A 116,873-nucleotide genomic window follows, 5' to 3' on the forward strand; every position below is an offset into this window, starting at 1 on the left:
TGGTGGGCGGTGGAGGAGGGGGTGGTGGAGGAGGCGGTGGTGGAGGGGGCGGTGGTGGAGGGGGGCGGTGGTGGAGGTGGTGGAGGAGGCGGTGGAGGAGGCGATGGAGGAGGTGGTGGAGGAGGCGATGGAGGAGGTGGTGGAGGAGGCGGTGGAGGAGGCGATGGTGGAGGTGGTGGAGGAGGCGATGGTGGAGGTGGTGGAGGAGGTGATGGTGGAGGAGGTAATGGTGATGTGACAGTGGCGCTGTTGTGAAACAGGACACACCTGCTTCTTATCTGACTATGAGTGTCCCTTTCACAGGCCACACCATCTGAGTAACTGACATGCCAGCCATCTAGCCTCAGAAACCTGACCTTCCTACAACTCAGGGACTTTACTTCTCCAGAGACACTAGTTTCTCTGGTGTGTGTGTGTGTGTGTAGGGTTGTGTGTGTGTGTGTGTGTGTGTGTGTGTGTGTGTGTGGGATCTAATGAGTAATGCCCAACTATGTGCAGAGTGACCCTACATTAAGAACTTCTTGCCCCAAAGGTAGCAGCCCTGAGGTCACTTAGACTAGACCGAGATTTCCTATTTTGTCTTCTGTTTCCCATGTGATACCCACAAAGGTTTTTTTTTTTTTTTTTTACAAGCACCCAGGTAGGAGAAAAGGTGACTCTTGTCCCTGGAACCTTGGCTAGGAAGGCAGAAGTGCTCACCAGTTCCAACCATTTATTCCTCCAGAGTTGAGACCTCCACACAGGAGTCATCCTGAAGGAATGCCTATGAACACCTGAAAAGACCAATAGGATCCAGACGCACTTCTTTGAATCTTGCTCACAGGGTGCTGTGGGTAGGGAAGGAACTGTGGTACCATTAAAAGGCAGGCATCACGGTGCCAGACCAGAAGACAGTAGGATGGGTCTTACCTCACGCTCCAGGTAGGACTTGAGTGATTCAGTCTCATTGAGCAGGGTAACACTGCATTTGCCCCTGGAAGAGAAGAACAGGTAAGAGAAGGAAGGGCAGGCAGCAGGATACCAGGTAGGGGCCCCAAGAACTACCTGATATGGGTGGCAGGCAGTGACTCCAACTGCCGAGAGAGGAACAGTTCCCGATGCCGCAGCTGATGCTTAAGTTTCTCAGGCAGGTCCACCATTTCTGGGTTCTCTACCTCTTCCTCCACTTCCCCTAGAGGACAAAGAGATCCTTTCAGTCATCCCTGAAGATGGCAGATGAGAGCCCTGGCTCCCCAAGCTAGCTCTCCCTGGTACAGGGCACCAAGCACAGGAGGGCCACTTTCCTGCCTAGCATATCTCCTGCCCATTTCAAGGTGGCTCAGGAGCTCTGGGCAGGTTCCCACAGATACCCTGGAACCCTGGAATATAGGGCTCAGCATCAGGATAGGAGGAGGAGGAGGACAGTGTTCAAACTGGCCTCAGAAGCAGCAGGCAGAGAGAGGCAGGAAAAACATGGGCACACTACATGTTCAGGACAGGAGGTTTCATCTACCAGCCTGAGGCCGGATGGCCCTGCACAAAACACAGTAGATTTTCTGCACTAGCAGGACAACCCCTTGAGGCCTGGGCTATAGCCAAGACCGGGCTACAGACTGAACACAGGGAACCCCAGCCCTCAGCCGGCTGGCAGGGCATACGGGGATGGGCATGCAGGCAGCCCATCCAGGATATATCCACTTGTGCGACGCCCGCCCCAGCCCAGGGACAGACGCGAGGACACCCTCCTTGCAAAGGTCGGCTCTTACCTTCCTCGCCGGTGTCCGCCCCCGGTCCGGCTCTATAGCAGACTGACAGGGCTACATAACAGACAGACAGCGCCCAGATGGCAGGTTAGGGCCAGTGCCAGCGCTTGCTCCCTGCCCAGGGCCCGGACCGAGGAGACATGGGGGCCACAGGCCTCCCAATAGAGGACAAATACCACCCAGCCAACGACTACCTGTGTCTCCTGACTGTTCCAACATTCAGGCCACCCACCCAAGACCCATCCCTCTTCCAACTACTGCCTAAGACCTTTTATGAGTGTAACTCTTGCCTGCCCCAACAAGAACACTCACACACATTCCACCAATCAGGTCCTAGCTCCTACCTAACGGCAAGTACAGGAGCCAGAGGCTTCCAGACAAGATTGCCCAGAGAAGGGCAAGAAAACCACAGGACAGCAAGTGGAGTGACTACTGGGAAAAGCCCAGGCTATACCAAACATCAGGTGGTTTGGCTATTGTCCACTACCCTGTATCAACAAAATACTCTTTTATCTATCCCAGATCCCCAAATTGGGGAGTATGGAATAGTGTGCACAATGAAAGCCCAGACATGCCTAATGTGTCCAGCAGGGGGAGAGTCCTGCCAACACCCACAGCTCCAAAAGCCTGCCAGACATGGCTGCTCTCTGTTGCCCCCATGTGGTGACTGCAAGGTATTCTGGCAATTTTGGGAGGGGAATCCCTAGCTTTAGGCACTTTAGATGGAGGCCAGGGCTGGGAGATTTGTTCTCAGTATGACTGGGCCCCAGGAGCCTGGGGCATCTCCATTGAGCTATTTTCCTACCAAACAAGGCAGGCAGGTCTGTTCAGAGCAGCTCCTGCCCAGAAGATAAGAGCTATGCACACACATCATCTAGAAACTGAGATGTCATAGTCACATAGGTTGGCTTTTGTGCACACCCACTGTGCATTATATAGTACACAGGGATCATAGCCACACCCTCACTGTAGGGCCTGTGGGCTGCATCAACGCCAGGTTCCAGGCACAGTCCCCCACAGACCTGACAGGCACCCTTATCTCTTCTAGCCCTGGAGCAGAACCAGACCCCATCACAGCTACCATGCACAGCCTCTGGCTCCAGCTCTCCCTAGAGATCTTTCAAAGGACATCTGAATGCAGATAAGGCAACCCATATTCTAAGCAACTCCCTCCCCCGCCCAGAAGCACCAGCTCTGGGCTCCCATGCTACCTCCAGTCTCTCTCCTAAGCCCTAACTTTGCTCTGGAGGGTACTGGGTAGACGCCAGGCCACACTTCCCTCTGTGGACATCTGGAAGGGGTTCCTCCTATGGATGCATCACAAGCTACAGGGTCTGTTTTCCCATCTGCGGGCAGTGCTTGGGCTAGATACCCTGGTAGGGTACCAACTGGGAAGCCAGAGGCTCCTGGACCACAAGGCAGGTCACTATCTGGGTCTCCTGTGTAATGTCTGTAGAACCAGCTGTGTGGGCCCTGGCTACAGGAGGCAGTCCCAGGGAATGGGGCACTTGGCATTCACAGGACAGGCCAAGAAGTCAGCCAGCAGACCCTAGTACCCTTGATGACTGCCTCCTTGGCTTGATGAAGCTCAGAGGAGGCCTGGCCAGAGATGCCCCATGCAGCTTTTCTGGGAGCAGAGTGTGGAGGCTCTGTAGACTCCCTCATTCTGGAAGGCCCTCCACACTGAGGTAAACCTCCTGAGACTCTGAGTCTTCACACCATACACCCTCCTTCAGAGAGACAGCAGCACCTCGGGGCATCTAGACAGCAGAAGTTCTGACTGCAGTGGTCCTTAAAGTAGGTCACTCCTTCTAGCAGCCCATTCCCTTCTCCTGTGGTGGACACAAGATGACTCCAACTTTACTGCAGACTTGAAACCCACATCCGCAGGCTACAACCATGCCTAACATTTACATAGCATGAAGCATATGCACCTATAGGCCAGAGCATAGGCTTTGAGGTCAGAGGTCAAGGGAGCCTGACTTTGTATCCAAAAGGGCTCCAGAGATGGTCCAAGATGAGAGCTGCATTTTCATTTGAGAAGCAAAAACAAAGGGCCATAATGCTGTGCTATCATGTCCCTCAGGGATGCCTACAGGATGACAAGAACTGCATAGCTAACCCTACTCTAAAGTCAGCTCTAGCTCCTCCTTGTTCCTCCCTAACCTAGTCCCAGAGCTGGGGAGGACAGCTAGTGCTAGACACCCTGTCTCTCAAACACTCCTGCTTGGGGTAGGTTTCCAGGGTTCCCATCTGACTGGCTGTCACCACAAGGATATTCTGGTTCCTTCAACCCTACTCCCACCAGTTAGAAGTGAGGATGATGGAGTATGGGCACACAAGTGCTACAAGTGGGCTTGAGCCCTTTACCCAGCAACCAAGAGTCAGGAACAATACCTATTGAACTACTGATGGAAAAGTACCCTCCTGGGTGGACAGCCCAGGCAACTCGGCTCCTCCCCTGCTTGGAGAAAGCACTCACAGTAACCACAGCCTTACGGTTCCCAGGCTCAGGCAGAAGCCCTGGATGAAGGGCTCAGCAGTTGTCCAACATTCACACAGACCTGCTCCAGTCAGGATTCCCAAGCACAAAATATCAGTGGTCTATGTGGGTCTGTTTCAGTGAGATGTCAGACCCTAAGCATGGGGACCAGGTCAAGGTCCCAGTAGGGAGGAAAAGCACCCTTGGACCATGCTTATTAGACTTGGGCTTGAGTTCCCTTGAGCAAGGAGGAAGGTCTTTGATTCTGAAAATATTACTGAAAACACAGTCATCTTCCAGTGAAAGGAAAAATAAAAGGAAAATAAGCTATCTCAAGGGCCAGACAGTCACTACACCCAGTACCTTCCTTATTATCTGTCCCACGGGTCTGAGCCAGGTGCCAGGTATACCAACATCTGTGCATGGGGCAAGAAGCACGAAGAGGAATGTTGCACCCTAGTCCATGATAAGCAGGATCTGAGAGGATGATGCACTAACACAGGGCAATAAAGGTGTCACCAGAATCCAGCTACAGACAGGACAGCAAAGAGCAGGCCAGCAGAACGGCCTCAGTGAGGCCAGGACCCAAGAGTAGGCACTGAAGGGGACAGGTATATCACCCCAGGGGAAAGGCTGAGACTCACTTGCATGCTTGTCGGCCAGGGCGATGAGGCTGCTGGATATGTCTCGCCTTCTGTAGAAACACACCACCTTGGCCTCCACATTCCCGTTGGCTGTCTGTAACAGCAAGGCAGAGATAGCTGAGCAATGCAGACCCCAAAAGGGACCTCAAGACAAGACCAAGTCTCCCAAACAGAAACGTTCAGAAGAAAATGACAGATCTCCAATACCTAAGAAGGAGTGAACTGAGGACAGCCATAGCTCTGAAACACCCAAAGTCAGGTAAATGTGACCAAACGGGAATGGACACTAGACACATAGAATGATTGCCCCATCCAATGACCTGGGCTTACGAGAGTCCACATTGCCAGTCAGGGGCTCCACCAAGACAGTGGCGGCCTTGCCTGATTTACCAGAAATCCTAAGGACAGCCCTGCTACAGACTGCAGTCACCCTCCTTCCGTTCTAGGTCAGGCTTCAACACTGTCACAGCGCTGCTAGCAGCAGAGACTCAGTCTACCACTTGGACCCACATGACCAACAGGAACCAGCAAGGTGAGGCCTTGAGTCAACTGCGTGCCTCCACCTGGGCTGCTGTAACACTCCGCATGGTAGCCTTAACAGAGAATACTATATAACTAGCCAGGGCTCACACAGATGCTAAATAATGCAGGGCACGTCTGTAATCTCAGCACTTGAGAGGCAAGGGCAGGCAGTCTTCTGTGTGTTGAAAACCAGCCTGGTGAATTCCAGGCAAGTCAGGACTATACAGTGAGGCCACGTCTGAAAACTAATATTAACAATAAAGGTACTATGTTGTGAGGTTATAACCCTGGCTAATGGAGATGTATATATTACTATGCTCTACACAAGGTGTCTGTCTCCTCACTCCTGTTTATCCACCCTGTTCACTTACTTACATTGGCATGGTCTGTGGTCACCTGCTATATCTAGAGCCATCATCCAAGAGAACTCTATCCCTCCTGTGCTCAGGTCAATCTTCTACGGCCACTGGGGTCTCCCTGGTTGGCTCTTGTATCTGACAAACCTCACCGTGGTGAAGCAGCTCATAGTCTGAAGCATCAACACTCAACAGTGAGTCCTGCAGTGACAATAGCCGCACCCCAAGATAGCCACTTGGGCTGACTTCCACAGGTTCTGACAGTTACTGTAGGCCAGAGCTCACTTTGGATCCAGCCCAATACTATTATACATCTCCCAATTTGGTATTTTAATGCTGTTCCACATTCATACCCTGACTTTATTCTTTTTCTGTCGCTAAGCTGTTGCTTTGCTAGAGTACCTTAAGGGAGAAAAGAACTTAGCCTGGCTCATAGTTCCATATTACAGCCCTCCATGACAGCAGTCTCAGGCTCCTTCCTCTCCATTCCTCAAATCCACGTTCATTTACATTTACTTAGCTTCCCACTCAACTGTGTATCATGGAATCCCCTCAACAGCTTACAAGTGGGGTCTAGGAACAAATGTCCAGCTCTGATCATTGGAGACACTCCCACATCATCTTCATGGGTGACTTAAGCTGGGATAACTCTTAGTACACCCAGGATGACGGCCTGGACACAGGGTTAGTATGACTTTCCTTCTGCATGGACATGGAGAATGCAAAGTGCAGATGTGTGCTCATGCAATCTGCTTTCTCTCTAAATTTAGAGTTTGGTGTTTTGTTTGTTTGTTTTTTTTTTTTGGTTGGGGTTTTTATTTGTGACACGGTCTCACTATGTAGCCCTAATTTGACTTGAACTTACTATGTAGACCAGGCTGGTTTCAAATTCAGAGTTCCACTGCCCCTGTCTCCAAAGTCCTGAGATTAAAGGCACCTACATCCACCACCCAAAGCCCTCTCTCTCATGTTCTGAATGACAAAACACACCCAAGAAGACCCTCCGTTCGGTCCTTATTCCTTAGATCACGCGTTGGGCGACTCGTTTCCTTAATTCCTTCTACATAGGTGTTGGATTTTGAGATTGTCTCTGGTTTTCTGATTTGTGTCACTATTCTTGTTCTACTTCCTAGAAAGTATCCTCAATTGTCACCAATCTTCCTTCTCTGTTTTCACTTCTAGAAGTTTGTGCTCATTTTGGGAGCTTCTCTCACTTTGTCCCTGGTCAAGTGCCCATACTTGGTACTTTCTCCTCCTTCCTGAGGTCCTGGACTGTCCCCTACACTAGCAGTTCCTTTTCAGCTTAGCTCCATGTTCATGTATACACTAATGTTGCACAGCCTCTGGAGGCCAGGAGTTTCTTATCATTAAAGGTACTACTTGCCTTTCCTCTGTAACAGGGTCCTGAAGCAATTGCACATGTGTTGAGCATGCTAGCTGTGGATGGCAGCCAGGGATATCAGGCAAGTCATACTGCCTTGTTAACTTCATGTGTTGAGGGGTGAGACCTAGAGTACCTCTCACAGACTATGGAGACCATAGGTATGTATGGTCTACCATAGAGGTTCATACCATACCATAGAGATCCAAGACCAAGGCCAAAACAGAAGCCCAGATAGAAGCCCCATCCTTCTTTTTTTTTCTTCCAGAGACAGGGTTTCTCTGTGGCTTTGGAGCCTGTCCTGGAACTAGCTCTTGTAGACCAGGCTGGCCTCGACTGGAACTCACAGAGATCCACCTGCCTCTGCCTCCCAAGTGCTGGGATTAAAGGCATGCGCCACTACCGCCGGGCAGAAGCCCCATCCTTGTGACACTGAGAGACAGCAATGCTGGTCTACAACTGGGAATCTGAGCCTGCCAGCCAAGCTCACAACTCCCTACTATATGACTTGTTCTCTGCACTTGGCTTTGAGTTAGGGGAGACTTATGCCAGAATCCCACTTGAAATTTTGGGGTTGACACAGCTACATATATGCTGAGCCAAGGGATACCCTCCAGCTGCTGCTCACTGCAGGATACAGGGGACACAAACAGCCACAGACTTGGCTCACTCACTGCAGCTGGGTTACTCCTCTACAACCTGTGTGCTCATGTTCAAACCTGTGCAACTAAAATGAGTAAATGAGAGCCTGTTGGTCCAAACTGAGAGCTCCAGCCACCCAACCTACAGCCCTGCCTATTGCCAACTGTAACCAGGGCCAAACATAGGGTACCTGTCTCGGCTCTGATCCCTGTAAAGTTCAACAGAGGAAACACTAGTGCTCACCTATGCCATGGCAGGCCTCAGGTCTCCAGAAGCGGCCCATATGCTCTGACCAATTCATCTTCCCACAATCTCCCCAGGTACACATATGCACACACAAACACACAGCATAAGGCCTTACACCACACAGTATGAGCAACATGGGTCCCAAGGAGCTGGCAGCCCAACCCTAGAAGCTGGGGCTACACCTAGGCTTCCATCAAGAGCCACCTGCAAAGCCAAGTCAGGCTCAACAGGGCCACCTGTGGGACAGCATCCAACCTTGCCCTCCCTGTCCCATTTGATCCCAAGAATCCCACACCACTATTCTAGCAAGACTGAAGTCTAGGAAAGCAACTGGTCTATGGTATTCAGGAAGGCTACAGAGCTGGGCAGTGGTAGCACACACATTTAATTCCAGCACTCAGGAGGCAGAGGCAGAGGCAGAGGCAGAGCCTGGTCTACAGAGCGAATTCCAGGATGGGCTCATGGCTACTGAGAAACCCTGCCTCAAAAAACAAAAAACAAACAAACAACAACAATAACAAAACGGCTATGGAGGCCTCAGGGCCACCCAGTCTGGCAGAAAAGAGTATGTTTTTAGGGACACGGTTCTGGGAAATCTGTCATGTCCTCTGCTTTGCCTTGCATTGGAGGAGGCAGAGCAGGAACACGCCTATCTACCAGCACCCTAGGGAAAAAAGTCTCTAATCATATGTCAACTTGTTCATTTTCCACACTCGTAGCCTCCACCCTAGGTTGTCTGTGGATATCCCAGGGTTCCAGTAATGAAACAACCATGTCCTCAGACCAAGGATTAAGTATCTGCCAAGGATTCACACCATCCCAGCAAACACAAACCATGGTAGAATAAGCAACTGGGGTAAGACACCAAAGGACCCCCAGAAAATAAATACTACATGCACCCTCGTGATGGTAATGGGCAGAGCAGACAACTCTAATGTTCAAGGTAGTCCTGTGGCCAGGAAGCCACCTAGGCTAACAGAAATGGGAGGAGGAAGAGAAGGGAGTGCGAGTGTGTATAGGTGGAACCAAGAGCACCAAGGCCACTGCCCTTGGTCTGTGACTGGTCTCCAGAATCATCCACCATCCTCTGAGTTCTGGGTGTGCTCAAGCCCACAAGGGCACCTGCTACAGACAGACTGATATGTGCTGAGAGATGGGGTAGGGGAACTAGCAACACCTCAAGGCTGCCCTGAGCTTGTCTTCAAGAAGCCTAGATATGGGCTAGAGAAATGGCACAGTGGTTAAGAGAACTGGCTGCTCTTCCAGAGGATTCAGGTTTGGTTCCCAGTAACAACATGGCAGCTCACAATCATCTATAACTCCATCTAATTCTAGGGGATCCAAAACCCTCTTCTGGTCTCCTCAGGCACAGATATACATGTAGACAAAACACCCATACACATAAAATTAAAAAAGAAAAAAAAAATCAGAAGCCTAGACATAGCCATAGGACTCTCCTGAAGGGACATCAAAATTTAGGCAGCAAGACCCTGACCACCCACATCAGGGAAGGCTCCACTTCTCCCTACCAGGGTCGGGCAGTAGCATTACTGTGTTGAGCTCTTACCTTATTGAGTTCTTCAATCCTGCGGATCAGGTATGGGTTGCTGGAGGAGTTCTCAAAGTAGACATAGTCTGCAAACAGAGAGGTCATCACTCATAGCACCAAGTCTCTTAGTCATTCCCACCATTCTTAGGACCCACAGAGAACTGACTGGGAACCTCAAGGAGACCCTCTAAGCCCTAGCCCCATACTGTTAGGGGTTGGAAGGCTGGGTTGGAGGAAGCAAAGTCCTACCCCATCAGAGCAGTGAACAGGCTGGGCCACATCACAGCTGTCAATGGGTTAGAGAGGGGCTGGGCTGTCCTGGGAGGAGTCTGCAGCCCTCAAACATCCTTCAGGAGCACAGGCCTTAGTGGGAAGCCTGTGAGGCCTGACTACAGCTTTCCCCAGAAAGCCCAATCCCTGCTCAAAACTACTGGACATCTTTCCAAGTAGCTGCTGCAGGCAAGAACAGTGTGTCTACCTTTCACCACCAAAGGCCCGGCTCAAAGATAGACACAAAGACTTTGAAAGCTGGCAAAGTCAGCCTGGACAGCTTAGATGACCCCACTACCACAATGCTCCAAGAATCCCAGTGCAGACAACATACTGCCATATGTTGGATTGTCATACTGCCAGGCCAGTGGAACCCCCTCCTTAGCTGAACTGACTAGAAGGTTACTCCTGTTGAAATGGCAAGAGTTAGCAACTGCAGTTCCCTGCTCCCAAGCAGGCACACACACACACTCGCAGGCCTGTCACCATATTGCTTCCTGAGCCTGTGCCACCTGCCAGTGGTAAGCCACATCCTTAGAACTCCAGCAGCTAGTACTCAGAGACATTCACACCAGGATGAAGGGTCTCCAGGGAAAAGCAAGGCCCAAGAGAAAGAAAGAGTACAGGATTGGAGAAAGTCTCTGGGCTTAGATTTTGGACCCTCCTGAGGCCCACCTTGTGAAAACACCCTGATGAACTTCATCATTGTGGATAATTTCTTAATAAAACTAGTTTTTTGTTTGTTTTTTTAAAGCATTGATGGTTCAGTGGTAGAATTCTTGCCCACCACACAGGAGGCCTCAGGTTTGATTCCCACTCAATGCAGAAATACACTTTGAGCCAGGAGGTGGTGGTGCATGCCTTTAATCCCAGTACTCGGAAGGCAGAGGAAGGTGGACCTCTGTGAGTTCGAGGCTAGCCTGGTCTACAGAGCAAGTTTCAGACAGCCAGAGCTATATGGAAAAATCCTATTTCAAATTTTTTTTTTAAAAAAAGGAAAAAAGGCATCCATAATCTAAACTTTCATGATTACAAATTATAGCAAATTAAGCCCCTAACACAAAATTATTTATACTTGGCCAAAAACTGGAATAAAATAAAATGTTTCCCAAGTAGAGAAGAGGCAAACAAGCAGAGCACCCTGGGATGACACGAGAGGCAGGTACTGAGGTAGCTCATCTCAGAGAAGCACAAGCACACACATCTAAGAACTAGGGCCAGGCACTGGTATGGGGATGGGTGGTGCCATGACAGGAGGGCTTGCTCATCACAGACAAGTTCACGTGCTACGTCTGTGGCAGCAGTAGCTGAACTACACACCTTTTCCAAACCTCAGAGGAGCCTGTCCAACAAGAATGAAGTATGCTAAGTGCGCACTAACATTACTAAGAAAATAAAGAAGACTCTAATAAAAACAAAAACCAATGTGAACTTAGACAAGAAAAAAATTAAAGAAAGTGTTTGATACCCAGTTACACACACACACACACACCATGAAAAGGTCTGGATGATAAAACTACAAACAGTATGTGGACTGGAGAGATGGCTCGGTGGTTAGTATGTAAAGTTCAACATCCACATGGAGTGACTGACAAACGCATGTAATTCCAGCTCAGGGAGCCGATGCCCTCTAATGGCCTCCACAGGTACTTGCACTTATGCACACACCCAACACATGGGCATATAACTGAACGGTAGGTACTGTAAGATGTGTCCTTGAACTACAACAGAGACTGGCACACATCTGCAGAGGTCCCGACAGCAGAATCTAGGCATGGAGGTTAGGTCTGAACTGAGTGCAATACACAGTAGGCACAACCAAACTTCCAAACGTTTAACTGATGAAATTACAAAGTACAGACCAATTAATGAGAAAACAAGTGGTTTGAGTGTGACAACAGCTCGGGGTATTGTGCTACTCATGCTCACGGCAATGCTGCCAAGGCTCAGACCTTGTAACTTTGGAAACAGTCTCTCAACAGGGTTGCAAACATGGGCTCTGTATGCAGATACTGATCTGAACAGATGCACTTGCTGTGGAGCTCACCATGTTCTTTTTAGGGGCCTGTTCTCCCAGGCTGTCCACAACCCTAGAATGTCTCCTTCCCAGACCCTGGCCATGCCAAACAGTCCCCCTTTAGGGGGCAGAGACTGAGTGATGAAGACGAACATATGACCAACCTGCCGTAACAGTCCTAGTTCCAAAGCCCATCTCCGGGTGTGTCTCCAGTCATTGGTAACCACATGCTGGCCTGCACACCTTCCTCTTCTGAGACCCAGCTAAAGTAACTGTTCAAGAGAGCTGCCATCTCATGAGCCTTTCTAGGAAGTACTGGTCCTGCCAGCAGTCTTGGGGAGTAGCCTGCTCTGCATAGCGAGGATCATAGTGCTGCCGAGGTGAGGGCTCCCAGCACAGACACGGGCTCCTGCCAGAGTGGCAACATGAGCTAGGAAATATTCCTGACCAGACCTTCCCATTTTATTTCCCCCTAGAAAGAGTGAACTTAATACAGATAAGCTCCTCCAATAAGTGCTTCGCAGCCTCGAGTGGTGTACTTTACAATAAATTAATAGCATTACCAGACATGCAGCAAAAACTAATTCTGAAAGTCATTCATTGTATTAATATTGGTCATTAAAAGTGGACTGTCTTGTTTGGGAATCTTCCACTCTGGTCCAAGCGTAAGTACTGGCAGCTACCATGCTGAGCTGTGCATTGAGCCAGATCACAATCTTAGCCTTCTGCTCCTGGCAATGTCCGCAGGCCCGTGGCCCACCAAGCCTTTGCCATCAGAAGCATGCTATCTGTGGCTCTGGCTCAATAAAGAGTGGTTGCCTTTCTGGCTCTTGTTTTTTTTTTTTTAACCAAGTTTCTTCATTTATCTAGTCCCACCAGTTTCTGTTCCATGCATCCTGCCTGTCATACATCTTAGCGATTCCTCTCCTGTCTGCACCATCAGTACTTTCCCAACTTCTCCCAGCTCACAGACTGTTCCACAGGTTTACACATCCTTAGCTGGCCAAGGACGAAGGAGCTCACTAAGGCTATACACTGACCTCCCCACTACCACCACCACAAACACACACCGGGCTCATTGCAAGCCTATTTCCTTCAGACCCTGTTCTGGAAGCTCTACGGCTAGTTCAAGTGCTCAGCTTCTCCATTCACGTCTTTCGGATCACTCAGAGATCTGTCTGCCTGCCTCTGCCTCCCAAGTGCTGGGATTAAAGGCCGAGCTGCCACCACCAGCCGGATCCTGATTTTCTGAGGAGGCTGACTTGGTGTGAGAGTCTCCCTTTAAATTTTCTAACTGTACTGACCATTCTGCTTCCTCAAGCTGAAGCCACTGTAACACCAACACACACTTCACTCCTTCCACATGGTACCAGCTGGATATTGAGTAGAGTGATCAAAGACTGATGGCACATTTAGCACTGCCTTAAAACCACCACTAGGCTCCCAATTCACACAAGCGTATCCACAGCACACACGCACTGAAGACGGTGTCTGTGGGACCTACAGTCATGTGGAGCACACATAAAAGCTACTGCTACTGTTAACAAAGGAAATACGTATTTGGTCTCTAGCCCCACTTCCTGACACATGGCTCCTAAAAACCCTGGGACCTTCAGAGAGATAAGAGCGTCCTTTTCATGTGCTACTACAAGATATGGGGTGTCTCCAAAGGACCACACCCAGAGAACCTGGTCCCTAGCTTGGCAATGTTGGGGTAGAACAGAGCAGATCTTCAGGCCACAGCAGGCAAGCCCCTGGAGGGAAGGGAGGGCCTGGGTTCCTTTCCTGTTTGGTTTTCTTGTAACGTTCCATGTCACCAGGAGATGCTCAGTTTTGTACCACCTTGCATTTCTACCCAAACACTCTATTCTGTCACAGGCCTAATGGCAAGGACAAAAGACAGAGACTGAAACCTCAGAAACTGTAAACCAAGATAAACCTTTCTTCCTTGTAAAGTGGTAGTCTCAAACTATGACAATAAAAAGTTGACTAACACAGAACACCGGGAGATTGTCATACTGGACAGGACACGGTGGGTTGGTTACACTGGAGGCTTTCCAAACTGCCCAGCACATCACAGGACACTGTGGGAAGGTTATATCAAAGGTTCTCCACTGCCCAGCACATCACAGGACACCATGGGAAGATTATACCGGAGGTTCTCCACTGCACAGCACATCACAGGAAACCGTGGGAAGGTTATACCGGAGGTTCTCCACTGCCCAGCACATCACAGGACACTGTGGGAAGGTTATACCGGAGGTTCTCCACTGCCCAGCACATCACAGGACACTGTGGGAAGGTTATACCGGAGGTTCTCCACTGCCCAGGACAGAGCTAACCACAGAAAGACCAAGCAGGATCAGAGGGTTCAGACTGTGGCTCTTCATCGGTATGCTTCCTTGTGTCCTTTGTAATGAGGCAACAAACACTGTGATTGCTCACTGTAAGCTGCTCCAGCCAATTAAATGAACCTGAACAGTATAGTGGGGGCCCTAACCCAAAGCTGCTGAGCCAGGAGCACAGGCCACAACCAGGGGCGCACACTGGCCTGTGAGTACAAGGGTCTGGAGGGGTGGAGCCTCAGCTACAAGGTCTGTGTTGTCTTCAGGAAGATGGCATCAGAGCTCTATTTAGTCACAACATAAGCAGCCAGTGATCCATACAGACCTGTATGGCTGCTGTTCTAAGAGCCCAATACCACCATGCTTGATGGCAGAGACACAGTGCTCTACTGTGCCTAAGGAGGAAAAGTTTACTGGTTGTAACTCAGAATCTGCCACAGAACATACATACATTAGCTTTATGGTAGCCATGTTCCAATAAAACTTTATTTATGGGCAAAGTAATTTAAATTTCATTTAATCTTCTCATGTCATGAAGTATTCTTTTGACTTTTTTTCTCAACCACATAAAAATGTAAATGCCATTCTTAGCTCATGAGTCACACAGATCTAGGCAGGGTAGTTTGCCAATGTAGTTTGCCAGTCTCCAAGAGGCCCTGCCATGAGCCACGGTCATCTGAATCTCACCAACTTACTTGCTTGGTAGAGAACAACAAGCTAGGGCCAGCAACTAAGAGCACTTGCAGCCAAACTGACAACCTGAATTCAATACCCCAGAACCCACATGGTCGAAAGAAAGAAGAGACTCCCTAAATTGTCCACATGTGTGTTATGTGGATATTCCTCTCAACACACACTCGACAGCGCACGCACACTTGTGTGTAAATAAATGTAAAAATTAAAAAAAAAAAAAAAACCAAGATGCCAGGTAGTGATGGTGCAGGCCTTTAATCCTAGTACTCCAGAGGCAGGCAAATCTGTGAGTTAGAGGTCAGCTTGCTCTACAGAGCGAGTTCCAGGACAGCCAGGGCTAAACAGAGAAATCCTGTCTTGAAAAACAAAACAAAACAAACAAACAAAAAAACAAGAATCAGGTGTAGTGGTGCACATCTTCAATCCCAATGCTCATGAGGCAGAAGCAGGAGGATCTCTGGGAGGTTGAGGCCAGCCTGTTCTAACTAATTCACTAGTTATAGTGAATTCCAGAACATTCAGAGACCTTGTCTTGGGGTGTGTGTGTGTGGGGGGAATCAACAAGCCAATTGTACACTTTTTAAGGGAAAACCCAGAAACCAGGACAGTCGGTACTATTCTGTAAAACAACCGAGTTGGAGGAGTCACCAGCGACTTCCTACACTGCAGGAAAGCTTGCGATCTAGACACACATTGGCAAAGACTAACGGACAGTCAGTGAGCAACAGAACAGCAGCAGCCTCACTTCTTACCAGGCTGCCAAGATGACCCAGTGGGAGAACTGGACGCTTACATGCAAATCTTAACCGTCACACAGAAACTAATAAGAAGGATACTAAAGTCAAATTCAAATGTTTAAAGATTCTATAATAAAAAAGGGTAACTACCTCATGATCTTGGATTCTAGATACACAGAACACACAACTTCAGTCTTCTGAAAAGGGTCTGAAATGCGAAATATAAACCAACTCTTGGGACTAGGATACAGCACTTGTCCAGTATAAGCAGGCTCTTGGTTAGCTTCCACACCACAAAATAATACATAAATAATCATCACACAGCTCACAACAGTAAGCACACAATCCAATTTTAAAACCAGGGAAATGCCTGGCATAGAGGTGCACACTTTTAATCCAGTACTGGGGAGGCAGAGACAGGTGCATGACTCTCTGACTCCAAGCCCAGCCTGGCCAATAGAGTCTATGTCAAAAAACAAAACAAAAATAACCAAACAAAAAACGAAAATCAGGGCCGGGCGATGGTGGCGCACGCCTTTAATCCCAGCACGCGGGAGGCAGAGGCAGGTGGATCTCTGTGAGTTCGAGGCCAGCCTGGTCTACAAGAGCTAGTTCCAGGACAGGCTCCAAAACCACAGAGAAACCCTGTCTCGAAAAACAAAAACAAACAAAAAAAAAAACCCGAAAATCAAACGCAGGCAGCTGAACATGGTAACCATACCTTATTCCATGCAGCAGAGGCACGATGAGCATCAGTTCACGGGCAACCTGGGCTAACAGCAAGAGTGCATCTCAAAGAGCCAAACAATCAAAACTGCCAGGGATGGGAGCCACCTACCACTAAGGAGTTCAAATTAAAACAGGAACGATGCTAGGTGCGGGCTTTTAATCCCAGTGCTCGGGAGGCAGAGGCAGGCGGATCTCTAGGAGTTTAAGGCCAGCCTGGCCTACAGAGCTAGTTCCAGGACAGGCTCCAAAGCTACAGAGAAACCCTATCTGGGAAAAAGAAAAAAGCAAAATAACAGTAAAGGGCATCCTGCACACCTGCCAAAAAGCAGAGAAGACACCCATGTGCAGAGGGAAGGTTGAACTTTTGGGGGAGGGGGGTTTGACCTTGGAACGTTACCTGCCAGATTCTCAAGAGGTCAGCCATCCAACCCACAACTGCACAACTGTATATTTTTATCCAGGAGAAATGAGAACCCATGTTCACTGTTTATCACCTCGGAAATGCATTGGTGGATACAAGCTGACACACTGGGGAGGACACCACTCAGTCGAAAAAAGCCAATCTCAGCCGGGCGATGGTGGCGCACGCCTTTAATCCCAGCACTCGGGAGGCAGAGGCAGGCGGATTTCTGTGAGTTCGAGACCAGCCTGGTCTACAGAGCTAGTTCCAGGACAGGCTCCAAAGCCACAGAGAAACCCTGTCTCGAAAAACCAAAAAAAAAAAAAAAAGAAAAAAGCCAATCTCAGATAATACTAATTCCCACATGCAGAGTGTATGGTGAAGAAGCCATCTCAAAGAATGGTTCCATCTATGCGACACTGGGGTACAAGGCACAGGAGTAGTTGAGAGAGAACGGAGACTCCCCAACCAAGGATACCAGGGAACATGTAGGATTATGGGAATGTTTGAAGGTCCATAGTGACATCTGTCAAAAGTACAGACCTAACATTACAGTTCGAACTTAGTCCTAGCACTTATAAGGCTGGGGCAAGAGGGCAGGGTAAGCCCAGGAGTTTAAGGGCTGCTGGTCTGGCTAACATGGCTGCTACCTTACTCCTGGGCATAGCCCACTTCTACAACTCCCAGTACAGATGCAGACTTGGGGAAGAGCCAAGACTTCTGGGGTCTTCCCTGAAACATGTGCTGTGAAAAGAGCCAGGCAGGACCCAGAAGCTTCAAAAGGACTCCTCAAAATAGCGCTGTGCTAGGGAAGACCAGAGACACTAGGATATTGCACAGGCTCACAGTACAGGCATCCCCTTGAAGCCTGGAGTTTTTAACCATGGAAACATCTTAGTAAAAACCTTCAACTGAAAATAAAAACTGCTGGAACTGAAGCTATAGTCCAGTGGTCTAGTTTCACAAGAACTTAGGTTTGATCCCCCAGTATCGCACATTCAATTTAAAAACAAACAGCTGGGTGGTGGTTGTGGTGGCGGCGAATGCCTTTAATCCCAGCACTCAGGAGGCAGAGGCAGGAGGATCTCTGTGAGTTTGAGGCCAGCCTAGTCTATAGAGCGAGTGCCAGGACAGGCTCCAAAGCTACAGAGAAACCCTGACTCAAAAAACAACAACAAAACCAAAAAAAAAAAAAACCCCACAAAGAAAACATAACCAGGCCAGGCGATGGTGGCACACATCTTTGATTCCAGCACTCTGGAGACAGAGGTACTCTGAGTTTGAGGCCAGCCAGCCTGGACTACAGAGTTCCAGGACAGTCAGGGCTATACAGAGAAACCCTGTCTCAAAAAACCAAAACAAGCCGGGCGGTGGTGGCGCACGCCTTTAATCCCAGCACTCGGGAGGCAGAGGCAGGCGGATCTCTGTGAGTTCGAGACCAGCCTGGTCTACAAGAGCTAGTTCCAGGACAGGCTCCAAAACCACAGAGAAACCCTGTCTCGAAAAACCAAAAAAAAAAAAAAACAAGTAACAAGAAACATAGAAGCAGAGCACAAAACTATGCCTAACACCATGATTAAATACGAATGATTTAAATGAAAACCCCAAGGTAGGAAACCAAGAGGCTGGCTTTGGGCACATGAAACACCATACCAAAGCAGGACACAAGGCCAGCTGTAATGTGGCTGTGGCCTGCAGGCTGCTGCTTCCTGTCATCTTCCACAAGCACAGTAAAATAGAAACAAAAGCCACTTAAGAGTACAGGAGTTAATTTCTTGCAATAAAAGAAAAATACTGCAGGGGAATGGCAGCAGCCCTTTAGCTACAGGAAAAAGGCTCCACATACAAGCAGCCATGAGGTGGAGACTCGAGTGATTGCTGCTCTTCTGGTCAGTGATGCCACCTGGTTTTATAATAGATGCACAGGTAAGAAACCCCTCAGCCATCAGAGGCTGGTTCAGGAAGGTCCTGGCTCTCGGGCACTGACTGGCAGGAACTACTCAGCAAGTCCACTTCTTGAGAAAGCAGCAGTTCATGATCCTTCCCTCCTGACCACATGACCCAAGTGGTCTGCTGCCTTCTGTAACCTCACCTATACCTGATCCTGCCTAGCCCACCCTCACAAGGCCCCCAGAGAGCATGCTAAGAACATAGGATGCCCAAACAGTTGACAACATTTGGGACATACTTGCACTAGGGGTCTTGGCTGTTTTTCTGGAATTTAAACCTGATTGGGCATCTTGTAGTTTTTGGTGCATGTGCCAAGAGAAAAAAGGGGAGCAGGGGGAGATTCCCCAAGCTGGGTCCCCACCAGCACTGCCTAGGACAAGGCAGACTTCCCAGAGGGTCAAACTCTAGACAACAAAACCAGACTGAACCAAAGCCTGCTCAGAGAGCCACTATGTGTGCTCTCATCTGGGGGCTTGAGAGTCTGGCAAGCAGTGACCGAGGCAGGAAGCCAATAGCCAACACCCAGAGTCTCATCCCAAGGCCCTGCTGGGATTCACAGGGTGGCACTAGAGTTCCCTATCCAGAAAGCAGGGAACGACGAAGTTCCTTTTACAGGTGCTAGCCCTTGGCCTGCCATGGACACCCTCAGGGTTAGCTCTGGAGACTAGCTCACTGCAAAAGCACTCCTGGCAACATAGCTGGTGCCCAGAACACGCATGGCGGCACACAGGAGGAATACTGACCTATCCCTGCTCCTTAGCCACATCCATACTTGCCTGGCATAGAAGCTCAGGGCCCAGCCACCCAGCCTTATGGGACCTCAGACAGGCCAGGGCACCAGGTACACCCTGGGTGTACAGCCACAGGACACAGGATGAAAACAGATGGATGCCTATCCTTTTCATGGGGAAACCAAGGCACATTAAGAACCAAGTCAGAAGCCAGGTCTGGCTGGAGCCCTGGCTGGAGCTCTCTGCTGGGATTACTGGGCCAGGCAGGCGTGGGTAGGGCCCTTAGGAATGGGAAGGTGGGCATAAACACCTGGGCCAAGGACCCAGGGCCCTTCAGCCCGCCTTCCTCATTCTCACCACTTTCCCCCATCTGAGTCAGATGCAGGAGTCCAGGTCTCCTCTCTCTTGCTAGTCATTCATTTCTTCAGCATATGACATGTCATCATGAGCCAGAAATCACAGCAAGGAAGAAATGTGAACTGGGTGGGAAGGGGTGGCTGGGGACCAGGATGATGGGAGCCTTTCACAGGTGAAGGAGAACTTGCAGAACGAGGGAACTAGAAGTAAGAATCCCAATCGGCAGGAACCATGGGCCTCATGTTGGGCAGGAAGGGGGTTTGAAGGCAAAAATGGTCCACAGGGCAGAGGAAGGCCCAGCATCTGGAAGAGGGCCACCAGAGGAGCCAGAAGCAGAGCAGTTAGTCTCTGCCCCTGAAGGCAGGCCAGTAAGCAGGGAGGATCCAGTGCTCTGGCCCTCTTCCTTTGGGACTGGCAAGGCAGAAGCTTCAATGAGGACCAGCCCCTCCTCACAGGGCCCCAACACTCTAGGCTGTGCCCTGTGGCAGGACTAGCCAGGAAGCAAAGGTGTGAGGCCAGGATTCCCTGGGAGGGCAGAAGAGCCAGGGCTCCTGCAGTGGGTGGACCTGGGCTGGCTGGTGTAAGATGGGTCATGCGGGGCAGTGGTAATGGGTGCTTCTGGGTGGTCTCCCACTCCAACACACGCTCACAGCAGAGACCAATTTTACTAGTGGGAGAGACAGCAGCAGAGACCCATCCACATTTATGCTGTGACCCCAGGAAGGGTCTCCAAGTCCAGAGAGGAAGCAGAAGGCTATGGGATGAGCTGACTGTTAAGGATCAGCATGGGCCGTATGTGTGCAAGGCCATCTCAGAGTGTCCCCATCACACACAAACGGGGAAAGGGCCACCTTGGAACCAACAACAGGGGGACCAGCGCCAACAGCAGGCCCCCATGACTCCAACTTAGTGGGGACCTCTGCCCTCCCAAAGGCTAGTGGTAAAGTGCCTCCTTGTCGGGCTAGGGTGAGCAGCAAGCTGAGAAAAGTTTGGGGAGACTCAGACCTGCACTTGGGATGAAGGTCCCCTGCTGTAGCCAACCCTCCCCCCCAGGAATCCCTTCTAAGGAAAGCCCCTCGGCCACGCTCGAGGGGCTCGTAGACCGGCTTGTGATCCCTGCAAACAGGACTCCCGGTGCCTGCACACCTAGCCCGCCCTGAATGGCCCCTGAGGACACCGCTCGCCCCCTAGACCCCCAAACTCCTGCTCGCGGGACGGCAGCCAGAGCTCCAGAGGCACGTGCTCCGGCTCTGGGACTCCGGCCCGGACCCAGGCCCAGGCCTCGCGCCGCCGGGCCCGCCGGCCACCGGGATGCCCTGGCCACTCGCCGCTACTCCGCCCGCGTCCCGCGGGCCACCCCCGGCCCCCAACAGGTGGGCACAGCCCCCTCCCAGAGCCGCTCGTCCCCCGCGCGCGCGCTCCGGCCCCGGCGGCCCAGGGGCCATTTTGGGCCGGGACGAGCACCGGAGACCAGAACCGAGCCTCGCGGGCGGGGCGCGAGCGCGACGGGGGCGGGACGGGGGGGAGGGGCGCGGGCCGCGCGCGAGGGCGGCGTGGGGGAGGCGCGGAGGCCGCGGCGGGGCCGAGAGGCGCGGGCGGCGGGCCCGCGGCGCATAAAGGCCGTGGCGGGGCCTTACCTCCGACCCTGTACATGTTGGCGGCCATGTCCGGGCCGGCGGCGGGGCCGCGGGGCGCGGGGCGCGGGCGCGGGCGGCGGGCCGGGCGCGGGCCGGGGCGGGGGCGGGCGCGGGGGCGCCGGCGGGCGGTTTAAAGGGACCGCGCTGCTCCGCCGCCGCCGCCGCCGCCGCCTCCGAGGCCGCCGAGGCCGCGCAGGGACGGGAGGGCCGCGGCGCGGGCGGGAGAGGAAGAGGAGGAGCGGCCGCGGGCGGCGGGGAGGGGCCTCGGGCGCCGCCGCCCACCGCGCGGGCCGTTATCCGACCCCGCGCCGAGCCTGCCCGCGCGCCCCTTGCGGAGTGGTCTTTCTGAGCCCTTCGCTCTCCGGGTCCTCGACTTCCCCTGTAGCCCTCCTGCGACCCCTCCAGCCTGTCCGTCAGCATCCCGGGGTGGCCCTCTGGAACCCACGCCCGTCTGGCCCTGGCATCTCGGGGTGGCCCTCCCGCATCCTCTCTTGAGTGGTCCTCAGCATCCCCGCGTGGCCCTGTCACCTGGCCCCCAGTATCCCGGAGAGGCCTTCCATCTACTCTTCCTGGAAGCCTCCGCTTGAGTGGCCCATGGCATCCCCGGAGGCCCAAGCCTTGGATCCCCAGCACTCCTTCAACTGTCCAGAGTGGCCCCAGGCATCACCAATGGTCTCCTGAGACCCCTCCGGTGTGGTACTTGGCATCCTCCAGTATCTCTAACGTCCATGAATCTTGGAGCTCAGCACCCATTGAGTGCTTCTCCCGAGCCCCATGCCCACCTAACCTTCGGCATCCCCCCCCCCCCAGGTGACCCTCCAGAGAGCACCCTCCCAATTGGCCCTCAGCATACCTGGGTGACCTGTCGAGGTGGGCCCTCCTAAGGCTCCCTGGGAGTTTCAAAGTGCCTTTGGGTCCTTTTGTGTGAGTCCTTTCCTGCATCCCTCATAGGGATACTCCGATTCCTGGGGGTGGGGGGGTCTTTAGTTTGGCCATCCTTGTACATCCTAACTATCCTCCCATGAGGCAGGCATGTTCCCAAACTGCCAAGGCCTTGGTGGGCCTCCCTTCTCCCTTCAGCTGAAACTGGGATCACATAAGCCTCCAGCCAACACCTCTACTCCCCACCCCACCCCCACACCAGGCAGGGCTGCAGTGCTAAGAAGCAGGCCTCTGTGGAGGAAGCCACCTCTTGGTAGCATCCAGAAGCATTTATGACTATGGGTTTGCCTTTGTGCTCACCTAAGGTCTATGGAGAGTGGGGTACTTAGACAAAACCCCAAGGGTAGAGGATAAAAGGTGGTGTGCTCCTGATGGAATCCTGTCGGGCGGTGAGGAAGAGCTGATTGGGGCTCTGGTTGAGTCTGAGCACTGTGGGTTACTTTGGTAGAGAAAGTCAATGGCTGTCAAAAGTTGGTGTCCTGTTTAGGTGTATCCTTGTGGAACATGGCAAATGGAGCTCAGGAAAGCACTGTAGACCCTTCTGTGAGGTTTAGGTGATAAGAGGGTCAGGGCTGACAGTACTGTACATTACTAGGCAGGAAATTGCATGACACTTGGACCCAAGCTAGGAAGGGTCTCAAGGCCTATGCCACCTCCTGTGTGCTGAGAGGAAACACCGGAAAGAAGTAGATATGGATCAGGAACTAGAACCGCACAAACCTGCTGACAAGGTCTGGGAGAAGGTGGGCGGGAGACAGATGAACCAGGTGCTTGCATTCTGTATGCCACTGGAAAGGGTTAGAAGGGAAGGTGAGAGGGCTGGTCTACCACAGGCCTACCTCTAGTGTACACTACCTGACAAACTGGCCAACAGAAGAACTACCATGGTGGCACATGGCTTTGACCAAAGCACTCAAGAGACAGAGGTTCAAAGCCAGCCTCAACTACGTAGTGAATTCAAGGACGGCCAGGTCTATATAGACCCTGTTTCAAAAAAAAAAAAAAAAAAAAAACCCGGGCAGTGGTAGCATATGCCTTTAATCCCAGCACTTGGGAGGTAGAGGCAGACGGATTTCTGAGGCCAGTCTGGTGTACAGAATGAGTTCCAGGACAGTAGGACTACACAGAAAAGTCCTTGAAAAACCAGGAAAAAAAAAACAAGCAAACATAAAACCCTAACAACAAAAAATTGCTGCCAAGTTGTGGTGGCAGTGCACACCTTTAATTCCAGCACTAGGGAGGCAGAGGCAGACAAAGCTCTGAGTTCAAGGCCAGTCTGGTCCAGGGCTACACAAATAATCTCTGTCTTGGAAAACCAGGCAACAAAAGAAAAAGAAAAAACTACAAATGAAAAAGTCAGGCAGTGGTGCATGCCTTTAATCCTAGTACTGAGAGGCAGAGGCAGGTGGATCTGAGTCCAAGGCCAGCCTGGTCTACAGAGCAAGTTCTAAGATAGCCAGGGTTATACAGAAAAACCCTCTCTAAATAAATAAATAAATAACAAAAAGAAAACATGAAAACCCACAAAACTATCAAATAACCTGCCAGTCGTGGTAGTTGAGAGGGCATAGGACTGGCATACTCTGAAGCATCTCCACTTGCCTCCGCTCCAGAGCATAGGTGGTCACGGATGGCTTCTGAAGGAGCTCTCCAGAGCTGAGGATGTTCCTTCCGAGTGGAGTGCTATGTGCCTCAGAAGGCAGCTCAACTCACTGCCTTGCTACAGGCTCGAGAAGGTAAACCACCTAGCTCAGAGGCAAAAGGGACTAAGGAGAATGGATCCAGTTGGTAGCAGAGCCACTAGACAGAGAAGTGTTGCCTGGACAGTGAGGAAGGCTGGCTTAGGAAGTGGCAAGGTGAGCCCATCAGGTAATTTGATAGGAATGCCTTTCACAAGGGAGGCACAGAGCAGGTGAGAATCCAGCAGAAAAGAAAGTGCAATCGAAAGAAGAGAAGAATCCCTCACAGGGGTGCTCTGCCTTCTAGGTCCTAGCAATGTGGAGGCAATAGAGGCATCAGGTGCTTGGTGACAGAACGAGGGGAAGACTGTATGTGTCACAGCACGCCTCGGAGGCAAACTGTTGAACTAGTAAGAGGAGTAAGGTTTCCCATCACTTCAGGAGAAGACAAAACTATCAAAACCATCAATGGAACCCATTCAACTGACTTTCTGAGTACCTCTTTGATGCTATAAACAATGTCAGACACTAGCGGTTCACACAGTCTCTCTGCCTTGGGAAGTTTATCACATAGCAGGAGTGGAGAGAGAAGCAGAAGGTAATGCCATGTGATAAGTGGTCTGAAGGCAATAGTGAAGGCACCATTATCTCGTGAGAGGTCAGGGAAAGAGGCATGTGAGGGTCCTCTACAGGTGAGCAAACGTCTAGAGATGGGTCCATGGGGCCAAATCCCATTCCAGGACGTTCTGGTGTTGTGGGATTTGGGTTTTGCCTCAGGGTTCTCTGGTGACCTGCACTTATCTGTTAAAAGCAATGCCTAAAGTTGCTGCGGATGAAGGATGGGTAAAGCTCAGCCTATGGCACCTAGTCCTAGAGGCAGGAAACCAGAAGTGTTCAGTTAGTTAAGCTGCAGGAAAGCCCCCCTGAAGCCTGAGCAGGAGAGGTCTGTGGCAGGCTCCAGCACATCAGTGCAGCCCCAGTCATCTGAGGCCTGTCTTATATGTTACTGAACTTTAAAGATTACTGAACCACTTTTCAGAAAAAATATCACAGACAAGGACAAAAAGCAAAGCAAACAAAAGAAGAGCACTGTGTGTCGTGATGCTCGCCTTTGATCCCAGCGCTCTGTGAGTTTAAAGCCAGCCTGGTCTACACAGTAAGTTCTGGGACAGCCAGTGCTGTGTACAGAGACAGAGACTCTGGTTCAAACCTCCCCCCTCCTTCCGTGGTCTTAGCTGAGCTGTGGCGAAGAAAACTGGCTTGAGCCTCCTGGACAAGCTGTGTTTGCTGGGGTCGGAGACCTGGAGAGGTGGGCTTCACAAGCTTTCTGGAACCCAGAGAATCCTGAGTGAGTTCCAGATGTCAGATTTGCACACTGTTTGGTTTTGGTTTTGCTTTACTATGGTTATATTTATGCCCTGGTTCTTCACTATTGGAATAAGAAAGTAGTTAACATAACAGGAGCCCACAATTAAGAAACTTTGGATTTTTAAAGAGAACTTTTATTTTAAAGTGTTGAAATTTTTTTAAAAAAATATTATTTATTTATTATGTATACAATATTCTGTCTGTATGTATGCCTGAAGGCCAGAAGAGGGCACCAGCTCTCATTACAGATGGTTATGAGCCACCATGTGGTTGCTGGGAATTGAACTCAGGACCTTTGGAAGAGCAGGCAATGCTCTTAACCACTGAGTCATCTCTCCAGCCCAAATGTTGAAATTTTTAAAGATTGTGGGACTTTCAAAGTTATATATATATATTTTTGGGGTGGGGGAGGTTTTCGAGACAGGGTTTCTCTGTAGCTTTGGAGCCTGTCCTGGCACTAGCTCTTGTAGACCAGGCTGGCCTTGAACTCACGGAGATCCACCTGCCTCTGCCTCCCGAGTGCTGGGATTAAAGGCGTGCACCACCACTGCCCAGCTAACGTACACTAACATGATCTTGAGGACAAACAAGAAAGATGTTTTGTGTTGTATTTGTGTGTCAACTTGACAAGGGGTCAATTGTGGAATTTTTTGGGGTTTTTTGTCTTTGTTTTCAATTTGACCCAAACAACTAGAGTCATCTGGGAAGAACCTCCATTGAGGAATTGCTTCATCAGATTAGCCTGTGGGCATGGCTTTAATGAGTGATGTGTGAGGGCCCAGCTCACTCTGGGTAGGGTCATCCCTGGAGGTGGTCCTGGCTTGTACAAGGAAACAAAGAGCCAGCTACTAAGCAGCATTCCACCAACGTCTCTGTTTCAGCTCCGCCTTCAGGGTCCTGCTTTGAGTTCCTGCCCTGGCTTTCTTTCTTTGAGGATGGACTGTAGGATGATGTAAACCCTTTCTTCCTTCCTCCTCCCCCACAAAAATAGAAAATTGACCTTTTTTTTTCTAGCAGCACTCAAAGCATAGAGAAATAGTTCTTAAGAAGAAAATATAACCCACAGTTTTTTACCCAGACAGATTTTCTTGCATATATAAAGTTCTCGAGAAAACATTTCCAGACATACAAGAACAGGAAAAAGTTCTTTAAAAATTCAAGTGGGGGCCGGGCGGTGGTGGCGCACGCCTTTAATCCTAGCACTTGGGAGGCAGAGGCAGGTGGATCTCTGTGAGTTCGAAACCAGCCTGGTCTACAAGAGCTAGTTCCAGGACAGGCTCCAAAACCACAGAGAAACCCTGTCTCGAAAAACCAAAAAAAAAAAAAACCAAAAAAAAAAAAATTCAAGTGGGGGGGGGGCTGGAGAGATGGCTCAGAGGGTAAGAGCACTGGCTGCTCTTCCAGAGGTCCCGAGTTCAATTCCCAGCAACCACATGGTGGCTCACAAACATCTGTAATGAGACCTTGTGCCTTCCTTGCCAGCAGTACATGGGATGCTTAATAAATAAATCTTTAAAAAAATAAAAATAAAAATCCAAGTGGCCAAAAGTGGGCAGAGGAAAGACCAGGGAATCTCAACCCTACACAAAGAACTAAAGGGAACTATGGAATGCTGAGAGTAAGAGACATACTCTTCCCCAGGGAGGGGCACACCGTTTCGTTATCTGATACCAAATAGCCAGTCATGAAAACACAGATACATGCCACATTATACAGACTGAGTTGGTTATACTTAGAAATATGTATGTGTGTGTATAGATATATATGCATGTAACAACAATCAATGCAAAAAGAGGTCATGAATAATCCCAGCACTTGGGAGGCAGAGGCAGGCGGATCTCTGTGAGTTCGAGACCAGCCTGGTCTACAGAGCTAGTTCCAGGACAGGCTCCAAAACCACAGAGAAACCCTGTCTCGAAAAACCAAAAAAAAAAAAAAAAAAAGAGGTCATGAATCTGAGAGAAAATAAGGTGGGATATGGGAGGGTTTGGAGGGAGGAGAGGGGAGGAGGAAATGATACAATTATAATATGAAAAAGAAAACAACTGGACAGGCGTGGTGATACACACTGTAATCCCAGCACTTGTCTCTACACAAGACAGAACACCAACTACATAGTCTAAGGCCAGCCTGGGTTATATGAGACCCTATCTAAAATAAAGAACTTAGTGGGGCAATGGTGGCGCACGCCTTTGATCCCAGCACACAGGAGGCCGAGGCAGATGGACCTCTGTGAGTTAAAGGCCAGCCTGGTCTACAGAGTGAGTTCCAGGACAGCCAGGGCTACAAAGAGAAACCTTGCCTCAAAAAACCAAAAAATAAAATACAAATAAAAACTCAGGGGCCTGGAGAGATGGCTCAGCACTTGCTGCTGTTTCAGGAGACCATGGCTCAGTTCCTAGCACCCATGTGGCTGTTACAGCTGTCTGCTCCGGGGATCTGGTGCTCCCTTCTGGCTGCCTTGGCCACTTCAGTCCATGGTACACATATGCAGGCACTGTACACATAGTATAAAAGAAATAAAACTAAGAAGCTGACCTTAATTTCGGCTAATTAAAAAATACAAAACAAAGAATGCAGATGGCCCAAGTTCTGGAGTAAGCTGATTATAGGAGGGCAGGGCAAGGGCTGGGGAGTTGGAATGGGAGGTAAATATAATGGGTCTTGGGGCTGGAGATATGGCTCAGTGGTTAAGAGCACTGACTGCTCTTCCAGAGGACCCAGCTTCAACTCCCAGCAGCCACATGGCAGCTCATAACTGTCTGTAACTCCAGTTGCAGGGGACCTGACACCCATGGGAAAAACACCAATGTATATATAATGAAAATAAATAAATTTAAAATATATATAATGGGTCTTGCTTGCATGAACTGGCTGAGGAAAAGCCAGGGCAGAGGAGAGAAAGACCATGGCACTCATTACCAAACCAAAAAATCAGTACTGTCTACATTGAAAAACAGGTGGTACTCATCCCTTATTGCAGGGTCTCACTGTGTAGCTCAGGCTAGCCTCAATGTGCACCAGTCTTCCTGCTGCCACCTTGAGTGCTCGGGTTGCAAGTATGCACCATCACACCTGCCATCTTACTGTCTTTCCACTGGGCTTTCCCAGCTTGCGTAGTTTCACTTCTTTCTCTTTAGCTCTATGTTTTTCATGTGTGGCAGAAGCTGCATGCTTCAGAGCCCCATCATTTCACTCCCTCGGATGCCCCAGAAATAGCTGGGGTGACCTGATGTGAACAGTCCTCACTTGAGCAATCAAACTTTTGTTTTAAAAGAAAACCTTGGTTAATTCTGAGCAGATGTTTTTGTAAACCAATGAAGTAATCTCTTAGGTAGTGGCACAGACAGCTGTGAACTACAGCTTCAAAGGGCCCCAGCAGCCCTGCACTGAAAAAGTCAGCTGCTGTAGGCCTCTGTCTGTTCCAGGTATCCAGACTGGGCTGCTTGGCTGTGCGTGTCAGTTTGACACAAGCTAGAGTCACCAGAGAAGAAGGAACCTCAGATGAGGAAAGGCCTCCATGAGATCCAGCTCTAAGGCATTTTCTCATTTAGTGATCAATGGGGGAGGGCCCAGCCCATGGTCCTAGTTTCTAGAAGAATAAGAAGGCTGAGCAGGCCATGAGGAGCAAACCAGTAGGCAACCCCCCTCCATGGCCTCTGCCTCCAGGATCCTGCCCTGTTTGAGTTCCTGTCCTAACTTCCTTCAGTGGTGAACAGCAATGCTGAAGTGTAAGCCAAACAAACCCTTTTCCTCCCCAGTTTGCTTTTCTGTCATGTTTTGTCACAGCATTAGAAACCCTAAGTCACAGAGTGTCCTCTGCAACCCACTCAGAGCAAGGGTATCAAGCTGAGACAGGTGCTGAGTGTCCAGTGAGATCCCGTGGCTGTGGCTAGTTCAAGAAAACTTGAGCCTGCTCTGTTGGGGGAGTTTTTGCCCAACCTGACCTGCATCCCCTTGACTAAGGTGCTAGAGACCTTTCCCCGCAAGACCTTTCTGCTCCTTCTAAGATTAGCCAACCTGTCTGTGCAAACCCCTAATCACCCCATCTCCTCAGAGCTCCCCACTACCTATACCCTTCTCTGGCGCAAGTTTTTCCCAGTAGAGCACTGGACCCAGAACCTGGCCACGTGATTGTGGGGAGCTGTCCTATAGACCTCAGCAGCACCTAGCCCTCTACCCATAGGGGCCAAAGGCATCCAGAGAAGATGCCCTGCTCCCCTCCCAACAGGGGGATCCTTGTGCATATGCTGATGGAGCAAAGGAAATCAAGTTTACTAAGTCTGACCTTAAAACTGGGAGGTTTTCCAGGCCCTCTGGGTGGGCCCAGAGTAGTCTTAAGGGTCCTTAACCATAGGGGCTGAAAGAGACGGCAAGAGTGGTGAACACTGAGCCAGTGCTGCGCCTAATTTACCCCGGGCAGCTGGGAAAGGTGAGCTGCAGCTCCCTGGAGCCTCATGAGGAACACAAATGCCTCCATCCTGATCCTCATGTAGCGAGGCCCGCTGCAGAGACTACAGAACTTAGTGCATCTGTCCTCTTAGCGCACTGAACCTGTGACCACCAGCTGTAGCAGCCCCTGGAAACTATGCCCTGCCCCAGTGTTTGGGCAGCAGTGCTCTCACTGGCACTGCCGACAGTCCCAGTACCAGGCTGCATTCCTTGCTCAATTCATTGGCCTGTCACAAGCGGCCAGTGGGAGGGGGCCGACTCTGCGCCTCAGCCCTGGTGCTCTAAATGATGTGGCTTGTGTTGTTGTGATGGGAGAGATCCTAAGAGAAGCTGACCATCTCAGATTCCATCTGGCTGCAGACTCAGGAGGTGCCCAGGCAAACGCACAAGACCCGGAGGAGCCCTGCCAACCCTCAGCCGTGAGCAGAAGTCAAGTAACATGGAGTCCTTTAAAGCCACTCGGAGCTGAATGCACATAGCACCAGGCACCGCTGTGGTGACCTTTGACCCTGCCCGCCACATGCTGTGCCCCAAGTCAAGGTGGTGGGAGGGTTACAACGTGCCCAGGGCCCTGTCCAGACTCTTTAGCACTATCCCTGCCCTAGTCCATGTGGCACCGTGTCCTGCCTTCCCTTTATCCTTTGTACCCTGAAAAATGTAGAGGCCTCTTGGATGGACAAAAATTACACCAAGGAGCCGGGCGGTGGTGGCACACACCTTTAATCCCAGCACTTGGGAGGCAGAGGCAGGCGGATCTCTGTGAGTTTGAGGCCAGCCTGGTCTACAAGAGCTAGTTCCAGGACAGGAACCAAAAAGCTACAGAGAAACCCTGTCTCGAAAATTAAAAAAAAAAAAATTACACCAAGGGTCAACTGGGAAGGAATGCCCAGTAGGGTGATGAAGGCAGACTTCCTGGAGGAGAAGGGATTTCATGGAGTCTTAGGAAGGGAGGGAAGCAAGGGCAGAGACTTCAAGTCAGCAGGCAGGGACCCAGTGTCGAGCCTGGTAAGTCTGTGTTTCAGCAATGGACTCTGGCCAGGGGCAGCTGGTGCTGCACTAGCAAGTGGGCTGATTCCCTCACGGTTAGCGCACAGTTCTGACTCATGCCTATACTTGAACCCAGGATCTATCACTTCCTCTTGACTCAAAATTCCTTGTGCCCAGCCTTACGCACACAGAAGCCCAGGCCACCGTTACCAGTCTGTGGTGACCCCCTATAAACACTCTGACAGACTGGGGTTACCATACTTTTACTGCCTCTCCTCCAGCTTGATGTCCCCCAAATGTGTCTTGTGTTACCACCCCAGTCCCAACCCCTCTGCAGGGCCTCCAACCTCAAGACAAAGTGAGATACAGGGCTCCTTATGTTACCCCAAACACACTGCCTTCCTAGCCTGTCCAACTCCAAAGTTCACTGTCTGGAATGGTCAGTTACCTGGAAGTCTGCCTATGTCTAGAACCTCACTAGGTCCCTCTCATAGTATCTCCCAGGTCACACATCCCTTTTGATCTTGAAGCTAGATCCTGGAGTCTCAGATGGTTCATGACATGAAAACCCTACTGGAGGAACTGGACATGGCAGGGATCTCACACCTCCTCGGGCAGCTGCTCAATGAGGCTGGCAAAGCAGTCGGTGGTCTGTGTGGCAATCTAACCTCCTCAGAGGCCCACAAATGCTGGTCACCATTATGCCCCACAGAGCAGGGGCTCTTTCGGAAACTTACTCTGTTCGACTCTCCCTTCCATGGCTCTCCTGTAGTTAGTTTCCAACCAGGTTCCCAGGAGGGGCAGCTCTCCTGAGTTCTGAGACCTTTGTCTCAGAGTTTGAGACCTGTTTGCCCTTTGTGGGTGGGTCACTCCCACAGAGGGCACAAGGGATATGGAAGTCATGTGGTGACAAAGAAAGGCACTGGACAACGGACACTGGGCTAAGCAGGGATCCTTCTTAGGAGGGTGGTGACCTTGAGGTCTGGGGCTCGAAATTCTCGCTCTGCCAGAGGGGAGTGACCCGGGCCAAGAAGCTCTGGAAGGTGTTGTGGTACATGGTGGAATGTTGCGGATGAGGGAGGAGTACATCCCTGTCCACACCCTCAGACACCAGCTTGGCCACCATCTGCTCAATATCCTGCGGGTGACCAACCATGGTTTCAGGGACCTGGTTGGGCGAGGTTGGGGCAGACCCAGTCAATGGGGAGGGTACAGTCGGCCGAACCGGGAGGTGCAGGCCCAGTATGTCTCTAGATGGGGCCTTGGCCGTGTTTGCTCTGTCCTGCGCATGTAGCATGGCCAGACGTCTGCGCTCGTCGATGCTGATATTCCAGCGACTACCTGGGCGCCTGCGCGCTGGAGGCTCACACACCTGTGGGGACAGAGCGCACGGTCACCTCCAAACTCAGTTTCTCACGTCTGAGCTAGGTCTCCAGCTCCTATTGTCTTACTCTAAAACCCAGGCTGGCCTGACCCCCTCACTGTGCTTCAGGGAGAGCTGCTAGTGGGGAAGGCAGTACGCTCTTACAGCCCACACTGGCTTACCTGAGCACTTCATGGGCCCCCTCAGGTGTTCATGGGTACTGTTACATCTGTCCCTGGACTATGCAGACATTACAGTGGTTCTGGCAAAGTACTTCAAAGTGGAGGGTGCGGTTGGGCCAGAGGCATTACAAAGCTAGCTAACCTGTTGGTGCCCCCCAAAAAAATCAGCTCTCAAAGATCAACCCTAGGCATCCTTCCTCCCTAAGAGCCCTAGAAAGTGATCTTAAAGGCTGGGTTCGGTTACAAACTGACAAAAATAACAAAGTCTATAAAGAGATTTCGGAGGAAAACTAACACTCTGAACACACATGAACAAAGTTTTAAAAACAGGTATGAGGGTCATCAGTCACACCACACAGGAGATTGGAAGGGGTGACTTGCGAGAAAGCTGGCACAGGCTGTAGGTAAAGCCCTCATATAACAGCCACAGGATGCCCCTGCCGTGGTGGGTGGTCTGTGGAAGTCCCTCCAGACTGCCCACTTAGGGGCACACCTAGCTACCTTCTGGATGGAAAAGGAGCAGGATGAGACACCAAGTGAAGGACCTCCTTACTCAAGAAACCTTGAAAGAATTAATGCATAACAATCCAGTGGTTCCATTTCTAGGGACCGACCCGGAAGAATTTAAAAGCAGGACTTGGAAAGGTGTGTGAACACCCACGTCCACAGCAGCTTCATTCGCTCAGTCAAAACACGGACGCAATTCGAGTGCCATGGAGGGTGGCTCTACCCAGACAATGGAACATTACTGACTCAACAGAAAGGAAGGAAGGGAGGGAGGGCAGGCACTTGGGGCTAGATACCTAGCTCAGCAGTTAAAAGTGTGTTCTGCTCTTGCAGAGGACCTGGGTTCAGTTCTAGCACTCACCTCAGGCATCTCACAACTGCCTGTAATGCCAATTCAAAGAGATCGCACACCGTTCGGCTTCTGTGGCCACCTGCATGCATATGGTGCACATAAATTCACACTTTTTTTTTTTTTCGGTTTATCAAGACAGGGTTTCTCTGTGAAACAGCCCTTGCTGTTCTGAAACTCACTCTGTAGACCAGGCTGGCCTTAAATTCACAGAGATTTACTTACCTCTGCCTTCTGAGTGCTGGGATTAAAGGCATGCACCACCGCCTGGCATAAATTTTTAAAAATTAAAAAATTAAAAATGTTTCAATTAAAAAAGTTGACACTCAGGGCCTGGAGAGATGGCTCAGTGGTTAAGAGCACTGCCTGCTCTTCCAAAGGTCCTGAGTTCAGTTCCCAGCAACTACATGGTGGCTCACAACCATCTGTAATGAGATCTCGTGCCCTCTTCTGGCCTGCAGGCAGATGTGATATTGTATACATAATAAATAAATTAAAAAAATTTGACACATGCTGTTGTGTGGGTGACTGTGAAACAGCAGCCACCAAAGCACACGTTCCATAGCTTCTACGACCCTGCTGGTCTAGGAATAGTCAAATTCAAACTCACTGAGACAGAAAGTAGAGCAGAGCCTCTGGGGACTGGGGGTGGAACAGGAGATACTGACAGTGGAAGAGACCTGGAAATCTGTCTCACAACAAGGGTATATTCAGTAAGAGGCTAGATGGGCTCCATGATAGAACGCACCATTAGCATGTGCATGACCAAAGGTGATGTTCATGTCCTTGGATCCATCTCTAGAATCCGCACCAACACACACACACACACACACACACACACACACACACACACACTAGCTTTGATGACAAAAAATGAGGGAAAAAAGTGAACATTTGACTCCAAGGCATGTACTGGGAGAAGGTACAGAGAAACACAGGAGACAATAAGCCAAGAAGGGTCCCCCTGAAGGTCCTCCCGCAACCCTCAGAAGCCAGGCTTCCAGATGTGTGTCCCACCAAATCCATAGGCCAAGGTTTCCCCTTCAAGGTGCTGGACAAACAGGAAAGAGATCCACAGAGCTCACTCACACCCCATGCATTCAAACAGAGGGAAAGGCAACTTCTGTGAACCAAGCAGTAGGCCCTCTCCAGACCTGAATCTGTGAGAGACTTGGACTTGGTCTGAACCTGCCAACCCCTAGAATTGAGAAGCAGCACTCCATACTGCCTAAGCTACTGTGGTTTGTTACGGAAGCCCCAACTGACGGCAGTCCAAGAAGGATAACATCAACGTTTCTGATTCCGCCTCTTTAGAGACCTCTGTATTTGGAAGTGTACGACAATACATTCCTGTTGTTTAAATCAGAAAAAAAAAGGGGTGGAAGTCCACAGGCCCTCATCCCATCCTGCAGCCTACTTTACTCTGTTTTCCCTAGCCTACTCCATACAAGTTCCTTCTGTTGAAAAGCAGGGGCCTGTAGTCACTGAAAGCCAGATGCCTACCTGATCATGCCACAGCAAAGTCAGCTGCTAACAAAGGCTATCTGAACACCTGCACATGCAAAGTCGCCAGTATCACAAGCCCAAGGTGAAGAGCAGGACAGAGCTACTAGCTAGCTGAGAGAGAAGAGAGATCCCAGGTCTCCACTATCACTGTGGCCTCTGGATGTAGGGTACAGGCAACAAATGAAACAAGAGCAGAAGCACATGGAGGTGGCCATCCAGAGGACAAGAATGATCCTGGGTATGGAGAGTAAGACTTGGTGAGACGGATATTCAGTGGGAAGCTGGTCTCCAGCTGTTTCTGTTCTTAAGCCACTTTGTGGGGGCTGCTCCCCTCTTGTAGCACTATGCCGGCACAGTAGCTCCGGTTCTGCTGGAGATACTGGCTGAGGATGGATGTGCTCCTCACGTGACACATAGACATGAGGCCACGTGCTAGGCTCAACGTATTGATGCGGCAACCTCAGGAAAGGCAGGATCAGAAGACCTTAGAGAGTGAGAGGCACACACTGGACAATCAACCCACGTCTGACCAAGAAATGAGAAAACATGGGTTCAGGGTTCCTTTGGAGAGACTCATCACACAGCTTCGCCGCCACAGTACTAACTGATAGAGGATTGAAAGCACAGAGTGCACACATTCTGTCCCCAGAGACAGAGCAAACAGCCTTAGCAGAATACATTATGCTGACATTTCAGAACACTGGCAAGAAGAAAAAGATCTTCAGTTTTTTGGAAAGATGGCTCAGTGGTTAAGAGCACTTGGGTTCAGTTCCCAGCACCCACACAGCAACTCACACCTGTCTCTTAATTCCAGTTCCCGGACATCCAAAGCTTTCTTCTGGTTTTATGCAGGTAAAAATTCATACATACAAAATATAATATATACAAATAATAAATAATTAATAAATATAAAATATAATACATATAAATTAATACATATAAAATACATAAATCTTAAAAAAACTTTCAAAAATAAAAATGCCACAGGGGTGGTGCTATATAGAGATGCCTAGCAATGCACAGGAAAACCAGAGCAAGTACAGAGAATCAGACATCTACATGATCTATGGTGTTACACAGTAGCACTGGAAGCTGGCAGGGAGAGAGCCGCAAAGGCCTGGAAAAAAATTCTCTCCTAGAATTTTTACCTAACCAAAGTGCTATGCAAGTGTGCAAAGTCATTTCCATACCTTTGAGGTTTTGGTTGCTTTTTGTTTGGTTGGTTTTTTTGTTTTTCAAGACAGGGTTTCTCTGTAGCTTTGGAGCCTGTCCTGGAACTAGCTCTTGTAGACCAGGCTGACCTCAAATCACCTCTGAGTCTTTAAAGCCCAAAAACTTCAATAGGCACCCACAGACAAATGCATACATACGCAAACATGAGCACAAAAATAGGCACACGTAAGCAAAACCAGTGTAATATACCTCTTCAGGAATATGGGGAAAGAGAACAGGAGGGAGGTAGAGCACCAGGCCCAAATTATATGACAAAACAGCAGCAGTCTCTGGAGTGCAGGAGTGGGGGGAGCAGTATTAATTTCATGTGTACATGTGAACACTGTCTGTAACTAACTACAATTCCAGGGGACCCATGCCCTCCTCTGAGCTGGAGGGCACCAGACATACATGAGATGCACAGATATACATGCAGTCAAAACATCCAAACACATAAGATAAAAATAAAAAATGATTAAAAATGACATTAGGAAAGACAAGTAAATGAAGTTAAAAGAAGAAAATAGTGGATAATATTCACAAACAGGTTCTTGGAAAAACCACTTTCTGTATGTGTTCACTGGTCCCAGGCACAGCCACTGACATCACGTCTACCAATGTACTCACGCTCAGTGTTCACTTAGGTGAGTTTTGTTTGTCTGGGAACTGAAAGCCAGACTTCACTCACTTTTTTTTTATATCCATGTTTGATGTGTGGTGCGTGGGATCAAACACAGGACCTTGTGTGTACCAGGCAAACGTTCTACCAGTGGCTACATCTTCAGGCCACTACTCCTTGTAAAAATAAAAGAGGGGGGGATGGAGAGATAGTTCAGTGGTTAAGAGCACTGGCTGCTCTTCCATAGGTCCTGAGTTCAAGTCCCAGCAACCACATGGTGGCTCACAACCATCTGTAATGAGATCTGGTGCCCTCTTCTGGCATGCGGGCATACATGGAGGCAGAATGTTGTATACATAATAAACAAATAAATCTAAAAAACAAAAAAAGAAAAGAGTGTCTGCTTGCCTGTATGTCTGTGCTGGTGGATGCCAGAGAGGATATCAAAACTCTTGGAACTGGAGTTATAAAGGGTACATGTGGTTGCTGGGAACTAAACCCAGGTCTACTGCAACAGCAGCAAGTGCTCTTAACTACCAAGCTGTCTCTCCAGACCCGTACCATGCAACTTTTAAGATAGTTTTCTCATTGCTGTTGTTTTGTGGATAGAATTTTTGGCACGTAGCCTAGGCTGGTCCTGAACTCACAATCCTGCCTCAGCATCCATCCAAGTGCTGGGATTACAGGTAGGGGCCGCTATGTTGGCTCCTCAGTTTCAGTGATGTAAATATTATAAACATTTCTTCCCGGCTGTCATAGAACAATTCCCACCTCTGCTTACACAATACTTTCTAAATCTGCTGGGTTTTTCCTTCATGATGTTTGAATTGAGAAAAGCATTTCTCATTTGGGATTCTAAATACAGATTCTTCCAAAGCAGTTTTCAGTTTAAGTTCAGTGTGTCTGCCATGTGTGCTCAAAGGCAGGGCTGTATTCTACCACTCCAATACCGCTTGTTGAAAAACTTACTTCTTGTACTGAGAACTCAAGAACAATGGCACTGGGTTTTGATCCTACTGCACATACTGGCTTTGTGGGAGCCTAGGCAATTTGGATGCTCACCTTACTAGACCTGGATGGAGGTGGGTGGTCCTTGGACTTCCCACAGGGCAGGGAACCCTGATTGCTCTTTGGGCTGATGAGGGAGGGGGAGTTGATGGGGGAGGGGGAGGGAAATGGGAGGCGGTGGCGGGGAAGAGACAGAAATCTTTAATAAATAAATAAATAAATAAATAAATAAAACTTACTTCTGCTTTGAAATTCCATGGTAAGCAGAAAGTAAGCCCCTAGAGTTACTCAGAGGTCAAGTTCTCAGCATTTGTCCTGGTGGCGGTACGTCTATCCAACTCCTGATCCACATCATCTTTTTGTGTTAGGGTTTAGGCCCAATAAAGCCTTGTTCTTTTCAAGTGCTGCACAGCTTCTTTTCAATGTAAAGCTTTGAAATACCTTTGCCTTTCAAACTTTATGTTAATGGGCATATCAGCAATAGATTGCCTACATTTGCTTTTTTTTTTTTTTTTTTTTTTTTTTGGTTTTTTGAGACAGGGCTTCTCTGTAGCTTTGGAGCCTGTCCTGGAACTAGCTCTTGTAGACCAGGCTGGCCTCGAACTCAAAGATCCACCTGCCTCTGCCTCTGGAGTGCTGAGATTCAAGGCGTGTGTCACCACAGCCCAGCTTTTTTTGTTTTGTTTTTTGAGATGGAGTCTCACTGAGTAGCTTCTACCCTGTTCCCTTTCCACCCTCTCACTGGGGGAAGCCAGTGCTGGGCTGCCTTCCTGAGGCAACTCAGCTACCCTGTGGAGATCTCATCCTGTGGCAAGGGCCTACAGGCTCCCAACAACCCCTCTTTACTGTATACCACTGACTTCTGTGGATGGGAGCCACTGTACAGTTTCCATTTTGTTTTCAGAGGACTGTGGTTGACTGAACCCTTGACCGTACCTCCTGGACCAAGTCAGAGTCCCCTAAGCAAAGCACCTACCCTACAGGCATGGTGGTACACAGTTATAATTCCTGCACTCCTGAGGTAGAGGCAGGAGGATCAAGAGTTCAAGGTTATCATCGGCTTAAATAGCAAGTTCAAAACCAGCCTGGGCTACATGAGACCTTGTTTCAAAAACCCCAAACCAATGACTCTCTCCATAGGAATACCACTTAATTATTTTGGGACAGACTGGCAGGTTTAAAACATTTTATGTGAGTCAGCAGTGGTAACCCATGTCTTTAATCCCTTTAATCACAGGTGGATCTCTGTGAGTTCAAGGCCAGCCTGGTCTACAGAGTGAGTTCCAGGACAGTCAGGGCTATACAACACTGTGAAGCATTGTCTTGAAAAACCAAAACCAACCAAACAAACGAAAATCATCTCTGTCCACACAGTAATAGGATCTGGTTCCACAGGAGATCTTGGTATTATCTGGCAAAACTTTTCAGTATTCCTTGAAAAAGATAATCTGAAGGACCTTGTAATTTCTGTTGCTACAGTGAATGGCAAATTTTCATGATATTTCCTGGTTTAGTGTATTGAAACAAGGAAATTATAATAGTCATATAACCAACCTTCACCTTTTATTTTTTAAGCTGGTGTATGTAGATTTTCCAGACAGACAATATATTGTTGCCAATAGTGATTGTTTTCTTCCTAGTTGGCTATTTAAGCTACCTTTTCCTCTTGACTATGGCAAAGTCTTATGAATCTCCTAGGTTGAAGCTAGCCCAGCTATTATTAATTTTTTCATATGCACTTAGCTGCAAGACAAGAGAAATGTAGGGATTATTATTATTATTTTGCTTTGTTTTGACTGGCCTGAAGTCTCCGTGTAGAGTAGCCTGGCCTTGAACTCAAGAGAGATTCCAGAAGACTCTTTTTCACTAACTAGGACAAACACTGGGTCTTGGCAGGAGGCTGACTTTGCATGTCTGCTGCTCCTTAGCTGGCCACTCAGTTTCAGAGTGGGGTGAGGTAAGGAGGTGTCCTCCTGCCGGCTCCTCCCTAGTGTTCAGAGCACACTGGGCAGATCCTCAGAAAGTACTGCGCTGTGGCTGGATGACTGAGGACCCCTCTGCCAGGAAGGCTTTCTCCAACCCTTGCCTCAGGCCAAAGGTGCCTGAGTTCTATGAGGTATCATGTGTGGCATTGTGGCTGAAGACAACTTGCAGAGAAGCGAGGAACAAAGGACTTTTGTTAGCCAGGTCAGGAGTTCTGTGGGAGGTAACGTGAGACACAGCCAGCGAGGGAAGAACCAGGGAGAGCATAATCTATACCAAGGGAGAGAACCTGACGTGGGACAGGGTTAGGGAAGGCAGCCTGGGCATCCTTCAAGGTCACTAGCAGGGCCTGAGAACTGCGGAAGGAAGAGGCAGAGGAACTTCAAATTGGAGCTGGTCCCAAAAGGAGCCAAGGTGCAGCAGACATTGAAGGGACTCACTGTCCCCAACCTGGATCCTGGGGTCCCATCAGCCACAGGATTCTGTTCTTCCCCATTACCTTACCATACAGAATCCCTGCAGCTGGCCCTCTTCCTGAGCAAATCTCACCCAAGAGACACTTCAGTGGCATCACAATCTAGCATGCCCTGTGGAGACGCCGGCCTCATGAAAGCTGAGGGGTCTACTGGTTAGCACCGTAAAGGTCAGGTCTGAGCACCTGTCACCTTGCAGGGGCCTCAAAGCACTGGGTCCTGGAGGACATGCTGAGGAAGTCAAAAGTAGTCATGCCTGACTTTGGGACCCCTCTTTTTCGTTGTTGCTCGTTTTTTGAAAGTGTTTTGCTATGTAGCTCAACCAGGCCTTCCACTTGTGATCCTCCTCAGTGTGTGAACCATGACACCAAGCTTGGGAGCCTGCGTTCCTTATCTGACTGACCTTTTATCTCAGCACTTAGACAAGTAGACAGACACACTTCAGTGCCTGGCTCCGTGGCTGGCTATACGACCCACGCACTGCTAGCTTGAGCTTGGCCAGTCTTGCCTGATGTGGTCTGGCTTTGAATTCTTTCTCAGTAGAAACTATACCCACAGATAGTATGACACCCTCTGCTCAGGGAGTGTCCTAGGGGTCTGCACAGTTGGGCCTATTTCTCCTACCCACAATTCAGTGCTTGCTATCTGAGGACGGTTGATCAGGGTTTGCATACTGCTTGAGGCTGTCACAAATACAGCTGCCATGTCCATTTCAGTGATAACCAATGTCTATCCAGAGGACGCTTCCTTGCTGTGGGGACCTCATTCTCCCTCCCACTTAGTGATACTCCCTTGTCCAGGGTTGAGGGACACTGGGGAGGGTTGAGATGGCTACGTGTGGCACCCTCTTCCTGACCTCAGAGGAAGCTAAAGGGTTTCAAGTCTACCCCCAAGCCTAGTCAGAGTGGTTGGAGAAAGACAGCCCTGGAAATAGAAACTGCATGTTTCTGTCAGTCCCATTCAGTCCTCCCCTCTTGTCCCAGAGGTCTTCCTGGCCCTTCCCAATCAGTTCATCTAAAAGTCTGGGTTTTTGGAAGAGCCTCCTACTGCTTACCCAGTCTTGGGTCTGCAGGTCCTCTTGAGGATTGCTCTTGGTATCTGGCTGGCTGGAAGTTGCTGAAGGCCCGTGTGGAGGGGACTGGTGCCCTTGCTCTTGAGCAAGCTGCCACTGTAGCGTCTTCCTTTGGGGGCGCTGCTGCCTACCGTCCATCTCTACCAACAGCTGGCTGCAGTGCGCACTTCTAGGGTTCTGGCTGCCACAAGCTCTCCTAGGGCCACCTTGTAGGCAGTGACTACTCTTGCCAAATAGCGGAGCCCCTCACGTGAGTTTCTCAGCTCCTGCGGCCATTGCCTTCCACACCAGCAGTTCCCCCAGGGACATCAGTAGCTCAGTAGAAGTACATGCTTTTCTTTTCTGCTCTCACTGGTAGGGAGTGATTGCCTGCTGTCCTGACAGGCTTTCAATCCTGCCCTCAGCCCGCCTCCCTTCTGTCACTTTGACGACCTGACCATACAGGGCAGAGCCTGAACTCGGTTTCTCTCCCTCTCCGCGGGCCTGAACCGTGGAATTCAGTTGAGGGACAGGAGTAAGATGTGGATAATTGGGTCACCCACTCCCACGCAGAAGCAGAGCTTGTCCAGGGGGTTCCTGAGTGGGCTAAGTGGGCACCAGGAAGGGAAAGGTCCGGAGGATCCCGGACAAATGAGGAAGGCTTAATGGGATCCAGTTGACAACGAATCAGCCGGTGGGGTAGGGCTCAGAAGGATCTGCATTGGGAGTGGAGGGTCACGGGCTGCGAGGTCTCAATTGGGTCCAGATAAATGGGGCAGCCTAGTAGAGCGGCAGTAACCTCAGACTAATGAGAAGCCGACTCTGGAACCTACTTGACTACAAAAACCTAAGGAAGAGGAACGGACTTCCGTCCTACAGACCCCGCCCTCCGTTGTCGTTTCCGCCCCTCGTTGCTTGCGCCCCAGCGCGCTCCAGTCGCGTGGCCCCAATACATTGAAAGAAATCACACCAGTGGGCGGCCTGAGCGCCGTCAGTTTATTAGTGTCGCTTCAGCACCTTGAAATCGCCCACATAGTCGCATGGGACAGATCAGCATCTGCTCCCAAAAAGCTATTTACATGAATCCTTTCCATTAAAAACAACAAACTAGCAACACATACACACACCCTAGAAATCAGTCACAACGCGCTGGACCGTCTTCAAAAGTGGACGGAGTCATCTTCACGCAAGGCCATCAGCCTCTGCTGGCCCCTCTCCAGGACACAGCAGTCTCCGGAGGCGTGGGGGTTTGGAGAGCAAGTGAGGGTCCAGTACCCTGGCTCAGGGAAGAAGTGCTGGGACATTTTTATAAGGAATTCATTTGAGATGGAGGCTAGAGGCAGAAGTGAGGCCTTCAGGGTAAGGCTAGGACAAGCCATTGCACAGGAACCGAGGGCCAGCCCCTCCTTTCCCAGCTCTGGTACCATACAGTGATACCCAGCTGCATACTCAGAGGGTAGTGGCACGGACTAACTTGAAGGTAGAGGCAGCGTCCCCAACTGACAGGAATGAGACCTTCCCATCCACACAGGCTGTGTGGCCAGGCCTAAGAGAAACCAGTGCTGACAGACAGTGACCTAAGACTGGGAGGCTCTAGGGCCTCAGGGCTAAGGCCTGTGGGATACACACACACACACACACACACACACACACACACACACACACACACACACTGCTGTTCTCACCTGACACCTGTCAGGGGGCTTTGGTGTTTAGTCATCCTTCAATGGGACAAAAGTACTTCTCTATGAATCCTCATTACAGCTCCACGAGGTAGGCAAGGAAAATGGACATGTCTCTTTAACCAAAGGGGAAACTGAGGCTCAGGGGATTACTGCTATAGTGGTGGGTGCAGGGTACTCAGGCTTTACTGACTTGGACTTGTATAAGTCAGACCTCTGGAACCAATCAAGAATGCATGGAAAGAGAAAGAGTTCTCCAGAAAGGGGCTGCCCTCAGGCATGAGCTTGAAACCCTGGCCCCAAGGCCTCTAGGCCTAATCTTTTGTAGCAAGGCTGACTTTGGGAGGAAACTCCAGGGGTCGGTCAGCCAGGCTCTGCTCTTAAGCTTTAAGGATCACAGTGGCCTGACTCTGTAACAGATCTTTCCAGAGCACTCTTCACCAGGGGTTCCACTGTCACTGAGCCCTGAACCCAGCAGCAGTCCAGGGCCTTGCCCTGGACAAATAGACTCTTTTCAGCAAGGTGAGGCGGGGAAGTAAGTGAATAGAAAATGAGCCACTTTTCATCCCAGGAAAGGTGAGGAGTCCTCAAACTCAGCCTGCCCTATTCTTGGTAATTTTCTGAGCATTCTCTTAGAAGTTCTCAAGGCTAAGACACCACCAGGGTGCCTGGGAGTGCCAGTTTCCAAGGGGGCAGGCACTCTTCCATCTGACACTTCAGGGAGAAAATTAGGACTGAGGCTGTGAACCCCTTCATGAATCTAGTGGGGCATGTACAGTCAGGATGATCCTTGCTGCAGGCCAGCACATCCCTCTTCTGCTGAGCAGGAAAGTGGTGGAGGCTAGAGATGCCACCAAGAATGGATCCATGTGGCTTTGAGGAGCATGGATGGGATAGATCCTTGGATAGCCTTTGTAGTTAGACCAGCCTGCTGGAGCCTTCACTGGCCTCACTGTGAGCGTGCGCATGTGTACACACGCACACACACACATACATACACACACACACACACACATACACACACACACCTCCAGTTGCCTGTTTCCAGTTCACAACCTTGATTTTCAACTCAGACCCCACATAACCAGTCCTAGATGTTCCTGTCCAGCAGGCAGAATAGAGGTGTAAGGGCATGGTAGCCAGGTCTCAGACCCCAGCAGTGTCTCTTATTCCAAGATAGACAATGGGAAATTTGCAAGGACCACCTATCTGAGCAGCAGAATCTGCAGAAGCCTAGCAGTGCCTCTGGAACTGCAGCCAGAGGGGCAGGGGTAGGTATGTAGCTCCTGCTGGCTCTCCACCCAAGGGGACTTCACAAAAAAAACATCTGCTTGGCAGCTACATCGTCAAATGTATGAGAGCATCAGAAAGATCCGCTACTATAAAACCTCCGCCATAAGGCTGGAGTTTTTTGGGAACCACGCATGGAGTGCCAGGGGCCACCATCCCATGCTAGGAGACCAAATATGCTCTTTACCCTCAGCTTTTGGCCAGACTGTACCCTGCTCCCTGCTCCCCAGGAAAGCAGAATCCTGACTTCAGGAACAGACAGGACACAAAGGCAAGAACACTTCTCGCGTGTAGTTCTGGGGTTTCACAAGACCAGAGCTCACCTCTCTTCTTACCAGCCTTTCCACTGCCCACATATTCTGGTTAATAAGCAGAGCAAAGTTACTCGGTGGCCCACAGGGAGCTTGTTAGCTTCCCCTTAATTTCTGGGCTATGAGCACATTCATACTTAAGACTGTTTCTTTGTGTTTATAAGAGTCTGTCTCTGTAGTAACCACATGTTAACAGAAACACAGCTGTCCCTCCATCAATGGCTGACACAGAGCAGAGCACGGGCCCCTGTATCATCCTGTGCCAGCCCTTCCGTGGGTGGGGCTAGAAGGTGGCCTTGGAGTGTCCAAAGATGCAGATGGGGAAGTGCTTCACGTGGGAAGACCACTGGGCAGCCAGCTGGAAGAACTTGACATCGCTGCATTCCACGCCATCGATGAGGACTGTGGGAGAGGACACCTCACCATCTGCCTGCCTGGCGAGGCAACCACCTGGGATGGTGGGCTGCTACCAGGGGTAGGGTAATCCATGCTTACCAGGCCCTTTCTACCACCTGCCCTCCCAGGACTCACTACCATAGTGGGTTCACTTCCCAGGGGACTAGTGGCAAGGACAGTCTAAGCCATATTTCAGCCAGGCATGACTCATGTATGCCACCTCCACCTCATAGGGTCTTACTTAAAACAGCTGCATTTCCAGAGAGCCTGAGGAAGACTCAAGGACCCAAAACTCACTGAGGCCCAAGAGTCCTCACTCTGAGTGCACTGCTTACAGAATAGCCTCTGGAAGACACTGATACACAAACTAATCTTTAAAAATGAAGAAAGGAAGGGCCGGGAATATGGTTCAATGGTAGAATTATCTGCCTAGTATGTATGAGACCCTAGGTTCACTCTCTAACAACCCTCTACCATATCTTCATCAATAAAAACACAGAAAAGGTTGAAACATTATTTGAACTTGAAAGGCTGTTAGATGTATGCAAGTTCCTTATCAAAATGTGTTCCAAGTGTGAATCTGTAAGCATGCCTTTCATAGAACAACCAGTTCCTGTGCTGGGTTTGAGAAGCCACCCATCTGTTTTGCTCTGCATTCACATTATACAGGAAGAACCTAAAAGGATCTGGGTTCCCCCAGCACCCTGTGGAGTCCCCGGGCCCCATGCTCACCCCGAAGCATGTTCTGTTGGTGCTTAGCTGTGCAGATCAGCCGACTGATGCCTTCGATGCACTGGCTTTTAGATTCCACATCTTTGTCCTTAGTTTTCTTGGGCAAAAACATCACTGGGAAGAAAAGAGCCCTGCTGTTGATTCACTGCTCCTTCAGGGCCAAGCTGGTCAGAGCCCCAGCAGCAGGCAGGATGGGAGAACAGTAGCCATGGGGACTTGGCTGGCCCCTGCTCACCTGGGATTCAGTTTCTTGCTGTGGCCACACATAGCACCCTCCTGTCTGATACTCCACCTGAAGCCAGAAGCTACCCAGAACCTCAGTATCCTCACAGCTCAGGATAGCCACAACTCAGGGGCCACAGCTGTCAAAGCATGTCTGACTGCCAACCCCTTCTGAAGTGAGGTGTGTGCTCATGACAATGAATTTACCAGGAACTTGCTAAGGGTTGGGAATGATATCCCTCCCCATCACCAATAGTTACCACAGAGACCCCTCTCCCATTGTCCCTGCTCAGTACATTCCCACCTCACCCTTCTTGTTCTTCTCCTTGGTGACCACGGTCATGGACATGGTGGGTGTGGCTGCAGCCTCGCCACTGCTGGGCAACCTGCTGACCTGGAGGGACCGGAAAGTGCACTTGAGCGTATTTTTGGTGGTGGGGAGGTCCTTCTTCTCGGCATCTCTCTTCCTGTCCGCAGGCTGTGCTGCTGTCCAGTAGTCCACCTGCAGCCCCATGAGCTCAGCGCCGGTGACCTGGCTGTGGAAGGCAGAGGGAAGTACTCACATTCATGATGTCACTGTGCCACTGTAGGCAAGGAGGTGTGGCTAGCGTCTTACCTACTAACTTGCTGGCCAGTGCCGGGGAACTATGAGAAGCTCTGCAGAGCTGACTGCCCACTTGTCTTTCGGGATAATAGTGTTAGTGCCTGTGGCCCTGGCAAAATTGCCACTCTCCTGGGGCCTAGATAATAGGTTCATCAGAGGTGGAGTGGCTGGTGACATCAGGTGGCTAGACGAGCTCTGACAAAGAGCCAGCAACCTCAGTGAACCTTAAGGCCATGCTCACCATGGACCCCAAAACTCCCCAGTTTCAACTTGGTTGTCTTGAGTTCTGCTCAAGACTCAGATGGCTTGGTAGGACTCAGTTTACGTGTATGGGGCCTAAGGAGCTGTCACCTGCATTTCCTCCCTCAGTTCCTCTTTTAACAGCCCACCCTGTGCTAAGGGACTTTCAGGCTCAGTGACTCCCATCCTTAGGAGTACTCACTGAAAACATCAATTACCTCCTACACTGCTCCTACAGTTGCTCTACAGCAAACTGGACCCAGCCCAAAGGATCCCTCACAGGATCTCCACCACTCCTTCACCAAGTCCGCCCATATTGCTGACAAGACGGTAACACGAAGGGTGGATGTCACGATAGAGAGCCATGTTGTTTACCTTGGGGAAGACAGGCCTCCGCTTACTGAAGGGGAGGAGGGTGGAGTAGGTGAGGCCTCCTTGGCCGCAGGAGATGTAGACACAGACGGCGGGGTAGAAGAGAGCACACTGGAGCCTGAGGGGGCTGCATCATCCGAGTCTCCTTTAGGGAGGAGTCACAGGTTAGTGGTCAGACCGCCTTCTGGTCTGGCCCCACAGCTAGCTGGAGCCTGGACTAAGGCTAGAGAGGCAGCTCTAGGGACAAGTAGAGTAGGCAGAGTAGCTTGTGTGGAGGGCAGAGTATTATCTCTATTGGCTAGAAGAACTGCCTCGTTTGTCTTGTTCTGAGGCTTTGTGATAGGAAAATCAGTAGAAACGTGCTGGTCCGTAAGTCCAGAGGGACCTCCAATTCAGAGGGCTATCTGAGCAGTTCTCAGAGAGGAATGAAATTACCTGATGTGGCTGAAGATGGTTCCACAATTCCAACCTTCACAACCTGGGAAGTAATAGAAGCTGGCTAGAGGCAAGTGGGGAGGTTGAGTAGTCTCACAGCTCTGCTTAGGCACCGGCTTGGGGCTTATCTAAGAGGTTTCTAAGTCCCTGCTGCTGCCCAGAACAGGAAACAGGTCCCAGCATCCTCCCATCTATGGAGCATGGCCCAGCTCTGGGCAGTGGCAAATCCCATGTGCAAGTGACTGGCCAGTCCAGACATCCATCAGAGTCAGGTGCTGGCAGGAGAAATACAGATGCAGAAGCAGGAGCTGCTTCACAGTACTATATGGGGCAAGGGGAGAGTGCTTCAGGCTTGAACGTCCCAGTACAGTGGCCAGTAGCCATATGATGCTGTATCAATTCAAAGTGAATTACAATATCAAATTCAGTCTTGGCCATGTCAGGTACCCATAGGCACTTCTGTCACTACAGAAAGTGCCCTGAATAGAATGCTATGGAGATAGCTGTGGCTGCCTGGAATCAAGTTTTATGTTGCTCTAGAGGTCTCATAGCAGGACAACCTCGCTAGAGATGAAAAAAGGCTGTGAAAACAGAACTGGGGTGAGTCTAAAACTCCACATTCGGTTATGTCTAGCCTATGCCAGGAGGCTCATCCTTATCTTGCAGACAGGGCTGAGCCTCCTTGTCTGTGTTGAGCTGACAGCCTGATACATCTCTCCCAGAAAAGGGACATATACTCCCATGTATCCACTATGGGAACCAAAAGCTCCCAGACCAAAAAATGCAGGAAGGAAGCAGGGGGTTATATGGCAAGGAATTAAGCAGCCCTCGCTGGCTCACACGGTAAGGAAGGTTCTGTGTATAAGGTAATATAAAAGCACTCTATTTTGACAGGAGCCTTGGCAGGCTCAGGTTTCCAGTGAATGAAGCTGGTGATACTCACCCCAACAAAGGGAATGAACCTCTGAGAGGATTCTTCATCAGGGCTGGGAGCAAAAACAGACAGTTAGACTCCCTGCTGGAATACCCCAATCTCAGCTGTCCTTCAGCCCAGGGGCCCAGCCGACTCATCCCTAATCCCTACCCACCATGGCCCTCAGCCTTATCGCCTGCCCACAGGTACTCTTTGTCACTACAGAAAGGCCCCTGGATGACTTGGCTAATACTTGGATTTTTTTTCCCCATATGTCAATATAATGGTAAGCAGAGGATTCCTGCACTCCTGCAAGGAAGTTGGTGTGTAGTCCTGCGACCGGGGAGAGAACACTAGAGCTAGTGACCCTTGAGGGAAATTGTTTTTATAACAGGTGCCTGCTCAGTCCTGTCCATCTGCCTGTTTCCAGGCCTACCAAGCCAATTCCCTGCCATGTGCATGCCCCATGGAATCCAGAACTGGGCCTTCTCCAGTGACTGGGTTGCCCTTCCCAAAACCAGTACATGGAGGTTTCCTCCTGAGTGTAGGTGAAGTCAGTCATCTCTAGAGGCTACAGCTTTGGCTAAGGTGCTGAAGTGGAGAACTAGGTTCTAATAGTAACATCTAAGTGTAGCCTGAGGCTTGAGCAGGGTTGGGACAAGTCTGAGTAGCTGACTGAATGAGATACTGTCTGCATAGCATTTGGCAAAACAGTAGCTTGTCCTGGAAGTCATGGCCCATGCGCCATTAAGATACCAAGGGTTTGAGGTCAGGAGCTGACATGAAGAATGCTGTCCTCCTTCCATGCACTGCCCACTAGGGCTAGCCATGCGGTGAATCTCTGAGGAGGCTCAGCTTAGAGCATATTGTTCCACTAGCAGTCAGACTGTGTCCTGCATTTTTTGGAAGGCCTGACAGCAGGGCTAGTCCTATTTCTTTCATGCCCTTCCTGCCTGCCTTCCCACAGTGATTCCCTGATCTGAAGAGCATTTTAGCAACTGAAGTTACTTCTGCATGGTTCTCTCAACTCTACCTTGATTCCTCACACTGGTATTGGATGTCAGTGCATCTGTTTCAGAGATGTCCATGTCATCAGGCCAAGTATGGAGAAGCCTAAGATGGACGGGCTTCTCCCTATGTCTAGGCTTCAGGGTGTCCCTCAGGTGTTGCACTGCAGCAGGTACTGCCTACTGCCTAACACAGTTTTCGTGACATATCTTCGTGGGAAACAGAACTTGGGTGGTGTCTAGGACAGTGATCTGTAAGTTTTCCCCTTAAATAAATAACCTTTTTATTATTCATAATTCTGAACTGGTGCGGGATTGTTTTGTGACTTATATCATCAAAGGAGGGCAGTTTTGACAAGAGAAATCTCGTCTCCCTTGTTTATTCCAAATGACTTGACTCCTAACCCCAATCTGTCATACTCTTTTCTGTCCACTTCATATAACACCTCAGTCCCCAAAAGCTCTAAAAATCAGACAAGCATAATAGTTCCCAGTGTGGAGGTCTGTGACCCACTGGGCTACCCATGCTCTGTGGGCCCTCTAGGACCATGGCAGAGCAGCCTCTTATCTGTGGTCTACTCTAAGATATTTGGGAACAGAGCAGGGCTGACAAGCCCATGTGTGACAAGACACAAGAGACACTGCAACATGGAGAAGCTACCAGAACTCAAAGCCAAGCTGTATCTGGGACCATGCAGACAGAACCAGCATAGGTACAGCAATTATGACACCAGTGCCATATTGCATCCTGGGCCATGCAGACAGCACCAGCATGGGTGCAACAGCAGTGACACTAGCTGGCTAACCAAGAGCCTGGATGCAGAGGCAGCCAGGCCTGCAGCACAGGTACACAGGAAGTCAAGTGGTTGGCAGTCTAAGAACCATGCCCTTGATCTGTTCCCAAGACCACCATGATGCCAAAGACAGAGTGTAGGCCCAAGGACCATTCCATCCATATGCACCAGAACAGGGGCCTTGGAGCATGTGTCGTCCCAGTATGACCTGAGGACTCAGCTGCCATCAGAGGACAGGCTCCATCCCAGCTTCGGGTAAGAGGCAGGCAAGAGCAGGTATACCCTGCCAGAGTTCAACATGGAAGGCCAAGCAACATGGGTCTCCATTGGTTCCTGGCTGGTACCCGTGCCTACCTATTGCCGGTGTCACTACTGTATTATAGGCAGAGGAAAGTCTGGGGGATAGAGAGCGTCTCCTCAAGCCTGAATTTTTACTAGATATAAGTACAGCACAGGAGAGCATGCTGCAGGCTCCTCCTGTCACAGCCGGTGGCACAGGCCAAGCCTCAAGGCAGGAGAGAGGATGAAGGCTGGTCTTTCTCTAACTTGGGGGGTGAGCTTGTTTAGCAGGGCAAACTGGTATTCAAGGACCCTCCTCTGTGTTCTGCTGGTTTGGATAAAGGGTAGCACTACCAGCAATGAGGACCCTGGACCCATGACTCTGTCCTGGGCACTTTTCCCAGGACAAATACCTTGAGGCAAGTGTGGCAGACAGAGGGTAGGACCCTCTCAGCAACGAAAAGGGTAGCTCTGAGGGTACCTGAGAGTAGTCAAGTTTTCAGAGGGTGAAACCTTCTTAGGGAAGAAAAGCACTTTGTCCCTACTTAGGGTCCTCAAAAGCCTGGCTACCTCCCCAAAGAAACTAGAAAAACCCTTTCTGTGGCTCTGGCATCCCTGGGAGCTGATTTTATAGTACAGAAAGTGGCTAAGGCACCTGCCATACTATGCCAGCTCCTTGACCTCCTACCTCCACACTCTTAAATTTAGGACCAACACTGGTAGTGCCACACCCTTCTGAGGCTGTGTGTGGTCAGATTACTGCTACTGTTAAGTGTGAGGAGCAAAGCCAGCATGGGGAGTCCAGATGCCAGCACCACGCTGGGTTTAACAAGAGGCTTCAGAAGCACAAACTCCTTGAGGTTGGTTCTGTGGGCTAAGGAACCCATGTGCAGTTCTCCCAAGAAAGGGGTTCATTCCTGCTCCTCAAGGAACAGGAATGCTGCCTGGGCATCAGAGGAGAGGCACTTGGGCAATGATCCTGCTAAACAAGCCCTAAAGACCAGCCTAGAGACAGATAAGGGTATAGGCCAGAGAGATGTACCTCAGGGTAAAGTCAAAGTGAAAGTGTTTTTTCCTTTTTGGGAAGGCCACCAAGAGAGAAAACACACATTAGGACTCCCTGGAGCAGCAACATGTCCTCCACACACTGAGGCAGGAGCAGAATGGCTCCTGGTGGTCTGGCTAAATCTTCACCCACCTGGATCTGGAGCAGCAGCTGAGAGGGGATGAGGGTTCCTAAAGGATCTGGCCCTGCTACCAGGCAGTCTTTGAGTTTGGGGAACGTATTGTGTGGCACATGCAATTTAAAGAGATTTGTTGTCATTGGCTGCAGGGTCTACCCCTCCTGAGCAGGGTGCTGGGCTCACGTTAGACACCAAAGAGGTTTCCTTAGGTTCTGTGCACTTAACTCTTCTAGAAGGGTAGTGTGGTAGTTTGAAAGAAAATGGCAGCCAAACAAAGTGTCATTATTAGGAGGTGTGGCCTTATTGGAAGAAATGTGTCAATGTAGAGGCGGGCTTATAGGTCTCATACATGCTCAAGCCATACCCAATGCCTCAGACCACTTCCTATGGCCTCTGGATCAGCTACTCCTCCAGCCATATGTCGGCCTGTACATGCCATGTCCTACCATGATGATAATGGACTGAACCTCTGAACTATAAGCCACCCAATTAAATGTTTTCTTTTATAAGAGTTGCCATGGTCACAGTGTCTTTTCACAGAAAAAAACAAAACAAAACAAAAAACAAAAAAAAAAAACCCAACTAAGACAAGCAGATTGTTCAGAGGTCTGAGCCAAGAAAAGTGTGTTCAGTTCCCTAAGATCCAGTGTTGAGGAGGCCCTGCCCAGGGCCCCTCAGCTTCTTGGGAGGAAGGATCTAGATCCAGGCCAAGACCCACTCTGTCCAGTCCTTCACACACAACTCCTGAGCGCTGCCCAAAGTAGGGTCAGGGGACCTGTGGGGAAGGAGCCATGTGGCCAGAACATGACCAGATATGAGGACTATAAGAACAAGTGCCTTCTAGTACATCATTGAGGATATTAACAAGCACAAAAGTAAAGGCTCTGAAAATCCAACCCGGCATTCTGACCAGATACGAATTTACTGTAGGTTCATGCTAAGCAAGCACACTCAGGTTTTGTTTTATCCTGGCCCCTTGAGTCTATCCCATAGCCTATAAGAAGCAGAGGGGCCATATACCTGCTCCAAGGCCCCAGCCCTGGTCCACCATGTTACCTCTTCTGCTTGTAGGTCAGCATAGCCTCGGCGATGGGGAGCTGGTGAGCACAGTTGGCTCCCGAGATGTACTGGGTGATGCGTGACACGATGTCTGGTGTGTCCTGCACTGCACAAGGCAGAGGCGGCAAAGAGTCAGCATGGTGAATAGGTGGGATCTGCTGGGGTCTGGGCTGTGTCCCAGGCACTATACTCTGGCTCTTCTCTATCTCTGCTTTCTGCTAGCTGCCTCTGGCTAAGTGCCTACCCACAATGGTCCCAGGTAGGGTCATCATGGTTTCTTCTCAAATCCTGAGGCTGGTTCTGGAGTTCCTGACTGCCCCTTCCCAATGTCATGCCACATGGCAAGGCTAAAAACTCAGGCTGGGTGAGGGAAGCCCTATAACACCCCCTCCTGTCCCACAGCGGACCCTGAGAAATAGGGTCTCTATGATGGGAAGTCCCCAGGAGAAGGGGCCTTTTCTCCAAAGCAAGGACCATAGATGCATGGGGCAGCCCCCCCCCCCCCAACACAGTGCCCAGGCCTCACCACTGCTCTGGGCTTCCAGCTTGTTGAATAGGTCTCTCCAGGCCAGATCCTGGAAGAAGTTGTTGTAGCGGTAGTCCACAGAGCCCAGGTACCTGGCCACAGGATGGGAGCCTGGGAGCCCCAGAAAATCCATCACCACATGGAGTTGCTCAACTCCAGACAACCCAGCTGTCCTGAGCCCTCTGCTGTAAGCCTGCCAAGGGAGTTATGACAAAGTCCCCACTGACTGTTGCTCTACCAGGGAAGGCAAATGAGATGGACAAAAGTCAGCCAAGACAAGCGCCCCAGGTGAGGTGCTGCTTTTAAATTTCACTACTGGTGAACAAATGTGTTTTATAGAACTCCAAATGGCTACTGGAATTCAAGTGCGCAGGGTCATAACCTATAAAGACTGTTTTGTATTTCTGGTGACAGAAACCAAAGCTGATGGAGTGGTCTGTGGTAGACCACTAGTTTGCCAGGTAATACATTCTACACGACTAGGACATTTGTCAAAGAGAAGAACAGAAAGTGACAGTAGACTTAGGTCTTACTATATAACCTGGTTCCAGGCTGATCTGAACTTGTGATTCTTAGCTTCCAAGTACTAGGGTAGCAGGCATAATACTATGTCTGGCACACACGACTTTTCAATATGGTGAGAATAACTGTGAATTTTTATTTTATTTTTTTAAACTTTTAATGATTTATTTAACTTTATTTTATGTGCATTGGTGTGAAGGTGTCACATCTTGTGGAATTGCATTTTCAGGCAGTTGTGAGCTGCCATGTGGGTGCTGGGAATTGAACCCGGGTCCTCTGGAAGAACAATCAGTGCTCTTAACCGCTGAGCCATATCTCCAGCCCCAACTGTGAATTTTTAAACAATAGAAGTATGTCATATTGGTACCTCTACCCTAACCAGGCTGTGTCCCTGTCTCTGAGGTCTTTCAGGTTTAGTCACAGGCGGCCAGTAGTCCAAGGTCCCTCACCCAGTGGGATGATGAGGAAGCGCATGTAGCCAAGCCAGTCAGGCGTCTTATGAGACAGCTGCTCCACGAAGAGCCGCAGGATGGCACTGAGGTAATGCTGTGCTCCCGCCACAGCGATCTTCACAGGGGTTGGTGGCTGAGAATTGCAGTTGCAGCTGCGATCCCAAGAGGGTGGGGGGGAGAGGGACAGATGCCTCACTGTCTCTGGCCCAGGATCACCCTGCTGAGCTCTAGGGAGCTATTGCCCCTAAAGCGCAGGAACTATCAAACCCAGGATGCCCCACCAAAAGTGAGATGGGAAGCTGAATGTCTGCCTGGATCTGCCTGGGCCAGGAAACTGCTCCAGACCTCTGCTGGGGTCACTGTAAAGGGAAGCCGTCTACCAGAGAAGGCCAAATGAGCTTCAAGATACCCACTGGGGATCAGAATAGAGCTGTGGGGAGTTTATGGGCAGCACATCTGGAACCATCATGATTCTCAGGATCAAATATCCCGTCTCTAAGAAGCAGGCAGGGTTGGGTAAGGAAGGATGGCAGACTCACTATCGCTGTATCCGAGAGACAATGGTGCTGAAGGCAGCTTGCACGTCAGCAGCAGAGCATGTGCATACCACAGGGAGGGTATGCTTCTGTAGGACATCCGAGAGGAACTAAAAGGGACAGGCTGACAATGACCTTGGCGTAGCACCTGGTAGTCCCTATCCATCCCTCACCACAGGTCCCAAAGGGTCCATAGGAACAGCTGATCATCAGCATCCCTACTCCCCCAGCATGACTGCTGTTCTTCAAGGTCATATGAAGCCTTGAATTCACAGCAGACAGGGCACACAGCTATACCCCTTACCTGTCCCTGCCAGTCAGAGGTGTTGACAAGAATAATATTCTCAGGGAGTTGGTCATCAGAGATGAGGATGTGGTTCAGTTGGTCATACACAGTTTTCCTGGGAATCTAGAGACAGTGAGGTGTCTACACAAGGAGATGCAGTACCCAGGTCTTTCAACTTCCAGCCCTGGGCCTCAATATTCCATACCCTAAAGCAGGCATAAACACTGGAAGCAAGTAAGGAAATACCTAACATGGGGGTTCCTTAGTCTGGAGTGGCAACACTTTGGGTGCTCTGATTCAGAGAGATCAATAAGATGGCTAAAACCAGCCCCAGGGTAAACAGGCTTCCTGACAAGAAGACTTATGACTGTCTTCCTATCTGCATGGAATTTCATAGTAAACATAGTAAACCTTCCAGGTTTGCCAGTTCTCAGGGCCCCTAGGCTTCTCTATTCTGCCTGTCACTTGGAGCATCCTTCCTCAGCTCCCACCCTAACCTGCAGCTGGCTCCTCGTGTCTGGACAGCGCTCATTGTCCAGGCTGTTGGCCCGCTCATTCTGTGGTCGAGCTGGCTGCCGTTCCTTCAGGGATGTGCTCCGGCCCCGGCGGCCGGCTGGCTTTGCCTCTGACCTGCTAGAGACCAGGAAAGGCATAAAACATCTGGAGTGGTAGGCCAAATGCTCACTGCAGGCTGCAAACTGAAGTGTCCCACAACAGCTGTCACACCTCCACCCAGCAGACCCTGATACAATACTGCAATTGTCCCCGCACCATGAACCCTCAGCAGTTTCATTTCCAAGAACAGCAGAATGGAAGTAGGTGGCACCCTCTGGGCATACTGGCCTTAGGGTTGCAAGCCAGCAGATGGCCAGAGACAGACTGGGTAGGGGACCCACATGTAGTTTCTGGAGTTGGCCCAAATAGCTGGCTTCCCATAGCCCCTCCCAAAGGGGTACACAGTCCCTCAGCACAGGCCCACACCTGGTGGAAGGGATGACAAGTGACTCAGTCTTGGTGATTCTCCCACTGGGTGGCAGCTTCTCAGTGAAGACATCCAGGAGAGAGGTCTCAGTCTCTGGACTGTCATCAGGTTGCCCTGATGGCTCTCGGGGGGCTGGTGAACTCTGATGGATTGAGAAGGAGCCATATGCACTCACCCTGCCAGAAACATTTACCATGCTTCTCCTATGTATGTGCTCTTGGTTTAAGGTAAGGCTCTGGGCTTCCTCTGACCTAAGGTCTTGCTGAGGCACAGGCACATGGAGGCAAGAGGAGAGGTACTTCTCTCTCACAAGTAGCTCCTGGTCCAACTATTACTAAGAGATAAGGACCAAACTTGCTGGAAACACCAACTACCCTGCACCATATCTGAGAGACTCCATGCGGGCCTGGGTCTGACAGCAAGGCTAGGAACACAGTCATCCACCTGAGCTGCACAGTCATCCCTGAGGGTGGTGCACACACTTTCAGAGTATATGAACACAAGCCCTCCATGTGGTGTTCATGTTCGGCTGCACATGGTGGATGCTCCCCATGACTGCTTACAAGGGCTACCGTGTCAGAGATGCTGTCACTTGGCTGCTGGCCTCCCAGAGATCTCATCTTCTCAGGTACATCAGCCTGCAGATGACGAGATAGGAATTGGGCTGTGCTGTAGAACAGGATGTCTACTTCTGGATAGGAGGAAGCCTAGGGAGACTAGCTGGGAATTTCATAGACTTCTAGCTCAGGATTACATTAGAAGAGTCATCTTTTACTGGGTGGAACTCTGAGCCCAGGACACATCACAGCCCAGCTAGGTACATGCTGGCTAGGCATTCAGGACACAGGGGCAGGAAGGAAGAGAAGACCCAGCCTGGTCTAAGGGTCTCACCACTGCACAGCATGGCCCTACTCACCGGGCTTGGAGGCTCTCTGTGGCTCCGGGCACTGTGGATGCTCCCTATCTCTGTCTGTGAGCTGGAGTGTGACAGGCCTTCAAAATATGGCCTGGATAAAGAAGGAATAGATGTTATTTCCCATGATCCCCAATACACTGAAAATGAGGTTCAACCCACCGCACACAGAAGGGAAGGCGGCACAGAACTCAACAGCAGAGCAGAGCTACACCCAGAGGCTCCAGTGTGGAAGAGTTGTGTGACTACACACCCACTGCTGAGGGAACCCTGCACACATGGGGGGATGCTGGAGCGATTCAACTCCAGCTGGACACAGCTCCTGCACTGGCTATGAAGTCAGCTGCAGAAAGTGTGTATTCCAGGGCTGGCAAGATGGCTCCTTGGGTAAAGGCACCTGCTGCCAAGCCTAAACACCTGAGTTTGATCCTTGGGACACACATAGTGTGAACCCTTGCAATTTGTCCTCTGACCTCCACACTCACGCTGTGGTACACATGTCCCCTCCCATAATAATATTTAAATGTAAAAAAAAAACAAACCCGTCTGCTTGTGTTCACCCAAGTTGGGGCTGCCAAAAACACAAGGAGATTGGGTATCAGCACAGAAAATCTCATGTTCTTAACGAGGGTTGGGCCTGATGAGAACCTTGATATCTGTAGTCAGATAACAGAAACCAGAAGAACATTCTCAACAGCATAAAGGTACCATGGGCAAGTCCAGAACATCTAAAGCCATTCTCGACACAGTCAGTCTACTCCAGACCAACACAGATGACTTGACACCCCCTAGGCCACAATAGACCAAGCCTGACAATGCCATTTCAAACCAATCCAACATAGCCATTAGACCACTAGTGGCTACTCTAGACCAGCCGGGCCAACTCTTGCCAATCCAGACCAACCTGGACCAATGTATCTGACTTCAGCAGATCAAGTGTGAGTGAAGAAATAGGAGATAAGGAAAACAGAAAACCAAGAGATGTTAAAAAAAAAAAAAGTCATGCAAAAATACCAGACAGTATACCTGCACAGTATATGGGTGATGAAGCTATACAGAAATCTAGAGACGTAGGGTGTCACTTATGCATGGCCACCCGGGACCATGGCCCCAAAGTGATCACATATCACCCCAAAACTACAGGTATCCATCATAGTTAATGTCATGGGGCTCAAGAAGATCCAGACTCTCTGGGAAGACCCAGTGTAATCCCATAAGTCACTACAGACACGAGGCAGAAGGACCAGTGTTGAGCACAAGGGGGACTGAAGTAGAAGAAAACAAGGAACACTGGCTTGCTTGACCTAAAGGGCATTCCCCATGACAGCAGTTCAACATGCTGACCTGAGCCCGGTAAGTCATAGGCAGAAAAAGAAGCCAAGGCCTGAGGATGCCACCTCAGAATGGGCAGCATAATAGATCTTGGAGTTTATTTATTTAATGAACAATGTCTCACTCTATAGCCCAAACTGCCCTTAAACTCAGTAATCCTCCTGCTTCAGTCTCCCAAATGCCAAGACTACAGACATAAGCAATCAAGCCCAGCAGTAACGAATGATTACTCATTACTGAGAATTATGGTTAATTAATTACAAGACACAAGAAACCCAATTTTTTTGTGTTTCTCTCTACTGTCCAGATTAGAAACTTAAAAAGTGAAGGGTCTTTAACTTTTTAGAACTTCCTGAGTCTCCCTGTTCTCAGTCGCTACACCAAGACCTAAATCTATAAACTACCTGTCCTGAGGGCTAAGCCTCTCCAGGTCCCACCAGTCCACAGCACATGTGTGTGTACTGGCCTGCTTTCCTTCTTTTCTTTCTGCCCTAGGTCAGGCTGGTCAGCTATCCTCCCAGCAAAACCAAAAAGGGGCACTGTTGCCTATACAGTAGTCTTCTGCAGTTTCCAGTATACCTCAAACTTGAGGACAGTAGGGGCACCTTGGGGCCATTCATTCTTCTGCAGCCTGCCTCAAGGACCAAGTTGTGGTGTCACAGAAAACCTTCCAGCTTCAATTCTTTCCCAGATGCTCCCCTCCCCACCTCCAGATGGTTATGATGTTTACCATGCAAGCATCGTGGTCTATTAACATGGTTACTACTCACCCCGAGAAATACTCCGCCTGAGCTCCAATGGGTCAGAAGCAGTTACACCCTCCCACACAAAGGTTTTTTCTTCTGGTCATCGGGGAAAGCTACCTGGCTTTGTTCCCCACTATAACCTTGGACTTACCCCATATTGCCTCCTCTCAGGATGTCTCTGCTGGTCTACCCTAAGAGAACTGTGCAAGCCTATGGTGTCCCAGGGTCAAATATGGGTCACAATCACAGGGCAACTCAAACCAACCAAGATCATTCCAGAACAATAGTGTCAGGCCATTTGGAATTCCTTCTAGACTCAAGCTTATTAGAAGTAACAATTTCAACCTGGCGTGGCTTACCTAAGCTTGGGCTTGGGGGTGCTAAGGACACTGTCATCATCGTCCATGTCAGGGCCACTGTCGCTGGGGTTCTCCACATCCAGAGTGTCATAGAGAAGATCCAGGTCCTCCTCCACCTCAGGAACATGTTCTGCAGGGTCTTGCTCCGAATCTAAGACCTACAGCAATGCTGACATGTATGAAAGCCACCACAGGGCCTGTGCCACTGCTTGGTTAGTAGTTGAAGGCAAACAAAGGGGGATGTGCAGCAACAAGACCAGGAGGACAAACAGTGAAACAAAAGAACACTTGACTGCCAAAACATCCTATTTTGTTAGCTTTCTTCTCTCTCTCTCTCTCTCTCTCTCTCTCTCTCTCTCTCTCTCTCTCTCTGTGTGTGTGTGTGTGTGTGTGTATGTTCACAGGACAGAGGCTGATGTCAAATATCTTCCTCTTAAGCTAAACATAGTGGTGCACGCCTTTGATCTGAGCACTCAGGAGGTGAAAGTAAGAATCTCTTGAGTTCGAGGCCAGCCTGATTTGTAGAGTGAATTCCCAGAGGGCCAGAGCTATACAGAGAAACTTTGACTTAAAAGAAAGAAACAAAACAAAACAATGCACACAAATAAACAAAAATCCCTCTATCTCTTTGTGCCTCATTTTTGAGATTGAGCTTCCCACTGAAACTGCAGCTTACTGTTGGCTACACTAGCTGGACAACCAGCGCCAGCAATTCTCCTGTCTCTACTTACCCAAGCACTGTGGTTACAGGTGTACATAGCCATATCAACTTTTAAGAAATGCTGGTGAAGCCAGGTGGTGGTCGTGCACTCCTCTGAGCCCAGCACTTGGGAGGCAGAGACAGGAGAATCTTGTGAGTTCAAGGCCAGCCTAGCTTAAAGAGCCAGAGTGGAGCCAACAGGCAGGGCTACAGAGTTGGTCCTAGCCATGACCACTTAGCGTTTTTTTTTTTTTTTAAGTGCTGTTGGTCAGAAAATGATACAAATACACAATAAAAAATGGATTCAGATGAAAAAGACCTCTAAAAGGCTCACATTATTAGATAAATGTATATGGGTTTATGAGAAGAAAGAATACAGAAAGCCATAGATTAAAGGAGTAAAGATAGTAAAAGAAATATTAAAAAGTAATAGAGTAAAAGAAATAAGCCATGTAAAGATGGAATATACACAGAGAGTCTGGATTATGTATATTATTGTGTTTTCTTTAAATTTTTAATTGCTGAAAAACATTTGATTCTGGGGGCTGCTAAGCTAAACCAACATAAATATTTTAAAGATATCTTCACTTCAAAATTTGAGTCTAAGGATATGCTACTTTGGAAAAGAGGTTTTGCTTTTGTTTCTACAGAGAATAGGAACCTGTGGATTCCAGGCTAATGTGGTTTGATGAAACAAGACCCCCCACAAAGGTCTCCATGAATCCTAAAAATATTTCATCCAACAAACAGCAGGAAGCAGTTGGGAGAAAACTATGCCTAAATTCCCAAAATGATTGCTTATAAATGTTTGTTTTCATTTAAAGGAGGATATGATAAAGAAATGAATATTTTGCATTGGTATAGACTCGGTCTATTGATACAAACTTAAGGTAGATTTATTACACTGTGTATATGTATTTCTGTTCTTTTTTTTGTGTGTGTGTGTTTGTATTTCTGTTCTTGTTTAAGGTATTATGTGCAGCTCATTAAAAATATAATGCATAATTAAGAAATACAGATTAATAGTCATCTGTAACAATCAAACTTTTAAATACGTTAGTTAGGTTTTCTAGAAATACAGAGATATATTTAAGTTAGATAGATAATCTTCAACACTTCAAAGACCTACAGAATATGGCATTTTAAAAGGTTTTAAGAACTTAGACTTTTCTCAACAACGAGACATGTCTGCTTCTGGTTACACCAATTACTTCAGAGAGGTTGGTGGGCACTGAAGAAACGCATTATGGAATTTGCCTTTAATGTGACAAGGCTAGCCATTTGGGCAAGAAACTGCTCTTGCCTGGACTGCTTGATGGTACGCTGTATGAATTGGACATGCAGGACCCACAGAAAAGTGACTGTTGGACTTTCCAAAAGATGGGATGGTCCTTCAGGGTTCATAGAAGAAACTGCTAGACATTCTGTAGTACACAGGAGACAGCAACTGATGATATTCTGCCATTACAAGGCAGAACAGATCTTCAAATTTCCTGTTTCATGGAAAAGTCTGCAAGATACTATGGACCCACATGCTGAAGATGGATGCCCTAATATTACAGAAGAACTCTGGGTGACTGTCCAGACAGTGAGATGTCTCTGTCAATTCTAGAGTTTTGGAAGTTGCTTATAATGTATTTCCTGTTAAGTTAGGAAATATTATATCCTTCTGGGATCTTTGATGGAGTTAAAGAGAGACAGCTGTAGTTTTGCTTAGTTATAATAAAAGATAAATTAGATATAAAACTTTAGACTCACAAAGAAATACTATTAACTGTAATTCTTACTTAATAACTGTTTTGCTATATGTAATTTTACTATGTTAAAATCAAAACCTTCCTTTTCAATTAGACAGAAAAGGGGAGATGATATGGGATGCCCTTCTGTATATGTGTTGCTTTTATTGGCTAATGAGTAAAGCTATTTAGACTAATGGCTTAGTAGAGTAAAGCCAGGTGGAAAATCTGAACAGAGATAGAAAGAAAAAGTAGGCGGAGTCAAAAAGACACCATGTAGCTGCCGAAGAAGAAAGATGCCTGCCAGAATATTACCAGTAGGTCACAGCTTCGTGGTAATGCACAGATTAATAGAAATAGGTTAATTTAAGATGCAAAAGCTAGCTAGGAATATGACTGGGATATCAGCCAAACAATGTTGTAATTAACATAGTTTCTGTGTGATTATTAGATTGGGAGACCAGGGCGCAGTCTCTGTTTACAAAATGCAAGTGGGAAGATGATATAAAATCAAAAAGAACTAGATCTTAAAGATTTGGAAAAGTCCCAGCTAGACCAGGCTGTAGAGTGAAAGTAGGAACTGGAGAGATGGCTCTGTAGTTTATAGTATGTATTGCTCTTACAGAGAACCAGAGTTCAGCTCCCAGCACCCAAGTCAGGCATCTCACGACTCTGTAACTCCAGCTCAAGGAATCCAATGCCCTTTTCTGTCCTTTGTGGACACTGCAGTCATGTGCAAAAATACCCACACAGATGTGCACACATGCACACAACTAAAAATAAAGAATTGTTTAAGATTAAGCATGTCAGGCCACAAGAAGTTTGAAAAGAGCAATATGCATAGAGGGAGCGAGGACCCACTCAACAGAATGACATGAGACAATTCAAGGATGCTTCCATGTTGAGGTCCTGAGGGCAGTATGGTTTCAAGTGGTTGCTCCTGAGGCACAGAGCTATTGTCTTCACAGGGTCCATGTGTGGTCAGGCTGCAGGAATGGCCCCTTAGACAGCATAGGAAGCCAATGTGTATGGCAACTATAAGTGCTAACTCTTCAAAGTTTGTGAAAATATGGCCATTTCAAATTGGTTGTTACAGGATGTGCTGTCCCAGGCAGAGGCCTGAGATGGAAGCAGGGCCATGTCTAAAAACCCTCTCCAGGGAAATACAGAGAAGTGATGGCAGTGGGGTGCTCTGAGAGGCAGAACTACAGTCTCTAGTCATAATGCCTGCTCAAGCGCTATAAGGCACATAGCTGCTATCTGAGACAGTGTAGGCTGCACTCAGGGACACTGTGGGGTGCAATGCCAGGTCCTAGAGCCCTGGCTCCAAATCAATGTGTCCTGAGGGCAGAGTATTGAACCAAAGAAGGGTTTTCTAGCCTTAAGACTGAATGTTTGGGAAATGGGAAGACAGTTCAGCAGTTCAGAGCACTGGCTGCCCTTACAGAGGAATGGTGTTTAGTTCCCAACAGTACCCACATGGCAGTTCACAACCATCTGTAACTCCAGTTCCAGGGAATCTAATCCCTCTTCTGACCTCTGTGGGCACAAGATAAGCACATAGTGCACATATGTACATACAGTCAAAACACTCACACCTATAAAATACATCAACACATAGTGCACATATGTACATACAGTCAAAACACTCATACCTATAAAATACATCAACTTTTTTTTTAAAGCTTCAGTGTTTGAGGCAAGTGAGAATAAAGGAAATTTCTACCAAGTCTAAGGACCCAAGTTTGATTCCTGAGTCTCACATGGTGGAATGAGAAAACAGACTCCGGGAAGTTATCTTCTGTCCTCTACACACACACACACACACACACACACACACACACACACACAAATAAAGTACAAGAACTGTGCTCTGCTGAGTTGTGGACTTACTTGGGAGCAGTTACCTACTCCCCCTTTTTCCTTTTAGAACAAAGTGCCTGCCTTGTGCTGGTCTCATAACTTCCTTTGGTTTCATGCTCACGCCTGGACAAGTACTGGTACAGACAGCAGTCAGACACCAAGAGTCTGAGTTGACGCTACAGTGAAGTCAGATTTTAAAGGCTATTGGGACAGAATGAAAATATTTTCTGTGTGGGAAGAAAATGAATTTTGAGGTCTAGGGGAAGAATGTTTTGCTCTGAAAATTTGCATCCCCCTAAACTTTTTTCTGTGTAGACCATGCTATTCTCCTGAGAGCTGGGATTAAAGGCATGTACCACCACTGCCTAGCTTCCCTAAAATTCGTATGTTGAAACCTAACCTTCAAAGTGGTTCAGTAAGAGGCCTTTGGTCTTGTGCTGCTCCCATCCACTGTGTGAGGATGTGAAGATGCAGCACTGTCTATGAAGATCGAGCCCTCTCCAGATAAGAATCTGCCAGCACCTTTGGCCTTTCAGTCTCCAACTATGAGCAGCATCCTTTGGATGTACACACATGCAACTCACCTGCCATTTTCTTTTTGGTTTTTCAAGACAGGGTTTCTCTGTCTATCTCTGACTGTCCTGGAACTCACTCTGTAGACCAGGCTGGCCTTGAACTCATAGAGACGCACCTGCCTTTGCCTCCCTGAGTGCTGGGATTAAAGGTGAGCACCACCACCGCCTGGCACCATTTTCTTTTTTAATTATTATTATTTTATGTGTATAGGTGTTTTGCCTGTATGTATGTCTGTGAATCACATGTATGTCTGGTGTTGGTAGAGGCCAGAAGGGGGCACTGGATCCTACGGAAGTTTTTAAGTTGTCATGTGTGTGCTAGAAATTGAACTTAGATCTTCGAGAAGAGCAGTTAGTCAGTGCTCTTTTCTGCTGAACTGTTGTCTCTCCAGCCCCTATATTTTAGTTACAAAGATCAACAAGTTTAGTTCTAGCACAATAATGCCAGTTTAAGATAATCAACAGCTCCACACAGGTGTGGGCACACTCTAGGACTGCTATGTGGTTTGTGAGTTGGACGGTGCTTGTGCATAGTTCCTAGTAACTGGGGGTGCAAAGACAAGAGATGCAGTTCTGGCTAGATGGTCTTCTCCTCATGTGAAAGGGAACAGCACAGAACAGATATGGAACAGATCACATGGCTTGATAACCTGCAAATGTGGGAGATTATTCCTATGAAAAGATAAACGTTCTTTCCCTGACCAGTGTCCATGATATTGGCTAAACCTTCCAGTTTAGGTTGAGGCTCAGAAGCCAGAACAGAAGTTGAGACTCAGCCCTATTGCTTTGGTGAACATGAAACTCTATGGTCAAGATCCAACTTCCTCCACGTGCAAGCCTGCATGGTCGTAGGCCGGGTGGCTTCCCTGCGATGTGCACACTTTCAGCTAAGCTGTGTTTGTCTCACTATGAGTTGCAAGCTTCAGGATTTAGGGCCTAGAGGCTATTCCACTGAAACAGGCTGGTGATGTTTTAGAGTGGATACTGGCCCTACAGAAAACTCTATGGCTAAGAAGAGCCACCTTCAATACCTGCACATGTGAAGAGCAACTGTTAGATGTTGGTGCTAGAGCTGAATTGGGACCCTGCTGCTATAAGTTGTGGCCCTTGCACACATGGATGTAGAGGGTGTGTGCACACTTTGAGGATCAAACATTCAAGTGTCCCCTCTCTACTGTGGGGCCAGACTCTTGACTCTGTTTTATGATTTTTCTTTTGATTATGAACAAACTCAATACCTAAGACTGGAGATTAGAGAAAATCTAAAAAAACCAAAGATTTGTGGCATGTTGACTATAGAACAGGCTGTACACGGCAGGAACTGGGGTAGGGAAACTCTGCACCTTCCATTTACTTTCTCTACAAACCTGAAACTGCTCCCCAAAAGAGTCTATTTATAAGAACCAATGATTAGACCTCTGCTAGTCCTCCTACAGGCGCACTATGACTTGGGAGTTCAACAGAAACCGGTAGGTGAGCCTGGTTCTTTGCCGGCCTCTCACAGCTGCCATCCAGGCTGGCAGGCAGAGGGCAACACCACACAGATCTGGCCTAGAGCTTCACTGGAGCACATTTTACCCAGCAGGACACCAGGGCACTTCAGCAGCTATGCAAAATCCTGCCTGACCCACTCACCTCCTCTGACACTTTAAACCTGCGCAGTAGCGCCACCACTTTCTGCTTGAAGTTCTGTTGCTGAAAGACAAGAAGTACAAGAATCCCACATTAGGAGTGATAGGGGAGGGAGGCCACATTCCTGAGACATAGCAAGGAATTGCACTCTGGACTCAATAATGAGGGACAGGAGAGATAGAGCTCATAGCTATGAAAGTGTGAACTGGGTATAAATACAGCCACGAGCCCAATTTTAGTGTCTGAAAGCACAAACTGAGGTCAGATTGAGAAACATGGGGGGAAGGGGGTAATCCACACCCACTGAGGGGCAACCAGGGAAGGGCACAGGGTGGCTCTGCAGTTCTAGAAGTTTCTGCAGGTCTTTCAGGCTCTCTAACACCTTCCCACAGCTCCAACTCCCAGAAAGGGCCCTGACCTCGTCTTCAGAAGGAGACTGCCACCCTGTGGGAGGTACTCAGGAAAGCACAGGATTGATGAGACAATGGGACCTGTACACTATGAGTTCAGTGAAGCTGCTCACACTGTTGGCTGTAGTACCTCTGCTCCAGCCATTGTCCTCCAGGTACTCTCAGCCACCCTTAAAGAGCTGACCCTAACAGGGAGGGTGCTTCCTGCACGGTCCCTCAGGCTGGCCCATGAGCTCCAGATGGTGCTGCCTGTATTCAGGGGAGATCCAGTTTGTATCCAGAGCAGCTTCTGCACTGTGGCTACTGTCTGCCCACAATCTCCTTTTCACATCTATCAAAGGCTGACAGTGCTGTACCTGGTCAGTACTGGTAAGAGGCTACCAATTCAGCCAGTCTTGCAGGCTAGTTCTGAACTCTAAGGTGTTCCAGGGCCCACAGATGGTCACTGTACAGGCTGAGAATGGGCTGAAGCCTATCCCAAGTTTCCTCCCATGGAAGAAGCCTAACTCCAAGTCTCTGTGTTGGCAGACAGCCCCTGCCCCACCCCCAAAAAGAAATTGATCCCACTCATGGTGAGTCTGAGTACTGTGTGATGGGGAAAATAGATCTTCAGGGTTCCAAGGCCATGTAAAGTTGGCGTGGGGCATGAGAGAATGGCAGCCAGAAGACAACCCTGTCTGGCTTATGTTCATTTGGACTGACAACAGTCAGGTGCTAGCTGACAGAATTCTGGCCTGAGGGCAAGTGAGAACTGTAAGAATCTTTTGGGTCATGTGTCATGTGAGGCTAAAGTCCTTGGGAGAAGCTGTCTGCCCTCTTGCTCACAGTCACCCATGAGCCTCCCAGCCACTGCCCACCCTCCTCACCCTTCCCTAGTGTTAGTAAAACTAGTTTCCACCGACCCTGGTCATGGACGTCGTTCTTACTATCGAGCGCCGCTGCTTCTTGGGTTTTCCCACATCAAAGTCATCCTCATCAAGATCCTGTGTAGACATGCACAATGCCTGAGGCCACAGCACCTGCACAGCAGGCCCACCCCATGACACTGCGACTGAGGCCATCACTTGGCAGTCAGTTCCTAACACTCTGAAGCCCTGCAGGGCAGCCTACGGACATCTCCTAGCCCCAGGGAGGAAGCAATCAGGTGCCACACATCAATTCCCCTGCCCTTCTCATCCCATGTGGCACTTGAGACCCACAGACCTCATACGGCCTAGCACAGGGAAGTCACCTTTAGTCCCAAGTCTCTTATCTATGGAGGTAGAAGGGGGGGGCTGTCAGGGTGCCTCTCCCACCTTAGGCTCAAACTGTTACCTGCCCTTGTACAGCATCATCACTGGCTTCCTGTTCAGAGGAAAAGCTCTCATACTCCTCCTCTGAGTAGTTATCTGTAGAATGAGCACACAGAAGGAAGAGTACCTTTAGATTCCACCTGATGCCATGGCAATGAGTTGGCAACAGAATGTCCCCCGGGAGCAGAGGAGAGCTGTAAAGAGATAGCCCCAGGTAGACCAGGAAAAACTTGGGACACCAGAGCTGTAGCCCTGAGCACCAAGAGCCTAAGGACAGCAGGCCACATGGGTATGGGGTCGGTGGAGCAAGAGAGCAGGGCAAATACAGTGACCCCAGTTGTCATGGCAGCAAGAGATGATGGCTGCTGAGCACCTGCCCCACACCAGATCCCAGGTGTTCAGAGCACCAAAGGTACTGCACAACAAACCCCCACGACACCTACATATTGTAGGTATACAGAACTTGTGATTGAACTTCAACAGCACACATGACTTTCCCCAAAAGGTTCTAATTAGAGAGAAATTCAAGAGACACTGCCGGGCAGTGGTGGCACACACTTTTAATCTCGGGAGGCAGAGACAGGTGGATCTCTGTGAATTTGAGGCCAGCCTGGTCTACAAGAGCTAGTTCCAGGACAGGCTCCAAAGCTACAGAGAAACCTTGATTTGAAAAAAACAAACAAAACAAAACAAAAAAAAAGAGAGAGAGAGAGAGAGAGAGAGACATATCGTATCCTACCCTAGGACAACCACACTTGGGACAGCCCTCCTACACATGTGGGCAGGAAATGCCATGAGCAAAGCAAGGCAGAGGAAGAAGGCACAGTGACTTACCTGTGGACTTGGCCTTGGGGCCAGCCTGCATTGCACTATCCTCATGGTCGATGGGCTGGCTGGACAGGGAGACGATCCAGATCTCAGCCACCTTGACAGAGGCCTCTTTGATGTTGCTGCAGAGGCTTAGCACCTGGCCACCCTCAGAAGGGTGCTGCATCACCTGGGGGGCATGGTTCTAGACATCAGGAGGGCTACCACCCCAGAAAGCTCCAATACTCAGGAGCAGCACACACCTAGAAGAAGGCTGCACAGGAAACCAGAAGAAGCCCAGGGACCAAGAAGATTGGCTGAGTGTGCAGGTCAGTGGCAGGCTTGTTATTTCTCTGACTACAAGCAGACATAGGAGTGTATCTTTAGACCACCCAATTCTGGCATCCCTGCTGCCCCTTGAAAGTCACTCAAATAGTTCCTGGCTCCCACTCACCTCTATCTAATGTTCCTGTCTGGGAACCTCAGTAGCAGGTACAATGTGAGACTGGGGGTCACCCAACACTGGAAAACTAGATGTCTAAGTTGTGTTTATAGAAGCCAAGATAGAATAGATACAAACATGGGCCATGTCTTTAATGGCATAAGAAGCCCACCAGGCCTGACTCACTGGAGTGCCAAGACCTGAATAAACTGGATAACTGCTATAACAAAGTCAGGAACCTAGCAAGGACAGGTGGCAGACCTGTCCCTGAAGACCCTTTGCACGTGCAAAGCTGCTTTGGGGTCATCTAATCAGACCCAAATGTTAAAATTTTAGAGAATTAAAAAAATTAGTACCTGGAGCCAGCAAGATGTCTCAGCAGATAAAGGTATTGCTGCCATACAATGACCTGAGTTCAATCTCTAGTAGCCACATGGTAGAAGGAGAAAATCTATTGCCACAAATTGTCCTCTGACCTCCATACTCATCTCTTTCCCTCTCTCTCTTTCATACACACACACATACACACACACACACAAAATATATAGCAAATCTTTAAAATTGGGAATTGATTTAGGACAACAATCAGTGAAGAAAATAAATTTTAAGGACACTTACATTTATTTTTACCAACATTTCAGAAACCAGGAAGGCAGGCCAACAGCTCCATGCCAAATACTGGGGCCTTCAAGTGCCGAGTGCACATAGGAGACACATGGAAGAAAACCTCTCTTACCTGATTCTATAGATGCACTAAGTGCTTGTCCCCTCCCAAGAGTGACCTCAGATTTGAGAACAGTAATCTGTTCAGAAACTAATATCTAGTTAGGACGCTAACCCCTTGCAGCACCAGTCAGTGTTGGAACACAGGACCATGGGTTGAGGGACACCCAGGCTTGTGTGAAACGGGATGGGGGACGGGGAGAGTGCATGAGTGTGCATGAGCCAAGATAAAGGTGGATTCTCTTTACCTAGAAAACCCGCTCTCTGGCCTCCTCTACTGGGAGGTTAGGGAACTTCTGCTAAAATCAAGCCTGTTTGCCTGTCTGATCACAGCAGCCTACTGCTCTCTGGGACATCCTGAGAAAGGCTGGCCCTGCCTAGAAATTCAGTTCCTTCACCTACAAAGTACCTTTTGGGCCAAGTAGGGCCCCAGGTAGATGGGCACAGACAAGGCCCTGCCAGGAGGCTTGTGCCTAGCTCAACCCTGTTCTGCTGCCAGCCCTTTTCTTCATGCTTTCTCAGCTTCCCTGGCCCAGAACTCCTGGCCCCTGGCTACAGTTGGGCTTCTGGGAACATCTTGAATTGGTACTGGCTGGCTAGGCACAGTCCTGGATAGTAGCAGTTGCCACTTCAGCACCTCTGTAGCTCAGCACTCAGGAACTCTGACCACCAGGAGCTGGTGACACTGAGTTACCACAACAAAGGGCTGAAGCCAGATCAACCTGGGGTCAGCCTCAGGTGGAGAGGGTAAGAAACAGAAGAGGGCAGTATGAGAGGATGAATAGTGGGCTTTGGGAACTACAGCTACCGAGTGAGCGGAGCCTTAGGAGTGACAGGATACAAGAGGCATATCATTCTTAAAAGCATAGGTGCTGCAGCAAGTATACCTTCGGGATGGTCATTTTGGCACAGCCTAGGAAACTGAAGGAAAAGCCTTTGTCCAGGAGGATAAGGAAGTTCCAAGTGACTGGATTGGGTGCTTAGGCCAGAGGAGAGGAAGAGGAAGGGGAACCTGAATGCACAAGTGGCTGAGTAGACGCTGGCAGCCCAAACAGAGTGGGTAGTTCAGGTTGGGGACAGTGCCAACCTCAGGTGGCCACCAACACTTGCCCCAGACACTAAAAGGAAATCCAAAAGATGAAAGCTCTATGACCTAGGGATAGAGTGGCCAATGCTGAGCTGCCCCTTCTCCCAGGCCATTCCTATAGCTAATAAGAGTCCAGCTGTTCAGCTTGGCGGCTTCATCTGCCTAGGAGCCCATGTCATCTCTTCAGTCTCCCCAGAACACAGGGCCTCCAAGAGACATGCAAATCTGCAGCTGTTGTCCTTCTTTTTCCTACTGCTCATCTGAGCTGCTAGGGCGGAGTGAAGGCTAAGGGGGCACCAGGAGGAGTGCAAGCACTCTTCTGGGAAGTGGAGTACACCTGGCTACAGGTACAGGAGTAGCCACACTGTGCAGCCTGTGCAGCATAGGGCTGAGGACTTGGGAAGTATTCACAGAGTGGCGCTCTCCCATTACAGTGGAACCCAACCATGTGGATTCTCTGACGACTTGGAAAATGGTCTATCAGACACATAAAAGAAATCTGTTCAGAGTTCTGGAGCCCTGGACACCAGCCCAGAAACCTACCTCAGCCATGTTGATAGAGCCTGCAGCCAATGTTTTATAGCCAAGGATTGTTCTGTTCTTGTATCGCTTTCTGCGCTGCAGCATGATCTGGAGCTTGTTGCCTTCTCTCTTCAGGAAGTGGGGGTACTATAGACACAGGTAAGCTTGTTTGAGGCCTGGTGCAGCATAGCACAATAGACCACCCCGAGGAACACCTGCTGACACTGTTAAGGCCTTGCAGTGTCCTGGTCCTTACAGCCCTTCAGCAGCCCACCCTCAGGAATCTGCAGTATCAGTGAGGCTACCTTCTACTTAGTGTCAGGGGTTCCATTTCCACACTAATGGAACTTATCTGCTAAACTATTTGGGACGGGTTTACATGTTTAGGGACATCTGAAGAGATTCTGGCAGCCTGTCAGTACACAACTTCCCACATGGTCCTAAGCCTCTGGTACCCTCCCAAATGTGGGAGTAGCTGGGTGCCTTCTGCAGCTGACCTTGTGCACCCCTTGGCTAAACTGCCAGGCAACATTCCCGTCTGCTGTAGGTTACCATGCCTAGGACCTGCACTTGTGAGAAGGGGCTTCACTCGGTGAAAGCAGTTCCCACAGGATTCTCAGAGCTCACAACCAGAGCCTGGTGTACATTCTGGAGGCGGGGTCTCCAAGTAGGCTGGTCATTCATACACATTTCTCAGAAGCCATAGGGCCATGTACTTGACACAGGTGTGTTTGGTGAATTATATTTCAATAAACTGGATTCTCTGCAGTACTGCACAATACCCAGAAGCAGATGGTCTGGGCTGACAGTCTACATTCTCCACAAGGCACTCAAAGGACTCTGAATTTAAGACACTGAGTTTTCTGAATTTCTACATAGTCCTGCCAATCTTTGCTAAGCAAGAAAATAAAATAACCCTACTTGATAATATATTTGATCCTTGTCATGCTTAATATTGACTGTGACCTTGAAGGATCTAGAATCGCCGGGAAGACAAGTCCCACCTAGGGTGCTCCAGTCAGGAGTATCTAGACTAGGCTATCCTTTCAATGCACCTATGAGGGATTATCTAGATTAGGTTAACTGAAGTGGAAAAACCCACTCTAAATATAGGTAGTTCCTCGGGTTCTAGGCTGGAGGAAACGAGCTGAACATCAGCAATCACTGCTCCCTGATTCCTGACTGTGGGTGCAATGTTACCAGCTACCTCAAGCTCCTGCACAACCTGGACTTTCCCCCCATGATGAACTGCACCTGAAACCATGAGCCAATAGAAACCTTCCTTAAGTTTACTTCTTACCAGGTATTTTGTCACAGCTATGAAACAGCTAATACAGACCTCATTATCCATTTTCTTTATTACGAGAGGGGGTGGGGAGAGAATCAATAAGATTTTCTAATTTTTTTCCTTTTTTTAATTGATATTTATTTATTTATTTATTTATTTATTTATTTTGGTTTTTCGAGACAGGGTTTCTCTGTGGTTTTGGAGCCTGTCCTGGAACTAGCTCTCGTAGACCAGGCTGGTCTCGAACTCACAGAGATCCACCTGCCTCTGCCTCCCGAGTGCTGGGATTAAAGGCGTGCGCCACCACCGCCCGGCTTTTAATTGATATTTATTGAGCTCTACATTTTTCTCTGCTCCCCTCCCTGTCTCTCCCCTCCCCCCTTCAATCCTCCCTCAAGGTCCCCATGCTCCCAATTTACTCAGGAGATCTTGTCTTTTTATACTTTCTACTTCCCATGTAAATTATATCTATGTGAGTCTCTCTTAGTGTCCGCATTGTTGTCTAAATTCTCTGGGATTGTGGTTTGTAGGCTGGCTTTCTTTGCTTTATATTTAAAAACCACTTATGAGTGGGTACATGTGATAATTGTCTTTCTGTGTCTAGGTTACCTCACTCAAAATAATGTTTTCTAGTTCCATCCATTTTCCTGCAAAATTCAAGCTGTTCTTATTTTTTTCTGCTGTGTAGTACTCCATTGTGTAAATGTACCACATTTTTCTTATCCATTCTTCGATCGAGTTGCATTTAGGTTGTTTCCAGGTTCTGGCTATGACAAACAAAGCTGCTATGAACATGGTTGAGCACATGTCCTTGTGGCACGATTGAGCATCCTTTGGATATATACCCAAAAGTGGTATTATTGGGTTTTCTAATTGTTTAAGAATAAACCTTGGCCAGGCAATAGTGGCACAAGCCTTTAATCCTAGCACTTGGGAGGCAAAGGCATGTAAATCTCAGTGAGTTGGAGGCCAGCCTGGTTTACAGAGCGAGTTCTAGGGCAGCCAGGGCTGTTACACAGAGAAACACTGTCTTGGGGGAGGAGGGGAAAAAAGAATAAACCTTGATCAAGAGAAGATGGGCACAAGTAACTCTGACAAGGGTATGGCCAACATCCAGGACACTGAGAAGGTGTATCCATCACTCAGAGAACTGATGAGGAAACATGTCCCTCACCCCCAAGGAATTAACCAGGGTATGTCTATCACTCTGAGCTCTGCCAGGAACTGAGTCCATCGCCTCCAGGGCACTGAACAGAGTAGCCATCACCCTGCACACCAAGGAGGAAGAGTTCATTATCAGAAGCACTGACAAGCGAGGGTCATCATTATGCAGGTGTCAGACTCACCTGGAGAGAGAAGGTCAGCGCCAGGTCTGTCTCCACCTGTCCACTGGGAGGCAGCACAATCTCATGCGATCTCAAGACGCGTTTGGAGCCCTGGAAGGAAACACCCTTCTGATCTAGAGCATGTTAAAGTGAACCAGCTTAGAACATCCTCACACCAACACTCTGAACTAGCATAAAGAAGGCCTCGAAGCATGGGGATGGGGTTTATGGGTATGAGTAGGAATATTTGTCTGGACCCTGAAAACCTGATTTCACTGCTGGGTTCTGCCCAGGAGATGGAAGGGGAAAACCAAGAACAGCTACTTCCTAAGCAACAGTCACCAAAGCTCAGCCCAGGGCACTGATGGCCTCTGTAAGGACAAGGCACAGCTATGAGTGTATGAGCCAACAAGGTACGCCACTTAAAACACATACTGTCACAGGGACAGGAAGGACAGCAGATGTTTAAGACATATTCAGACTGCGCAGGTGACATAAGGGCAAAGGCGCACAAAGCCAAACGAGTGGAGACTTGCCTGCCTGCTTAGATGCCAAGAGCCCATAGCACCTCAAGGGAGAAGTGGTCTCCTACATCTTTACCATAAACAGAAGCCAGGCCTCCTTGAACTCCAAGCACACATCTCAGGGAAAAGTGAGAGTCCTGCATGGATGAGAGGGTTCTGTGTGACAGAGGAGACCCTGAATGACAGATGAAAGTCTTACCGAGCACAGCTGTTACAACAGGTCTAGGATGTGTCCAATGCCACAGGTAGTATGTGTGGGGTCAAACATGAGCTACTTCATCCGGGCGATGATAGCACATGCCTTTAATCCCAGCACTTGGGAGGCAGAGACAGGCGTATCTCTGTGAGTTCAAAGTCAGCCTGGTCTACAGAATGAGTTCTAGAACAGGCCCCAAAGCTACAGAGAAACCCTGTCTTGAAAAACCAAAAAACAAACAACCAACCCCCTGAAAAACAAGATACGGGCTACTTCAGCAGGACCCAGGTACTCCTGGAAGAGGGTCACAGGTCAGTAGCACACAGGTGTCCCCCTCACCCAGGCACATACAGGCCTGCTTGGTATGAGGTTGCCTGACACTTGCCCTGCATATGTCAGTAGAGGGCCACCAGGAGCTCCATCTGAGCAGCCAGGAGTTAAAATCCACATTCTGCCTCCTGAGAGTGGACCTAGAACCTGCAGTCTTCAACATAGCAAAGGCAGCCAAAGGGCTAGTGGATGTGGATGCATCCGGAGGGCCAGTGAGGCTCTCCCCAAGAAGGGTGGGATTCAAGCCTATCCAGTTACAAGCTGCTCAAGGAACTCATGAGGAGTGGACAAAACACTGGGGTAGGTTCTAGTCCAGAAAGCCCCTTGTCCTGTCTCCTCTTCCTGTTCTTGTTCAAGCCTGTCACCCTGGGAGAGGCATGAAAGAAAGCTCTGGGTGGGTGGCTCAGTGTAGGGTAGGGTCTTTGAGAACGGTCCAGGGACCATGTGAGAGTGAGGCTGGCCACACTTGTGGGTGAGTGCTGAGGGCTTACCTGCATCTTGACAGCGATCACCACGGACAGGAGCTCCTTCTCCAGCTCCCGGAGCACTGCCAGTTTCTTTAGGGTCAGGCTACACAACCTGCAAGACATAGTACAGCCTTGTAGCATGCTTCCTATTATGCTGGCCAGTTGCCCAGAAAGCTGCGGGTCTGGCCTGTTTCAGCTACTTTGGGCATCCCTGTGAGGGTCACAAACCAGGAGGGGCTGGATGGAAAGGTCAGAGAAAATACATCTGAATGCCAAGCATGTGAAACTGAAGAACAGGGAGTTTTCCAAAGGCCAGGGTGCTGGCACCAACAGGATAGCTCTTAGCTGTGGGAAGACAGTTTTCCATCCCAGGATGGCTGCCCATCCCATGCTGTCACCTCCATGAAGGCGTGAACTCACCTCAACATTCTGCTCTAAGGCTTCCGACCTACATGGAGACAACTGCTGCCTACTAAGGGGAGTCTGCTGACATGCCCAGGATCCACTGCAGCTGTGCAAGCATTTGCCAACCAGTGAGCACAAAGCCTTCTGCAGAACTCTTTATGTCTGACTCCTTCCCAAGTAAGTGCGCACCTTCCTGGAGTTACCTGTGTCACCCACACCTGTGCACACATTCTAACACACTAACACATATATACATGAGCCCCTGAAACAACCTCTTGAAGACAAATAGGCCCCCCAAAGGTGTGGGAATTGCACACCTGCCTTGGCACTTTTCAGAAACCTCCACAGCAATCTATAAATACTGATAGCTTTTCTACCTAAATCCTGCTCTGTGACACTTGTCCAATGGGGCAGCACAATAAACAAGCAGCTGTCTAAATTAAAATGGCACTGATACCAGGTGTGGTAGCTCACGCCTTTAATCCCAGCACTTGGGGGGCAGAGGCAGGCGGATCTCTGTGAGTTTAGCTTGATCCACACAGCAAGTTCCACACCAGTCAGGGATACACAGAGAGATCCTGTCTCAAACAAACTAATAGCACTGCTTCACATTCAAGACAAACACGTCCTTAGAAGTCTAGGTTGGGCCCCAAATGGCAGGTCTGAAATTCTGCTTCCACACTTGAGCTACCACAGGTCCTCAACGTGACAATGAAATAGCAAGAAGACAAGAGGCACAGTGCTGGAGCTTGGCTTCCTCTCACATGAAAGCAACACGCTTCTGCCCTGGTGCCTGAAAACTATGTGTGGGGAAAGTGCTCCCTCAGCTGCCCTTCCTACCCTGGCCACAAGAGATGTCAAAAAGCTATCTGTGTCACAGGAAGTGTCAATCACTTTCATGGAAAAAAACAGTGATCCACTTAAGAAGGAACCCTCTCTATCTCAGCTTTATGACAAGGACCCCATTCTACTCTTCTGTGTTTAAGATTGGGACCCCACTGGTCTTCACTGACAGGGTGACTAAGACGAGGCTGTCTGCACTGTACCACGTTCAGATAAGAGAAGGGACAGGCAAGGGTCTCCCTCACAGGATGTGCCCTGACTCAACATCAGGAGCTGCAACCTGGAGACAAACACAAGTATCCCAGGCAGTCTGATGCCGGAAAGCCAGGAGCTCAGCCAGAGGTAGGTGGGAGTGTATTTCAACACCTATGGTCACCAGACAGAGCAAGATCAGCTCCTAATGGACCACCAAGGTCACCAGCTAAGCTGTACATGCAACTCTGGGAACCTGAAGGACTTCGTCTCACTATCTGGGAAACTATACAAATGAAAACTTACAAGCTATCTCTTTCTGGAATTTTCTATGTAACATTTTCATACCACAGCAGAACTTGGAAAACTGAACTATGGGAAACAAAACCGCAGTTGAGAGGTGGCTGATCTCACACCTTCTTTCCTCCTCTCTCTCTCTCTCTCTCTCTCTCTCTGTCCGCCCTTCTTCTGAAGAGGTAACTATTGCTTCCCCCATTCTCCCCCCCCCCATCTATCTCTATCTCTTCACTCCATAATCCCCCTACCCATTAAATAAACTCTATACCCAAGCTCTCTCCACATGGCATATGTCTATCTCCTACCTTACGCAGTCTCCCACCCGCCAGGGTCGCGCCACCGAGCATCTTTCAACTGTGATAGCAAGGCAACTGGAAAGCACACAGTTACCTGGGAAATGGCTCTGAGGAGACAAGAGTCTCTCAAAGGAAACTAGGAAGTGTCAGGAATGGAATAAAAATGAAGACAACATGTCAAAATTTGTATGAGCATCAATGCTTCTGCTGTAAGAAAAAATTCCAATGAGTACACTAAGCTGCACAAAAAAACTAAGAACAAGGAGAGAGAGGGAGAGAGAGAGAGAGAGAGAGAGAAGAGCAAACTGAACACAGAGAAAGCATTAGGAAGGAAACAATAAAGATAAAATCAGAAACAACTTGAAAATAGAGAAAATAAAAACCAGATGCTAGTCCTTTGTGAAGACTGAAAAAAATTCATAAGACCTCCAGTCACACCAAGATAAAAAGAAGACAGAAAATTCTCTTTATCGGGAATAAAAGTGCACTAGCGATCTCAGATATTCACTCCACAGCAGACAAAACCACCCTTACTGCTGCCACCCTCCAAGCTTATCAAGCTGAAACTGGTAGTGTTAGCAAAGCCAATGAAACACAAATGCTCTGAAGAGAACACTGGCAAATTCAGAGGCGTGGAGCAGCGCTTGCCGAGCATGCGTGAGGCCTGGGATTCCATCCAGAACACAGGAAATGCAAGCGGAAGACAGGGGGAAACAAACAAATCTACATACCATCTCTAGAAAACACACGAGAAAGGAATGCCTCAACTCAGGAGATCATCATTGCCTTTCTACCAAAAGCAGACAAAAACAGCCCAAAAATAAATTTACAAAAGCTGGGTTTGGTTGCTGGCACTCACCCACAGTCCCAGCACTCAGGAGGCTGAGATAAGGTGATCTGGGCCACACAGTCAGACCTTGTTGAAAGAAGATCCAGGGTGAGGAGCAGGAGAGAGGAAGGGACTAGGGAAAGAATACTACAGTCTTGTCATGAACATAGATGGAAGGCTCTTCTGCAGGTTATTTGCAAGCTAAATCTACCAAAACAAAGATATTCATTATTATACACGCCCAAGTGGAGATTTGTTCTAGGAATAAAATGCCAATTCAGCATTTGAAAACAATTTTAATAGACTATTTCAGCAAGCTAAATAAGGGGAAAAAACAACAAAACAAAAAACCCACATGTACTCTGAATCAAAATACTGTGGTTTGGTTCAGTTTCCTCCTGGAGTCATGCATTAAAAGCTTGGGCCTGTGACACTATTGGGTGGTAGAACATGTGAGGAGGAGGACTCAGTGGAGGAAGGACCACGGGACCCAGCCTCCTGGGTTTGTTTTGATTTTGTTGCTGGCTATCATGTGAGTAGCTTTCATTACACCTGTGTTGCCATCATGACGGCCACTCTACCACAGACTAAAAGCAATCTCTGTAACTTGGAGCCCTCTAAGTTGGTTCCTTGGATGTTTGCTATCATGCCAGAAGTCAACTGACACAGAAAGCTGGCACCAAGTGAGGTTGCTGTGGCAACAACTGAGGATGCGGGGAGTCCCTTGGGCTGTGTAGGAGGAATGTGGTAGTTTACAGAAGGCTGGAAAGACTCCAGCTCACTGGGCAATTCTGACATTCACCCTAAAAACTCCCAGCAAGCCAGGAAGAGAAGGAACCCCTCAGTCTGCACTGTCACAGCAGAAGCAGAGCCTGTTCCCCTTCAGACAGGATGGAGGCTGGCCTGACTGCTCGCACCTGTGTTTCACGAAGCCGGCTCCTGCCCAGGTCAACATACAAGGCAAGGTGACCAAAGACACAGGGTCAGAAAAGTAAAAAACAAAACCACCACTGTCTGCAGACAGCAGGATTGTAAATGGAGAAATCTAAGGAACGTAGGAAGAGTGAGGACAAGCTCCTAGGGCACAGGTTTACCAGGGTGACTGACTATAAAAAGCACCCCTGAGCCACATCTTGCTCCCAGTAGACAACTGGAAGTCAAGTATTCAAAAACATTCATTTATACTACTTCCAAATAAAGAAAATATTTAAATCCAAAGTAAATGCAGGCCTGTATGCTAGAAACTCCAAATGCTGGGCTGACAAGATGTCTCAGTGGGTAAAGGCACTCGCTGCACAAATCTGGCATCTGAGTATGATGTCTGGAACCCACATAAAAGCAGCAGGAAAGAACTGACTTCACAAAATTGTCCTCCGACCTCAATGCATGCATCTGGCCCGGTTATTTACATAAACACATTAATAATAATAAATAAAAGTTTAAAGGAAGCTTTGAATGATGAAGAGATCAACAACATTAGGAAACTGAGAGCCAGGCTACAGGCTATGTGTCAGTCTTCCCCAAACTAGTCTATCGATTTAGTACTATTTCAGTGAGACCACAAGAAGGGTTGTGTGGCTCAAGATCAACATGCTGATTTTAACTCTCACATGTGAAGGAGCTAGTACATCTAGAACACCTCTGAAGAAAGGGAAATAGTCTAGTTTTCCTGCCCTAACATCAAACCTGCACACAATGTGATGCCCACAGAAGGGGAAGCAGAGGTGAGTGGTCAGAGAAAGGATTATGAATTGGAATCCACCAAAATTTAGGATTCTGGCTGAAATGGTGGCCCACACTTTTAATCCCAGCACTTTGGAGACAAAGGCAAGCATCTCTCTATAAATCTGAGTCCAGCCTGGTCTACATACTGAATTTCAGGCTAGCTAAAGCTACATAGTGAGAACCTGTCTGAAACAAAAAAAGACTTTCTTCTGCAAAAATCACTGTTACAAGATAGACTTTGGAAATGGAGAGCTGGCTCAGCTGGCAAAGTGCTTGCCATGCAAACATGGGCATCTGAGTTCCATCCTCAAGCTCCATGTAAAATGTAATGCCCGTAATCTCAGCACTGTAGAGGCAGAGAAGAATTTCAGGGGTTCTGTAGTCCAGAACAACTGGTATACTCCAGAATCAGTGAGAAATCAATCACACACACGTATGTATGTATGTATGTACATTATGTATTTATTTAGATAGAGAGAGAGACTGGGGAGATGGCTCACTGATAGCTTCACTAGCTTCTCTGATACCCTCTTTGGGTATCTGTGGGCACAAGCCACACAGGTGGTACACAGACACACATACAGGCAAAACAGCCGTAACACATAAAATAAAACATAAACAAAAAATAAAGAAGTGAGCGAAGTGTTGGAACAGGACCTTCCGCTGGGATGCAGCCCCGGACGATGCCCAGCATCACTAGGCACTGGTAAGACTACAGCAGAGTTGCTCACAAAGAGAACAAACACCAGCATCAGGCACCGGCCAGAAGGAAGAGCAACTGGAAATCAGTCTGTAAGTTTCCATGAAGCCACACACAGCTCTCAACACAGCCACACAGACCTTGGAATTTAGCCAGGGAAAATGAGTCTGTTCACACCAAGATCTACACATGAACACTCACAATGGCTCTGTTCAGCAACCCGGATGTCCTTCCTACAAATATTCAGAAACCACAGTCAAAGGTCAACAGTTAAGAGCATTTGTTGCTTTCCAGAGGACCCAGACTTGATTCTCAGCATCTGCAAAGTGGCTTACAATCATCTCTAACTCCACCCCAGAGGGTGTTAGAAACACCCTCTCTGGCCTCTCTGGGTGTCACGCATACATGCAAACAAAACACCATAACATAAAATGAAAACAAAAACAACTTTAAGGTATGTTTTAAGCTGGGCAGTGGTGACACATGCCTTTAATTCGAGCACTCAGGAAGCAGAGGCAGGAGGATCTCTGTGAATACAAAGTGAGTTCCATGACAGTCAAGGCTACACGGAGAAGCCTTGTCTCAAAAAACAAACAAACAAAAAATATATATGTTTTAAAGAAGGAATTGCAAAGTCAGTTATGGTTAACTATAGGGACAGGGCACCTCTGGGTCATCATGATGGACAACAGAGCCCAGTGTCAGGAAGGTAGCACTGTAACCATCCATTCTGAAACATATACAACTGGTGGCATTGGTGGACCTATGGTCCATTCTAAAGAGGCATCAGGATTCAATTAGACAGGGGAGCAAGATGCTAACACATGGCACTTAGGAATAAAGACAATCCTGAGAGAAGACGTGTCAGTGAGGAGACGTGCATTTAAAGGCAATGCGGTTCCCCTGACAGGTGGCACACGTTCACATCTGAAAGTGATCTGCCAAGTATCGAGTGTTACCATCTCCTCTTTTACTGCATCCATTCAATGTGTGTGAGTAAAGAAGCAGCTCAGGGGCTGGAGAGATGCTGGAGAGGGTTCAGGGAACCCCAGAACCCATACAATGTGAGAGTGACAGGAACCCAGTGTTCTTGAGGCAGAGACAGAGGATCCCTGGAACAAATGAGATAGCTGCAGTAGTCAAAGTGGTGAGTTTTGGGTTCAGATGAGACACTGTGCCTGAATATGTCAGATGAAGAGTGATCATGGGGATACCAACATAACCTCTGGCTTCTACATGCATTTGCACAAACATACATGCAAAAACCACATGTGAGAGGAAGGTGGCAGAGGTAGCAGGGTGGGGGCGGTGGTGGCAGCAGCAGTAGCCAGAACAAAGTTCAAGGTCAGACTGGATCACGGTGTGAGATCCTGTCTAAAAGAACTAAAACAAAAACAAAAACAAAAACAAAAACAAAAAAGAATCGGCATGGTGCCCAATCCTACAGAGCTTTCTTTGGTTTCAGGAATAATGTGAGGTAGCAGGAGTCAGAGCAGCCTGCACCAACACGAGCTAGCAGGTATTCTCTGCAAAAGAGTAGGGGGTTTTCTTGGAGACAAAGCTCACACTAGCCCTGCGCTCATTACAGCTTTTTCCGTTGTCCTGAGAGGTGGTGCATATGCTAAAAATCTGCTCTATTCTTACTCTGAGGGTTGCCTCCCATGCTAGCTAGATCATGGTTTCCCTCTTGTGGGAAGCTAGTTAAAGGTATGAACAGGTCAGCTCTGGGGAAATCTATGCATGGGTGTCATTTTTGGTGGCAGGTCCCTTGCTTACTTCCTCCCTACCCAAGAACAGAACCCAACTTGAACCTAGAAGTGGAAGTCAGAACCAAGAATGAAATACCACATGGCCATCCATGCAACAGAGACACCTGCCATGCCACATATCAAAGAAGGAAGCACAACTAACTCAGCACTTCATTTTTGGCTTCCAGATACCACCAAGGTTGGCCTGGGTAGGCATGCTACCTACAGCATGAGACACAGTCCACTGGGGGTTGGGCTGGACCTTGATCTAATCTGACCACATCATGAAGGCAATGCTGGCTGGGGAGGCTGTGGAGTAGTTAAGTAAGGGATGTCTGTTGTCTCCTCTCACTCCTAAGGTGAAAGACCTAGGAGTCAAGGAGGTGGAGACCTGTGAGGGGGCTCGTAAGGGACCTGACTGCAGCACCATTCTTTCTGCCGGGTGAAGATACAAAAAGATGGCTAATGGGGGCTGGAGAGATGGCTCAGGGGTTAAGAGCATTGCCTGCTCTTCCAAAGGTCATGAGTTCAATTCCCGGCAACCACATGGTGGCTCACAACCATCTGTAATGAGGTCTGGTGCCCTCTACTGGCCTGCAGGCATACACACAGACAGAATATTGTATACATAATAAATAAATAAATATTTTGAAAAAAAAAAAAGATGGCTAATGATCCAGAAAATGACCCCAACGACACTGATCTTGGATATTTGCCAAAGCCCCGATCTTGGATATGTAAGTCTAGGAGGGTGAGGACTGGTTCTAAGCCTCCACATATAGCGATCATCTAACATTAAAAACACTGACAGTCCCTCAGCCGACACAGACCAACTTGTCTTGAAAGCAGCATATTTATTTCATATACATTCTAGAACTAGTTTGCCAGAACTTAAAAGAAATATGAATAATTTTATGAGAACAAACTTCATGTAGGGACAAGTGACACTTATTGACCCTGAGTCTTTGCTTCTCTGCTTCAGGCCTCAGATGTCTCCCCTAAGTCTTTTCTCTTCTGTGTGCATCCCAACCGAGGCATGCTCAGTAAACTGGTCCACCAATGAACTCTGCCCTCAGCACTTTTTATATCAAGGCAAAATCTCACTAAGTTGCCTGGGCAGGCTATGAACTTTCAATCCTCCTACTTCAGCCTCCTGAGTACCTGGATTTACAGGCATGCTTCATCCTGCTTTGTTGTCAGCAGGTAAATCTCTTGAGTTTGAGGCCAGACAGGGATACACAGAGAAACTCTGTCTCAAAAAACTAAATAAATAAACCAATGAGGTTGCCTGATTTTGTGTCTCACTGCACTGTCTCATATTTCCAGAGTAGTTTTGATAAGAACTGGAGAGATAGCTTGGTGGTTAAGAGCATGTCCTGCATAATCCTAAGGACTAGAGTTCAGATCCTGGCATGTGTATAAACAAGCTGGGCATACACGTGGATATAAATAGCATGTGTGTAAACATGTTATATATACATATGCATAAACAGCACGTGTATAAACAAGCCTGTAACCCTAGCCTTGAAAAGCTGATGCTTTCTTCAGGTCTTCATAATGCAAGGGCACGTGCACCCACACGAACATGTGCATACACTGAGACAGGGAGGGAGAGAGGGAGGGAGGGCGAATGGACAGTTGAAAATAGCTCTCTTCTGGCTTCAAACTACAACTTCTGATGCCTGCCGGTGTGCTGATGCCACACTGCCTGGAATTCTCTGCAGGGAGACTACAAACTTTGTTAGGAATTGGAAAACAAATTATATGAGTTTCTCCACAGACACACAGACACACATGTACACACATACAGATACATACAGACACACACATACATACAGATATACACACACACACCAAGAGCTGGGGAGATGTTTCAGTCTTTAAGAGAACATACTGCTTTTGTAGAGTTCCCAGCACCCACACAGTGTGACTTACAACTGCTTATAACTTGAGCTCCATAAGACCCGGTAATAACTTCTGGCTTTTGTAGGAACTTGCACTCACATGCACATACCCACACAGAAATAAGACAAATACACATAATTTAAAACCAAATTTAAAATTTTTATTTATATATAGGGGCAAACACATATGTCACAAAGTACATGTGGATGAGTCAAAGGAAACTTCCAGGAGTCAGTTCTCTTTCCATCACTGAAGTCCCAGGGATTAAGCTCAAGTCAGCAGGCTTGGTAGCAGGTCCCCGTGCCCACTCAGCCATCTCACTGGCCCTATTTCTTTGGTCTTAAAGACACATTCAAAGCTCAGCAGATGCTTTTCCTCAACCTACAGTTGACTAAAACACTTATGACCAGTGTTCCAGATTATTATACACACACACACACACACACGCACGCACGCACGCATGCATCTTGAGGATGACACTCAGGATCTTATAACACATACACTGAAGATAAGGCGTACTGCATTTTTACTGAGACCTATCACATAAGGTCAAGAGTGGAATTTTCCACCTGAGGCATCATGATGCTCAAAATACTTTGGACTCTGGAATATTTTGGACTTTGGATTATGGATTTTTCAACTGATAATTCACATTTTTCTGAAAAATTATCAAACTTTCATACTTACTGACAATGCTATGCTTGATATTTTGGTTTTTGCTTTTAGTCAGGGTCTCATTATGCCAACTGGCTGGCCTGGAACTCTCTCTGTAGACCTGCTTCTATCTCCCGAGTGTTGGGATTAAAGGTACGTTACACTATATTTAGCTAGTACTGTTGTTTTTGTTTATTGTGTATGGTGTATGTGTATACACGTTTATGAGTGTGCAGACATACACAGAGAGGCCATAGATCAACACCAGCTATCTTTGACTGTCTTCCGCTTCATTTTTTTAAAAAAGATTTTTATTTATTTATTTATTTATTATGTATACAGTGTTCCACCTACATGTATGCCTGCAGGCCAGAAGAGGGCACCAGACCTCTTTACAGATGGTCGTGAGCCACCATGTGGTTGCTGGAAATTGAACTCATGACCTTTGGAAGAGCAGGTAATGCTCTTAACCACTGAGCCATCTCTCCAGCCCCTACCTCCACATCTTTTGGAAGCCCATCGGCCCTCCCCTGCCCTCTGCCCAGTCTGTACCAGAGAGGGTTCTGACCTGGGGCTCCACATCACTGCAGTCAGATTGCCTACTCTCCCTGGGGCTCTACTGTCCAGTATCAGTAACAGAAGACAATGGACAGAGGCCTTGGGGAGAGACCTGGTATCTGTCAGAGACATTCCCAAGAATATGCTAGAAGGGGTGAGCAGGTATAGAAGGCTCATCCATTTCTCGATCATCTGTGAGGGCTGAATACAGAATAAATGAGGGCCTGGCCCATGGCCCTTGAAGATGAGGCAAGCAGTGTGGCAGAATGGCATGGGCAGGCTCCAGAAATGCTCTCAGTCTACATGGCTCAGGGAGCAAACACCTGGGCTGATCCTCATACAGTAAAATACCAGTCTTTCAGATATGTGGTCACCCCAGGTTAAGTAAGGGAACACTGCTTTAGGTGACAGTTGAAAGGTCAGCATAGAAAAGGAAGACCTGTAGAAAAAGAACAAACCAAATAGAGAAAAGAAGGGCAAGGCAAGTAGGGCCATCACCTCAGGAGCTGTAGATGTCACACCTGTTGCTGTGACTCTAAATGTTCTACCCACACCAGCAGCTCCTGAGATGAGCAGCTCAGGTATGTGAACACAAAGCACACGCATACCCACTGGCTAGGAAGAAGACGTCAGGCAGCAGCTAGAGAAGGCACCATACAAAGGAGGCTCTTCACATCCCTGCCACCACTGCAGTGACCCAGAACCTGCATACTACCACTCAGCAGCCCCTCTGTCACCCTCCCCTTCCCTACAGCCTGAACTCTCACCAGTGAGTACTTAACAGAATATACAGACCAGGATCTCCTCCATAGAAGTATACTCAGGCAATGTCACTACCAGAGAATGTCCTGGCCCAGAGCAGGTGACAACTGGCCACTATACACCACCCTAATAGCACTATGGAAACTAAAGGCATAAATGTACTTTATGGATTTCTTAAACCACACTAGCATCTTGGCTGGACTTCTAAAAACACTGATTTCCACCCTTTTCCTTCAGGCATGTGGTGGCACACAAAAGGTTACGACCTCTGCCTCACAAAGGACTAAATCTGGGGGCCCCAAACCTGCTGACCATGTTTGTTGGAGGAAAAATTGAAGGACCTTTTGTTCCAGGCACAGCCCCCTCTCACATGCCTGTCCACGTGGGAGCTGGGCTAGTGGTGATGGCTGGCCATTTGTCTCTCATGCCCTGCAGGCAGAGAAATACCACATGCCAGAACCCTGGAGGCCAGGCAGGGTGGTGCCTACTCCTGCTCAGGTCCAAGTGTCAAGGCCACATATGCAGCTCTGCCAGTTCTCACTGCAGTGAGCATCTGAGAGACTTGTTGGAAGGCATACTGTGCACAGTCTTGGAGGAGCAGGGTCTACGAGAGGCTCCAGGTTCATTCACTGTACTTTGAGTATCTGCTAACCTCTTTGAACCAGAAATGTACCTCTGTGGCCGAGAGCAGCTGTCAGTCCTCACTGGCTGAGCTCAGTCTTCTCCAGTGCCTAGCCCTTATCTGCACATGGGTGCCCCTGGGTAATGAGGAGAGGAGTCCTGGGGTGCCTTCTCAATGTCCCCACTGGCCAGCACTCAGGGCTAAGACAACTACTATAGAGGCAAGGGTCAATGGACTGGGACTAGGTCTGATACCCAACCACGGGACCTCTACAGTATCTCCACCTCCCTATCCCCTCAGTGGCCAGCCCAAACAAAAAGGGTAGTAGAGAGGGAGGCCACTCAGTCCTGGGACCAGGGAAAAGCAGACAGCACAATCAACAGAGAGCACCCATTTGTGTAATGTCTGCTGAGAGTGCAGGGAATCCTCCAAAGGGGCTCTGTGAGAGGGTCTAGGAACACACACAGAACTTAACTTGGGGCTGCACTCGCCAGGCACTCCATCATCCCACCAGGAGCCATTGGCATCACCATGCTGGAACCTGCCATGGGAAGAGTCTATCCACAGATCTGCATGGCCTGGTCTTCCAGCCCTATGACCCAAAGGCCCCAAAGGACCCCCCCCCCCATTCTCCCATTATAGCCCAGGAGTCCCAGGTACACGTGTGCTATGCACCCAACAGATGAGAGAAGGGGAGCCCTCTCTACTCTGCTCCTGTCTCCTGTGTCACACGCATTATGCGGCTGTGAGGGTGTGAGAGCTGATGGGAACTGTTCACCTGACTGGACTGAGATGCCTAGGAAACCATTAGAGCAGAGCTCTGGTGTGTCTGTGACGGCATTTCCAGGGACAACTAAATCATGAGCTCACCGACCTAATCAGTGAACCACTGACAGGTTCAAACCTGGAACAGATTATTGGAAGATGATGGGGCTCTGGAAGTTGAGGCATGGTTGATGTTTCAAAAGTGGTCACCCTGGAGAGTCTATCTTGATTCTGGCCCTTTCTTGTTTACCATGAGGTAAATAATTTTCTTCTACCATGCTTTTCTATCTTTATGTTCTGCTTCCCCACAAGTTTAAAAGTCAGCAATCATGAACTGAAACTTGAAAACAAGTTTCCTCCTTAAAAATATTTCTGTCGGCCAGGCCGTGGTGGCGCACGCCTTTAATCCCAGCACTCAGGAGGCAGAGGCAGGTGAATCCCTGTGAGTTCGAGGCCAGCCTGGTCTACAAGAGCTAGTTCCAGGACAGCTGGGATTGTTACACAGGGGAACCCTGTCTCGAAAAACAAAAAATAAAAAAATAAATGTTTCTGTCGGGGCTGGAGAGATGGCTCAGCGGTTAAGAGCATTGCCTGCTCTTCCAAAGGTCATGAGTTCAATTCCCGGCAACCACATGGTGGCTTACAACCATCTGTAATGAGGTCTGGTGCCCTCTTCTGGCCTGCAGACATATACACAGACAGAATATTGTATACATAATAAATAAATAAACATTAAAAAAAATGTTTCTGTCTTGGGACATTGGTGGTGCATGCCTTTAATACTAGCACTTGGGAGGTAGAAACAAGAGGATCTTTGTGAGTTCAAGGCCATCCTGGTCTACAGAGCGAGTTCCAGGTCATCCAGAGCTACATAGAGAAACCCTGTCTTGAAAATCCAAGGAAAAAATGTTTCTGTCAAATATCTGCCACAGTGGCAGAGTTAACACAGGCAGAGCCACCTGTGCTCAACTTCAACTAAGAAGGTGAGAGTCTGGGAGCCACCAGCCCTGGGAACATCTAGGCCTCTAGACTTAAATGCCAATACCTTTTACCTCCCGTCCTGTCCCTCACACAGTGGTTCACAGGACAGAGGGTGAAGCCAGGTCCCAGGACTAAGGACTATTAGGAGTTCAAGGCCAAGCTCAACTACATATTTAGTTTCAGGCCAGACCGAACTAAGTGATAGCCTGTCTCAAAATCAAACAAAAAGAATGGGACACACTCTAGGTAGGTGCCAATGGATTCACTTTTCCTGTGCCTTCAACCTTTTGACAGATAATCTCCATTATCAACTTGACTGACTTTGAAAAACACCTAAAAGACTAGTATCCTTCTAGAATATGAGGGTGCTGAGAGCAGAAAGACACACCCAGAGTGCAGGGGCACCATACACAGCTGGAAGCAGATGGAATAAAGAAGGAAAAGGAGATAGCCTGTAACCAAGGCAAGGCATGCTCTTTATTTCCTGCTGAGGTAAACAGCTGTGCTCTACCAAGGATTGGAACCTCTGAAACTGAATAAAATAAACCCCTCGTCCCTTAAACTGCTGCTCTCAGGTTCTGACTAATTCAAATGATCAGCTCTCTAAGGAGAACCTAGGTGTGTCCCGGGCTGTTTTACCAATCCCTCCACAGTTGGCTGGCACTAGTAGAGTCAGGGCACAATGATAGTTTCCACAAGGCCTGACCAGCCCTCTCAGTTGACTACAGTGCATTGTTCCACATTGTAACTACCAATGCGGTGTCATATGGGAACACTGCCAATGAGGCAGGATCCTTACCTAAGACAGACCCAACACCTACTGGGTATAAGACACCTCTAGAGGACACAGTGGCGGGGGGGGGGGGGGGCATCTCCAGTTATTTGATGACACAAGTGCACACCAAGGTCCCTGGGGGTAAGAGACAAGCCTCAAAGGTACAAGTAGGGGGGCAAGAAGCAAACTAAGCCTTAAGAACAGGGAAAGCTGTGCATGTGCATGTGTGTATGTGTGTGTACGTGTGTGTCTTCCAGTCATTTTCTAGGAGTCATGGGTCAACAGAGGGAAGGAACTGCAATGCTGCCCTGCCCACAGGTGTGGGGTGTGGCACTGGACCAGAAGGCAACAGAACAGTGCACATACCCCAGGCATCCCGTCCCCTGAAGATAAGGGGAATGGTGGAGTAGAACCATGAGATTGCCTTGGATCTCTTCCTGATTCTATAGCAAAGACATTTGGGACAGACATTGTTATGAATTAGAACTGCTTCTACTTGAACCTCTGGGAAAGGGTAAGCTGCTGGATGGAGTGAGTCACTATGCAGTAGAGGACTCACACACTAGAATTCACCCAACATGCTCAGACTCCAGGAACCTGGGAGAAAAATGCTGGGCCATAACTTCCCATGTGTCTGTCCCAGGCTGAGTCATGAGGCCTCACGTGGAGGGAAGTACTGGAGACCCTACAACCAACCAGGGTTCAGCTAGGCCCTATACCCCCCTGCACCTCTAGCCTCAGCTGTTATAGCCAGAGAGCAGGGTCCATACAGTAAGAGCTTCACAGCAAATGAAGCTCTGGGCTTCCTTTTAGGGAGGCTCCAATGCCCAGCTGCCTCCTCATAACCTCTACTCAGGCCACACAGGCAAATCCTGAATGTGCTGGAATTAGGGTACATTAGGGCCTCCCACTAGCCATGCCCATAGAGCCAAGAGTCTCACATCACAGAGTCAGCTAGCAAAGCCACCTGTGCTAAGGATGTGGAGAACAATGACCACGCATTATAAAGCATAGCCCATGGGGACAGATAAAACAACTGCACATATTCAGCTAGTCCGGACTTATCCCATGCTTTTTCAGACCTAGGCCAGCTGGCCTTGGTGAGTTCCCGACAGAACATCCCCATTGTCTCAGTGTGTGGGTGCACCCCTCGTGGTCCTGAGTTCTTGCTCGTGCTCCGTCTCCTTCTGCTCCTGATTTGGACCTTGAGATTTCTGTCCGGTGCCCCCATGTGGGTCTCTGTCTCTGTCTAGCTGAACATAGCGGACAATGAGGAATACTGAGAACTCAAGAACAATCGCAGTTGGTTTTTGATCCTACTGCACGTACTGGCTTTGGGGGAGCCTAGGCAGTTTGGATGCTCACCTTATGAGACCTGGATAGAGGTGGGAGGTCCTTGGGCTTCCCACAGGTCAGGGAACCCTGATTGCTCTTCGAGCAGATGAGGGAGGGGGACTTGATCGGGGGAGGGGGAGGGAAATGGGAAGCGGTTGCGGGGAGGAGGCAGAAATCCTTAATAAATAAATAAATTAAAAAAAAAACAACTGCACATAAACAGCTGGACACCAGAGCTCAGAGGGTAAAATATGCAGCCTCACAGACAGATGGCCTGACTGGGATCAATGCTGGTGCAGGCCTCGAAGCAGCCCAGAAACCAGAGGGAGCGACCAAGCGGTCTCCATCCAGGAGGAGATTGAGCAGCAAAGGGAAAATGTTTGAACCAGAACAAGGAAAGCCATGTTCATATGCCACAGAGTCCCAAGGAGAATAAAACAATAGTTTATTTTAAATCCTATCTATTCAGACTGAAAGGAAAGCTCTTCAGAATAACAGAGACGATACATTAGCCACATGGAACAAGGGGCAAATTTATTACAAGTGTCTCAAAACCATAAAAAGGTAAGTCGGAAGGCCAAGTACAAGAGGGAAACAGAAACACAGCCTCCACTCACAAGACTAAAGGATATGCTCCAGGAAAAATAAAGTCACTCCAGCAGGCAGGAGTGGGAGTCACCAGCGATCAAAGTCAGGGAACTGTTCTGTGCAGTGGCCGCAGCACAAAGACCTGCTGAGGAGACATGAAGGCAGCTGAGCCCACACAAGGAATCTGCCTGTCAGGGTTCACTCTCTTAGAGAACAGGAAGAGGTGCTGGTCCTTAAGAGCTAAGCTTCATATTTTAATGGAATTTAAAAAAGATAAGTGACTTAGAAACCCAATTTCTTTCTTTTTTTTTTTTTTTTTTGGTTTTTCGAGACAGGGTTTCTCTGTTGTGGCTTTGGAGCCTGTCCTGGAACTAGCTCTGTAGACCAGGCTGGTCTCGAACTCACAGAGATCCGCCTGCCTCTGCCTCCCATGTGCTGGGATTAAAGGCGTGCGCCACCATCGCCCGGCCCCAATTTCTTTTTATCTCTTAAGATTTATTTATTTTGGGCTGGAGAGATGGCTCAGTGGTTAGGAGCATTGCCTGCTCTTCCAAAGGTCCTGAGTTCAATTCCCGGCAACCACATGGTGGCTCACAACCATCTATAATGAGATCTGGTGCCCTCTTCTGGCCTACAGACATACACACAGACAGAATATTGTGTACATAATACATAAATATTTTAAAAAAAAGATTTATTTATTTTATTTCATGTCTGATTGTTCTGCCTGCATATATGTATGTGTACCACATGCATGCCCAGTACTTCACGTCCAGAAGAGGATGTCAGATCCCCTGCGAATGGAGTTACAGATGGTTTTGAGGTGCCATGTGGGTGCTGGGAACTGAGCGTGAGTCCTCTGTAAGTACTCTTAACCACTGAGCCACCTCTCCAGTTCCTAGAAACCTAATTTTTTAAAACAGAAAATCGATTTTGGTAAACATTCAATTATTTTTCAGGAGAAAATGAGAAAAAACTATCAAGGAACAACAAAGTATAAAATAACAAAAAATAAATGCAAGTATATCAGTGACCATACATACAGGCTATACATGTCAGTTAAAAGCTAGTCCACGGCCTGTGAAATGGTTCAGTGAGTAAAGACCACCAAGCCTGCTGCTTGAGTTCCATCTCCAGGGATGATACAGTAGACACAACCAACTCTTTCAAGTAGCTGTCCTCTGACCTCACACATACTATAGTACATACATACAAATAAACAAATGTGAAAAATAATTGCAGAGGAACTCAGCAATTAAGAGTACTGCCTACTCTTCCAGAGGACCCAGGTTCAATTCCCAGTACCCTAATGGCAGCTCACAACTATCTGTAATTATAGTTCCAGGTGATCTGACACCTTCACACAGACATATGCAGACAAAACACAAATGCACATGAATTTAAAAAAAATTGCGGAGAGGGCTGAGCCAGTAGTTTAATAGTAAACAGCATATACTACTCTCGCAGAGGACCAGAGTTTGGTTCCAGCTCAGTCTCCTAGAACTCCAGTTCCAAGAGACTGACACCCTCTTCTGGCCCCTGCTGGCACTCATACTCACAAACAAGCACATAGACAGAGACACATGGGGGGGGGTTGCACACAGACACACAGAATTATTTTAATATCTTAAAAAAACCCGCCTAGGTGTCTGAGAATTTAAGAGCACAGTCTAGACCCCGTGCGCAGATGACAGCAGAGTCTAGCTGTAAGGAGAAGACCCCATGCGCAGATGACAGCAGAGTCTAGCTGTAAGAAGAAGACCCCGTGTGCAGATGACAGCAGAGTCTAGCTGTAAGAAGAAGACCCCGTGCGCAGATGACAGCAGAGTCTAGCTGTAAGAAGAAGACCCCGTGTGTAGATGACAGCAGAGTCTAGCTGTAAGGGGAAGACCCCGTGTGTAGATGACAGCAGAGTCTAGCTGTAAGGAGAAGACCCCATGCGCAGATGACAGGAGAGTCTAGCTGTAAGGAGAAGACCCCATGCGCAGATGACAGGAGAGTCTAGCTGTAAGGGGAAGACCCCGTGTGTAGATGACAGGAGAGTCTAGCTGTAAGGAGAAGACGCCATGCGCAGATGACAGGAGAGTCTAGCTGTAAGGAGAAGACCCCATGCACAGATGACAGGAGAGTCTAGCTGTAAGGAGAAGACCCCGTGTGTAGATGACAGGAGAGTCTAGCTGTAAGGGGAAGACCCCGTGCGCAGATGACAGCAGAGTCTAGCTGTAAGAAGACCCCGTGTGCAGATGACAGCAGAGTCTAGCTGTAAGAAGACCCCGTGTGCAGATGACAGCAGAGTCTAGCTGTAAGAAGACCCCGTGTGCAGATGACAGCAGAGTCTAGCTGTAAGGGGAAGACCCCATGCGCAGATGACAGCAGAGTCTAGCTGTAAGAAGACCCCGTGTGCAGATGACAGCAGAGTCTAGCTGTAAGAAGACCCCGTGTGCAGATGACAGCAGAGTCTAGCTGTAAGAAGAAGACCCCGTGCGCAGATGACAGCAGAGTCTAGCTGTAAGAAGAAGACCCCGTGTGTAGATGACAGCAGAGTCTAGCTGTAAGGGGAAGACCCCGTGTGTAGATGACAGCAGAGTCTAGCTGTAAGGGGAAGACCCCGTGCGCAGATGACAGCAGAGTCTAGCTGTAAGAAGACCCCGTGTGCAGATGACAGCAGAGTCTAGCTGTAAGAAGAAGACCCCGTGTGTAGATGACAGCAGAGTCTAGCTGTAAGGGGAAGACCCCGTGCGCAGATGACAGCAGAGTCTAGCTGTAAGAAGACCCCGTGTGCAGATGACAGCAGAGTCTAGCTGTAAGAAGAAGACCCCGTGTGTAGATGACAGGAGAGTCTAGCTGTAAGGGGAAGAGTGGTGGTCAAAGTAAAGAACACAAGAAGAGAGATAAAGAAAGGACTTCAGGAAACTCAGACAAGGTCGGCCCTGCAGATCTCAGAACCATCTTGAAGACTGGATATGTGAGGTTTGAGTGGGCCCAACTACATCCTAAGGTAGGCCTGGGACACACGCACAAGATGCCCAGAGGAAGAAAGCTGAGCCTGGAGAGCCCTGGGGCCGGTGCTGCCATGCAGCCTGTCGCTGTAGCATACGCAAATGCCCGGAAGGAACAAGTGTGGAATGGTGATGCCTTTCCTAAGCAGTACCACTGTAGCAACAGTTCCCAAGTCTCATTGCCCTTCACAGCATCCTATCTTTGTTCCTTCCCACAAATCTCCTGGGCGTCTCTAGGCTCCAGCTAGCCTCCCAATTCTCTATTGCAATCACCCTGCAGGTGTGACTGCACCCTTGATGGAGAGCTTAGCAGTCTTCCTTCCATGGGACAAGGTACAACACATCAATGTTAGACATGGAACATCAGGGTGATTTTATCTTCAGATGATTTTATTCAGTTTTATTTCTCTGCATTTTCTCCCTTAATTACCTCTGTTTTCTTGTATCCCCACTTTTCCTTCACAGGCTGGGAATGAACCAATCTCAGGTACACTAGGCAAGTGCACTACACCTACCTGGGCCACACCTCGGAGACCCAAAAGATCACTTTTAGAGACTGGAATCTCTGTACTTGGTGAGCTCGGTTAACAGAACTGCAGCTCTGGAGTGAACTTCCCAAGTGTTAATCCTGGTTGTCCCCAAGACTGACCTGACTCAGCTCTTGTGAGAAGCTCTGTGGATGGTTGTACGTCATTTGACTAACAACACAGCAACCCTCAAAATGCCCAGGACTCTAGCCCCTGACTTTACCATTGTAAGCTAGGAGACTGAGCTCAAACGTTGGCCAGCTTGGTATCCAGGATAGAGGCAGTAGGCAGGTAACTGTATGTAGTCTGGCCTTGGTTCTGGGGCTTTTGTCCAGGTGTTATGCTGGACACACAGGACCTGAGAGAAGCCAGAAGAGGAAAGGCTGAAGGTCATGCCATAGTGATGAGACATCTGTACCCAATATGGTCAGCTATATCCAGGAACCCCATAAACGACAAGCTTATCCCAAGTTAGTCCTCCACTTGGATTACTTGCTCTTGCACAGTGATGCACTGTGTCCAACACCTGACACTTCGATTGAACATCTTGCTGAGGACCAATTACAGCCAACCCTGGCTACCGATGGCCCAGATGCAGTGTTCCACCTTATTGTCTCCTTCTGCCACATGAGAATGCAGGTGGAGAAACTGAAGTGATGCCTGAAGCTCCCAACTGCATGCCTGTGGATCCAACTATGCCTGAAGCCAGTCAGCTCTATATCAACAGAAGCAATGATGCCCATCTCTATTCATTATCCTTAATGCAACTAGAAGACGCTAAAAAAGAAATTCATAAGGAACTCTCATATCCAATCAGACATACTTTTTTTTTTTAAAAAAAAATCTGAACAAAGTTAACTTTATTGGGACACCCAGTTACGTTGTCTTCCCTGCACTGAGGGCAATCCATCTTCCTAGAAAGGTGTGGAGGAATCACAGTCACTGTCCTAACGGGGAGCCTCCAAACACATCCCACATAGCAAGGCAGCCTGGGCTTCTATTTTAAGCACAGAGCATGTGTGATTTTGATGACCCAGGAGCAGAACCCCTCCACATATCCTTGAGCAGTGTCAGAGCACAGAATTCCCCAGCTGGTGGTGCAGCTGTTCCTGTCGGCCTGCCAGACCCCTGCCTCAGGCCTCTGTGTAGTGGTGATCACATGGGCTGGTAACAAGGCCACGGCAGTGTTCCGTAAGGGCAGCTGGAATGTCTACATTGAGTGGGGGTGTCCACACACGGGTCTGTTCTCCAGGAGTCACTACTACCCTTTCTTAGGGAAAAGGTATTTTCCAGGAAACAAAACAGGAATTAGTGAAAGAAAAGTGAGGATGATGATAAGGCTGCATCTCAAGTCATAGAAGGCCAGACGCTTGGAGAAGGGCTGGGTCCCCTTCATCCTCCAGGCCCTTGGCCCCAAAAACTAGCTTATGGGTCATGGGAAGAGGTTCCTTCATCTTCTTGTGTACATGACTGTGGGCAGACTCTCCATCATCCAGAGCCACTCTTCCTCAGTGCAGGGAGTTCCCCCAAAGCAGCCTTCAAAATACCTCCCAGGTCCTGGTTATCTGGAAGTCAGGGTCCTGAAAAGAAACCTTTACAAGCCAGAGGCCTGAGCCTGTAAGGGCCCAGCTTTCCATCTGCAGATGTCCCACTGGTAATTAAAGAAGTATCTAAATGCTCCCGTGACATTCCAGAGATGAGCCAAAGTGTATGGAGCAGCTGTCCAGTCTCCCATGCTCTCTGGGTGTGTGCATCAACTCCTCCTACCCCAGCAGATAGTCTCAGATCCCACCCAAGGCATAACTATGCAGGACGCTGTCAGTGGGCAGATGCCAGCTCTGGTCTCTACACTATCACCAGGAATTGAACTCAGGATGCCTGGAAGAGCAGCCAATGCTCTTAACCTCTGAGCCATCTCTCCAGTCTCCTCTTTTTTGTTTTTCAAAGGGTAAAAATCCATCAGTCGTGCTGAAGGGAGGCATTTGGTGGTCCAAACAGTAAGTTCAGGGGCTGAAGCAATGTCTTCATCAGTTAAGAGCACTGGCTGCTTCTTCCAGAAGACCCAGGTTCCATCCCTAGCACCCACAAGATGGCTGACAACTAACTGTTCTTAACTCCAGTTCCAGGGGATATGACGCCCTCTTCTGGTTCACAACAGTACTGCATGCATGTGGTGCACAGACATTAAGGCCAGGCGCGCGCAGCGCGCGCGCACACACACACACACACACACACACACACAAAACAGGCAGTTTAGAAAAGCTAGACAGCTCAGTGGGTAAGGGCACCTCCTGCCAAGCCTCATGGCCTGAGTTTGATTGCCTGCATAATAGAGAGAACTGATTTCCAAAACTGCCACGTAAGTACCCACATACACATATATACACATACACACACACAATAAATAAATATAAAAAATTATATTTTATTCAACAAGGTCTCCCTATGTAGCTCTGGTTATCCTGGGATTCCCTATGTAGACCAGGCCGGTTTTGAACCTACAGAGACCTGCCTGCCTCTACTTCTCCAGTACTGGGATTAAAGTGCCACCATGCCCAGAAAGTGTGAAGGAAAAAAATAAGACAAAAGGAGTCCAGAGTCAGGCCTGAAACCAGCAGAGCTGAGGGAATGGCAGCCCCCACACTGTGTAAGGAAGCAAGGGTCAGAGCGGCATGCAAGCAAGCATGAGGGGGCCACAGCTGATTATGACCAAGGCCAGATGGGTGAAAAAGAGTCCATGTCAGTCCACCTGGACACTCAATTCATGGAAGCCTAAACCAAAGCTCCCCGGCCAGGCCTAGCAAGGGCCTACCCCAGACTCAGTCAAGTCTCTCCCCAGCACAAGAGAGCCTCTGGCCTCCAGGCACTCACCTGCCAGCAAGACATCTTCCAAAGGCACTGGCCAGCTTTATACTGTCCTGGCAAAGGCTGAAGGTGTCCACTGTACTGCTCACCTTGGTGGCCAACTCAGCATATGTGCACAACCTTGCCAAAAGCTGTTGCAGGAAGTACATGCCAGATAGACAGAACTATGGACCTTTCAGAAAGATGGACAAGGGATCTAACAGTTGTCTGGGGACTGTCAGACTCAGATTCTCCTGCTATGATAATGTAGTTTCGTCTGCCTAAGGTAAGATGTCAGAGGACAGAAGTAGAAGGTGTTGCAGTGAGAAGGGTGCATGGGGATCCAAACCTATCCTGCCTAGACACTCCATCCTAATGACTAGGAGTTCACTGTGGCCTGTGTGCATCCATGCCAGACATAAATGCAGGAAGAACCTGACACCTTGGAGACAGGATCCATTCTGAAAATGGCGCCTCTGGGGCTGGGCCACAGGGTGAGTTCTACAAGACCTTGGTACTTGACAAGGAGTGTATATTGTAGGGGAGTACCCTCAATCCTGACAGGGTGGTGAGGAGAGGCTAGTGGGATAGTAGGAACAAACCACCACATCTGTGAGCACCAGAAGGGAGAAGATCAGCATGGTCTCTGGTATCTTGCACTGCCCATCTCTATCTCTCACAGATTTAGGCACCTCTGCTTAGCAGACATCTGCACCTCAAGAGACGACTCAGGAGACTCAGGGCCACAGCTTCAGTCCTGGGGCTCCTGCCTCCCTGCACAGGCTCTTGAGACACTGGGAGCACTGCCTGAAAGTTCCAGGACTGCTGCTTGGAGTTCTATTCTCAGAGGCCATGTACAGCACTTGCCATCCCTAGAAGCCTATACAAAGCCCATCTTTGCTCTAGAATACCCACCTTCAAAGCAGAGAGAACTCAGCTCTAGATACATTCACATACTATGTTTAGGTCACTGTAGGTAACCAGGTACTCGTGGAGAGGAGCCAGCAGCTCACACATATTATTAGTGGAAACACCTGAGCACCAGTAGTTCCCAAAGAGATTGGCAGCCCTGGAGTTTGAGTCTAGAATGAGCAAGGCAGACCCTGAGCACAGGCCGTGGGCCTTCCTACCCATGTCCCCTCTCATCTGCACCTGAGGGCATACACACAAACACACAGCCACTTCTATTGTTTTGGCTATGCCACCTGAAGCCAGGGCCCTAAAGATTCCCTCCAAATGATGGAGTTCTGCCACCTGCATAAATCCACCATTGCATTAAACGAGACCCCAGTGAATAAAGCAGCAGACCTCACTCTAGAATGTCCTCCCACTCTCGACCCTGCCTCACCAAACCTTCCTGAGACCCAAGAAAAGAGTGGATGGCTATGTGACAATAGCAAGGACCTTGAACTGCAAAGCACCTTGGCCCTGCCTAGTTCTCAGGTCATGAGTAGTCAATGATGCCCAAGGCAGTGCAGGCCACAGCTTTTGCATGAAGCCACTTGAGGGAAATGAAGATGTCACAGCACTAAGTTCCACAGGGAGAGTCAGCCTGTTTGGATAAGAGCATTCCACACAATATCCCATACCAGGACAGAGAAGTGGCCACAGACAACTTTGCCTGCCTGTGTCCTAAAAGCAGTGCCTGAGTAGGATGGGCAGATCAGAGCCATGCAGACTCCAGCCATGTGCCACGCCTATTCTGAATCCACAGGGCTTCTCCAAGGGGCAGTCTTCCCCATCTTCCCACTGAGCTATGTTATGGAGATGCCAAGCCCACAGCCTTTCCAACTCAAGTCAGCCTCTCCAGTGCCTTCCTCCTCCAAAAGAGTCCACTCTCGAACCTCACACACTCCTCTGTCCACTTCACCCCACTCAAATCCATCTCCAGCTAAACTTACATCAATTCAGGCTTCCAAGCAGCACTACTTTCCCAAGCAAACCTTCAAAAATAATCTAGAGTCTTCCCCTTACTCAAAGAAAAGTCCACATTCTTTAGCATGCCATCTTGGTCAATTACAACACTCAATAAGTTACTTTCTTGAGACAGACCTGGTCTGGACTGAGGAAGACAGACATGATGCCGATAAAAAGAGCTAAGCCTGCAGCAAGGAGGGAGAAGAGGTCTAGAAGGACTATGCTAGCACATGAACACATCAGGCAATTGCCAAAGAGGTACACGGCTTGCTAGCCATCATACCTCCTTACTCATCTTCTGACATGAAAGACTGACATGTCCACACGTCCACCCAGTACTGCAGAAGTAAGTGGGGAGCACATTGAGGAGACAACAATCAAAGAGAAAAGGGCTGAGAACCTCCCAGAACTAAAAACCACGAATCCAAAAGTCCTTCAACCTTAATAGGGGTCAGCATAAAAGAATACACGCCATAGCATATCATCAGATAAGCTGTCACAACAAGAAAGTGACCACAAAGCCAGTCAACACACTGCCTTCCAATGAGTCATGGCTGCCTGACAGCTGCCTCCTGAACAGCAAGACCAGAGGCTACAGTCAGTGGCCACCCTGAGGGAGATGCTACCCCTGGAGTCAGCACCAGGCCCTAGGGGACAATAAAGAGACAAGACACCATTGGCTAAAAGAGCACTTCATAGTTATCATATCTTCCTTGGAGGAAAGCCTCAGGACGTCTTTCTAGTGCAGGGAGGAGGATCCCAAGTCCTGAAGTGTGAGATACAGAGGGCAAGTGCTACAAGCAGCCTAAAGCTATCAGGTAAAGCAACACAGACAGCATCACCAGGCTTAAGGGGACTGGCAGTTCACTGCGGCAGCAGCATGTGCAAACGAAGGGCTGGGGCTAAAGAGCTCTGCAAGTTGTATCACTTCAGAGAAAGGTACAAATGACTAAAATATAACACAAGGATGCAGCTCAAGTTCACAGAGCTAACCAGGAAAAAAGTTACAGCAAATTTTACTATTAATGAGGGAGGGGAATTCAGTGCCAAAACAAGGTGAAGCAAAAGAGAAAAGAAGTGCAGGATGATACAAAGCACAAAATAAAATAGATATGAATACAGTATTGCCAACTTAGGTGAATAAAAATAGACTGGATGATTCATTTAAATAAAGGAATATCAGAATGTCAGATTGGGTGAATACTAAATTTAAACACGCACTGAATAACCAGTTATACCTCACACATAAGGCTTTGTGACAGTTTAAAGAAAAAGGGGGTGGTTACCCGCTGGGGATGTAGCTGAGTCGGCAATGTGTGCCTAACATGCATAAAACCCTGAGTTTGGTCACTAGCCAACACAGAAACCAGGCGTGGTGGACATGCCTGTAATCCCAGCACTTGGGATGTGAAGGTAGGAGGCTCATCCACTGCTACATTCTGAGTTTTAGATACATGAAGACCTGTCTCAAAAAGAAAGAGAAAAAAGAAAAAAAAGAAAAGAAGAAAGCTTGGCTTTTGTGGGTTTTGTTTTGTTTTTGTTTTCCAAGACAGGGTTTCTTTGTAGCTTTGGAGCCTGTCCTGGAACTAGCTCTTGTAGACCACTCTGGCCTAGAACACTCAGATATGCGCCTGCTTCTGCCTCCGAGCCTCCAAGTGCTGGGATTAAAGACACCACCTGTCTTGGTTTTTGTTTTGTTTTGAAAGTAGAGCTATTGAGATGCATCAATGGGTAAAGGTGCTTGCCTCAAAGTCTGATGACCCAAGTCACTCCCTGAGTCACATAGGATGGAAGGAGAAAACTGACTCCTGCGAGTCCTGGATCTCTGAGTTCGAGGCCAGCCTGATCTACAAAGCAAATTTCAGGACAGCCAGGGCTAGAGTGAAACCCTGTCTCAAAAACCAAACAAAAAAACTTACAATGGCAGTTTAGGACCCACAGTCCATGTCAGCTGGGTGCCAGATATAGACCTCAGTGGTAGAGCACTAAGTTCTTCATATCTGAACAGCAAGCACACGGGAAACTCTGGACACTACCCATCCCAAAGGAGAGTCTAAGGGAAAGTTACCGCACTGTCCAGGACCACTGGGAGTATGGAAGCTGTGCCCTCACCTTAAACTGGAGCAACAAAAGATGAGTTTCATTGAGATGTCCACAATATCAACATTAAGGAACGAGTCTGACGCAGACACACATGACTTGTCAGCAGAACCCACACATTCCTCAGGATGCATCACAGACCTCAGCCAATGCAACACACATGCCTGAGAAGCAGCTCAGGCCATTCTCTGACAACCACATGCAGCTCAGAAGATCGCATGGGCATTTCAGAGCCTTTCTGTCGTCACAGTCACAACCCAGTCGGTGGCAAACCAGATTTAACACACATTCATATCCTGGAGATTTCTAAGACAGAACAGAGAAACAACTAAAACAGTGGGCTTTACCAAAATCAAAAGTCCTGCTCATCCAAAAACACCAGAGCTGAGCACGCAGACATATCTGTGGTCCTGGCCACTCAGGAGGCTCACCTGAGCACCGCAGTTTGGAGGTCAGTTTGGGCAGAGTGTGAAACCATTCTCCAGCGAAATCACAAAGCACATCCGTAAGAAGAGCGGCAAACCCCAGAGCAGAAACACTGGCAAAGAGCATCCACTTTCACTGCATGAAGGACTCCTCAACTCAATGAGGAAGACATATCCTTCCCAGTAAAACCAGGACACAACCTCCACTTCAGACATGTGACAGCACATGGGGAAAACCTTGACTCTATCCATCTCCGAGGAGAGTCTAGGGAAATTTACCACACTGTCCAGGACCACTGGGAGAGCGGAAGATTGTGCCCTCCCTCCCTGTACCTTAAACTGAAGGCTTCTCTTTCTTTCTTTCTTCCTTTCTTTTTTTGATCTTTGGTTTTTCGAGACAGGTTTCTCTGTAGCTTTGGAGCCTGTCTTGTAACTAGTTCTGTAGACCAGGCTGGCCTCAAACTCAGAGAGATCTGCCTGCCTCTGCCTCCCGAGTGCTGGGATTAAAGGTGTGCGCCACCACCGCCCAGCAAACTGAAGGTTTCTTAAACTAAAGCCCTATGACAAAAATCACCAAATGATAGCCTCAAACTCCAAAGAAGCCAATGTCTAAAATGAGGGTTCATTCTTACAAGGGGGTATTATGTTCCAACAGAAAGGAAAGTCGGCTGACCAAAAAGCATGAATGCATCAAAGAGTCTCGCTCTATCCACAGAGCCCTCTGGAGAGAGGGTACTGCCTGGGAATGCAGAGCTGGCAGCATCAGGAATGACAAAGAAGGAAGGAGGCTCCGCTCCTTGCTGGACGGACAGAGATGTCTGTGCCTTCCACAAACATACATATACAATGGTGTGCACTCTGGACAGCAACTGTTGTCCACACACCAAGTGAGCCAGCGCATGGCCTAGAAGTCAGTGGCGGTAAGAAAAAAGACGCAGGTGCACAAAGTTTGGAAGTGAGTTAATAATGTCAAAAAGAAAAGAATTTGAGGGGCTGGAGAGATGGCTCAGTGGTTAAGAGCATTGCCTGCTCTTCCAAAGGTCCTGAGTTCAATTCCCAGCAACCACATGGTGGCTCACAACCATCTGTAAAGAGGTCTGGCGCCCTCTTCTGGCCTTCAGGCATACAGACAGAATATTGTATACATAATAAATAAATAAATACATTTAAAAAAAAAAAAGAAAAGAATTTGAGTGAAAGAACAAAGGTTCAAAGACCTTTGGTAAAGGTAAAGACCCTGCTGAAGAGTGGAAGGAGAACATACCTAGGAACGGAAAACTCTGGAATCCCAGCAGTATGGTAGGGCAGACACTGACTGTCCCTAGCAGCTGTTGAGGCAAGGTGAACTTGGCAACACGGCCGGGACAGCACTGAGTATCAGGAGTTGGATCCTCCCTCCCATGAGCTTCAGGATGCCTAGTACCCAGCTTCCCCCAGGACAGAGAGCTATCTCACTACCTCCCAGGGAAGGAGAATTGAAACTCTACCCATGTCAAAGTAACGGGGATGGATTCTGTCCCCACCCCACCACCCCACACTCCAGGCCAACTCTGAGGGACACACACAATTAAAAGAGGATTTCAACAGTTTTAGGTGGGCAAAGATTACTATTCCCCGTAGAAACTGCTGAGACTCAAGTAGGGGGAAAATGAGAAAGAAAAATTGGCAAAAGACATGAATAGGAATTTCTCTAACAGGGAAGTACAAATGGTCTAGATTCATAATCAGAGAAATTCAAACTAAAACCACAACACTGTTTCACACCCACCAGCTTGGCAAGAATGTGAGGCAGTGAGGATTCTCGCCCTAGCACTGGGGCTGGAGTTGGCACAGCTGCTTTAGGAAGCAACTGAATAGTAACACTGAGCGAACACACACCCACACCTCTAAAAGTCCTCCTACTCGGTAAAACACATTCAAGTAGGTCCTGCCTGCCACAGGGACAGGCATGCACGCGGGCAATAGGTAAGAAAACCTCCTCTGCAATGGCAATGGCAGATTTGTAACTGGGCAAAAACCTGGCAATATCCCTTAGCAGAAGCCCAGGTTTCATCATTCCAAGGGAATACTATGCAGCAGTGATGCTTCAGCAGCCACCAGCACAGATGCAGCTCCCAGAACTGGAGACTTGACCAAAGCCAGGGTGAAGAGTGAAAAGAACTCAGGGAACACTATCATGTCCTGTTTGCAACACCCAGAAGAGCAGCACTGCACAAAGGTGATATGACGGTATGTGCCAAGGGTGCATGCACAGGAGGTATATGCATCAGCAGAGCAGAGGTCAAACAGCACACAGGACAGAGATCAGGCAGCACTGTACTGAGACTACATGCTTTTTACACACATGGAGTGGTCCTCACCACTCCAGAAAGTCTCTCATCTCTGACCGGGCCCAAACCCAGAACACCCCAACATCTGCTGCTGCTCACCCAAGATGCCCCATCCTTCCCTGTGTGCAAGCCTTTCCTGCCGCTGCTATCCCCTACAGAAAAGGGGTATTCTAGGAGTATGCAAGAACAGAGACCAGAGAAGGCAGGATGGAGCGTGCCTAGAATCCCTGTACACAGGAGGCAGACAGAGGCAGGCGGATCTTTGTGAGTTCAAGGCCAGACTGGTCTACAGAGTGAGCTCTAGGACAGCCAGAGCTATACACAGAGAAGCCCTATCTCGAAAAACAAAAAACAAACAAAAAATTACCAGCCACCTTTAGAGGGATAATGAAATGGTCTCTGTCCCCTTCCTTACCAGGGTTAGACATCTGTCTTAGGTGAGTGTGACATGTACCTGTAACCGTAGTTCTAACTATAAAATAAGCTGAGGGATGGGGGGGAGGTGGATCACAAGAGCTTAAGAGTTCAAGAACAGCCTCAGCAACATAATGAGATTCAGTAGCAGAAAAAAGGAAGAAAGAAAAGGGGAAGAGAGGAGGGAAAGAGAGAGACCCCCCTGGCTCTCATTTAAGGAACTCAGGGGCTGCTAAAAGGGCCAGTGTGAAGCGGGGTGCTCAAGATAATGATATAAAGAAGCAGAACTAGAGTGGGAGGGTCCAGCTCCCCCCACCCCTCCCGGCTTTGGTAGTTTGGGAGATGCTCCCAGTGAGGCAAATGCTGACCCTCAGGTCTCAGCACTCCAGATGCAACACAGGTCTAGGAATTGCGTTCAGTAACCATCCTTTCTTTCCCAAAGGCACAGCCAAAAGGGAAAAGTCACTATCTGAACCCCAACACCACACTCAGGGGCCTGCTGAAAGAGTCGGCAGAGTGAGAGCCACAGGCCAACCTGAAGCTCACCTGCAAATGAAGTACCTTCTCTTCACAGGGTTTCTCTACTCAGGGGCACACCGTCCAGGTTCTGTACCTGGAAGGCTCTTTGGGGACAAGCCCACTTTCCCTGTCTCCCCAGAGGAAAGCCTGTAGCGTCTTTAGCCTGGTGTCTGGATTTCTTTTTCCCTCACTAACTGAGGCTCCTGAGTAGGATCCAAGTCAAGAAGAAATCACCAAAGTTTCAAGCTGGGCAAGTAGAATGAGAAGCTGTAGGTCCACATAAAGATAGGTGTCCACAGTGCCCGCCCGGTGGGTAAATCTTGCCTAGTCCTTTCCACGGAGCGAGTGGAAGGTCGCCTACCCAAGAGAGGGAGGCCAGGCTTCGGCAAGCGTAAAATTAACAAGCTCCAAGCAAAGAGTAGAAAGGACTCCGGAGCTCTCTCCACAGCTCCCGGCACAAGGCCGACAGGTGAAGAGAGAGCAGACCCGACCCGCAGGGCACAGGGGAGGCAACCGTGGAGTGAGCCTCAGGCCCAGGCCTCTGGGGTGTGACAGTGCCGCTGCACACCAGAGGAGAGCGGTAGCACTAGCCGAGAGCTCGACCGCCCGAGGTGTCTGCGGTCCGCTGCGCGCAGCCCCGCCCGGGACGCAGGTGTCAAGGTGCGGGCAGAGCACTGGCCCCCGAGCCGCAGGCCCGCTGCCCCGCCCCAGCCCTCGCCTTGCTGTGGCCCGCGCGCGCTCGGGGGCGCGGGGTCCTGGCCCGCGGGCAGGTGCGCGCGGACAAAGCGCAGCGCGGGGGCGTACCTGGGCACACAGCTGGGGCTGGAGCCGTCCACCTCCCAGGTGGCGAACAGGTTCATGGGCACGGGGGTGTTGAGTGCTCCGGGCGCGCCGGGCAGGCCGAGTCGGCCCCGCTCGGCCATGGCGCCGGCCCCGCCGTCCCTCGGCGGCCTGGGGCTGCGCCGGGCCGCGGGAGCGCGGCGGGCGGGCGGGCCGGGCGCGCGGAGGGCGGCGGCGCGGTCACATGGCGCCGGCGGCCGGGCGGGAGTCGGGCAGGCCCGCGGGCGGTGTCCGGACTGTGCCCGTACCCCGCCCCCTACCTCTTCGCGCTGCCTATTGGTCGGCAGGGCAGGGCTCTCGCGTCACACCCAATCACTGCCTACCGGAAGTGAGGCGCGCGCCTAAGGGCGTCTCTGGCGCCCAGCCGCGGGAGTGAGCGCGCGCGCCTGCGCAAAAGCTCTGCCCTCCCAGGGACCCAAGGCAGTCGGTGCGATGGCTACCGGAGGGGCCAGGTCAACGAGCCCTCAGGCTCCCTGCCACGGGCCGTGGGCTCGGGCACGTGCCCATGTACCCTGGTGTCTTCTGTCCCTTACCATCCTGTGTGTCTCCGTGTAGGACCCCAAGGCCTCCGGGATCCTCTAGTACTCCGTAGGCCCCACCCACTCTTATCCCTTGAGGAGTTTCAGCTACCATCTGTCCTCCCTTGCTGCCCCCCTGCAGCAACCTCCTCCCATTCAGCCTCCTCCTACATTTAGCAGTGCTTATTTATTGACTTTTAAGTTTTTCTCAAGAACATCAGAACAAATATGTGGGACAGGGTGCTTTCTGCCTTGTTCACAGTGATGTGATAACTCGGGCCAATAGGAGCTGTGTGTAAAGGGGGGGCAATCAGACTGCCCCCAGGGCAGGGGACACCAGCAGGCATGACTTTGGGAAGGCTGACTAGGGGCTCAGGAAGAGGCTCCGTCCCTCCCTCTTTTTTTTTTTTTTTTTTTTTTGCTGTCTTTGGTCAAAGTCAACAAATTTAGGAAAAAGCTTTTCTGGCATGTCTTGTTTCTTTGTATCCACAGCTTTACACAATTGCCTTTCTTCTTCTGGGTCCCATGTCTTATTATCTACAAGTATTTTATTGAAACAATTCTAACCCAAGCCAATTTGACCTGGCTGTCCCTCCTTGCCCTTCGGGTTTACCCCAGCAACCCCGCTTTCTGCTTTTCTTCCCTGGAAGGCCCTGTGGGGGTGGTCCTTCCCTTGCTGTGACACCCCACCCCCTGCCGGCAACATTTGGTGCTCCTCTGCCAGAGGCAGCCTTCTGCTGTAATTCCTTCAGGACAGGAGCTGCAGACAGCTGCAACTGCTTAAAGCCAGAGTCCCACTTTGAAGAGAACAAGGGGACCTGTGTTTTCCTCATGTTCCCCACTCATTGGGGTGGTGAAACAAAGTCCAGAGGGTCTGTCAGTCTGTGGCCAGCTGAGATGAATATTGTCTGACATTGCAGCCCTACTGGGGCCAGTAATGAGGCTTGTACCTAGGAAACCGCAGGCTGTGTTCACTGAGATTCAGCAGCCTTGGTGGACAGGCTGCCTTTGATTGGAAGCAAAGGACAAGCATCCACTGACCTCAGCAATTGGCATACATTGCTGGGCACAGACCAAGGGTGCATTTGAAGGCAGAAGAATGGGCTGCCTGATGAGTTGTGTCTGTGTGCACCAGGCATGCATTGCAGCCAGGGTCAAGGGAGGAAATGAGGGTGACCAAGCTGTGCACACTGGGGCCTGGCACCGGTGGCCTTGGTTGAGCTGTGCCTTCTTGTACTAGACACCATTGTAGGTTCTCAATGAATGTGACATATCTGCCTATTCTCATTTTTTTTAATATTTATTTATTATTATGTTTACAATATTCTGTCTGTGTGTATGTCTGCAGGCCAGAAGAGGACATCAGACGTCGTTACAGATGGTTGTGAGCCACCATGTGGTTGCCGGGAATTGAACTCAGGACCTTTGGAAGAGCAGGCAATGCAGCCATCTCTCCAGCCCCCTGCCTATTCTCATTTTATTTTTTTATTTTTTTATTTTTTTTAATATTTATTTATTTTGTATGCAATATTCTGTCTCTGTGTGTTTGTAGACCAGAAGAGGGCAGCACAGCAGACCTCATTACAGATGGTTGTGAGCCACCATGTGGTTGCCGGGAATTGAACTCAGGACCTTTGGAAGAGCAGGCAATGCTCTTAACCACTGAGCCATCTCTCCAGCCCCCCGCCTATTCTCATTTTAAAGGGGAGGAAAGTGAGATGCATGCAACTCTGTACTTTCTGAGGGGAAGCATCAAAGTGTGTGTGTGTGTGTGTGTGTGGTGGCTGTCTGTTAAGGTCATGGGGGCATGTTAGTGATGACCAGTGTATGTTTTCCCAGTGAATAGATAGCAGTTTGAATCTGTTTCGCCAAACCTCTGCATTTGAAAGTAATGCTATGTCCATTTTGTAAACTGTAGGTCCCAAGATCAGTTCCTCTTCCTGTAAACTGGGGTTGATGTGATTCCCGCCCTTCCACATCTGGAGTGTTTTCCTACAATTTATCCTGAAAAATTGGAACAGAATTCAGGATGAACTTCTGTGGACAACTGAGGTGGCTGGTCATGGGGAGAAAGCCCAAGGAGAGTGTCCTCCAGTGCCCTGTAGCCCTAAATGAGCACACATAACCCACTGTTAAGGCCAGACAACATATTGCATGCTCGCCAGCAAATCATTTGTTTGTCAACAGTGAAATAAATTTTTGGGTTCTTTAAAGGACCTTGGGTAGTGGCAGGAAGTAGAGGTTCCTACAGGCACACAGATTGTCACTGGGTTTCCCTCAGCCTGCACATTGAACCTCACAACCTCATAACTGGTGCCCTGGACCATGGATTCCTTGGGAACTACTGATCTGTTTAGTGTGGGTTAAAATGATGAAAACCTGGCATGAGGATGTGATACACGTGAGAAACTGCAGACATGGCATGGCCCATGCCCAAAGAAGTTCCTTCAGAGTCTAGGGACCTTGGGATGTGTCTAGGGCACAGGAACCACAGGAACCCTGACCATACTAGGCATGCACTAGACTTGTGTCCATGGATTTAGTGAGCACTGGTGGGCACTGAGCCTTCTGCTGTCTTCTGGTCCATCCTCCTTTACACTGTTAACTTTGGGCTCCAGTGTTGTAGATTATTTTAAGATATGTTCCATTTGTTTATGCTGTGGACATTTGTTTTAATGATGCAAAGATGTTTTACATTCTTTTCTGTTGCATCTGTTTAACTCTGTGAAGCAGTGGTACTTTGCCAGTTTAAAACACCTGATGGTCTAATAAAGAGCTGAATGTCTCTTGCAAGACAAGAGAGAGAATAGGAGGGGCTGGCAGGCAGAGAGAATAGATAGAAGGAAAAAAAGGGAGAAGAAGGAGCAGGATAGAAAAGGAGGAGGGGGCCATTAGAGGCCAGCCACCCAGCTACATAGCACACTACAGAGAAAGAAGTAAAGAAAGGTATATAGAAATAGAGAAAGAGTTGGACAGTGGTGGCGCACGCCTTTAATCCTAGCACTCAGGAGGCAGAGGCAGGTGGATCTCTGTGAGTTTGAGGCCAGCCTGGTTTACAAGAGCTAGTTCCAGAACAGGCTCCAAAACTACAGAGAAACTCCATCTCAAAAAACGAAAAAAAAGAAAAAAGAAAGAAAGAAAAGAAAAGAAATAGAGAAAGATAAAAACCTGGATGCAAAAGGTAGACAGGGATAATTTAAGAAAAACTGACAAGAAACAAGTCAACCTAAGGCTGACCATTTAAAAGAAAGAAGACTCCATGTATGATTTATTTGGGAGCTGGGTGGTGGGTCTCCCCAAAAAGCCAAAAGAGCAAAAAGAGTAAGACAACAAACAACACTTCAGTCCATCAGGTGAGTTCCAAAGGCCTGGGGAGCTCATGTTTCTGTGACAGCTTGGTTCATATTCTGCATCCCTGCATGGTTAAGTCCCTGTGAACCTTGTTTGTCAGGGACAGGGCTACAAACTTGGCCAAGCTACTATCAAGGAGGCAGGAACAGAAACTTGACACACAGAAGACACCCTGGTCACGTGGAGTGTGGGTCATGGAAGCCTTTGGGGAAAGGAATGTTCTGTCTGGGAACCTTGGTAGCCTTCAGAAGCCAAGTGGGGTGTTAGGAGAGGCTGTGGGCAGGAAGGCTCGTGGCAGAGCACCAGACACTGGGTCATTCTGAGCCGAGCAATGTTGCGGACATGATCCGTAGGAGTGGAACAGAACCACAGATGTTATCGAGGAAACAGATTCTCCTGTAGTATTCCTAGTCTTATTAATAGAAGACTTCAAAAGGAGACTCAAACAATTTTATTAGCATTTAAAAGAAAACACGGTACGGGTTAGGTAAAAATCCCGACAGCCATCAGGAAAAGGTGAGAAAACATGCTTTCTAACTTAGTCATGGAATAGAAATAGCTTACTCAAAAAGGAACAATGGAGGCTGAAGGACGGGCTCAGCTAGAAGAGCATTTGCTGTTCTTGCAGAGAACAGGAGTTCAGTTCCCAACATCCATGTCCAGCTCCATGGAGATCCAACACAGTCTAATTGCCTCTGCACACCCACACAAAATAAAATTAATCTCAAAAGAAGAAAAAGAACGTCCAATGGAAACGAGCTAATGAGCAAAAACCTGGCCACTCACTGTATGGCCTTTTATAGCACACACCTCTTTTGCTCGTTGTATTTCCTGAATTTGTCTCCAACATACTTTATTCCTTACATGATGCCAGGTAAAGACAGGTTCCTAGTCTTCCTCTGTGACTTCTTTCATGTTTTTGTTGTTATTAGTGTTTGTTTTTGAGACAGGGTTTCTCTATGTAGCCTTGGCTGGTCTGAACTCTACGTAGAACGGGTTGACCTTGAACTAAGTCACAGAGATCTGTCTGCACCTGCCTCCTCAGTGCTGGGATTAAAGGCCTGTGCCTCCATGCCTAGCCAATCTGTTAATCTTGATGTAGCTATTTAGTCCCTAGTCTCCTACCAAATAACATTTGGAACAAGAACTGTTTGTCGTTGGAGAAGTGTCCTTGGGAAACCACCAAAAAGTTCAAAGTTTACAGGCCCCTGCTGTAACTCCATTTTCTGATTTATCTTATGTCTTACCTAGTTAGGCAAGAGTCTGAGCTTTATACATCAATATGGCCTGTGGGTCTTCTATGTCGATGCCCTGCTAGGGGGTTGGCATGGAGCAAAACATAAACCACTAATGCTGACAGCAGTCAGAACTGCTACCGGGAGCTACCTCACAGGGCCACAGAGTTGGAAAGCTCAGAAATGCTCTCATTGCCAGGCAGTGGTGGTACACACCTTTAATCCCAGCGCTCAGGAGGCAAAGACAAGCAGAACTCTGTGAGTTCAAGGCCAGCCTGGTCTACAAAAGCTAGTTCCAGAACAGACACCAAAGCTACAGAGAAACCCCATCTGGAAAAACCAAAACAGAAAAAAAAAAAAGAAAGAAATGCTCTCATCAACTCATTCAATAAGTTATTACCAAGTTGGTGTCAAGTCTTAGAGATGCAAGAATGGACTGCTTGCCCTGGAGGGGTGGACATCCTTCCTGAGCTAGGACACAGTCTGGATATGAAAAGGTTATGGTCTCAGATACTGTGCTGATGTGGGATTCCCCTCTGTATGCTGTGAATATGTTTTATTGTCATTGGCTAATAAGAAAGCTGCTTTCGGCCAATGGCTTAACAGAGTAAAACCAGGTGGGAAATTCAAACAGATGTAGAGAGAGTAGGTGGAGTCAAGGAGATGCCATGTAGCCTCTGAAGGAGACAAACGCCTGGAAATCTTACCGGTAAAGCACGAGCCTCTTGGTAATATACAAAATAATAGAAACTGGTTAATTTAAGATGTAAGCGCTAGCTAGGAATACGCTAGAGTCATTGACCAAGCAGTGTTGCAATTAATATAGTTTCTGTATGATTATTTCGGGTCTGGGTGGTGGGAACCAGCCAGAAGCAGAAGAGTGGGAGGTCATGGATGAGTTTGGATTGAGGGCTGAGGACGGTGTGGAATTCCATAGGGAAGGGCAGTATTAGCTAGGCTCTAGAAGGTCTAGTGTCCCTGAAGATTCACCTCAGGCCTCCCTCTGCCATAGCAGCTCTAAAGCCACATTAGCCCAAAGTAGCTGCAGTCCAAGAGCACAAATGTTCCCAGCCTGGCCACCATTGGATGGCTGAAAGACCCAAGTCAGACAGCTCAAAAGGAAAAAGCCCACAGTGCCCCAGCAAGGGTGGCGTGCGCCTCTAATCCCAGCACTCAGGAGGCAGAGTCAGGCAATAGAGGTCAGCCCAATCTACAGAGCAAGTTCCAGGACAGCAGAGCTACACAGAGAAACCCTGTCTCAAAAAAAAAAAAAAAAAAAAGAAAAAAAAAAAAGAAAGAAAGAAAAAGAAAAAGAAAAAGAAAAAAAAACCCAGAAAAATAAAACGCCAGCAGAAGACAGTTATTTCACAGTATGGGACCGACAGGTTCTCCCTCCCAGTTTATAGCTGCTTGCTACTTCCTTCATTTTTTTTCTTTTCTTTCTTTTTTTGGAAAGCCTGGTTCTGCATTCTGCTAGTTCTGCTTACCAGCTCATGTCTTTACAAACTGCATTTATGTCTGAGCTCTCTGCCAGACCCAAGTTCATCTTGAGCATGATGGTTCTAGTGTTTGTATGTGGGCTTTTGGGAATTCCTGCATTTAGATCACATGATCTTTATGACGTGTTGCCTTCTTTTTTGTTGGTTTTGATTTTGGTTTTTCTTTTTAAAAAACTATTATGTATACAGTGTTCTGCCTGCATGTGTGCCTATACACCAGAAGAGGGCACCAGTTCTCATTACAGATGGTTGTAAGCCATTGTGTGGTTGCTGAGAATTGAACTGTGGACCTCTGGAAGAGCAGGCAATGCTCTTAACCTCTGAGCCATCTCTCCAGCCCCTTTGATTTTGGTTTTTCAAATTTCTTTTTTTGGTATAGCACTGGCTATCCTGGAACTCTGTACACCAATCTGGCCTTGAACTCATTGAGATCTGCCTGCCTCTGCCTCCCAAGTACTAGGATTAAAGGCATGGTCACCATGGCCTAGTGTGTCGCCTTGTTTTGTGGGAGTTTGTTGGTAAACAATAGATAAGTTTCTGAACACCACACGTGAAGAGAGAGGCAAATGCAGTTTGCCCTAGGTATCGGAGGCCCACAGTGAAATGAAAGGAACAGTTCTTCAGGTGAGGCTCCTAATCGGTGGAAGTTGACAGTAAAGCTAACCATAACATTCCCACTTCCCTTCATCATGAACTGAGATGAGAGGTGTGAAACAGAGAGGCCAGCAGCAGTACTGCTGTCACTTGGAAGAAAAAGGCATATTCCAATGTGTCTGACAGAATGTCAGTAACTAAAACTTCAAGGTCTGAAAAAAGACATTGAACGAACCTACTGACTGAGCAGCGCATGGTTGTTGTATAGTGAGAACAACAAAAGCAACTGAAAATAGAAAGTTTGATCCTACTTAGCAAAAAAGTGCAAAAACTGTCATGTGTACATGACAATATCAATACATGATTATGCATGTCAAATACATCTTTCAAAAATATTGGTGCACAGTAATTTTTTTTTTTTTGGTTTTTCGAGGCAGGGTTTCTCTGTAGCTTTGGAGCCTGTCCTGGAACTAGCTCTTGTAGACCAGGCTGGCCTCGAACTCACAGAGATCCGCCTGCCTCTGCCTCCCGAGTGCTGGGATTAAAGGCGTGCGCCACCACTGCCCGGCTGGTGCACAGTAATTTAAGCTACAATAAAAAAAAAATAGCCAGGCGGTGGTGGCTCCCAGCACTCAGGAGGCAGAAGCAGGTGGATCTCTGTGAGTTCGAGGTCAGCCTGGTCTACAAGAGCTAGTTCCAGGACACAGGACAGGCTCCAAAGCCACAGAAAAACCCTGTCTCAAAAAAAAAAAAATCCCATAAATTGCTGAGCACTATGAGAGTACCTCTGTATGCTGGGAATTCAGTCGATTCCTATGTTTTCCTTTCTGTTTATCTGTCTTTCATGGTTTTTTTTTCTACAGTAAATATATTGAGAAGGGAAATAAAAATGTTCTGTGTCAAACCAGTTGTGGATTTTGGTGGTGCACACCTTTAATCCCATCACTGCAGAGGCTGCAGAGGTCAGATCCCTGTGATTTCGAGACCGGCCTGTCTATATAGAAAGCTCCAAGCTAACCAGGATTACATCATGAGACCCTATCTCAGAAAAATAAAAATATGTTTGGTGTTAGATAAATCAAGACAGACTGTGGCTGACTGACCCAGGTGCCAGGCGCCTTTTGGCTAGAGTTGCATGACTTCTGGAAAAATAAGTAAAGGGCAACCCCAGCACTTCCCCCTTTACAAGCTAAGGACCATCTTTTATAGGGATAGATATTTATTTGGTAGGTAATATCCTTATAGCCATGGGAAACCATACAAGTCCATAGGCCAATGTAAAAAGTGTTAAAATATTCACAAAGACTAAAATAGGTTTTTGTTTTCTTTGTAAAGGGAGATGCACATTTTGATTGCCTGCTTGATACAGGTGAATGCTGACTAAAGGCTATCCTGCTGGATCTCAATTCACTGAGAGGCAGGCACCCCCTTCTGGCCTATTCTGCTCAGGAGTGTGGGCTCCCTTACCTTGCACTTGAAGATGGAATCTAGAGCTGCCCTCTTCTGGTTGGCAGCGGTCTTGGGAGTCTGCCTGGGCACGTGTTGTGTGGTATTGCAGAGGGAGAGCTGGTGGGAAGGAACGTCTGTTAACGGGGAAATGTCAGGTTGGCTATGACATTTACCACCCTGGGCATGAGGTGTCCAGCAAAGGGGAGTGCTCAGTGTTGCTCTACAGGGACAGTCATGATATGTGATAGTGTGAAAAATCAGGGATTAAAGCTCATGAGCAGTGTGACCAAGAGGAATCATCTTATTTCATGTCTTTTTTTTTTCTTTTGGTTTTTTTGAGACAGGGTTTCTGTTTAGTCCTGGCTGTCCTGGAACTCACTCTGTAGACCAGGCTGGCCTCGAACTCACAGAGATCTACCTGCCTCTGCCTCCAGCAAGCTCGGAGTAAAGATGTGAAATAACACCATGCCTGTCAACCTACTGACCACAGTTAACCTAGGCTTATGACTCGGGGTCGGGGGGAATCGGAGGGTCCTTTGAGTCTAAATTTTAATGCTCCTCGGTGTTTCTTGCAATAGATATACTGATGCTATAATCAAGTACATAGATGAAATATGGGAAAATACCAAGGTCTTACTACCATACAGAGAACAGTCAATGACATTAACAAAAGACGTAATACTACTGACAACACACAGTATTGAATCCCTGTCACCAGAATAGGTGGAAGTATAGCTTCTTTTCTGCAGGGTGATTTTATTTTTCTAAAGTTTTATAGTTAATAATGATCCTGGCAATCTGAAAGCAACAATTTTTTTTTTGATTTTTCGAGACAGGGTTTCTCCGTAGCTTTTGGTTCCTGTCCTGGAACTAGCTCTTGTAGACCAGGCTGGCCTCGAACTCATAGAGATCCACCTGCCTCTGCCTCCCGAGTGCTGGGATTAAAGGCGTGCGCCTCCACCGCCCGGCTTGAAAGCAACAATTTTTAACAGGGTCTCAAGTACCTTAGGTCTCAAACTCTGTATGTAACTGAGGCTGACATTAAACCCATGGTCCTCCAGCCCCACCTTCTCAATGACTGGGATTGCAGTTCTGAGCCAGTATTTTTACTTAACATTTTTACATTGAGCACTGGGATTTAACAGGAATTGGGGACTTTCAGATTTCCACAGGCCAGACGGAGTAGGTTGTATCCCGGAGCAAGCAGAGATGTGGGGGTAACTCTGGAGTAAAAGCATCCAGGCCATTTTTAGGAGGGTATCTCTCTTGGGTCTTCTGGAATACTGCATTTTTTCCCCTTCTTTCCTTCCTTCCTTCCTTCCTTCCTTCCTTCCTTCTTTTCTGTAGACAGGGTCTCTCTACTGGCTGTCCTGGACCTTCTGAAGCCTTCAGTGTCAAGCTGATTGAGAATCCCTCTGCTGGTTGGGATCCCTTGGGGGTGATTATGTAGCACTCCAGACCCTTCAAACCCTTCGTTTGCCATTTTGACTTTAAAATTTATTATTGTGTGTATGGTGTTTGAGAGGGTACACACGTGTGGGGGGGGGTCAAAGAACAACTTTGTGAAGTCAGTTATCTCCGTCCATCTTTACCTGAGTTCCTGGGATGGAACTCATACAGTCAGACAGACTTGTTTCCAAGCGCCTTTTCTTGCTTAGCTAACCCTTTCTTTGCGGTTTCAAGGAGATTCTCTTTCAAGTTCTTTAAAAAATCCTGTTGAAGCTGGGCCATGGTGGCGAGTACCATGACAGCCTGGACCGTTACAAGAGAAACCCTGTCTCGAAAAATAAAACAAACAAACAAACAAACAAAAAAAAACCCAAAAAATCCTGTTGCTATTTCATTTGGGATTATACTGGTTTTGCAAGCTGGTAAGAAGTTTGCGTGTTTGCACGCTTTCTCTTAACCCAGAAAGGGCGCTTTCTAATTTAATCTGAGTCCTGTGATGTTCGGCAGCCTAACTTTGGAGTTTCCTGACTGTGGCAGAAGATTTTGGCAAGTTTGGCACAAGATTTGCTAAACTCCCAAGGACTGGTGGGTATGGCCGAGATAGTGAGCCGCACCTGCAGATCCGGAGGGCTGTGCATAAGTTCCACTCTGGCAGAGCTCACCACCCTACCCAAAGTTG

At 48.7% G+C, this 116,873-nt stretch overlaps 3 protein-coding genes across 8 annotated transcripts; all 3 read right to left on the bottom strand.

Moving 5' to 3' along the window:
• Positions 1 to 802: 802 nt before the first annotated feature.
• LOC121434280 (metastasis-associated protein MTA1-like) lies at positions 803 to 21,551 on the bottom strand (the record flags this gene model as incomplete). Its single annotated transcript, XM_041633090.1, has 7 exons — positions 21,431 to 21,551; positions 9,583 to 9,650; positions 4,869 to 4,962; positions 1,746 to 1,796; positions 1,045 to 1,171; positions 910 to 973; positions 803 to 827 (listed from the first exon to the last, which is right to left on the bottom strand). Coding segments are annotated over exons 1-7 (457 nt in total), but the record flags the coding sequence as incomplete, so codon positions are not given.
• A 10,265-nt stretch (positions 21,552 to 31,816) lies between these two features.
• Positions 31,817 to 41,270, bottom strand: Tex22 (testis expressed 22). The gene is made up of 2 exons (XM_041633075.1): positions 41,115 to 41,270; positions 31,817 to 32,230 (listed from the first exon to the last, which is right to left on the bottom strand). Exons 1-2 carry the CDS (start codon positions 41,268 to 41,270, stop codon positions 31,817 to 31,819), a joined length of 570 nt encoding a protein of 189 aa, XP_041489009.1.
• An 818-nt stretch (positions 41,271 to 42,088) lies between these two features.
• Positions 42,089 to 106,306, bottom strand: Pacs2 (phosphofurin acidic cluster sorting protein 2). Of its 6 annotated transcripts, none has more exons than XM_041633189.1 (25): positions 106,064 to 106,306; positions 75,229 to 75,316; positions 73,709 to 73,798; positions 71,096 to 71,221; positions 68,328 to 68,490; positions 67,516 to 67,589; positions 67,128 to 67,184; positions 65,795 to 65,854; positions 59,286 to 59,443; positions 56,852 to 56,942; positions 56,499 to 56,573; positions 55,935 to 56,077; positions 55,451 to 55,586; positions 54,972 to 55,076; positions 54,671 to 54,777; positions 54,129 to 54,283; positions 53,158 to 53,268; positions 52,629 to 52,737; positions 51,431 to 51,463; positions 48,339 to 48,381; positions 47,396 to 47,438; positions 46,964 to 47,105; positions 46,054 to 46,280; positions 45,523 to 45,636; positions 42,089 to 44,796 (listed from the first exon to the last, which is right to left on the bottom strand). In XM_041633189.1, the coding sequence occupies exons 1-25, from the start codon at positions 106,180 to 106,182 to the stop codon at positions 44,678 to 44,680; spliced, it is 2,688 nt and encodes an 895-aa protein (XP_041489123.1). In that variant the 5' UTR covers positions 106,183 to 106,306; the 3' UTR covers positions 42,089 to 44,677. The 6 variants fall into 6 exon arrangements, with proteins under 6 accessions (XP_041489123.1, XP_041489121.1, XP_041489122.1 ...); XM_041633187.1 differs by having other exon boundaries at positions 67,104 to 67,184; XM_041633188.1 differs by having other exon boundaries at positions 55,451 to 55,583; positions 67,104 to 67,184; positions 106,064 to 106,305.
• Positions 106,307 to 116,873: the final 10,567 nt, after the last annotated feature.

This window comes from Microtus oregoni, unplaced genomic scaffold, assembly GCF_018167655.1.
Source record: "Microtus oregoni isolate MIOR12 unplaced genomic scaffold, Mior012 000043F_ref0000047, whole genome shotgun sequence".
NCBI lineage: Eukaryota > Metazoa > Chordata > Mammalia > Rodentia > Cricetidae > Microtus > Microtus oregoni.

What these genes read in the sequence shown, in the direction of transcription:
- Pacs2 (XM_041633187.1), bottom strand. Translation starts at nt 106,182, where the DNA reads ATGGCCGAGCGGGGCCGACTCGGCCTGCCCGGCGCGCCCGGAGCACTC. An exon ending in CCCCAAGGCCAAGTCCACAG is followed by an intron (nt 67,590 to 68,327) that starts GTAAGTCACTGT and finishes CTCATTCTACAG; the next exon opens with ATAACTACTCAGAGGAGGAG. An exon ending in GCTGGAAGCCCAGAGCAGTG is followed by an intron (nt 52,738 to 53,157) that starts GTGAGGCCTGGG and finishes TGCCTTGTGCAG; the next exon opens with TGCAGGACACACCAGACATC.
- Tex22 (XM_041633075.1), bottom strand. Translation starts at nt 41,270, where the DNA reads ATGGACGGTAGGCAGCAGCGCCCCCAAAGGAAGACGCTACAGTGGCAG. An exon ending in ACCTGCAGACCCAAGACTGG is followed by an intron (nt 32,231 to 41,114) that starts GTAAGCAGTAGG and finishes CTGTCCCCACAG; the next exon opens with GTGTGTGAGCCTCCAGCGCG.